At 43.5% G+C, this 144,179-nt stretch overlaps 1 long non-coding RNA gene across 1 annotated transcript; it reads left to right on the top strand.

The window, feature by feature from the left end:
- The first annotated feature begins 34,627 nt into the window (after positions 1–34,627).
- LOC122459590 lies at positions 34,628–101,833 on the top strand. The gene is made up of 3 exons (XR_006280381.1): positions 34,628–35,059; positions 95,616–95,856; positions 100,121–101,833. It is a non-coding gene; the product is annotated as an uncharacterized LOC122459590 (long non-coding RNA).
- Positions 101,834–144,179: the final 42,346 nt, after the last annotated feature.

Here is a 144,179-nt window from a genome sequence, read left to right as displayed (position 1 = left end):
ATGCCACCTAGAGTACATTAAAGGAATGCTTGAGGGAGCCAGTTAAAACTCCTTTTTGGCTGCTTTTTTTCTGCCAGTGGGTCACAAAATGGCCATAGCATGGGCAACGATTAGGGTCAGGCTATTCAATTTCTTCCACGCACCAATGGTGTGAAGTTAGGCTCTGATCCTGCAGTTCTTGCTCATACAAAACTCTGATCAAAGTCTTAGATGGGAGTCTTGCCTGAGTGAGGACTGCAGGATTAGCCCCTTCTACCAGGAGGGCAGTAATTGTTGTTGAGAATGTTTATGAACAGGCTGCCTGAATGAAGTGACTTGTCTGTCCTAAGTAACTGCCTTATCTTGTCAAGTTTATGGAATAGGAACACTAATGGGAAGGTCTGGTCCCAGCACAGTGTGCTCGGCTTGGAGAAAAGAATCATGCTTTGGAAAAAGAAGGACTAATGGCATGTTCCATTTGTAATGGCTTTTTCAGCTCGCTGGTGGGGAGTTTTTTCTCTGCTGTAAAAATGATTTTAGTATTTAATTCCTGGGGTTTAATTTGTGCCTTTGTGTGGAATGCTTTTGAAGAGAATTCTTCTGTTTGGAGGAGTTCATTACTTACAAAACAAGAGTAATGTTAAAGTGGACGGGTTGGGTTTGGCTTCGAGATGCTCCAGCTGCTGGTAGGTGTGGAGTTGTGTGTGTGTGTGTGTGTGAGAGAGAGAGAGAGAGAGAAAGATGCTGATGTTGCATATTTGTAATAGCCAAATTGCAGAATATAATGCAAAGCAGTAAATATAATAAAGGCAAACTAGCCCACTGGGCTACACTGGGTCCATCACATGCACCGTTAAAAATGTATGTTAAAATAATATTAAACCTGAGGGGCGGTCCAGAAATCTGCAAGGAAACACAGGCCAAAACTCTCCAAGCACCTCTCCATGCACTGACTCCAGTTCGGCAAAGCACTTATGCACAAACTTAACTTTTTTGACTTTGATAGCACTACTCACATGCTCAGTGTTAAGCGGGTGCTCAAGTGCTTTGCTGGATCAGGGCCACAGTGCTTGAAGTGAGACAGGGTCCTGGGTCCCCTTTCCTTCCCCCCAGAATATACTCAGGCCAACAGAGCTGCATGAGCACTGAAGGATGGAGAGCATATGCCATAGGCTCTTTAAAATCCGTGGGTGTACAGAGTTCCCAGGTGGGATTCTGAGTGGCTGCTGCAAACCTCTCCATTCACCTTTCACACCTCACAGACATCAATGAGTTACTCCTCCCCTCACCCCTGTTATCAGCATCTTCATTTTACAGAGGGGAAAGTGAGGTCCAGAGAGAGATGATCGCTCCAAGGTCTCTCAAGGCAGAGCCAGGAACTGAATCCAGATCTCCTGAAAATGAAGCCTGTGCCTTAACCACAAAGTCCTGCCTAGCACATTTTCCTTTGAACACAGCTTCTCTATGGCCCTGATCCAAAGCTCACTGAAGTCAATGGGAGTCTGTCCATTGATTTCCACGGGCTTTGGAGAAGGCCCTATAAGTGCTTTTAGAAATGATGTGTTTCCTTCCCTGCGACACTGGAAAGAACTGCTCTGGCTTCTGATTCCCCGGTCCATGCCCTACTCCTCCCAGGCAGATCTTATCTTCCTTAGGGAAGCTGGAGCAATTGGGTGTCACGGCCACAAAGGGTCTCCTTTGGTCCCAAGGGGTCTGTACCACCCAGCCCAGTCCCATTATCAGTTCACCAAGTTTCTTTGAAACTATAGGTGAAAAATCACTTTTTTCCTGGTGACCTGTGGTGATAAATGGGAAGGGGGATCAGATTGGGGCAGGGAAGCTAATGAAGTAATTAGCCCGCTAACAAGGAGACTGGGTAAAAAAAACACAGGAAGGAAGAGCAAGGGGACAGCAGCAGTGATGATGATGGTGAAAGGCTAGCAGTGCCTGCCAAAGGGAGTTCTCCAGGAGACACCTTTTCTCCTCCTACCTTTCCAAAAGGGGTAGTAAAGCTGGATAACATTGGAAATACTGTGGCTGCACTGGCATGTAGAAGGGGGTGGAGTGAAACACTGAAACACTGCGTGGTGGTTTCTATGGGAGAGAAAGTCGCTAAGTGGTCTGTGTAAAGCAAAGAGGATGTGGGGACCTGGCACAGGACAATATAGAATATGCTAATTCTGTGTTAAGATACGTCCTTATACATGTCAAAACAGTGTAACTGTAATGTCTTATTCTCAATGGCCCAAAATATCAATAAATAAAAAAATTTTGACAACCAGAAACCACCTCCTTTTAACTTGTATGGTATGGGATCATTAGGACCCCAGCCCTGCAATGAGCTCTGGGTGGGCCTGTGCACAGCTGACTGCAGAATCGGGGCCTAAAGGTCTACTCCAAAATCCAGTGAAGTCAGTGGGAGTCTTTCTATTGACGTCATTGAACTTTGGACTTTAGGGCCTCATCCAAAGGCATTTTAAGTCAATGGAAAGACTCCCATTGATTGCACTGGGCTTTGAATCAGGCGAAGGGTTGTTAGCACTGTACTAGCATGGAATTAGCTTCTACAAGCAATGGGTAGATGCTCGAATGTTCTGTCAATGTATCTTCAGCTTGCTTGCAAAATCCTGGAGATAAGTGATTTTTCATGGCCTGTTACTTCACTAAGGAATCTGTTTAATAAGGAGAAAAAATCGTAGGAAAACAAAGAATATCAATAATCACAAGTATTTACATCTGGCAGTAAAGTATTTGGGAAAAAATTACTCCAGCAGCTTGTTGACTTTAAAACTTAATTTTATTAAAATGTTCAACATAAAGTTTCTATTTTAAAAAAGCACTCAAAAGAAATAGCCAAGATTAATAGGGACCTAAATTGAAACCATGTTGGTTTGTAGGTAATGCAGATCAACACTGAATTACTAGTAAAAGCATTTTTTTCAGGGAAAGTTCTGCAGTTTTTGCCACTACTGTTTGTCTTTGCTTTAAGAAAAGGAGGACTTGTGGCACCTTAGAGACTAACAAATTTATTTGAGCATAAGCTTTCGTGAGCTACAGCTCACTTCATCTGATACATTCAGTGGAAAATACAGTGGGGAGATTTATATACACAGAGAACATGAAACAATGGGTGTTACCATACACACTGTAACCAGAGTGATCAGGTAAGGTGAGCTATTACCAGCAGAGAGCGGGGGGGTGGGGGGGACTTTTTGTAGTGATAATCAAGGTAGGCCATTTCCAGCAGTTGACAAGACCGTCTGAGGAACAGCAAGGGGAGGGTGTGGGGGGAGGAATAAACATGGGGAAATAGTTAACCTGTCTTTGCTTTGTCTTTCTTGGAAAGGAGGTGGGGGTAAAAACACCAGTCTGTTAAATGTTTTATTTCCTCTTTAGATCTTTGTTCAGTCCAGTTTATTAAGCTTCCTGAAACAGTGGCCTATGCAAAGTCAATTGACAATATGTCTCCCCTGTTTATATAAAGTCAGATCCTCAGGTGGTATAAACCAGCACAGCTCCATTTACCTCAAAACATTCTCCACCAGGGATTTACAACAAATGGTAAAAAAAGCAGACGGTAAACTGAAAGAATGCTTCAGCATATAGCTATTGCCTGTAGAAATGAATTACAAGTGGATCAGTAAAATTTGTTAGTCTCTAAGGTGCCACAAGTACTCCTTTTATTTAAGTGGATCAGTAGTTTACAAAAGTAATAATGTATAGGTCTCATAATTACCGCTACAGGATTCTGTGGAGTCACCAGTAAAACTGACGTCATTGGATCATAGCCAATTTACACCATGGCTTGTTGATTTCAATGGAGCCATGCTGATTTACACCAGCTGCTTTTATTTGCTCCCTCCCCCCAGATATTTGTTAAGTCCACAGGGAATGAGTACTGTGTGGTAACAATAGAGAACATGAACACTGGAGGAACTTGTTAGCAGCCTGAAGGCAGGTATGTCGCTCACTGTTTGGTCCATGAATTGTTAGTAGAAACATTGAATGTTACCAGCTGGCATCACAGTGGTCTGTATTCATTATGTGAATAAATGTATGCAGTTTCCAATGGAGTTTTACTTGGGAATGTCAATGCAATTTGCAAGTAATAATTGTATTTCTAGGTACATTGCATTACACCAATTCCCAAGCGGGGGTTCTGTGGCAGTAGTTATGGGTGTGAGGACTCCAGTTTTTATTCCAAGCATTTATTCTAAGCATTTTAATTCCCAGAACCCTGGGGAGAGAGAGGCACATGCTGAGATCCACTGCAAAGATGCTGAAAAGGCTGAGAAAGGGCCATTAGGGGGCACTCTAGTCTCAAAGTGAAACAGAGACAGCAGGAGAGAGGGAACACACTCCATCCTTGCTTCAGAGATTGTGATGAGCCCACCAGCAGGGGATGATCATTCCTTAGAAGGAAAGCGTCTGAGTGGGGTGGATTCTATTCTGAAGGGCCGCTCCTCCCCATGAGAGATCCAGCAAGGACTGTGAGCCGTGACGGGGAAATGATGGTGGCACAGTCACCAGGGACCCCTGCAACAACCTCTGCCCCCTGGGAATGCACATCTGGTGCCTAGAGCAATGCACTGAAAGAGGATTGGATGGGATGAGGGATTCTTGTCTCCCCAAACCACCTGTCTGCCACATCGCCACCTCGGTCCTGGAGCTGGCTGAGATGCTCCGAGCAGGAGGAGCCTATCAAGGATTCTCTATGTGAGCATCATATGACCTGCTGCAGCCAGCACGTTCCCTGTAGTCTTGCCAGCAACACACCAAAGAATCCCAACTGGTGATGCTGAGGTGACACTGAATGAGATGCTCTGTGCTCGGATGGGAAGGAGTCTGGAGGCCACACTGGGTCTCTGAGAAAAAACAAACACCCTAAAGCAGCTTTGTGAGCAAACACCAAACTGCCTGCTCCCTCAGTACCTGCTCTGCAGGGCACTGTGAGGGACTGAGTGAGGGGGACTCTCTGTCTTCAAGAGGGCAGCTCATCCAGGTGAGATGTAGTCCTGAGAGTTGCACGGGATCTGGTCCACTCGGTAAGAGTGGCCATAATGTAATTAAATTTAACATCTTTCCGGGGGGGGGGGGGAGGATACCATAGAAACCCACCACAATAGCATTTAACTTCAGAAAGAGGAACTACACAAAAATGAGGAGGCTGGTTAAACAGAAATTAAAAGGAATGGCCACAAAAGTGAAATGCCTGCAAGCTGCATGGGAACTATTTAAAAACACCACAATGGAGGTTCAAACCAAATGTATACCCCAAATTAAAAACCATAGTAAGAGGTCCCCAAAAATGCCAGCATGGCTAAAGAGCAAATGAAGTTGTTAGAGGCAAAAAGGCATCCTTTTTACAAATTGGAAGTCAAATCCTTGTGAGGAAAGTAGAAAGGCGCATAAACTCTGGCAAGTTACGTGTAATTAAGCAGGCCAAAAGAGAATTTGAAGAGCAATTAGTTCAAGACATAAAAACTAACAGCAAAAAATGTTTTAAGTACATCAGAAGCAGGAAGCCTTCAAACAACAGTGGGGCCACTGGACGATCAAGGAGCACTCAAGGAAGACAAGGCCATTGCAGAGAAGCTAAATGAATTCATTGCATCGGTTGTCACCGCATAGGTTGTGAGGGAGATTCCCACACCAGAGCCATTCTTTTTAGGGGACAAATCTGAGGAACTGTCCCAGATTGAGATATCAGTAGAGGAGGTTTTGGAATTAATTGATCAATTTAAAAGTAATAAGTAACCAGGACCAGATGGGATTCACCCAAGAGTTCTGAAAAAACTCAAATATGTGATTGCGGAACTACTAACTGTTGTATGCAATGTATTGCTCAAATCAGCTTCTGTACCAGATGACTGGAGGATAGCTAATGTGATGCCAATTTTTAAAAAGGGCTCCAGAGGCGATCCCGGCAATTACAGGCCAATAAGCCTGACTTCAGTACTGGGCAAACTAGCTGAAACTATAGTAAAGAGCAGAATTATCAGACACACAGATGAACACGGTTTGTTGGGGAAGAGTCAACACAGCTTTTGTAAAGGGAAATCATGCCTCACCGATATATTAGAATTCTCTGAGGGTGTCAACAAGCATGTAGACAAGGGTGATCCAGTTGGTATAGTGTACTTGGACTTTCAGAAAGTCTTTGACAAAGTCCCACACCAAAGACTCTTAAGCAAAGTAAGCAGTCTTGGGATAAGAAGGAAGGTCCTTTCAAGGATCAGTAACTGGTTAAAAGATAGGGAACAAAGGGCAAGAATAAATTATCAGTTTTCACAATGGTGAAAGGTAAAGAACGGCATCTCTCAAGTATCTGTACCTGGACATATGCTGCTCAACGTATTTATAAATGATATGGAAAAGGGGGTAAATAGTGAGGTGGCAAAGTTTGAAGACAATATTAAATTACTCAAGATAGTTAAATCCAAAGCTGACTTGTAAAGAGTTTCAAGGGGATCTCACAACACTGGGTGACAGGGCACCAAAATGGCAGATGAAATTCAATGTTGATAAATGCAAAGTAATGCACATTGGAAAACAGAATCCCAACTATACACCCAAAATTATTTAAATTAGCTGTTACCACTCAAGAAAGAGATCTTGGAGTCATCGTGGCTAGTTCTCTGAAAACATCTGCTCAGTGTGCAGTGATAGTCAAAAAAGCTAACAGAATGTTAGAAACCATTAGGAAAGGGAGAGCTAATAAGGCAGTAAATATCGTAATGCCACTATATATATCCATGGTACACCCGCACCTTGAATACTTGTGCAGTTCTGGTTGCCCCATCTCATAAAAGGTATATTAGAATGAAAAGATACAGAGAAGAGAAAAAAAATATTTAAGGGAATGGAACAGCTTCCATCTGATGAGAGATTAAAAAGACTGGCACTGTTCAGCCTAGAAAAGAGACACTAAAGGGGGATATGATAAGGGGCTACAAAATTATGAATGGTATGGAAATGTGTATAGGGGCGTGTTCTTTACGCCTTCATGTAACACAACTAGGGGTCATGTGATGAAATTAATAGGCAGCAGGATTAAAAAAAATGGCCAGGGGACTGTGCATTGTGTGAAGAAAGCACAGTCAACCTGTGGAACTCATTGCCAGGGGATATTGTGAAGGCCAAAAGTATAACTGGGTTCAAAAAAGAACTAGATAATTTCATAGAGGATAGGTCCATCAATGGCTATTACCCAAGTTAGTCAGGGATGCAGCCCCATGCTCTGGGTGTCCGTAAACATTTGGCTGCCAGAAGCTGGGACTGGACAAGAGGAGATGGATCACTCAATAATTGCCCAGTTCTGTCCATTCCCTCTGAAGCATCTGGCACTGGCCACTGTCAAAAGACAGGATACTGGTTAGATGGATCATTGGTCTGACCCAGGATGGCCATTCTTACATCCTTATATCCTGGGAGAGAAGTTCCACTCCCCCTCCCTAGGCAGACAAGTGGGAAGAATGGAGAAAGCCCCAGATCATTTTCACTAGAAGGGTCATGAGGAGCCTGAAGAAGATCCGGATGGGGCTGCTCCATTCTCATTCCTCCCAGAGAGATGTGCTGGGACTTACAGGAGAGCCCTGTAAGACAGAGTCAGCAGGAGACGAGAGGGCCCTCAGTGCCTGCTCCACTGATCGCAGCCAGCAGGCCAGGCAAAGCCAGGAGGACATGTTCACTTTTTACATCATCCTTTAAGAACTGTGAGCCTTGGAAAAGAAATGAGAACAGCAATGACCTCTGAGGCCAGGCCGCTTACTGGGGCAGCTGCTTTGGGCCCAGGCCAAAGGAGGATTTATTGGAGCGAGGGATTATCATCTCTGGAAGCCACCAGCCGCCACGTCCCCAGAGAAGAGAGGGACCCAACCTATTCCAGTCTATGCCAATCTTCCCTTAGCTGAGCTGAGCCTCGATTCTCAGCCCTTTTCATCTTTCCCCCTAAACGACCCCTTTCCTTCAGCCCCGGGCCTTTCTGCTGCATTGCCCAGGCACAGGCTGGCCAGTAGGGAAGGCAGGCAGTGGCACCATGGTCCCCTTCCCAAGAGCTCTCAGTCCCATAGCAGTACTGCAATCCAAGGTTCACTTGGTGCTACGTTAAATCAGCACATCCTCAAGCTAGCCTGTGTTAACCTGCTGCAGGTCCTCCCACCCCACATTCTCCCTTAGCCACTGGGAGCCCCCACAGCTCCTCATCTGTTCCCTGCCTACCTTTATTTGCCTCCTCCCCGTGGTCTTTGGTTCCGGCAGCAGCAGGGGATACTGCCACGCTCAGCTGCAGAAGAGTTTCACACCTTTATGCAGCTGCTGGCAATCTGCTAAGGGATCGGCGGATCTGAGTCCGATTCCATCCGCATCTATGTCCCTGTGCATGGCCTGGTCGTCTGCTGCTGATGCCAGCTTTGCTGGTCAGTGAATCTGCCCCTGGGGTGCAAATGACTGCGGGACAGTGAGGAAAAGGCACTTCTGCGTGGCAGGAGGCCAGGAATTGTTATTAGCAATAGGGACACACTGCAAAGTTGCAGGAGGAGAAGGGGGTGGTCACTAGGCTGGTGTCACAACCCACAGCTCTCAAACCCAGGCCTCCCAGGTTCACAGCCACCTGCTGACCTGCCATCTGGAGGTAGCTCACCTGGAGCCCATGAAGCCCAGCCACAGTGTGAGGTTCTGCCCCAAGGTCTAATTGGCCGAGTCCCAGAGCAGCTGATTGGCCCGCTGGCCCTACTTAAGCCAGCAGCAGATACAGGAAGCTGTCTGAACAGCTGGGATTTACCCTGTGTGTGCCTTGTGTTGCCTGCGCCCCCTCCCCCAGTCTAATTTCCTGGCTCTCTGACCCAGCTGGACTCCTGCCATCAGACTTGTCATTCCTGACCTCCAGCTTCTCTCCTGCCTCTGACCTCCAGTGTCCTGACCCAGCCTGAATCTGGTTCCCAGCTCATGATTCTGATCTCCAGGTTGTCTCCAGCAGCTGACCTCCTAGTATCCTCACCCAGCTGACTCCTGTCTTGTGACTGCGGGCTCTGACTACTAGGTCTGGCTGCCCAAAACCCATTTGTGACAACCGGTGGGGTTCTGCACGGAGACCCCTGATGAGTGAGGCACCTGGTGCTGCTCAGGCAGACATAGGGAGAAAGGAGAGCAAACTGGGTCCTGCAAGACCACCATGCAAAATGCCAAGATTTTCTGTAGTCCATTGAGGGCTGGTCTGTGGAACGCTGGGTGGACACTTAGCTCCTCACGCTGTTTCTGACCCTCAGATTTTGTGACTGTTTTAAAACACCATGAGCGACATGAGAAAGCTCGCAACCTATTTAAAGGTATATTACCCCATTCCTATGCACTTCAGTAACATGCTAAATGAGTGACAAAAATTGGCCCCAGGGAACTGCTGATGGCTCAGAGGAGCAGTCGTGCGAGGAGGAGGAAGAGTGGGTGGTGATTAGCTTTGTATTTCTGTTCTTAGTGGACCAAATGCCAGGCACATAAATTGAACTAGCTTCTTCCTTCCCCCTCCCCCCCACCCTGCCCGGTAATGGTTCCTGCTGAAAATAATGAAGGGGCACAGTGGGAGGCACCTGCTCTGTGGATTAGCAGAGGTGTTCGGTCAGTACAGCTGTCAGTCATGCTTTTGTTGAGAGTGGGCAGCCAATGGTGATGCCATGTGGGTCCCTTTGAAAGTCCTATCCCCTTCCACAGGAATCAAATAGGCCTGTACCTGTTGGAGGTAGGGGTCTGGTGGGCGGGGGGGGGGGGGGGGAGGGGAGTCAATGCTGTTGCTGTGGTGAGGCCTTTTTGGTGACCATACTGTTGCCATCTGGATGTCTGATCATCCTGCACCTGTCAGGACCACTACATTCACTGAAGAGAGGGGGTTTATTTACAAACAAAGACAGCTTGTAGAATAGCACTTGCTTTTCCATTCAGAATGCTACTGCAAAGATCATTCTCCTAGTCGGTCACTTTGACCACATTGCCCCTCTCTGTGCATCCCTCTGCTTCTTTATCATATCGAACATAAGCTACTTTCCTTCATTTTCAAAGCCTTTCACGGCCCTTCCCCGTCCGATCTGTCATGCACTATTGAAAGGTTGACTCTCGCCACCACGTCCCACATTTTCAAGCAAGGACCTTTCATTCTTTCTCCCAGCTGGGAGGAGCTCCCTGTAAACATCTGCAAACCCAGCTAAGCATCTTCCTTCACATCTCCCCTTGAAATGCTCCTTTGCCATGAGGCCTACAAAACACATGACAACGGTTAAGCTGCTTGTGTGCTAAGACCACTGCTGACCATGCTGTGACCATTACGATTTCTTTGTATACTCCCAAATCTTGTCAGTATCCAAATGTTGTCTCATGTCTTATACTTAGATTGTAAACTCTTTGGGGGTAGGGTCTGTCTTTTTGTTCTATGTCTGTACAGTCCTAGCTCACCGGGCCATGGTCCATGCCAGAGCTCGTACGTGTGACAAATAATAATTTTCCGTAAATATTATTGTGCTTTAATACAACATGCACCATCAGCTACCATAGACCTTGTGTTTTTTATTGTTTTTACTTAGAAAAAATGAAGGCCAGGATCTTGCATTCTTCGGAAGAGGACAGTCATCACGAGTATTCTACATTCCTGAGTCACTGGTTAATAAGCCAATGATTTTTGCTTAGGATAAAATAAGTCAGTCTGTAGAAAAGCGAGCTTGTTCTATAAGACCTGTGCCACTCTCTGTTCTGCCTTAAATCCTCAAGCCCAAGTTTTAACACAGGGTTGCCGACTTGGTGAAATGACGCTCTCCTTGTTGCCAAAGCGAAAGCAACAATGCCAGAGATCTAATCAGGCGGTGACACGGACGACTAGAAGATATGTTTATGTACATGGAAAAGGTAATTCTCATGGCGCTTTGTGCCAAAGGGCTGTCTAGAGCCGAGGTTTCAGTTACAAGCAAAGCTAAAATAGGTTTGCATTAGTGGCAAATCCATCAGGTGCGGTGTAAAGACTCTAATGAGAATATGTGTAATCTGATTCTGGGCACGTTGCTCATTCGTTTGACATATCAGAGCCACTTACGTGAGTTTGATCATTAAGGTGGATGGTCTGGATTACAGTGACAAGATATCTTGATTTTATAGGGACTGTCCCAATATTTGGGCCTTTGTCTTATATAGGTGCCAATTACCCTCCACCCCCATCCTGATTTTTCACCCTTGCTATCTGGTCACCCTAATCTGTATTGCTAAAGAATGCTTCTGCTACAGAGCTCAGTATTAATACTTTACTAGAAATTAGGAGTAAATCCAGGAGCCAAGCCTCAGAGTGTGTAAATGACGGTTCAGTAATTAATAATTCACTGGTCGGTAATATTAATGCACTATAAGGGAGAGTTTCAAAATCACAAAAGGCAGTTAGGTACCTAATTCCTTTAAAAAGATCCATAAGAGAACTCCCATAAGAGAACCCCAATTAACTGAAATTCTCAATTTACCTCGTTACACACCCCGAAATGTTATAGGCTGGACTCAACACTCAGCTTTAGAAGAGCAGTGGGTTTGAAAGAGCTGGGTACACAGAATACCATGTTGGGGAGGCATCGGTCACTGTGCTCTCGGGTTGGGAATGTAGGCGCTGATCCTGCCAAGATTTATGCATGTACTTGATCTTACGTTACACCATTGCACAGACACATGGGGAGAGACAGTCCCGGTCCTGAACAGGTTACAATCTAAATAGACATGAAACAGGCCCAGAGGCAAAGTGACGGGCCTATCCTCAGTGGCACAGCTAGAAATAAACCCCACCCTCTCTTCAAGTCTGTTACCAACAGACCCTCACATCTAATTCGAGGTACAAAAGCGGTGAGTTTTACCAGGATGCTGTAGGGTGTGTCAGTTCTACAGCGGAGCCATAGCATGTGCTTGCCAACCTTGGTTGATCATAGGCTCGAGGGCTGCTTTTCACTATGTGATAGGAAGAAGGCATTTCCTCTTAAAAATGCATCTAGCTAGGTACTCATAGTCCGGCAGTGAGTGCAATATCTGAGCACCTTACACTTGTTAATGGATTTACTCTCACAACACTCCTGTGAGGTTGGGAAGAACCAGCCTCACTTTTACAGAGGAGAACCAAGGCAGAGAAAGACTAAGCCACTTGCCCAAGGTCCCTCAGGTAATAGGTGGCTGAGGCAGGAATTAAACTTCTTGAACCCCAGGTCAGTTCTTCTTCACTAGACCAGCCTTCTTCCGGGAGACAGCATTGTGAGTCAGAATGTATTCCTGGACCACAGCAGGCTATAAGAGGAGGTATCATTTACTATTGTTTTGGGTAGGAAGTGGAGAGCTGCCAGGAACAGTCTTCCTCCATCGCAGAGAGGTGCAACATCTTAGTTGATAGTGCATGCAGTGAAGTGGCTTTAGAGGCACATCACTGAGGAGGGAAGACTCCCAAAGTCCCACAACTGGGAGAAATGTGAGCCCCCTGTAGCGGTATAACATGGTGCTTCATCTTTTTAAAATGGAAAACTAATGCAAGTCACATAGTAGTAGAAGGCTAGATCTGCAGTTGATGGTTTCTGTGGATGTTAAGGTGAAACCCAACTCAAGAGTATTTGTATTTCCTGTGATGGAAGAGAGCTTTAAATGAAGGATGATGCGAACATGATAGTTCACATAACATGCTTTGGTTTTATTGAATTAAAAATAAAGGGCTTAATTCTGCACCAGCTTGCACTGTATGTTGTCATTTACATCCGTGCAATGTGAGTACAAAATGGTTGTTAGAGGCTGCCACAGGCGCAAGCAAAGAGAGAATTCTGATTTGGGGTGAGGTTCACAGCCCTTTTACACTGGCACATCTGACCACGCAAGGAGCAGGGCAGGGGAGAATAGGACCCAAAGTTTTCAAAGTGTATTTTAATGTTCCTGTTATCAGTCTCTTGAGACACCCACTCTGCCATCTAACAGACAGACAATTGTATCGCTATAATAACTGCAAGTGTAACAATGGCCATGGACAGATCATCAGCAAGGGTTGAACCTGGGATGTCCTGAAAGGAAGCACTTCTACTACTTGAGCTAGGACCCTACCTGTTAATGCAAGGGCTGTAGCACACTCATAAATTTGTGTACATGGTCTAGCCTCTAGAGGGGGACAAATAGCCACACAGTATTCGCATGTGGTTATACCCATATCCTATCTCACAGGGAATGTGTAGCACTGAAGTCAGTCACTGGTTTACGTGGCTTATCCGTCATTCATTGCTGCTTACCCTCCCCAGCTCTTGTTGGCAGATTGTTGTTTTTAGAGCTTGTCAAAATGATTCAACTTCATGTTTAATTGATAAATAAATGGTGATGGAAGGGCTTTGCCTTGGGTCATGGCCTGGCACTCCAGCATGTCTGCCTCAGTTTCCCCAACCGACTCATCTGCATGCTTCAGCTATGGATGCAGCCTAGCTCTCCGGCCCAGTCACTGAGAAAGTTCTAGGGTAGTGGGGATCCCAAGTCATAACTACGACAGAAGCATGACCCCAAAGAACCTCAGCTTTCAGCCCCCTTCCCCTCAGGTGGCTGGCCTTAGCACCCACCAGTGGGTTGCTGGTAACAAATCAAACTGTCTTTGTCAGGGCTACCCTGCTGCAGGGACGTCCAGGTCAACTGCAGTCTTCAGTCAGCTCCTAGCGCCAGCCAGACTTGCCTGACGACACAGAGCTGTCCATCTTCTCTCTTTCTGAGAGAACTGTCCCTCCCCCCCCCCCCCCCGCTGCCCCTTTTAATTCCTCCTTCCAGGCCTGACAGCTGCTAAAAGTGGGGCTGTGTGAGGCGGCTGCTGCTTATTAACCCTTTCCAAGCCAGGGTAGAGTTCATCTACCCCATCACACTAATACTATATGATCATAGTTCAAACGAAAGAGTAAAAAAGAAATATTTTGTGAATTTCATTTTGAAAAAAAATGCTGAGATTTTGACTTTTCTTCCCAGTTCAGGACGGAACTAAATTTTGAAATATCACCATTTCCTGTGGGACAGAAATTCCGAATATGGACCCTCTCTAGCTCCTTTCCTCAGAGTCTGCTTAGCAAACATATTTGGGCTGCCGTTCTCCCAATTGCTCTGGATGAAGGCTGCCTGTCACCACTGCTGTGGCTCTAAGAAGGGAGTGTATTGTTGCCTGCCTTTCTGAGGGCAGGCTGCTAATTACAGCTTTAATTCTGTTTTGTTTTGCAGGCTCCAGGTGCCCAAATTTTTATCACACATAACGACAGAGCTAAATGCAGGCGAGCTGTCAGACAAGATGTCCCGAATGGCAACGTGCCCATCAGATGGGTAAAACCTGTTATGGATGAGCCATTTGAAGGGATAGTATAATATAAAAGGAATTTGCTGGGGTCCATGTAGACATCAAAGCATCCAAGCTGCAGTTTCTGAAACTCTGAAAGGATCCAAATTAAAATACTGATAGATCTGCCTACTTATGTGCAGAAAGCCAGTGGACTCACTGGTTGTATGAATCAAAAAGAAAAGGAGTACTTGTGGCACCTTAGAGACTAACAAATTTATTAGAGCATAAGCTTTCGTGAGCTACAGCTCACTGTAGCTCACGAAAGCTTATGCTCTAATAAATTTGTTAGTCTCTAAGGTGCCACAAGTACTCCTTTTCTTTTTGAGAATACAGACTAACACGGCTGCTACTCTGAAACCTGGTTGTATGAATGTAAACCATTGACTGGGGTTTCTTTTCCTTTGATTTTCACAAGAGGCAGCCAGAATTTTTGATGACTAGTGGTTGTTGGCCAGTGATACCCACTGTATGTTCAGCTTTGGGGGGAAAAATCCCACACCACATTTGAGATGCTATACAAATAGCTTGCTGGCTGTTGTGGCTTTTGGCTTACCCATAGTTTTCTGATTGCGCTGGGCATGCAGCCTTCTTAAAACAGGGCAAATGTCAGATGTACCGTCTGGAGAGTTAGTTCATGTGCCATGTTTGACACCGTTCCTGAATTTTACTGCCAGTTATTTTGTGAGCAAACCATAGAATGCAGACAAACCCTTTTTGACATTTTTGAACCAGAAAGTTTCAGTTTTTCATGTTGAAAGGAAGTTTTGTTTTGAAATTTTAGTAAATTTAGACCAAAAAAAAGGTTTAAAAAAAGAAAAAAGAAAAAAAAACATTGAAATCAAAACAAAATATTTGGCTCATGAAAATGTTTGAGATTTTGACTTTTTTGCATCAATTTTGGACAGGAAAATTTTTTGATATCTCAAAAAATGTTGCACGATGTTTCCCACTCAGCTCTTTGGGTGTGATAAAATTTCCATTGAATTCAATGGTTTCAGAGTAGCAGCTGTGTTAGTCTGTATTCGCAAAAAGAAAAGGAGTACTTGTGGCACCTTAGAGACTAACAAATTTATTTGAGCATAAGCTTTCGTGAACTACAGCTCACTTCGAAAGCTTATGCTCAAATAAATTTGTTAGTATTGAATTCAATGGGTCTGATTTCATGTTATTCCCTTCCTCCATGTGGAGCCACACTGTGTTTCCTTGCCTAGCCCTGGTTGTAATGTCGAGCAGACTCAGGGCTACTTTTACTTGAACTGTACTTCCCGTCTTCCCTTATGGGAGTTGTGATAACTGGGTGTACAAATGGATTCTAATTGCGAGCTCAACAGTAAAAACGATATGAAAGTTCATGAAATGTCATAATAAATTATAATAACAAATGTTGACGGGTAAAGCCATGAAAGGAAGACAAGGCTGAATTAGACTAAACGAACCCCCCCGGTATATCTAGGGGTCTACTTAAATCACGGTGAAATCATACCAATTTCATGGATGTGTTCATGCAGTATAGATACAATAAGTATTATACTGTACTACTGTTACCTTTGTAAATGTCTGGAGAAAGGAATCTGCTAAATAAATACATAAATAATTAAAAAGTATAATACTCAGTACATACATCTTAGAGACACACATTTATACTTACCTAAATAAAAGAGTCCGTTTTATTTGTTAAACACCAGCATCCACCAGCAGTTGCAGCTGACATCTCCTGTCTCTGTGGGGTGAATACCTGTCCATACATTCAAATTGCACATTCTTCATCCACGGAATTGGTAGGAATTGTAAGGCAGCATTTTGCCAATTTGTAGAGATTTGGAAACCGATCAGAAACAAAGTCCCCAAACTCAGTTACTTTTCCCAGCATCTGGCATTCTTTGACAAAGGTCAGATAAGCAGCACATTTGTTGTCATGATCTTTCTCCCAACCAGGAATTGCTTGAATTAGCTCAGGGTCAAAACACAGAAAAGGTGCCTGATTTGGATCAAAAATAAACTCAAAAAGTAGGGAGCCGGTTGTTCATACGGAGGTGGTAGTGGCTGATTGTACCTGTAGTACTGATTTAACTTTTCTGCTATTGAATGGAACACTTCTTGTGGCTATTTTCAGTTTGGCACTCTGAAAGTTGTTGCGATGCCATATCTATGGTCCAACTGACCAGATCTATCAGTTTGTTGTATGCTTTGTGAATCAAAACCTGGCGACTTTCAAACCATGTTAGAAGCTGCGTGGACTGGATAGCATTCTCAGTCATGAATTTCACCTGGTCTTCAAAAAAAAAAAAAGGAGTACTTGTGGCACCTTAGAGACTAACAAATTTATTTGAGCAGACTAACATGGCTGCTACTCTGAAACCTGGTCTTCAGTATTGCCCTGTTTGAACAGATCAGAGACTTTAAGCAAAACTGAGTGCCTGGTGTGATTTCAAGCTCCTCGCACACAAATTGCTGGTAGTATTTAATATTCTTTGAATGCTAAGCAACTGCATTAAACCACAAATTCCACCACTGGTTAAGGTGGAAGTGACACTGCTTGGCTACCACTTTGATTGGCCATGGACTCCTTGAATTGTAGTTTATGATTTGAATGAAGAAATGAAGAAAGCAGCATATCCACTCAGGGAAATGTGTGTGCCAGATATCTCTGGCCATTGAAATAATGTATGTATTACAGGTAATGTGAATTGCAATGGGCACCATTCCTTGTACAGTAGAACTTCAGAGTTATGAACACCAGAGTTACGAAGTTGCCAATCAACCACACACCTCATTTGGAACCGGAAGTACGCAATCAGGCAGCAGCAGAGACTAAAAAAACAAAACAAAACAAAAAGCAAAGACTGTACAGTACTGTGTTAAATATAAACTACTCAAAATAAAGGGAAAGTTAAAAAAAAGATTTGACAAGGTAAGGAAGCTGTTTCTGTTTGTTTCATTTAAATTAAGATGGTTAAAAGCTGGATTTTTCTCTGCATAGTAAAGTTTCAAAACAGTATTAAGTCAATGTTCAGTTGATAGCTTTTGAAAGAACACCCAGAACGTTTTGTTCTGAGTTCTGAACATTTCAGAGTTACGAACAATCTCCATTCCCGAGGTTCGTAACTCTGAGGTTCTACTGTAGTACATCAGAGAAAGCTTTGCACATGTACATCACGTTGTCAGAGAGAAATGCGGAGACTCTAAGCTGTAGTTTACAACAGCCTTTACTACATAATGCGATACCGCTGAAAAATGTACTGACTCAAGCTGAACAGGCTCTGTTAGGAGAATAGGCATATGGTCATCTTTCCAGCTACCAGGTCTGAATAAAACATGGAATATGTCCTTATCCCACGCACCTATTGCTTCGTCAGCTACAACTGAAATGGAATCATATTCTGCCAGTGCAGCGTTTGTAGACTGAAGGTGCTTCACAATTAGTTCTATTAGATAATCTTGGTGAAGTTAGTTTGCACATGGGAAACTGCCAGCATTTGGTGCGTGCTTTCTAAAGTACTCCCTTAGTTTCAGATTATCCATTTTTTCTAAAGGTATACTGGCAGCCTTGAAGGCCTCTACTAGCTCAATTATAGCTTCTTCTTGCTAAACTACTTTCAGTTGTTCGTTTAAACATCCTGGACACTGTCGCTTTTTTTTTTTGTTCTGACCTGTGGCTTCTGTACATGCTTTTTGTTTAATATGTTCAAAATGGCGATTGAGCATGTTTTTTCTGCACACATCCAAAGTCACGCTGCAAGATTGACCATATTCTGCATGTAAGGGCCTTGCTGGGTACTGCTTCACATAATCCAAAACTGAAATGTTTGAGCAAAAAAGGTTCAATCATTTTATGGAAAGGAAGGTATTGAAAAAATATACTTTTGCCATTATAAAAAATAGCATGACCTTTTTCTGAACAGCTCTAAGTTAACATTTTGTACAGAGATTATCTTGAGGACAGATGTGGATTTCACTGTTCCTGGTTCTGGCCAAATTCTAATAGTTTAAACATAATAATTTGCACATGCACTGTGATTTTAAAATAATGTGCTTTTGGTTTGGTTTGGATGTAAAATTTAGTTTGGACACCAACTCCAAAAAAGGTTTTTACAAATGAGACCAAAAAGAGAGTCTTCTGTAATTACCCCAGTGCACATATTTCCTTGTGTAGAAATCTGGTTTCAGTTTGCCTGCTGATAGCTCACTAGAAGTTCCCCACAAAGGACCAGCAATACAACCTAAATCAAGCTAGTTGGGATAGAAATACTTTCTCCTCATGCCTCCAGTTTCTCAGTGAACTAGGGCAGTGCAATGTGAGGCAACAGGTAATGAATTATTGTAGAGTAAGAAGAGAAAGCAGAGAGAAGTTGTCAAACATAAATAGTGCACAAATGATGCTCATAAGCATAGTCCAATTTAGAAATGATGAGCCATCTCCTTAGCTGGTGTAAATTGCAATAGGTCCATTGACTTAAATGAAGCTGCACTGATTTACGTCAGTTGAGGATCTGACCTTTCACCTTTCAATTACTGTCCTTTCATTCACAGTCCTTGGGTAACATTATACATTGACATATCAGAAACCTGTGGGCTAGATTTTTCAACCTATCCTTAGACTTAGTATTACCTTACTCTTCAAGTAATCCCACTGATTCAATGGAACTACTTGAGGTGTGAAGTTATTACGTAGCAGGAAAAAGAAGGCACAATTCTGCCCAATTTCTAAGCACTTACGGGAACCATCTCCTATAGCTTCAAGGAAGACCTAGTCAGTCTTGTAACATAGTTAAAGACAATATTAACATGGTCTCTTTTCAGTTGCAATGATCAGGTTATTTACTCTAGTTTCTTTTCCGTAAATTGTTCCATGCATCATTTGCCATTCACTTTGGGCTCAATGCAGTGCCCACTGAAGTCACTAGGAATCATTATACTGACTTGCCATGCACTGGATTAGGCCCCTTGTCTGTTCATGTGTCCCACACCAGATCAGATGGCAGCTACTATTGCAGCATGACATTTCTCCAGCTTTTGTGAGCTACAGCTCATTTCATCAGATGCATCCAATGAAGTGAGCTGTAGCTCACGAAAGCTTATGCTCAAATAAATTTGTTAGTCGCTAAGGTGCCACAAGTACTCCTTTTCTTTTTGCGAATACAGACTAACACGGCTGCTACTCTGAAACATTCCTCCAGCTGTTGTTGCATTTACTGCTTACACAATCGGTTTGGTATATAATCTTCTCTGTGCTTTTGTGTAAAAGAAAGAGAGTTGGCGGAAGTCAGTTTGTGCCCTTTGGTGTCTGTTGTTAATACATTGCCACTCAGATTTTCATCCAATATAGAAAAATCATCAGTCATTCAATTCTGGTCATTTACTGTCACTGCGAGCCCTGATGATTACAGAAGGCGGCTGTTATATTGTGTAAAATCAAACGAGGCTGTCGAGAGAGGCATCTAAAGCCATATAAAGGAACTTAGATTTGAAAACTGAGACCTTAATTCTCTCTGTCTTCATATCAAAACGGGGACACTTACCCACCTCTGTAAAGCAGAAGGAAATTCTCAGGTGAAAGGTTCTATTTAAGTGCAGAAGATCTTTAAGAACGGGAGTTGGTTGAAATTTTTCAAATGTCAAGACTTTGTCCAAATTTTTCAGTGAAACTTCGCACAACAAAAGGGAAGAAAAAAATCAATGAAATTGCTGCTTGCTTCCCCTCCCCCCATTTTTCAACCAGCTTTGTTAAGAACTGAACGACAGGTGTGTTGTCAGAAAGGAGGTTATGTTTGTCACATGTACATGAATTTGACACCTTAAGAGCACACATGCGTGTGTTCTGTGCTGTGGACAGAAGGGCGCAGAGAGCATCATGTAAAAGAAGTACCATCGCTCTCACGATCAACTGTCATTTTCTTTTCCTTTCATAGTGCTCCATTTAAGCCAGCGATTTGTCCCACTCTCTGCTTTCCTCTTCAGGTTGTTTGAATGAAACAGGTGCTTCACAAAAAGCCTAAAGCTAACAGTGCTAATCTCTGCTTTTCACAAGTGGATCTTTTATACTGCCTGTTGGATTTGGATTTACAGCACTGAGTCTTTCTTTTTTTAAACAAACAAACAAACAATGAGGGCAAACAACAGAGAGGGGAGAATAAAAAGGAATCCGCACACATAAATGAGATGACATCATTAGTTTAGCTTCGATGATACAGTAGTCAAGGGACGTGATGATGGGAAGAAAATAACGTGATATATGACAAAGGGCTAAGTATGAGACAACCCACAAAGCATCTGCTACTGGAACAATGAAAAGTTCATTGGTTTAGAGACCTTGGAGCTCAGGTGCAGTGAAAGAGAATAGGGTCCCATTGTTAAGGCAGGATCAGCAGTCCGCTTTGTTCATTTTTCCCCCCTTGGCACTACAATAATAATAACTTGTCACCATCTTGAGACATGTTGGCATAGATCGCAACCACTGATGGATACTCAGCCAATGAATGCACTAAAATGGTTTGTTTCTGTTGATGTACATCTTTGTAGAATCCCCTAATAGGAATATAAATAGATGAAACCTTCACTGGCAATTACTTTTTGTGTAGTCCACTTTAACCCCTCATTGCCTGGAGAAAGGCACACTGCACTGGTGTTACCATGCTGTTGGGCTGTTTCTTGCCTTCTCGTATCGTTTCATTCATTCTATTTGCAAATGGACGTGTATTAAAAATGTCACAGCTGTAGCTGGACAAGTTGTACCACCCTGATGTTGTTATTTTTTACAATTAGTTTGCACTGGAATTCATTTAAAGACGGTCTAGAAATGAAAACAAATTCATTCATCAGTTTAAGGGGCTGATCTGATGCCCACTGAAGTCAGTGAAAAGAGTCCTCTTGACTTCCCTAGATGTTGAATTAGATACTAGGAGACTCAGGTCAACTCTTTCAAATTTATTTTCAAAAGCGTCCTTCAATAAGTTTTGTGTGAGAGCTGGTTCAGATGGGTTTGCGAGTCATGGACTTTGAAAATGTTCTGCTTTGAATGAACCTGATTTTCCTCAGAACTCCTTGGTGCCTGGATACTGTAGGGATGGGCACAGAACGTTCAGGTCTGATGGGTGCAATGCTTGTTCGCATGGTTTTGCATCAGTTTGCTTATTCACCAGAAATAGTAGTTGAGACTAGGTCTAAGTTATGAACCAGAATTAGAACTCTGAGCATCTCAGCGAGGCACTCTGCCAAACTGTGATGGCATTACTATGTAACACAAAATATTATTAAATAATGACGAGTCTGTTGGTATGGGCCTGAAGGTAATGCAGGTAAACTCAGGCTATCTGAACTCTGATCATCCAGAAACTGGACAGCTGGACTAAATTGCAGGCCACAAGATCAGCACATGTTGAGTGGTCCTCAAAGACATTTCAGGGTTAACAGAGTTTCAGAAAATGAGGACCTCCCCAAAGTGACTCTATTAGCCCGGGAAGACTCCATCCCAGATGTAGTTTTCAAAGAGTACATGGGAGTCTAATTTATGGGCATCTAATTTATACCATCTCACCAAATCATCTTCCTTGAGCCTATGTGAAGGTAAAACTCAGGAAAAGGTTCACAGTATCCTCATAGCTCCATTCTGGGCTTGACAGTGCTGGTGCTTGGATATCCTAGCGCTGTCCCCAGAATCTCTGTCCTTCCATACCCCAGGATTTAACAAACCATCCAGGGAGTGATGGCCTTATCTAAACCCCATTGGAGTGAATGAGAAAACTCCCGTGGGCTGTGGGCAGTGGATTAGGCCATATAACAAACCATTCAATGAGCAATAGTCTAATCCACCATTCACTGGAGTCAGTGGGAGAGTTCTCATTGATTCCAGTGAGCTCTGGATCACACTCTCAACTATTGTATGGAGATTTCCATTTCAAACTGATTAGCACTCTGACAGCAAGGGGCTGCCGGTGAACTAGGAAGTGAACTGCATCAAGGTCTGATGCCAGCATGCCAACACACTAGCAGGGCTGGTTGAAATTTTTTGGATTTAAAAATGTTGACAACATTTTCAAATGTTGATGGAGGGAATTTTTTTTTTTTGGTACTTTCCTTCTCTCCTTGTTTTTCAGTCAGCTGTGCCCAACTGGGTTGATCCTGGAGTAGGGTTATTACAGAGTGCAGGGATTTAGAGCAGCGGAATATCACATGGCTACAAAAATGACTGCTGAGTACAAAGCATCACCTCGTCTGATCAGTGTTGTGCCCATAACAAATTCCTGCGTTGTAGTCAAGAATCACTGTATAAATCCCAGACACACCATGATCTGGAACTGAGACACAGCCAAAGACACAATCCTTTACCACTTGGGCCTTTAGTTTTTGGTAGTAGCAGGTGCCACGTTTGCTCTGTGCATGAGCCACTAGAGGGCAACTTTTCTTGCTCGCGCTCATTTGTTCTAGTATACCTTCATCACTCAAATGTCAGCAGAAAGAGACTACACAAAGGGCTCTGACATGGCTAACACCAAATTTGTACTTTAATTTGAATTTATATTTGTGGAAGAAATTTTGCATTTTCACCCCCCTCTAATTACAGTCCACTCTGAACCATATGAAATTGTCATCCTTTTGATACACAATACAGTGCCCACTGAAGTCAATGGGACTCTTTCAAATGACAGGTGGGCATTGGATCAGTCTGTAAATACATAGGTAAGCTTTTGGGGGTGGGTACCATCTTTTTGTTCTATGTTTGTAGCACCTAGCACAGTGGGGTCCTGCCGCATGACTGGCACTCCTAGGTTCTACCACAATATAAATAATAATAATACATCAAATAGCCTTGGTATATCCCACCTGTTTTGAAGTTTATAATGAAAATGTACATATTTCATATTTCAAAGGAAACAAATAGACTCTTTTATTTTATTAACAACATAACATGATTTTTTTAATTTTTATTTTTACCTACGTGCTCATTGAGAAAAATTGATCGGACTGAGAAAGCTTTATAAATAAAACTATATTTAATGTAGAGTATGGGGCAGGAAGTTATTTCCCCCCCCCTTATATTTTACCTTATTGGCAATGTAAGAACTTTTTGGAACAGTTGACTATCAGGATATTTGAACAGAGATTCTAGTGTCTCCTTATCATTTCTTGGTTATTTATATAGTAGCAGGCAGCCTCAAATACCAAGCAAAAAATGGAGGCGCGCATAAGAGAACTTCAAATGACTTTGGTGAATAGCTGAAAATGAACAGAGAAGTTTTGAAACTCTTTTCATGAAAGTCTAATTCTCTACTTCCATAAGAAATCGCCCACTGATGATGGAAATGGCCCAGACATGTCTGCAGAGATTTGGGAAGCTCTTGTTTCAATGTCTCTTTGCAACGGTTAAAAAAATAAAGAATTCTGAATTCCTGCCCATGTGGTTGGTGTCTCCAACTTACATTTCTTCTTTGTACACTATTCTCTGTCATGCATCATGCAACAGTACAGGCAATGCCTACCTCGAAGCATGTTTATGATTTGTGTTGCAGCAGTATCTAGACCAGCGTTTCTCAAATGCAGCCACAGTGGCTTTTCGTGCAGCCACAGCCTCCTGGGTGATGAGTGGGGGAGCAAAGCAGTGGCCCCCTTCTCTGGGCCCACGAGCAGGGGCTGGTCCCTGCTCCCTTCTGGAGCCACAAACACTGTAGGAGCAGATGATCAGTGGGAGTTCTCCACTTTCCCCAGGGACTCAGGCTTTCATCCCCAGGGACAAAAATTGCTGACAATGTGAAATGTCCCTGTTTTGACATTTTTGGGATTTTCATTTTGAAATGACTTTTTATTTTGACATGTTTTCAATTTTGTATTGGCATCTATTAGAATAAAATATAAAATTTCAAAAGGTGAACTCAAAACCAAATATTCTGATGGACCCAAACCACATCTTTTGGAGAACTTTCTTTCATGGAGAATTTTGAATTTTGGGGGTTTCATTCCTAATTGGAATGGAAACCTGTGTTGAAATGTCAAAATGCTTTGTGAAAGAGAATTTCTGTCCTCTGAACAGCTTGAAAAAGCAGTCTGATTATCATCCCTGTTTTACAGATGGGGGGAACTGAGACCCAGAGAGTAAGTTAATTATTCCATATCATGCAAGAGTTCAGAAACAGGGAGGAACTCAGCGCTCCTGAACCTCAGTTCATTGCCTTAACCACCAGCATGTTCTTTTCTCTTACATGCATGCTTGGAGTCACTCATTACTGCTCCCTCAGGAATGTATATTGCAGAAGAAGTAGTCTGATGTAGAAATAATAAAGGTTAAAGGAATGTGAAATCCTTGAATACAGAGGGCCAGATCCGGCACAGCTCCCTTGCTTTCAGTGGAGATGTGCCCATTTACACCAATTGTGGATCTGGCACTGTATTGGTGTATTGGCCCTTTAAGGTTAGAAGAGGTAGTGTGAGAAGCCAGTTACCCTTTATCCAGAATAACCAAAACGGACATTGGGAGAAAGGAAGTTGGTTCTGGGGAATAGCTAGTATCTGGGATGGTGAAGGTATCAGAAAACCCAAGACTACTGTTCCATTAAGAGCCCAGGACCAGGAGCCCCGTCAGCTCAGACAGGTGTTTGGGGTTATTAGCCCCAGGTGGGAAGGATTAAGGGAGTGGGTAGGTGACTGGGTGGGTGGATCTCAAAAGGGGGCTTCAAGACCAGTTAATGAAGAGCTGCTGAGAGCCTGGAAGAAGGAGGAACTCAGCAGTGGATAAGCTTAGAAGGAGGGCTGTGAAATCCTGATCTAACGGGGTGAGTGTGTGGGCTGGGGAGGCCAGAACTCAGAAGGAGAGTGGTGGAAACCCTGAACTAAAGGAATGAACTTGCCGGCTGGGGAAGGCAGGGCTTGGCTTGAGCCACACAGCCCCTGAGGAGAGCAGTAGATACCCTGGTCTAAAAAGGAGAAAGGGGGTTCACTTTGGGAAGCTGAATACACAGGCGGATTCCCCCTCTCCTGGGGGTTTGTGTTTTTGTGAGTGGATCGTTTCTGGGAACGTAGGCAGGATGATTGCAAGGCTGTTTCTGGCCATGACGGGGACATTCCAAGAACAGCACCTGTCTGTGAGGCCCCAATCTGCACTGAAGGATGAATTTCCAATAACTAAATCGCCACGGTATGGCACTGACCCAGCTCACTGCTGGGACATGGTTTTAATATCTGGCATCACACGGCATGTTTCCAAAGACAGCGATCAGTCCTCATTCCATGCTTAGATGAGCAGTTTCTGGTGCTGGGCAAGAGGTTGTCATTTGGAGTTTGTGCTCCAATGCTATATGGAGAGAAGGAATACGAGGAAATGAGCCGTGCATGGGAAGCTGTCCTTTGTTTGCCTGCAAGACCAATCGCATTTACACTGAATGCAAACTTTTCAAGGTCATGGTCTTTCATCATAAGGCATTCATGCGTGTGTGTGTTTGTGTGTGTGTGTGCTAGCCATGTTAAAGCACATATGAGATCACCACTCTGGGCATGGCAGCTGTGCACTATCCACCGGCTGCATTTCATTTGGTCTCCGAGGACGGTGGGGAATGGCTGGGTCCCCTGAAGCTCCCTGCCACTTGTAGCTCCCTGCCACTTGTAGCTCCGAGCTCTCTTCATCTTGTAAAAGGCAAGTGTGGCAGCCGTGGTGCCATTTTTGACAGGCATCAGCAATGCTTGATTTAAGGCTCCCCGTGCCTGGAAGGAGGAGCCCTGTACTGGGGCAGAGCGGAGATGAAGCACCTGCAGGCATTCTGTCCCAGGGAAAGTGGAACAGGTCCTGGAACTCCCAGGTGTACAGGGGGCTTCTCTATACAGACTCCTCCACTTCAGTCTGAAGCGAATCCGTGTTTCCATGAGTTACAAAGAGACTCCCTTGGAGTTCAGTCACAGAGGGCCCTTGCAGAACCTGGGCTTTGTATGGGGCTGTGCTGCCTAGGGGGAATAGGCACAGGGTGGGAGCAGCGCTCTGCCCTCCAACGCCTGACCCCGAATTACCACAGCCTCGTTCTGGCCCCCTTCCCCACCATGATGGGCTGTCTCCCTCCTGCCCCTCCCACTCCATCATCCCTGCCCATGTTTGCTTTTGAGGGACTGAGTGTGCACTGTGGGTGGCTGAATGCTGGGGGACTGAGGGAATTTGTTTGTGGGGTCACTGAGCGCCTTAAGGTGTTATGGTGTGTGGGCGGTAAGGTATGTGAAGAGAGGTCGGTCTGAGTGTCAGTCTTGCCTTAACTGGTGACCTCCTTGATTTCTGGTGGGTGTGAATTAATTGGTAGAAGAGGCCACACCTCCCCATTCAGTCATTTAGGAAACACTAAAGCAAATAAGCCCAGAGCTGCCAAAATCCGAGCAATCGCTGATGGAACCCTGATGGGGAAGACCGCCAAAGAGCGTGAATGGAATGTCAGCGAGTACAGAAGTTAAAAATACACATCTCAAACCCTGAGGACTCCCCGGGGGCTAAGAAGCTATATTGATACTAGACTTCAAAAGATCCAAATAAGCAGCAACTCTTTTTCCCCCCCCCCAGAGCACAGAAGTACGTGCTTGCGGTGTCAAAGCGATGTTATTTCTGCACTGCAGATCTCAGGATAGATGCCTAGAAAAACAATTTGGATGTGTTACCTCTTCTTGCATTTAAACTTATCTTTTTAAAAAGAAAATGAGTTAGTTTTAGTTTCATATGTTAGCACCTAAAAAGTTTTTCTGAAGATTTTTAAATTTCTCTTGGACCTACCTTGGAGAGGCAGGGTGCTGAACTGGGACTCAGGAGACCTAGGTCCTATTCTGGATCTGCCACTACTTTGCTGGATAACCTTGGGCAAGAGAATTTCCTGCCTGTGACTCAGTTTCCCCATTTTAAAGATGATACTTCCTTTGTACAGTGTTTTGAGATCTGGGGATGCAAAGTGCTGTATAGAGCAAGGTATTTGGGTCTAAGGCCAGGTTTATAGTGGAGATTCCCTTGGTAACAACCATTGGGTGAGCAAACCCCATATATAGATCATCAGTTTGCACTGGTGTGGCTTATACATGCCTGGAACTGGGATATATCATGGCTTTGCCTGTCTGCTGTAGGGATGTGCTTTGGTGTTGCTATCCCGATGGCTGGGCACAGATGTCTGGGAATCCCAGAGAAGAGAAGGTCTCAGATTTTCACTGGGGCTTCAGTATAAGCTAGTGCTTGACTTAGGAAAGAAAGACGTGTGTGTTTAGTATGTGTTCCATATCCCCCTCTGCTGGGTCCCCGGAGGCGAGGTGCCTGGTGCAGCTTTGAGCTTCAGGGCTTAGACCAAGTTTTCAAAAGTGACTAGTAATTTGGGGGGCCTCAAGCTTCGGAGGCTCAACTTGAACTTCTTTAAAGAGACCTGATTTTTTCAGAGGGTGGTTGCTCAGCACATGTGGAAAGTCAGGCCCCTTAAGATTTCTCAAGTTGAGCAGCCAAAGAAGGAGGCACCCAAAATTACTAGTCACTTTTGAAAATCTTGTCCTGGGTCCTTCAGGTCAAATTAGTCCATTCATGCCGGGAGGTCACTTTTGTAATGAGTGCCATCTTGGTCGTGACCAGGGACCTCCAAAGCCAAAATGGAGGATGTATAATGCATACTTATTTGTTTCCCCCAATCCCTTCTCTTTCCATCTGTCAGCTTGAGATGAGAAGAAGTGGGGTGTGGCCCACCCACTTCTAAGCACCTCCATTTTGGGTTCTGCGACCATTTTAGTCCCCTGCTGCTTCCTGGGTTTGTCACTCATGTTTCCTTTCAATACTTGAAACCATGTTTTCCCATCAACAAAAAACAAATGCTGAACTCTGTACAGGTGGAAAGCAAATCACTTTAAACTTCTTCCATCCCTACTGAGGAATTAGCCTGATCATGGGTAGTACTGTGGCTTCATTGCAGCTCTAAGGACCTTGCCACAAAAAAAAAGTATTTTGGTCACTTTGATCAAATAGACATGATGCTTTTTGTCACCCTTGACTGGCCCATGCTGCAGTCTCCCTATCCCAAGAGTGCACTGAGGAAGTGTTAGCTGGCTTTGCAGACTGGCTGACTTAAACTCTACTTAACTTGGCCAACAGAAGGTGAAGTGGATTCTTGATTATGATCCACAAGTACCTACACGGGGAGAAGATTTCTGATAGTAGACAGCTCTTTCATCTAGTGGACAAAGTCCTAACAAAGCTGAAGCCCGACAAATTCAGACCGGAAAAGAGGGACCAACCTTTAACAAGGAGAGTAAATAATCATTGGACCAACTTATGTAGGGATGCAGTGGTTCCGCATCACCTGAAGTCTTTAAATCACGCTGGGTATCTCTCTAAAAGGTATGGGGTAGCTCAGCCAGACGTCATGGGCTTGATACAGGAATCACTTGGTGGGATTCTATGGCTTGTGATGTACAGGAAGCCAGCCTAGAAGATCATTATGCTCTAGAGCATCCTGCTACTCTTCCGTGGTTTTCCAAACACTTTATTAATGACAAAACCCTGGTTCCATAGACGCTTCGGAGAATTTCACTCTTCACTTCATAGTGACCAGGATTTGGCCCTAATAGCATAGTTCATTAACAAAGGCAAACTTGACTGACCCCATAAGCACATTAGCGATCTATATTCCCTATCCTTTGTACGATGCAAAGGTAGACATGCTGACTCTTCATAGAGTCAACCGAGAGTTCAAGGGGCAAGCCCCATTGTGGGACTGGAGCTGTAACAGTTAATACTTGCTGTGCACTTTGACAACACCTTCGTAGCTTGTCATGCCAAAGGAGGCTTTGAACTTGTTACCCTCAGGGCCCCACAGGACCTTTCATGAAGCTTGAAAACAGGCAACAGTATTTTAATTTACTTGCTTTATTGAGAATACATTTTGTGATGGAGCAGCATAAGAAAGGAAGTCAAAAGCAAAGTAAAAGACATAATCATTATTTATACCACGGTAGCATCTGGATGTCCCAGCTGAGATCAGGACCCCATTGTGTTTGGGTGCTCTGCAAATGCTCAGCAATAAACTGCCTCTGCCCCAAAAGAGTTTACAACATAAACAGACAAAGGGAATATTATCCCAATCTGCAGTTGGAAAACTGAGTCAAAAGGCATGACTTGCCCAGGATCATACTGAGCCCAGATCTTTTGCCTCCCAGTCTAGAGCTTTAACTACAAGACCATCGGTCTTCCCAATCAGCTGGAAAGTGACAACTGTAAGTCTCCTTTGTCCTGCTGTAGCAGTGTAAAGTGGTATTAGTGTCGATGAGACTCACCCTCACAGGTAAAAGAATTAGGAATAGACTAATTTGATGCAGTAAGCTCTCAATTATTACGTTTTCAATAATAAGGTAGAGAATTGCTGTCTTCTCTGTGTTTGCACAGATTCGAATGTGGCTCAGATAAAGACCCAGCAAAGCATTTCCTCACCCAACCCCTCCCCATAGCCTGTGCCCTGTCACTCTCTAGTAGTGGCTGGACCACAAAGAGGTTTGAGTCCTCAACAGCCTTCCGGTATGTCTACACTGTAGCAGGGCATGTGCCCCTCAGTGCAGATAGACAGACATCCTCCAGCTAGTATGCTGCAAACATCGCTGTGGCCGCAACCCAAGCACATACAGGCAGTCAGGTGAGCCTGTGCTCAAGCAGCTAGCCCAAACTGCCCACCACCCCCAGGCTGCTGCGGCCACCCGGCTATTTTTAGCTTGTTAGCTCGAGCAGGGCTAGCATGTGTCTGTCTACCTGTGCTGCAGGAAAACACTCCCAGCTGCAGCGTGGTGCCCACAGACCTGGGATGTCTAACTCTGGCGGTAGCGGCTCACACTGTTGAGTCCAGGGTTGGATCCCCACTGCTGATGGCGCCCCGAGGGTGCCCCGGGTTACAAAGCCTCGAGCTGGCGAGAGGGAAAGTGCTTACATGAGCAAGAAGCAACCTACTAAAATATTAGCTCAGCACGTTCAGAGCCACATGACTCGATTAGAGGTTTGTAAAAGAGCAGCGCTGGCTGTCGGTGATTCAGAAGCTCAGACCAATGAAGAAAGAACATGCAATGCTTTAATGCCCTGTGACTTGGGTCCCGAATAAGCGTGAATCAGACAATAGTGTGAAGTGGGTTGGGAAGGATTCATAAAACATACCCAGCTCTTTTTGTATGACTATTAGCCAGAAATCTTCACGGGTCAAGTGGCCAGATCCTTTCCCACTAGAAATAATAGCTATTTATGTCATTCTCCTCTGGGACCTTGGCACACACTTTGAATTCTGCTCTGTGGTGGACAGTGAAATCGAAGCTTGGATTGTTCACAACAACTTGTCACTTTCACTTCATTGAGAAGATAGGTGCTGCCAAAAAGAGCCTGTCAAAGAATGAATTGTAGGGGTTGGATCACTTAATACGAGACTACAATACTCCACCCCATTGACTTAAACCATGTGGTCCACTCCATTGACTTAAACCATGCAGCCAATTACTTAGTATTTTGAATGTAGCCTATTTGTAATAGGGAGAATAAAAATGTATTAGAGCTGTAGGTCTGAAGGCCTTTTCTAAAAAGTTCTTCTTTGGTTAAATTTTATTACTGATGAAACTGGGAGACTGATTAGCACTAGCTAGAGATAAACTTATTGCGGGCAATGACTTTCCTACACAGTCCTGCTAGTGCATCTTCATCTTGGCACTTAAAACTCTGACTTTACTTCTTCTAAGCTGAATTTTGCCCAGTTATGTTGGTTTTATGATGTGGAAGACTTTCCTCTAGGGGCTGAAAACTAGAGCTGCAAGGGAAACACTTTCTCATCCTGAGCATTTTGGGAATTTGGAAACTTTTTCCTGTCCCAAATCAGAATGAGATGTCAAAATCTGAACTTTTCACAAACCAGTAATCTGGAAAAATAAATTGATTGGGTTAATTAACATATTGGATCATTTTCAAATATTTCATTTTGATTTTGAACATTTTCAGTATAAATTACTGAAATAGCAAAATAAAAAGTGCTTTTGAATAGAGACACAATTTTTTTCACTTAAAGTGTTGAAACAGGATGCTTTGAAAACCTTAAGTTTTTCTTTCAAAGTGGGAGATTTGTTGAAATTGTCCCTAGCGAACTGTCTCGATTTGGAGAAATCGGCATTTCCGACAAATTTTGTGTAACAATTCCCACTCAGCTGTACTGAAACCCCTTTTCCAGCTAATGCTTCACATACCTTCTTTTGTGTCAGGTACAGAGTGATCTTTACCTTCCGCTGTCAGCTGGTTTTGAGCACACTATAATGTGTCAGCCTGCTTATTGGCCCAGCTACTCCAATGGGATCCAAGCAAACCTAGGCCTACAGAAGTCTCGGAGTGTTTTTTCTTCTTTTGGGGGTCCTGGCTCAGACCACATTCTGCTGAGCTGCTATCCTCTTGCTATTTCCATAGAGACAAATATAAACCAGCGGTAGCCTCAGCATGTGAAAATCTGCAAAGTGAGGAGGGAATATGGAGGGGAAAAATGCTGGCAATCTAGAAAGTCACTGAGCACTATCATTGAGACGTGAAAGGTCTCTAGCTCCTGCAGAATATGCTGCATGATCAGAGAAAACTAGCCAAATGGCTGATTACATAAGGCATCATTTATACGCAGACAGTCTCCAGATGACTGGAGGTAGAAGACTACAATGGGCTGTTAAGTAGGGAATGGAAACGATCCTTACATCCCATAGTATAAGTGAGATGTTCCAAAAGAGCCAAGGTAGTAGTTGAGCATGCACCTGCCACAGCTGCACTCAGTGGAGGCAGTCGAGCATTATAAAAGAGGGGGTGGCTGATGGCTTGTTCTCTGTGAGGGCCTTGGGACTCTGCAATCTGCTCCCCACCCAACCCCCTTGCTCCAAAATGGAGTGAGTAGTACCTTGCTTTGCCAGTAGTCTGTTCTACTGCACTGTGTCTACTTGTAGAGTAAGGCCCCATCCAGCAAATACTTGGTGCATTGTGGGATTGGCCTCATTCAAGTAAACACTGAAGTCTTTGGGACGCCTCATGATGCAGAAAGTTACGTCTTTATGGGATTGGGGCCATAGGCACTACTCATTGTGAATAAGGGTGGCAGAATCAAGCCCATAATAGGCATTACAATAATCAGCATTTATTTTTACACACACGCCTACGGAACTGAAAGTGGGATTTGAAATGCATTGAATCCACCCTTCACAGCTCCTTGTGACCTTGATCAGAAGCATTTATTTTAATGCCCATTATGCTTTGAGATAAGTAGAGTACCATCCAGTGCCCCAGAATGGCCATTAGCGTTCTCCTCTCTATCAGGAACCCTGCAGCCAATTAATCACACACTGCTCTACAATCTTAAGATTCAATTATGCCTGGATAAGTGTTGCTCAGCTGTTCCTGCTGCTGCAGATGTGACATATCCTGAGATTAGCTGAGATCCACAGAAGGTCACTGATTCGGTATCTGGCGCTAAGAAAAGCAAGGCTATCTGGAAGGGAAGTGACACCATCTTTGAAACATTTTATCACAAAGTAAGTATAGATGTCTAAAAAATCCTGCCCGCTCCCACCCTGCTACGGAAGGTCCTTTTAGCTCACTGTTGCCTGTCTCATCCTTAGACAATTTACCATTTTGAGATGGAGAGGTCAGCAGATTAATAACCTGTTAGTAGGACTCCGATGACAGACAGTAGCTAGTACTCCTTGGGGACCAATGATAGCTTAACTCTGATTCTTTGAGAGAAAACCAATTTTTCCTCTTCTTGAAAACTTATACTTCACATGGAGCATGGCAGACGTGTATTCTTTGTTTCCCTATGTGTGAATGGTTGCCAGGCATGTTACTGCAGTGGGTGCATGTGGAAGGGGCCACTAGTCCTTTTGATTGATCTAAAAATTCCCCCTCTGAATTTTTTTTGCAGCTGCTATGACTTCTCAAAACTACCAACATTTCTGTGGCTCTCAGGGGCTGTTGGAATCCATTTAATGGCCCCCCACGTTACAGTTTGGCACTCATTGAAAACATTCATGCCACAGACCTTAATAATTATGTTGGGTATCATTATAGTCATGCCTTTGCCAGGATGTTCTTTCAAAACCACATTTCTCTTGTCACTCAGAAAACACAGTCAGTAGAGTAGAGACACTTGCAGTGCAGTAAAGCTAAAATCAACCTTTTGGAAGAGAAGTGGCAGGATTTTGTACATAAGCAGAACATGTCAAATTCTTCTGAATCTGGAGGATTTTTGAGTTTAAAAACCAGAAAAATCTTGATTAGTTTTTTTCAAACATTTGTCAGATTTTTCATCCAGCCACAAGCAGGTCAAAAAATCCTAAGTGACTAATCCATCAAGATTTTTGATATTTTTCAAAATTTTAAAAAAGCAGTGAAATTTGTTTAGGGGCGGAGGGGGAAAGCCTACAGAATCTTGTTTTTAGTTTGGTGTTTTTAAACCCACTTTCTGTGTAAGTAAAAGGGTGCCATTAAAGGCAATGTAACTGTGAGCAGTACCAAAATAAATAAATAAAGCAGATTGAAGTTATTTCTATATGATAGTGCTGATACGACTTCTAGAATACTGAGTTCAGTTCTGGGCACCTCACTAACGGAAAGCTATATACATAGTGCTGTAAATTCAGAGGTGAGTAACAGAAGTCAACTGGAGCCTGGAGAAATGGTTAAAAGAGCTGCATACGTCAAGTTTGACTTGGCTGTGACTGAAATCTCATCTACACAGAAAGTTGCATGGTTTTCACCTGCTCTTCCAGGATCCTGTACCTTAGAGTGAAGGGCTGAACTGACATTGCTAGGAGTTGAACTCCTGGTTATAAGCATTCCAGGTGTACTGCATGAAGCCACTGTTGTAATTTCTGTTACACTGCCCCCTAGGAGCACCTGCTGATATTGAGGTCCCATTGTGCTAGACACTGTACAAACACTTAGTGAGAGGTGGTCTCTGCCCTAAAGAGATTACAATATTACTAGACAACAAAGGTCACCCAAAGTCATACACCTGAGGAATGACTAGCCTCCTGATTTCCCAGACAGTGCCCTGTCCAGTAGGCCACACTGTTCCATTAGGCAGCCCAGCCAATAACAATGAATACATACAAACTGAAAGGGTTCCTGTCCCAAAGAGCTAACAGTGGTCCAAGTGCATGGATGTCACAGCTTAATTTGAAGGCATCTTGTGATGGGGCAGCTGCCCCTAACTGGTAGAAAAGGGGTTAAAAGCAGCTCTAAGGAGGCTGTGCTGGAGGCAGCTAATCAGAGGCGGGCTGAAGGGAGCAGCCAATCAGGGTCAAGCAGGCCCATATAAAAAGGGAACTGCAGGGCAGAGGAAGGCAGTTCTCTGCTGGGAGCCTGGGAGGAAGGACTGTGTCCCCGAAGGGCCAAGAGACCTGCTAGCACCCTGGAGAGAGCAATGCCTCAAACAGGGACCGAGGGAGCCAGAGACAGCTCCTGGCTGGCTGCTGGGGGGTTTGCAGACTGAAGCCCTGATACAAGGGGTAAAGAGGGTGCTGGAGCCATGTGGGAAGTGGCTAGACCATGAACTGCAGTTTGCCACTGGTGGGAAGCGGCTATACAGCAGATTGCAGGTCCCCCAGAAGGGGGCACACAGTGTGTGGCATGGCCGGAGGGCTGTGTTGCTAAAGAGGACACCACAGTCTTTGGAGAGATATGGGTCCAAGAGCAGGAGTCATGGCAGTAATTCACCACCTGAAGGAGGCACACCCAACTACAGAGCTAATTCAGGCTGAGGAGGTGCCAGAGCGGTGAGTGGACCCTGTTACACATCAGTTATTGAAACGCCTCAGCCTGTTTACATTACCTATAGAAGGGAGAGCATGCCGATTGAAAATAGGAGTAATAGCAACTTTCAAGGGAAATGTTGTGGCTATTTTGATTTCTTTTCATGTGTCTGAACTGCCTGCTCTATTTCAAATATTAAATTACAGCTGATTTTTTTTTTAGTACAAATTTGAATGGAAATGATTCTATTTTTGTACAAGTTAGTGGAAAACTGGCCAAACTGAATTCAAATGAGAATAAATTGTTCCCGTAATGAGCTACTGTATCTCAAAGGCAGCCTAACCAAAAAGGACAAGAAAAGGTGTTAAAATGGACATAACCGCTGTTGTGATGGCCCAGAAGCAGATCAGGAACCAGATTGACTCTAAATTTGTCTACATTGCAGTCAGGGAGGGTGACTGCAGCACATGTAGACATACCCGAGCTTTAATCGAGCTAGCGTGAGTACCAACAACAATGTAGTCATCGCAGCAGACTTCAGTCTGGGCTAGCTGCCTGAGTAAGTACTCACGGTCCTGGGTGGGTTTGTACAGCAAGCACTGAAGCTCGTATCTCGTTGCTTCACTGTTATTGGTACTCAGCTTCGCTAGAGTAAAGCTTGCTCGGGTATGTCTACATGTGCTGCAATCACACCTCAAGGTCACAATCTAGATCCAGTTGTTGCTCCGCTTGGTGTCCCCTCTGGTTCTTTTTGTACCTCTGACCTTCCCACTCATGACCCATCCCAGTGACCCCCCCCTTGATTCTCCCAAATGATCTCTGGGCTCCCATGACCCCCTCCCCTCTGAAGGGGCAGGCCTCTGGTTCTGGGGGGGTCTGATGCTCCCCTTTTCCCAGAATTCATATAGGCTGGCTCCCAGCTTGCTCTGAGGAGGAAGTAATCTGCATCAGCCCTAAACCTGGCACAAGTGTCTTCCCTGGGTGCACCAACTCTGCTGTGCAGGTTGGCACATGGGGGGGGCAGGAAGGGGAAGAGGAAAGAGTGACAAACCAAGACTGCATCCCTTCCCTTCACATGCCCGCCCACTTGCATATGAGAATTATCAGTGGACCACGGGCAGTTGTTCTGCCCCTGTTCACTTGTAATTCACAATGCAGGAGAGTAAGAGGGTTCTTATGGTCCCTTAAAGCCTTTCGTGGGATGGCAGTTGGCCCACAGGGCCTTGGTTTGTTACTAGCCAATACTGTATTTCTAAACACAGGCTGCGATTGAGTTCTACTGTTTTGGAAACGTCACTTCTGAAGTGCGTGCTTGGTCCCTGAGAGGGAACCACCAAAGCTGTATTTCCAGTGCAGGGTCTGGCTTTAGCAGCAGGCCTCTCATGCACTTTGCAGCGTGTGTTGAGTTAAAGGCTTTCTGTTTGTACAGCTCAGTTTTCCAACCTTGCCCTCAGCCCTTTACAAATAATTAAATGGGAATCTGAAACTGGAACCAACTCCAAGAAGCCAAATAGAGGTGGTCTCTCCTCCTGGAGATGAAAGAGAATCGGGATAGGGATGAACTGAAGTTATTTTGATGTTTTATAAATAATCTTCCAATTTCCCATCACCTGCCACTCCATCTCTGGGGGTTACTGCCGGATTGTGCTACTCTGTCTCTTTGCCAGACGTTCTGCTGCTTCTGTGTGTGAGATTGGCCACACAAGCCGAAGAGCATCTGGAAAGGTGAACAGAGCTGTGGCTCCCAGAACAATAGGATTTTGCTTGTTTTACGGACACGCATAGGCAGTGGAACCGCATCTGGAAAACTAGGAGGCAGCTAATTTGGCTGTACTGTAGCATTTGTAAATAGCGCGTGGCTGAGAATAGCACTGCTGTGAGTTCTGATTTCTTGGTGAAGCAAATGACCTAGAACTTCAAACATTAAGCGTTTACATGGGCTTCCCCATAAGTGGCACTCAAGAGATTAGTGTGCTGCACCAAATATTTTTATTCTAGCCATTGTGTACCCATCACCAAAGTAACAGGCCTTTTGATAAAGATCAAGGGGATTGGGTGGGGAATCTGAGTAATAGTCACATTATATTCTAGTACAGCAGGATATGGTGGATGTTGACACAACAAACCTGTTTCCTAGACTCCCTTATTTAAAGGCCACCCATAGATTCAGGAAATATTTGGCAATTTTGAATAATAAGCTAAGGAAGGCCTTTACAGCTCTTCAATTTCAAACTGTGCAGTTAGCTTATTTAGAAGGGAGATACCTTGGCTAGAGCTGGATGAAATTTGAATTTTTCAGTGAAAAACGCAAATGTGGTGACATCGAAACATTTCACAAATTTGCATTGAGTTTTCCGAGCTGTTTGGGTTGCAAAAAACCTTGAGAGGAAAATATATTTGTTTTTTTTTTTTTTCAGTTTGAAATTACTTTTCTGTTTCAATTGTCTTTAAATAAAATAAAAAGAAATCAAATGTTTTAAAAACAGCAAAAAATCAAAAGAGCTGTTTTGTCAGAAGGTAACATTTTATTCAACCCAACATGACTTTTTTTTAACTTAATTCACTGAATGTCAAATTCCTGTTTTGGTTGACCCCAAACTAAATTTTTATTTTCTGGAATTGCCAGGGAACCAGAAAAATCCTGTATTCACACATCTCTAATACTGGCATTGAGAGGCAAAACTGTTTGTGGGGCTGGATAGGTTAGATTTGCCATGTTACTACCGTGCAGCTTGTATTTGAGAAATAAATGGCTATTTCCAGTCTCAGCCCACAAGCCTTTTACCTCGTTGGCTCAAATTAGAATACTTATGAAACAATAACATTTCCACTATATGGACAGCTGTTCTATTTGCCTGGGCAGTGGCAAAAACGAGAAGAATTGTGTGAAATTTTTTATGGCCTAATTGGACCAATTCATTAGAACTTCTGTAAATTCATTTTATTGTTTTTATGGGGTGTCAGATAGGTTGAATCTGTACTTTTTATCATAAGTCAAAAGATTCAAAATGTATCTTTTTATGGCTAACTTCTAAAATGCTATACTAACAAATCACTCATGATAATACTTTATCAGTTGTGCTCAAAGTGCTTTACAAAGGAGATGAGCATCACTAGCTCAGTTTTACAGATGGGGGGGGGGGGGAACTGAGGTAGAGATTATGTGACTTGCTCATAGTCACACATCAGACCAACAACATAGCTGAGAGTAGAACCCAGGTCTCCTACATCACAGGCTGTATGTTTTTGCACTAGGCCATACTGGCTTCCTATTAGCTAGCTATATATATATATATATATATATATATATATATATATATATATATATATATATATATATATATAATATCCTTATGATGGCCATAAAGTTTGTTCCTTCAGCTACAAAAAACTGATTTTTGGATGATGAGTTGAAAAAACATCTTAACAGAGATTACAAATCCATGGTGTTGACTGAGAAACATTTGCATTCAGGCTGTCATACTGTATATCAGGCTTTACTGGGTGTGATTTGACATAGTGCAATTACTAAATTACAAAACAAGTTTTATGTTGAAATATCTGACAAATAACCATATAAAGTGCAGGGAAAGTAGAAGGTTCTAGCTGAAGAATAAGTAGAACGGAATATTCACTGTTACCGTAATGCCTAGGAGCCCCAGTCATGAGCAAGGACCCAGTTATTCTAGGTGCTATATAAACACAGAACGTTCTGTTCTCTCACTGAATTTACAGCGGTAGAACTCCATTGATTTTGACTTAGCTACTCCTGATTTATGCCAGTGTAACTGAGAGTAAGCCCTAAAAGAAAAAGTGTAGGGCCTGATCCAAAGCCCACTGAAGTCAATGGAGTCCTTCTGTTGATTTCAATGGGCTGTGGAGTATTAGGTCGTATATGTGTGTTCTGAAAAAATCTCCTGCCCTTGAGATCCCAGCTCTGACACTCCCCCCTCAGCTCCAGATGTTCTTCCCTTCAATAGGGAAGCCGGGATGAGGGGGTGTTATAACCACTCTAGTAGCCTGCATGGAATTGGAGGAAGGAACACTGGTTGCAGAAGGAGAGTTTGGAGAAGGCACCAGGCAGCCAGTCTGTGTGCCTATGGCTGGAATGTTAGTTGCAGTTGCAGCATCTCTGTAAATAGTTCTCTTACTGAAGAGCCAGTTTAGTTTTAGAAATGTCTTATTATCCAGCATGTGGTGTGTGAAACAACCCCAAAGAACTTCTTTTGAGTCCTGATGGGTCCAAGTAAGACTCTCGATGACTTCAGTGGGCTATGAATTGAGCCATATTGGCATAGCAATGTACATGTCAGCAAGCATGTAACTCCTGCTATATACTTCTCAAGAGCCACTAACTTATTACCTAGCAACACAGGACTGTGGTGGGAATTCTAGATTCAAATTCATAGCTCCCCCCCCCAAGGTATGTGATTCACCTTGGGGTCATGACCCCACCCCATTGAGACCCCACTCTAAGTGGTATCTCAGCAGCTAGAGTTTTTTTATATTTTTAAAGGGGTTGTTGATTGGCTTAGCTGTAAGAAAATCACATTTCCCTGAAACTCTTAGGGATACTTTAAATGGGTGGATTATGCAGCTGCCTGATTAGAAGTTTGGGTTATGCAAACACACCGTGTTTAGATTTAGGCTTTGCAGTGGGAGTCCAGGCAGCTGTTTGCACTTAACTCCATCAAGAAGCCAAGTTAATCAAAGAGTAGGAAGGATTCCCTCCACCCCTTAAACCTATGGCTTTATTCCTTCTGTCCAAATGTTTTGGAGCCAGCCTTGCTGTGATGTAGAGCAAGGTGTAGGGTGTGCTTGACTGAGGAATGACTCTGGGTGATTTCAGACTAGTGAGATGTTATGCCCAGCAGATTTTTTTTCTTTTCTTGTCCAAATTCCATAAAGCCTCCACCCATGCAACTAGTTTTGTATCTCAACTGGGGCATTGCTTCCATATTGCAGTTTAACAGCTCAGTAGCCTCTTTATTTAGGGCTGGATTTGGATAACTTGACTTGGGTAGCATCTGAGTGTTCAAGCAGCCTCAGTAAGTCCCCTCCTGTTCAGGTGAGCAGGCTGGGAGATGGTGATGACCTGACTCTCCCCTCCAGTGCGCAAGCCTGAGTGGGCAAGGAGCGGGATGCGATCTGCACCAAGTAAATGGCTTCAGCAGATTACTTCCCCTGTGGATTTGGGTCTTTTCTTAAAACACAAAAGCCCCAGGCTCTGATCCTACAGACACTTATGGAGGTTGTGAGTTGTCCCAATGGAATGACTCACATGCATAAAGTTACTTTTAATGCATGAGATTTGCAGGACCAGGATCTGGGGGCCTGGTTTGCATTAACACTAAGCCCCCTTTATACTGTTCTGCCTTCAAGAGCAGTAACTGTAACTTACCTCCACTTTAAGGCCCCTTTACACTGCCAAAGTGATGTAAAGGGGGCTTAAGGGCTAACTCTGTGTCACTATCTATTATGACAACATCACAGCCCAGATCTTGGTCCCCTGACATCCACTAAAGAATTAAGCCTTGCAACAATGCTTGTGGGGCAGGTATTTATTATTATTATTATTATACATGTACAGATGTAAAAATTGAAGCCACAGATGTTATGTGTGATTTACAGCTCTCATGGACACCTAGAGCTATAGATTCATGTCCCATGATCTTGACCTGAATCTTTTAGCAGCATCATACTACAGTGGTGGATATTGCTTTTCTGAGGTTTTCATTCTTAAATGTTGATTCCCTTTTAATTTAAACAACAAACTTCAAATTGTTTTACAATGTGAGATCCATTCTCTGTAATGAGGTGTGATCTGTGTATTAGTAGTGGTAAAATATTTACATTACAGTAGCACGCAAAGTCCCCTGTTGGGATCGGGGTACTATTGTGTTGGACCCTATACAAAACACAGGAAATAGACTATCCCTGGAGGATTTGCAGTCAGAAAGACACAAACCTAAATGGTAGCAGATGAGGATGCAATGTACAAGCAAATAAGTATGGTGAAGAACTGGCATGGCTTGCTAGTATCTCATCACAGAGCTGTGCGAATAATGGATTTTTCTGTTCAAATGCAACTCTGAATGGGGGTGGAGGAGAATAGTTTCAGGCTGAACCAAAAAACAGAATTTTTTTGGCAAGCTAAAAAGTCAAAAATTTCATCCTGGCTCAAATGAAACACTTTTTATTTCAACACACTTGAGACACATCATTTCAACTTTTTTATTGGGCTTTTTAAAGGAAATTTTGCTATGAAAAGTTGTTTTTAAATCAAAATATTGGAAATTTTCATTTTGAAAATTTAAAAATGAAACCCTCTGGGGGATTTTTTTGGATCTATTTTTCTGGGGGTGGGGGATGATGGAAATGATTCAGCAAAACCAGCACAAATGAATCTGCATTTTTCTCAGCAGGGGGTGGAACTTTGCCCAGTTCTATATATTAGTATAGTTAATATTGCCCAGTTTTGCAGGTAAAAGCAGACAGTTAATCTGATCTCGTGGAACATGTGGCATGCTCTGAATGTACAATTTATGAAAAGACCTGATGGTGTCTTGTATCTCACTGCTGGCATTGGAATTTTGTTCCTGTCATTCTGGAAATATCCTTAATATGATAAAAGTTAGTGGCAAAAATTAAATGGTATATGTAATAAAACAGGGTCAACTAGTTCTCTAGAGTCAAAACACTAATATGGAATATCCTCCTCTCACAAATTTTTCAATTTAAGAAGGATTTTTCTGGATTTGCTATTTTTTTGGTTTGGTAAGTAGAAGGGGGGCCAGTAGCATGCAGATAACCTGTCCTAGCAGATGCAATATTTACCTATTGCTTGCACTTGGTGGGCTACAGTATCCAAAAGTGTAAAGAAGAGGGTAAGTGTCTGATGCTCATTCCATTGCAGAAATGCCATGCCAGAATAGTATAAACAGCTATTGATAGGTCTGCTGGGAAAGTCTTCTGAGACCCACCTGTGATTAACCTGGCAGGCCACTTTATGTCACTATTGCTCCATGTTCTAATGTGGCCAAAGCTGCACCTATTCAGCAGTAAACACAAATGAAATTCCCCTTGTCCTGTACTATGGAAATGGTATTTACTGGGAAACAGATATTCTCTTGGGCCTCATAACTAGAGCTTTTACCTGTTTATCTTGAATGCGGCTAATCTGATCGGGATGAGTTAGATTTCTGGACACGTGTCCCAAATTGTTGTATATGTTGGCCCTCTGAAATATCAGCTGAAACTAAATGGACTGACACTTGAAGTCATGAGGTTTTCCCTCTTCTCTCAAAGTATGGGGCAGATGCTTACAAGATGGAAAGTTATTTGCTTACCCACCATGACCTGGAGTTTTTCATGCTAAGATAAGGGAGATGAAAATCTCATGCTGAAGGGCATAAGATGATCCCTGCAGGAGTTAATCTGGAATTTTCTTCTGGCCCATGTCACAGCATTGCATGATTTCCCAAAGTCAGTGGTACTCGTGTTCCTTCCATACTAAGGATCTGTCCTTATGAGAGAGGTTCCCTTGGATACCCCTCTTCCTAACTTCCTAATGCCACATCTTCCAGGCAGTGGTTCTGGTGCTTCTTTACATCAACAAAGAAGATGGAGAGGAGGTGTGTGAACAAAACTCAATTGCAGTGGCTGTGTTGCTTGCTGTTGTCCATTCACAGTTGGTATGTGAACTGGTTGTATTGTCCATGCTGAATTTTTTTCTGAAAAACTCCCACTGTTGCTTATCACACCAGCATACCTGTGCTGGAGGGAGCACTTGTGCACACCAGCCACAGATGTTTCTCCCACCATAGAACCTAAACCCAGCATTAGATTTGTGCTCAGTGGAAAAAGGAATCTGTATCAGACAGTTTAATGACTTAGCTCCTCAGCTGCTGTCAATGGGCAGAACTCCTTTGACGACAACAGCACTACATGGAGCAACATCGGCCAAGGATCTAGCTCTTCCGAAGTCATCTTGGTGGGGAGGCAAGTGCTCTTGCAAGGCCTGGTCATACAGTAAATTGGTTTATGGAGCAAGGACGAAACTTCCAAGTCACTTACATTCTGGGAACCTAAGTCCTGTTTTCACAAGCGATTTAGAGCCAGATCCACAGACTTAGATACCTAACTGCCACATTCGCACACCTAACCATACAACCAGCAGTCAGGCAACCAGACTGGGATTTTTTGGGGATATGCATGTATCCTGTGGTGGCCTGGGTTCAAGTCCCTGCTCCAAAGCATGGATTCAAACCTGGGTCTCACACATCCATGGTAAGGGTTCTAACCACTGGGCTCTAGGGTGGGTCTTCCAATTGCTGCTGCTGAAGCTGTTCCATTTTGAACATGGACCTCGCACATCCTGGGTGAGTGCCCTGACACAGTGGCGCTCAACCTTTCCAGACTACTGGACCCCTTCCAGGAGTCTGATTTGTCTTGCCTACCCTGAGTGTCACTTCGCTTACAAATACTACCATATTCCAGCATACTATTACTGACAAATTGCTTCATTTCTCATTTTGTCTACATGAAATTGTAGTTTGTACTGACTTCGCTACTGCTTTTTGTGTAGCCTGTTGTAAAACTGGGCAAATATCTAGATGTTTGTTGTACCCCCCTGGAAGACCTCTGCGTACTCCCAGGGGTACACATACCCCTGGTTGAGAACCACTGCCCTAACCTCTTGGCTATTAGATGTAAGGAGGACACCTCCTCCTTGGCTTTCTGTGTGGGTGTGGCATGCTCAGAATACACATAGCTGATTGGGCTCTGCAGGCAAGAGAGGCTACCTAGTTTTTGAATCCCACCAGGGTTTAGGTGTAAGCTAGGTACTGAGCTGCTCCTCTTTGTCAAAACTGTGCACCTTCAGACACTTTGCTGCCTAAGGAATTACAGGGTTAGGCAGCAGCTAAGCAGGGGTATCAGGATCCAAATTTTGGATTTTGCCACTTAAAGTGGACGTGAGGTGCCTAAAGCCCCTTGTGGATCTAGTTCTTAACTCTCCTTATCCATTATCTAGGGAACTTGGATGCCTACCTCAGGGCTGTGAATTCCACTGGGGAGCAATACACCTAAAAGTCAATGCCTAAGTCCCTTTATGGATCTAGTTATTAGGCACTTAGGAATCTAACTTCCAAGGATTTTTTTTTTCCAATGAGACTTGGGCTCCTTAGGATATGTCTACACTCAGTTAGACACCTGCAGCTGGCCTGTGACTCAGGTTTGCAGGGCTGAGGCTGCCAGGCTATTTAATTGGAATGTAGACATTCCAGCTCAGGCTGGGACCCTCCCACCTCTCAGGGTCTTATTGCCCAGGCTTCAGCCTGAGCCTGAACATCTACACTGCAATTAAGCAGCCACTTAGTCTGAGCCCAAGTCAGCTGGCAGAGGCCAGCCACAGGAGTCTAATTGCCATGTAGACCTACCCGAAGTGGCTAAGTCCCTTTTGAAAATGGGACATAGGCACCGAAGTCACAAAAGCACTTTACAAAATATCATCCCAGTGGTCTCCAGAAACAGATACATCTGTCTTGAGTTTGCAGCAGTTTCTTCTGTGCTGAGTGATAGACCAGCTTTGCGCACTGCTGATTGGCCAGCATTATTTCTGAAAGAAAACCTTTCATTACCCAGACCAATTGAAAACATGTGGGGCCCTGATCCTCAGCTAGTCTAAGTAGTCAATGGAGCTCTCATAATTCACACTGAGGATCTGGCCCATGACAACTCTCTAGGTGTCTGATCTAATCTGGCTGTCTAGGTATTCATGCTCTGTTCATCACCATGGGGTCACAGTGACCACCCTTTGCCCTTAGTGGTATGTAAGGAATGTTGTAGATACTTTGCCTGCAGGTACCAAGCTAGGTTATCTCTAGGGCAGCCTCCATCTACAGAAGTGGATCTTGCAGGAAGTTTCACACATCTTGAACCTGTGCGCCTGAATGTCTTAGTTACTGCCAGCTAGTGTGTGTGTCCATTAAGAAATGAGATACTTTGCAGTCTGAATGCAGTGTTTGCACAGTGAATCAGATTTATCACAGAATTACTTAGCAGAGATGACAGAATCTATAATTATGTTTCATTGGGAAAATCCACAGTGGTCAATAACCCTCAAAACTCACTTCTATTTCTGTGGTACAGTGAGGTAGCATTAGGGCACTGGGTTATGATTTAAAACCGGGGTTCTCAAGGCTTTTCTTTCTGAGGCTCCCCAACATGCTATAAAAGCTCCATGACCCACCTGTGCCACAACTGTTTTTCTGTATATAAAAGCCAGGGCCTGTGTTAGGGGGTGGCAATTGCCCGGGGCCCCACACCACAGGGGGCACCATGAAGCCAAGTTGCTCAGGCTTCACCTTCAGCTCTGGGTGGTGGGCTTTAGGCCCCATCTTGCAGTCCCGTGTGGTGGGGCTTTGGCTTTCTGCCCTGGGCCCTAGTGAGTCTAATTCCAGCCATGCTTGGCAGGCCCCCTGAATCCAGCTCATGGCCCCCCAGGGGGCCCCAGACCCCTGGTTGAGAACTGCTGATTTAATATATATATTGTCAAAGCTTTCCTGTGCTGTACATCTTGGATTATCCAAGTGTTTCTTTACTTTAACTTTAAGTAAGGAACAAATAGACTTTACAAAACTACTTGGATTTTCCCACTACTTGTATGTTGCCAACTGCAAATATGCGTTGCAGACTGGAGAGGGGAGGAAAATGTGTGACACTGAGAGTCTGGTGAAAGTTCTGAGTCCAAAAAGGATTTTTTTTTATAGAGATTACCTACCCACCGGTTCTATACCTCATGGCCTTCTTCAGTAGTAACTCTCGGGATACATATCAATGGGAGAACTGTCTATTCTTCTAATAGAAAATACATTTTTCAGTGGCAATTTGAATACCAAAATAGTTTGATTTGGGAATGCTGCTTCTTTGCCTCATGGGAGGTATAGCTCAGATGCCTCAAGCTCCCATTCTCCTCTCCAGGCTGGGCTGCTCGGTTGGGCTACATCTCTCATGATGTCCCACTGCAGAGGGGAGGTGGTTCTTTAAGGGTGGCTCCGGTACTGGTGTAAGGGAGCTATGGTCCAGCTGGGGATCCCAGTCCATCAAGAGAATGGGGAAATGAAAGAACCAAACTACAATGCCCATACGGTACCACAGAAGCCTTTCCAAATCAAAATATTTGTTTTCCACCAAAATGTGTCTCTGAAAAATCTAAGCTTTCTGTGGGAAGTTCCACTCTTTGCAAAAATAAAAAAAATATAGTTGGAAATTGGTTGAAAGACAGCTCTGACAAAACCTTTTCAACCAGCCCTAATTAATAGTGGAACGTCCTGTCCAAGGACCACTATTTTGGTGCCTTAAAAGCTGAGAACTTTTGAAAATCTACCCCCCAACCAGTCACTTTAAAGGCGACCTGCAAAGGATTTTTCAAAACTGGGCTTGTCTTTGCCTCTATATGATGTATAAAGAAAGATTGAAAAGTTTAAAGTGTTTTAATTTGCTGCTTGTTTTTTACACTACAGACACTGGGAATAAGCAGGTCTTGTCTTTTTGGCTTTGCTGGAGGAGCAGCAGGAGCTATAAGAGATATATACTGTGAGTTCTTAACACAACTACTGAAGGGGGAAAGAGTGAGTCGTTAACAAAGGCTTCCTTTATTCAAAATATTAGTCACTCATGTCAAGTAATCATGAACAAAAACGGGATCTAAAAATCCCTTTCCCTCTTAATAGCTGTGATATAACCGTTTCACGAGTTTTCCAGTCATCAGTGTTCCAGCCTAGAAAGCCAGAGTTTCTAATGTAAAAAAGCAGAAAACATAAAAACAAAACAAAAAACCTCTTATAAATAATATTGACACAAAGGGGGGACAATACCAACTGGACTTATGCCCTTTTTTGCAGGACCCCTTTAAATATGTAGTTAAAAATTAATTTGTAAATGAGCATCATTCTAGCAAATTTCAATAAAGTTTGTCTGAATTTTTCTCTGTACGGTGATCTTTCATTCCCTGTGATGTTAGACTGGCAAGCCAAATCCCAGCCTTATTTCAAAGAGGGTTATTTCCTCTTGAATGACACATGGAACAACCTTCAGTGCCTACAAGTCTACAAAGAGTTCAGAATCACCCACATTGTATATACACCTGTATGATGTTTTGCCTGTGCCAACCAGAAAAACAAACAATTTAGTAATGGAACCCTCTGTTTACTTTTTTTGTGTGCCAAGTTGCTTGACCCATCTTTAACTCCTTTCCAAAATCAATCCTACTAGAGTATGTCAATGAGCTGCATAGTGACGGCTGGTACTGTTGATAAATAGCAGCATCTGTGTAACAGTAATTTGGAATCGTAATGGAATTGGCTACATGACGAAAGTAGTTTGGCTTGACTGATATGAACCAAAATTTTATTACAAACATTACCTGTTTAAGTAAATAGCAGATTTAGGAGCTACACTGTACATAATTTTCATATAGACCCCATGTAATAAAGGTTGGGCATTGCTAGAAGCACAGAGCTTTTGAGACAAACACTCTTTATTCTTAAGATATATTTCTGCCCACCTTCTGATACTATAGAGAACGGAAAAACGTCTTCTTTTTAAAGAGTTAACTTTAGTAAATTTACCAGCAGCCATAAAAACAAAATGCATGTTCCCCAAAGAATACAATGCTGTAAATCACACTTTCTGAGTCAGATGTTAAACAAATCAACTCCAGAAAAAATGGTCATCAGCCACTGATTCACCATTAAGTGTCCATCCTGTTTTGCCAATGTACACAGTGCCACATATTTACTCCAGGGGAGCCTAGGGGTAGTCAATTATTCCATACCATCATTTTTCCTATGGCAAAACTAATAAGATAACCAGCTGCTAATAAAGGAGCTTGGGGAGGGAGAAGTAAACCCAGAGGGGCTACAGAATAAAGAGATCTGTTTAATACCAGAGGACTAGAAAGAGTCAGCACTTTGCTTTACTCACTACTTTGTATTTTCAATGCCCTACCCGCTGCCATTTCTGAAAGCCACTGACTGACCTCTGACTCTTTATGGTCACTCTTTTTGTTTTTGCAAGGAACTTAGTCTGTTTTCTTATCCCAAAATTTGAAGCAAATACTGTCATTATTTTGATTACCTCTGCAGCACTGGCATCTAGGAACCAAGAAAAATCTCACATCACCTCTGTACACAATTACATCATGTCAACCTCACATCTGCCAGCTCTATTTGGAGGTCGGTGAGGGGCAGGAGAGAGTCATTTACATGCTTGCTTCTTTTGCTTGAGACTCAAAGTGACCTTATGCACTTCTGAAGAACCCCCGCACCATCTGTGTGCCTGCACCAGCCTAATAAACCAGCCATATGTGATCCTGGCTCACTATATATTTCCAGTAATGCTCACAGCACAGAAGCACCTGTGGTCATGATGGCAAGATCAGATTGTTGATGGATCCAATAAAAGGTATTTCCTTACTCATCTTGTCTTTCTAATATCCTGGGACCCACATGGCTTCCACAACCCTACATAGATCTGATCTTGTCCTTTTAAACAAGGTCATGTCCGAACATGTCTGAACTTTTGCTATCCACTTGGTTTTGAAAAGAGGTGTGTGGAGAATGGAAAAGAATAAATGATATTCATGGCCAATTCACAATGGGGCTGGGATTTTTCAGAAACTGATATATAAGTTTCATGTTAAAGGTGAAACAGACTATCTAATATTAAATGTAGGATCTGTGAGCCTGACTTTCATGTCCACTAAGGCCCTTGCCACACCTCTGGTGGGGGGAAAAGAGGCCTTAACGTATGAATAAGTTGCCTTTATATCCATGTTAAGGCCCCTTTAAACCTCTGGGAGCTGATCTTTGGCTGATGTAAATTGCCACCCCTGCAGGGAGGTTAATGGGGAGATAGCAATAGGACTGCGGTGACTATCTGCCCTCTAGAGCACTGGAAAGTGGAGTTGGTGGGATTGAGCATTAGGTGGGCTGCACTCGGAGGCCTAGGAAGAAATATGAGAAGTTTCCACTTCAAAAATAGGAAATAGAGGCATCCATGGCTCAGAGGGCTGGCAAAGAAACAGAGCGTTTGGGGCTAGATTCACAAAGGGATTTAGGTGCCTAACTGCCACTTTAGGCACCCGAGTCCAACATTGAGGTGCTGCATGAGGAGCCTTGGTCTCAAGAAGCAGTCTCTCTTGCATGTGCTTGGTGCACAGGGGATGTACATTCTGCACCAACAAGGAGGATGGTGCCGCTTCCTCCTTTAAGTATGCCAGCCCTGCTGTATGGAGGGGACCATAGCTCTGTTTTGTCCCTGCCTTATCATGAGTGATGTGCTTCCCAGACTGAGCAAGAACTTAAGCAGTCCCAAAAAGAGTAAAAGCATGCAAATGTCCAAATACACAACAACAAAGGGTGTGTTTATTATGTGTTTGTACCAGCGGTGCTAACATTTGATTTTTATCACAAGTCTGGCAATAAAGCCCCAGCTCCTGGAATCCTATGATTGTTAGAATCTTAGCTTTCATTTAAAAAAATATTTCTAGGCCTGATAGTTGCAGAGAAGCTGGAAAACATGACTCCTAACAATTCAGAAACCAGAAGGAAAATAAGACCCCAAATCTTTAAAATCCAAGGAGTTTTTGGGGAGCCTGAGTTTTGACAGCTGGGAGTTGGCAAAATGGTAGTGCAGCACCTAGATCAATGGAGTCTTTATCTCTCTCAGCACTACTGTCATACACTCATACTTGAGCCCACAGCAGACAAATGGGCTCAAATGTAGAGAGTAATTTTTTTGCCCTATCTGGCCAAATCCAAGAATATTTTCATACCCCACCCCCCAGAAAACAGCCAAACCACCAATAAATCATAGATTACAAATTGTCTGACTGAAGCAACACTTTATTTTTTTCAACTCCATATGAAAAACGGATTGCCAAAAAGCCACTGGCCCGGAGTTTCCTGTAGCTCTTGGATGCTACGTCAGATAATGATAGGAAATGTGTTTTTGTGAATTGGAATTTGTCCTTACTTTGCTTCTAAACAATGGACCCTTTCAAGAAAAATTAACCACTAGCTTATCACAAGCATTAATGCTGTGGTTTTTGTAAGTGAGCCTCTGGCTTATCAGCTACTTTTGTTCCTCCTACTTGGAGAAGGGAAGTGAAAAGTGTTTATCAGTTAACTGTCTTCAATTTCATGCTCTTAAATCTGAGGGTCCACATTTCACCTTGGTAAATGGCTACTGGCCCAGTATTCATCCTTGTTCTCTTCTGTAACATCTTTAGCCCAGGGAAACTCAACCAATCTCTTTTCTCATTCACAGCTGGTTTGACATAAGGCACAATATGAAACACCAATATACACCTACATTCTTAGGCTTAGAAGGATTTGATTTTTATTGGTAAATGTTTGTTGACTTCACCGTACACACACTCACTGACCAAAAAAAAACATGTCCATTGCTCATGATCAGCATTTAGGAATAAGAAAAATGCTGCTTGAACTTGTTTGAGTTAAGGATATTTACGGAGTATATTTTGAAGTGATGTTGACAATTTGAGTTTTAATGGTGGTAAATCTTTAATTTTTTGAATCTCAACACCTACTGCCATTAAATAATTGTCTGACCTCCCCACCCCAAGTTCATGCAATGATGACCATTTAAATTGATAAAAACAGAAAAAATGCTTAAAATATCAATTTCTGCCAAAGTTAGATATTAAAAAAAAAAAATCATTCTGCCAAGCCTATGTATTCTGTAGCTAATTTTCATCCTTGGAATCCAATGTGCTTTATAAAGAGGGATTGCTTATTTACCACTGAAATACTGCCATCTGTAGATGGAGCTGGCTAGTGGTTCTTCACCAGCAATGTTGCATAAAACCATTGTATTTAGGCAGGAAATGAAGAATTCATATTTTGGTGGTTTTGTTTCTGACTTAGTTATAAAGTGTGTCATTTTACTGTTTGAGTGCATTTCACAGGAAAAACTGGCAAATTGGAGGTTTCTGAATGGGATTATTATTATATGACAGGATTATCTGTGATAGAAGGGGAGTGGAATCAATGGCCCAAGAGGATTATTCCAGTCCTATGTTCCTAAGAGGCTTGATGGGTAAGGCATTAGACAGTCAGGAGATTTAGGGTTCCATTCCCAGCTCGGTCACACTGTGTGTAATCTTAGGTAAGCTACTTAACTGCCTCAGTTTCTCATCTATAAAATGGCGGGTGGTGGTGATAACAACTTCCTTTTTCTGTTTTGGGTATTTCAAGTTGAAGTTCTTCAGGGCAGACTGTCTCGTGTTTATACAGCACCTACCACAATGCAACCCTTCTCTTTGTCAGAGCCTCTCGGAGCTCCTGTAATACAAATAACAATAAAAAAACGTAACTCAGTCTATCCAGATCACCTGAAAAAATACCACTGAATTTACTAAGTAAAAGCAAAAGCAAATATCTTCCCCTTTTGCCATGCCCTGAACATCAGGAAACTTGGGACTTTCTCAGATCAAAGAGATGTGATGCTTAGAGTCAATAATCCCCTCCTAGAGTTCAAATCCAAAGACTTTTGGCAAGATTATTAGCTAATTTGGGATAGTGTCTAAGCAGGGGGATGGTCTGTAAAGGCTTGATCCAAACCCATGACTTTCCCTTGACTTCAATGGGCTTTTGATCAGTCAAGACACAAATCGTGCAGGACTTTGTAGATTTAAAATGAACACCTTGGATTGCTTCCATAAACAAACCATTAGCCACTGCTGTCCCAGGTGTAATATTTATCACCTGGGATATATCACTAAATGATTGTTCTGCCACATTCTGTGCTATCTGAAGTTTGAGTGGCCTTCAAGACTACCTTCTGCCCTAGTTCCACAAGGAGGTGACAAAGGAATGGATAAAAGATGAGCTTGCTATCTGGTGTACTCTATTTTTAGGTGGGACCAACTCCAGCAGGTAAGATGCCTAGGAAAGGCATCAGAAGGCCAGTCTATCGGTACTTTCTGACATGCAATGTTAGCCCTTCAGCTACAATGCTTGACAGAGGTAGAAGCCCTCTTAGAAAAATGAAAGTCAATAGGGCATTGTCCAAGTCGTGAGGGACCACCTGACCTGCTTGGGTGGTCCGTAGGCATATGTTTTTGGGGAAAACTTTGCCAAAATAGAGCATCTCATCTCCAGCAATAAAAACGAGTCAAATTATATACATTTCAATAACTATGGTAAATTTACAATCTGATAAATAAGTTACAACCTACGGTCCCGATTTAGGAAAGCACCTAAGCCTTATGCGATGCTCTGAATAGAGAGATCTAGGCATGTGTTTAAATCCCATTGACTTCAGTAGGATGTAGGCACATGCCTAAAGTTAAGTATGTGCTTAAATTCTTTCCTGAATGGGGATGTTTTCCTCAATACAGTCCTATATCTGTATCTCTCAGCAGCACTTTAAAATTGCATCGTTGTACATTCTTCAATATTAAGTCTCTGTATTCAAGGGTAGTCAGAAATATAGGTATGCGATCAGGGTTCTATACTAGAATATGTTCTTTGTGCTTCCGTTTACCTAGCAAATTCTTGTTTTCCACCTTTAATACCACTGAAATATGTGCCCTAAATGAGCCGTCATTTGTAAAGCTGAAAGCTGATATTTACTTCAAGTAATAAAAAATTGGACTTAATTCCTATAAAAGTGAAAAACCATTTGAAAGGTACAGAGGATAATGCTCATATTTTTCAAACAATAAACAACTTGCATAATCCTATTATGAACTAGTGTAGATTTTAGTCCATCTGACAAGCAATAAACATTGTGACTCTGTGTTTGAAATGCTATACTAGGGACTGTAATGCCAAAATGAGGAACCCTATACATGTGGCATTGGGTCAAGCAGCGGTCATGGCACATGTCTCCAATAATATATATTATGTTCATAGACTTTTTAACCTGAGATCTAAAATGTACAGTTTAGAAAATAGGGTTTAGCCGTTCAACAGGCTTTCATGAATATTTACCTTTAAATGCCTGCCTGTCAGGTTGCATGGAGCTTGTCGTACTGTACTGCCACAAAGACTGTTTCCTGTCATAAGCCCAGCCAATTCTACGACAGTGCAGCAGAATAAAGAACTCCCATTTGCTAGAAGTGTATAATCTGTAAATGCTCAAACTTGGCTGCAGAAATTTTTCCTGGGACACTCAACTTTTTCTGATTTCTTTGTTCTTTCTATGCGTTACTGTGCAGGGACATATGTCAGGGTATTATGACCCTGGCTTCTGGGGGTTATTTCCCCCAAGAAAGCCTATAATTCTATGTATATGTTGATGATGATTGACCAGCTGTGAGGTTCTGTGGGCCAACGAATTTGGGCCAATCATCATTTTGCAAGAGGTACTTGTGGGATCAGACCCAAAGCATACATATTACCTGTCCACTAATGTGGGCATCTGCTAACTTTGTCATAAATGAATTAGCAAATTGTATGATGCACTTTCTAACCGAAAGACTGTTACAGAGCCATCAAACCATGTTATGTTCCCACTAAATTCTCCCTACATTTTTGCAGTGAACACGGATTTATATTATGTAATCAAGGGGTTAACAGAGAATGCAATAATCAAACAAAAAATGCTGCCAAATTGACATGATGAAAGTGGGCACTTGGTAGTTCCTTTTATAATCAAGGTACAAACAGTTTCCATTATAACCCAGTGTTTTATATACTCATAATTTTCTGAGGGGAAACATCACTTTTGTACAAAGACAAAGCGTGTCCCTAAAAAGTGAATATTTCTGGGAACTTTGAGCAAAATCTCTTCAACCCTTTAAAAATTCTCATGTTATGAGGTGGTTTAGGGGCTCCTTCCCATGCCCTTTGACAGGAAGAGAGTCTTTCCATTGATGTCAATGAAGTGAATTAAGACCTGTGTTTTTTGTGCCACCTTACATTTGTAGAGCAGTTAAAAATGTCTGCCTCAACATGAGAATTCGAGGCAGCTGAAGAGTTATGCTGCTCTTAAGATTGTGTTTTTTTTTTTTTTTTATCCTTAAAAAACATCAACAAAGAAAAGAAATATTCAGGTTGGAGGGTAGGATTTTCCAAAGCATTCAGCATTGGCCTAACAGGTCCCACTGACGTCCATAAGAGTTTTACCATTGACTTCAAAGGGGAGAAGATTTAAGCCAACAATGAGTGCTTTTGAAAATATAAACAGTGGGGTTCAAGTCATGAAAAGCAGAATGTAAGGTTCCAGTGATACATTAGCTTATCCATGTTGCACTTATTTTCTGTTTGTTTTTCCTGGTGAAAAATGTAGCTCAACATATTGCTGTTTGTTGTAATAGTAGTGCAAAATGCACAGCTTGTGCAGTGTTGCTGATGGAACCTTAACGTTTGCATTTTCCTAATGCTGGTGACTTTCACCATCGCATGAGAACCTGGGCTTATTACTTATAACAACCAGACACAAACATCTTTCAAGTCAGGAAGTGAATCTCAGTCCTACTATACAACCTAAAGCCTTTCATGGTATCATCTTTATCTGTAGTCACTCCTGACTTTAGGCCCAGTTTCACACAAATCTTCAATGGCGCCAAACTGGGCTGTGACGGTACACGTTTGTATTGGTGATGACTGGAAGTTGAAATTAAACAAATTCAGACTGGGGATAAGGAATACATTATTAAGAGATGGGAAAACTAGAACAACTTGCCAAGAGTTATGGTGAATTCTCCATTTCTGTCAAGTTTCAAATCAAAACTGGATGTTTTTCTAAGAGAAATGCTCTATTTTGGGGACGTTCTCTAGCCTGTGCTACACAGAAGGTCAGACTAGATTATCACAGTGGTCCCTTCTGGTCATGGCATCTATGAACACTGGCTTTGATGCTTACATGCAACACCTGAACTCTTCTCTTTCTGCGGGAACTAACTTTTTAATATCCAGTCAGGCCTGGTCTATGCTCTAATGTTAGGTTGACCCGACTACATTGTTCAGAGCTGTGAAAAAGTCTTGCCCTGTGTGACATAGTTAATGGGACCTACACCCCAGTGCAAACACTGCTAGGTGAACCAAAGAATTCTGTAGCTACCAACCCTAGAAAAGGTGGATTTACTACAATGACAGAAGAACCCCATCTGCTGCTGAAGTGTCTGCGCTGCAACTGTGCCACTCTAGTATTTCTAGTGTAGATAAGCCCTCATTTTCAAAGTGCCTGTAGAGTTAGTAGCAGAGACAGATTTTCAAAGGTCAAATTCAATTAAACCTGGAGGCCTAGCTCCTTTTAGGTGGCTTTGAAAATCCCAGCCAGAGTGAGGATGATGAGAGAGCATGTGAGCCAATACTCATCCTTCTGTAGCCAACCTCTGATGTGACTGGGCTGTTGGGAGGTTGTCAGTACATCGCGTTGTTGCCTGGTAGTCTCTTTTGACTGCCAGCAGAATGCAAAGAGTGACAGACTCACTTTCTTGCCTGGGAGCTGGTTTTTTTTGTTTTGTTTGGTGTGTTTGTGTATTGTGTGTGTGTGTATTTTTTTTTGTTTTGTTTTTCTGAGAAGGAAACACTTGAGCTTCCCAAAGCTTCAACCCAGTTGATGTATGGAGCTTTCTAGCTCACCTTGTAGTTTTTTGATAACACTGGCAGCACCTCAAAAAACCACAAGAATTCTTTTATCTGGTGATGTTTAATCTCCCAGGAGGCCAGCTTGCCATAGCTGAAAAAGGACACTACCATATCTTTCCAGATAAATGGATGCCAGTGTTATTGTTCTCTCAGGTTACAGTGCTGTGTAAAATACTTCCAGCTTCATTTTTCTCAGTCCAACTGCCACTGCCGGCAATAAAGACTTTGCCACAAAGTAGTCATGCTTGGGCAGTAAGGTGAACACTAGCCTGCATTTGTTCCCTGTTTAGTATTAGTATCAGGGCTTTCTTCTGGAAATTTCAAATCTATGGTGTCATCTCACTGAAGTCAATGCCAATTGATGCCTGCTGAAGATGTGTCATTAAGTGAGAAATAGTCTCTATTTGCAACCAGCTTCCCAGAACGTCTGGATTGTTTGAGGAATAGGCCATGCTGCCACTTCCTCCCCAGGTGTTTGAGGTGGCAGGTGTGATGCCTTTCAGGGTCTGTTACCTGATGGGATTTGTCATGTATGTCATATTTATGCTTGTGACTCTCTGGTGATTTTGTAGGTATTGTTGGCCTCTTGTTATCGCACCAACATCAGATCTTTAGTTCCAACCTCTAGTGGAAGCAAGGAGGAACTATATGCAAAAATATTAACATACCAGATCCTTAAGTGTTAGCAAAGTGGAGGGTGAGTTGAGGCATTCCTGGAGTTAGCAGACAGATTGAGGGCTGTGGCTTTGTTGAAGGTTATTCTCTGTAGATCTGCACTTTGTCTTTGCCTATTCCACTGACTGTCAAACACCAAGGGAATTTGAACAGAAAATGTAAGACACAAACATACCTGTACTTTCAGCTACCTTTATGGATTAGCATTCTTAAGGTGGCACTGCAACAAGGCCTGTTTTACAGATGGTGAACAGAGGCAGAGAGAGGTCAAACTGGTCATCTGTGGCAGAGCTGGGAGTTGAACCTAGTTCTGCTGTGCCCTAGTCCAGCCGTACAGTGGTAGACTCAAGGAGCCCAGTCTACTTAGCTTAACAAAGACAAGGTGAAGGGGTGATTTGATTAGTCTATAAGTACCTAAATGGGGAACAAATATTTGACGATGGGCTCTTCTGTCTAGCAGACAAAGCTATAACATGATCCAAGAGCCGGAAGTTGAAATTCATACTTAAAATAAGGCATGCAATTTTAGCAGTCGGCGTAATTAATCTTTGGAAAAACTTGCCAAGGTGGATTCTCCATTGCTGACCATTTTAAAATCAAGATTGGGTGTTTTGCTCTGGGAACTAGTTTGGGGAAGTGCTGAGGCCTGTGTTATACAGGAGGTTACAGAAGATGATCACAATGGTTCATTCTGGCCTTGAAACCTATGGATCTTATGCAAAAGACCATCTTTCTCTCCCATCAGTTCAGACAGCCCAGAAGGGTTACAAGATTAACCAAGGGCTAGTGAACCTCAGCAGTTGGTATCTGTGTGTGTTTGTTTTTAGACCTGCAAGAGGGAGGAGCTTTCCAAAAAGAGGCTGAGACTGACATCTTGATGAAAACACATACGGATTATTATAGAACTGTGAAACGTTTGGCGTGGATAGAGGAGATTCCAAGGAGGGTTTATATTAAAGACTGTGAAGCACCAGTGAGAAATTCTGCTTCTGTCATTTTGGTGGTGGTTGCTGTTGATTCAGAATTGGAATGAAATGAACGAGAATCATTTGAATGAACAGAGTTAAAAGAAGGATTTGAGGAGATAGTTGAAGCTTCTTTTTTGTGCAGGACCACAGGTGACTGCTTGATTTTAACAGACACTTTAACAGCTACAGATTGCATGAGACAAGGTGGGTGAGGAAATCTTTGACTGGACCAACTTCTGTTAGTGAAAGAGACAAACTGCACTGAGCTCTGCTTCAGGTCTGCAGATTGCATGGGCATTCACAGTTCTTTGCTCATCAGATAGCCTTGCGGCCAGAAAGATGATCTGCTTTCCTCTTACTTAATCCCGTCATAAATGAAATGTCATTTTGCAAGCTTTGAAGCACCCTAGTTCTCTTTTTATCATTGGAACTCTGACCCTAAGGGTATGTCTTCACTGCAGCAATAGCCTGGGCTCTCATATGGGTGTTGCTGCTAACCCCTCTCCCATCCACACACACAAATCTTTCACACTAATGTGGTGGAGCTTTAACCGTAGGCTAGCTGGCACTGCTGGAACAATGGGTTACAGCCTACAGCCAGGGTTCTCCTTCACTGGTAACCTGCCCATCATGTGGCAAGGATGCAAACTGAATCACTCAAGTGCTGATCATCCACCTGTGCTTTTCCACAATTCCCCTGTGTGTCCAGAAAATCAGGTGCTCTCACAACTTGCAAAGAATCATAGAACGCCTCACTTTACTGCACCACAAAGAACCACAAGATATGCCCCCAGAAGTCCTAGCACAGCACCAGTGAGGACATAGTAAATCAGATAGGGCTTTGCAGTGGGGCTGCTGACACCCCAGCGAGGCTAGCCCTGGAGTTCAGATCCAATTGCCAATCACCTGAGTTAATTCTTCAGCGCAGACATACCCTAAAAGGTCTCACCTTCACCAAAAATTTCAACGGACGCCCGCGGAAATGCAGTTCCCCCAGGGAAACAGGCCAGCTTTGTTCGATGATGTCAATAGGCAGTAAAAGCCTTACTATATTATCTTTGAGCAGAGGGCAAAGGAAGTTTTTTTTTTTTTTTAAGAACTGAGGATAGATGGTTTTGACTAAAAGCCAGGGTATTAAGCAGTTATTGTGCAGAGCATACTGTAAATGTTGAAAAGCTGACAGTGTGCCACAGGTGCTTTTGTATCAAAAATACCTGTTTTTTACCTCCTGTACATTAAAGTACACTTCCTCTTTTCCTTAGTATTTGGTTTGCCTTATACAAATCTGTACAATTATGCCTAAAATGCACATTCAACTGATTTTTCATTTATACATAGAACTATTCTTTTTCTATAACTCATGTCAAATAAGACTACTGAGAATGGCAAACAGCATCCCTGAAGTTCAGCTGCAAGTGCCTTTTTCTGTGACTGACTGCAAAACACGCAAAGCATCCGACTCCCATTGACTTGGAGTAAGGCATCTTTGATCATCTCCCCTCAGTCTTTCGAGAAACCTCTCTTTTTTTTTTTTTTTTTTTTCCATGCGCCTCCTCCAGAAAAACCTGCACTCTTATCAATGGACAATGGTAAGATTTAATTTTTTTTCTACTCTGTGTAAATTCTGACCCTGATTCAGAGCCGATTGAAGGAAATGAAAAAAACCCTCACTGGCTTTGGATCAGGTCCCGTATGCAAAGAAACTGTATGGAAAAGGTGGCACATCTCTGAAATGTGGACATGTAAAAGCAGTACTTTTGTACAGTATCGTCTAAAGGGCTGGCATAGCATACTCTCCCTCAGGGGAAAAAAGTCCCAGAGGAATTGGGACCCAGTGGGGTGTTTTGAACCTACTGACAATCTTTTTTCTTATTTAGGCTTCTGACCTGCAAACCTTTCCTCATGTGATCGGTGGCTTGCAGTGTCTGCCATTTCCTAAAATGGACCTGCAGAGGGACAGCATGATCCAGTAATAGGCCACTGGATTGTGACCTAGAACATTTAGGTTCTCTTCCTGGTTCTCTATGGCATCAGTGAGTCAATACATCTCTCTGAGCCAGTGCTATTCTTTGTCTGTTATGGTGGTTCTGAAACGTATTTGATCACACCCCCTTCTTTGTGTCTGTAGTAGTTTATACCCCTCCACACAAATACATACTCCGATATATGTGGCACCATTGCGCTACTTAAATCAGTTTTGGTTTCTTTGTTTTTTCACTTGAGTTGGGTTTTTTTTTCTTTCTGTTGTACGAATGAGCCAACCTTCCAGTGTAATAAGAACAAAAACAAAACTGCGATTGTGAGCCATGCTCACAATTAAATGTGCACGCCACGTTGTAACAAACAGATTAACGTACAGATGGCAATGACTTTGTAGAATGCTGCACAAGCTTCACGGAAATCCTCTGAAGGCACAGCACCAGCTGAGGAACTGAGATGTCTGGAGGATTCAGCGTTGCTCGTTGTTCATTGCTGGGGGTAAAATATGTGCAGTAGTTTTTTTTTATTTTTTCCTAAATCTTCTCTTGTTTCTCTCCTCCCATACATTCCCTGCCCCCCTGCAGGGGGGGACTTTCCCCTGGTTTGAGAACCTCTGGTCTATTAGATTGTAAACTCTCTTTCGGGCAGGGGCTGTCTCTTCCTGCATGTTTATACAGTGCCTAGCAAGAGTTTCCTGATCTTGGTTGGTGCCTTCAAGTGCTACCAGAATGCAGATGATGATAGGTGTAACTGATAGGAATTTAGCCAACAATTCTGATGAGGATGCACAAGAGGGTAGAATCCAGCTCACTTTCATATGTGTTAGTTCTGCAGTACTAACAGCAGCAGAACTTGATCCTAAATGTGACAGTGAGCAGAAAAGTCTTTGAATCCCCACAGAGGGCAGATTTTTTGAATAAGCAAGAACACGGGCTGCCTTTCAGAACACAGTCACTTTTCAGACTAGAAGTACCCTTAATGGGCCAATTGTGAGTTGCAGTCAATGGGAGCTGTCTGTGAATAGATAAGGACTATTTGCCCCTTAATGTAATTGATAACATTAATTAATAAAAGGGAGAGTGAATAAAATAGTAAATGTTGGGAGATTAAGCAGCATGTTGTCCTTCATGTTGACCACTGTTTTCTGCCCTGTAGATAACTGGTGGTAGGACATGAAAGGAATGCGAACACTGACCCCTGCAAAACGCTGCAATAAGTGCCAAGTTGAATTTGGCTCCATAGTAAAAGCTGATCTTTTAACACCTCTAGGCCTGGCCAGCCTTCTGAGATAGACAGGCCCAGAAGGGACCATAAACCAGCTGCTCGCTGGGTTGAGTTACTGAGAATGTAGTTTGACATGGTGCACAATGGAACAACAACACACAGGGCCCTGATTTCCATCCTGGCTAAGCTGTACTCAGACCAGGAACAGAGATGGGAAAAGATCGCTTTAAGCTGCCTTTGTCCCTTCTGCATTTTCACCCCTGCCTGGGGCTTGCCTAGCCTTACTGTCAGATCCCAACAATGCACCAATGATGGGAACTGAGACACAATTGTTGGAAATAGGGAAGCTTTTTATTTTTTATTTAAACGGGATCCACTCTTTGAAAATGGAAGATTTTGTTTCCCAAAAGCCAGGCCGAATGATTTGATACCCTCAACAGTTTGGCCCTTTGCTCACCTTTTTTTTGCATGTACATGCTTGCAGCTAATTCAGCTTAAAATAAAAATGTAGCTCACTGCTAAGTATTTGAGTTATTTAGTAAACATTTTTCCTATGGACCTAAAGGCAAGCCCTAACAGCACAGATTAAAACAAAGAAAGCACTGTTTCCTGTTGAAATACGTTAAGCCTGGCTCAGTTCTGTGTTGACCATTATTCTATTTACTTCGTTTAATTCCTGAGAGCGCATCATATTGCTCTGTTTGTTCTTTGGTGGCACTGTGTATGTGGCTTTTAGCTTGAGTGATTAAGAAGTACCAGGATAAATCAAGCTGTAACTACATAGCATGTACATAAGAATAGCCCTATTGGGTCAGACCAAAGGTCCATCTAGCCCAGTATCCTGTCTTCTGACAATGGCCAGTGCCAGGTGCCCTAGAGGGAATGAACAGAACAGGTAATCATCAAGTGATCCATTCCTGTCACTCATTCCCAGCTTCTGGCAAACAGAGGCTAGGGACACCATCCCTGCCCATCCTGGCTAATAGCTGTTGATGGACCTATCCTCCATGAATGTATCCAGTTCTTTTTTTGAACTCTGTTATGGTCTTGGCCTTCACAACATCCTCTGGCAAGGTTGACTGTGTGACTGTGTTGTGTGAAGAAATACTTCCTTTTATTTATGTAATGAGATGGCGTGAACACTCAGCATTTTTTTAAAATCAGAGGGTGGGGGGAATCCTGGCTCTGAGATTTGCCATTAATTTCAGTGGAGCCAGGATTTCACCCCCCATGTCTCACGCTGGGCAGCCAAAAATGAGGAAATCCAAAATCACTAGTCACTTTTGAAATTATAGCTCATAAAACTTGCCTGCCCTTGAGTCACTAAATAGTAGACTTTTTACCTGACATTAGTGCAGAACAAATTTTGCTTTCCCTGCACCTTAATCCTGTAAATTTTTTTCCTGGGAAGTGGGTGGAGGAATTCCACATTTGGGGAGAAAGAAGAAAACGATGTGGCAGATGTTTTGTATTTGTCTCTGTGGGTGCATGTATGTATTTATCTTTAGTGGATGCTGTTTGAAGCTGCTTTGAGGTTTAGAATGATTGATTTTGTATTCAGTGAAGGTGGGTACCTAGGCAGAGTCTAGACTAAAAATACACATTAAAATGTAACTTAGCAAAGTCTCTGCTTGTCACATGGGTATTGCTGCCACATTAGAGAAGGCTACAAAGTTCATAGTTAGAGCTGACGAGAAATCTTTTTTTTTTTTTTTTTTTGTGAAAATTCAAATACCAAACAATTTGGGCAGAAACTGTTTGGTTTTCAGCTCAAAACCCAAAATACTTCTATTCAGAAATGCTGCTGTGGTGCCTTATGGGAGTTGTAGTTTATGTACCTCATACACTCATTCCCTATAGATTGGTCGTCTTGGTTGGACTACATCTCCCATGATACACAAGAATCGCCCCTCCTTAGAGAGGGAAGACAGTACAACATGAGAGATGAAGTCCAGCTGGGGAGCCCACTCCAGAGATGAGAATGGGACATGAGGACAAAAAACATGTCCCTTGGGGCACTGCAACTGCATATCCAAATATTTTAGGTTTTGGCTTTTTTAGTTTTGGGGCATTTGATTTTTCAATGAAAATCAATTGTTTCCTATGGAAAGTAGGCACTTTTCACACACAGAAATTGATTTATCAAAAAGCCTTGTTTTCTGTCAAACAGTTTTGATGGACCATTTTTGACCAGTATCCAGAAGTGTGAGTAATTTGATTTTGCCCCTTTTCTGTTTGCAAGTTGTCTGTGCAAGGATCATGAATTTCTCACATGGCTTCATTGCTCAGAAATATTCTCGTCATACAATCCTTCACTAGCAATTTGTCAAAAAAAAAAAATCAGTATCTGAAATCTGAGTTGCTGTCATACAGTAGGTAAGGAGGGATTATTCTGAAATAGTCAGTGTTGACCTAACTCTGCTCCCATTAAAGTCAGTGGGTCTACTTCTGTAGTAAGTAAGGGATTCAGACTCTGACCCATTTCAGAGTAGCAGCCGTGTTAGTCTGTATTCGCAAAAAGAAAAGGAGTACTTGTGGCACCTTAGAGACTAACAAATTTATTAGAGCATAAGCTTTCGTGAGCTACAGCTCACTTCATCGGATGCATTCCAATGAAGTGAGCTGTAGCTCACGAAAGCTTATGCTCTAATTTGTTAGTCTCTAAGGTGCCACAAGTACTCCTTTTCCTTTAGACTCTGACCCAGTGTCAATGTAAAGAGACTAAAATTATGCAGATGAGTGATCAAAATATATTTAAGGCCAGGTTTTCAAAAGAACTCACCACCCATTGCTGACCATGGTGAATCCTCCCCTCCCCAGTAAGAACAATGGGAACTGCTGAGCATTTCTGAAAGTCTGGTTACTTCATTTAGGCACCTAAAAGGGAACTGAGCTCTTTTGAAAATCTGGCCACAAATGTGAGTGGCTTGAGTTTTTTCAAAATCTGTCCCTTAGGGTATATTGACAACTATATTCTTCAAGGGTAGGATTTTCAAAAGCGTCTATATGCCTTGGGATCACAAATGCCACTGAAAGTCACTTAGGGCACAATTTTCAAAAGTGCCTGATAGGCTCCTAAATCCCATTTTCAAAAGTAACTTAGTCACTTAGGTATCTAAGTCCCATTGACTTTCAATAAGACTTAAGTTTCTAAATTGCAATGTTTGGGGACTTAGGCTCCTAGGGGACTTGGGCATTTTTGAAAATGTTCTCTTTAGTCACTTTTGAAAATCCCTTGAACACTAATAATCAATAATAGTTTACATTGATAAAGTGGTGTAAGTCTGCATGAGTGAAATTACCCCATATGTCTCCAGGCATGAATCACTTACCCAGAAAGTCCTCGGCTTATCCATACCTCCATGGATCTGAATACTTGTGATGTCTCCAGGCACGAATCACTTACCCAGAAAGTCCTCGGCTTATCCATACCTCCATGGATCTGAATACTTGTGATGTCTCCAAAACCATCGCTGGTAAATTGGGGGTTGTACTCTATTCTACACCATCCCTTTGGAGTTTTTACTATCAGGCTTGAGGCACTTGGCTCATAGCCCAGGACAAAGGTAAGAGAGATTAGGAGAGAGAAACTGAAGTGGGAGAACATCAGAGACATCAGAGAGAGATGAAAGTTGGCTGAGGTATGTGGAGGAGGCTGTTGCTGTGTAGGAATACAGGGTGTGTCTACAGAGACCAAAGCTCATATTCCATCGGAAGGTAGAGCTCTAGTCTGCAGGGATAGCTCAGGAAACTGCAGCAGGCTGCTCGCTCTGGTTACTGCCTTGTATGTTGGGATAAAGGAATCATTTAATTGTTGAATACAAGCTCCCATTGCTTTAATGTGAAGAGCAACACAGGCAGACCTGAACAAGGAGGAGGGGGAGCAATGGGGGGAGGGACAGGAAAAGAGCATGATGAGGCAAAGGTAAAAAAGGAAAAGGATGTAAGAAGGAAAGGGATCAAGAAACAAAGGGAGACTGAAAGAAAACAAGAAAAGCAGCAACTTTCAGTCCTACAAGCTCCCCTGCTCAGACAAACCCTGTGCTCACCCAGAGCCCCGCGTATGTCATAGAGCTCTGTGTGAACAGTACAGGGTGCTCTCCCACAGCTGCTGGTAAGACCAGGGCGTCCATTTCTCTCTGTTCAGAATATCTTAAGGGGGGCATGGAAGCTGGAGTCAACCTAGCAGAGAATCTTTGACCTGATCATGGCCTGGGAATGGAACAGCTTCTAGAGTAATCAGGAGGAGGGGAAAGCTTTTTCTATAGGGTGAGTCTGGCCTAAGAGGGGACAATCCACACATTATTTGTCCAGTGGCTCTGCCATACAGTTTAAGCCTAGACTTTGCCACCAGCCCTGAGTAGAGGTAACTGCACTGCCTCAGGATTTTGAATCGGAGAGATTAACAACCTTGCCTAGGGTCACACAAATGATATATGGTATTGCTAGGAACCAAACCCGGGTCTTTTAAATTACAGCCCAGCATCTGGGCCACAAGACCAGTTTGAATAAGTACAACCCTTCCTGTCAGGTTTCTGGTGAGAACACTCACCATTATGAATGCCAATTTTTTTTCTCAGGTGCATCCTTCAGGATAGTTTCAAACTTACTGTTTCCACAAACATTGCCGCCAGTAAGTTTAAGTTGCCAAAATATTCGCCAAAAGCAAATACACGAGGCACATGAGCACAGCTGAAGCAAATTAATTAAAAAAAATTAAATGTCTTTTGCAATATCTTCCCTGCTCTAATTATGGCTCTAGGTGATTAGCTGACTTTGTAAAGTTGATCCTTGAAGCTGTGCTGATGGGGGATAATGGATGGTAATGCAGATAATTATGGTAACAACATAGCAGATCAAAGTGGGTGGATGACTTGAGCAGAATGGTAATGAAACCTGGAGCCTTCCCTACCCAAAAGACTAATTCAAATCTAACTCAGACCAATAATGGTATAAAGGATTTTACCATCTGATGACTGTTCCGTGAGAAATTTTACAACATACAGACCTCTGGTTGTAGTGTATGAGGGTCTTTGGCCAGGTCCTCCTCTGGTGTAAATCAATCTAGCTCCATTTAAATCAATGAGGATATAGTCAGCTGAGGATGTCACTTTCAATTAGAAATTTGGCACTGTTTTTTTTAACAGTGAGACCCCTGGGGCCAAACTGCCAGGGGAAGTGGTGGATTTTCCATTTTTTTTTGATGGCTTCAGACCCAGAATGGATGCCTTTTCAGAAGACATGCTTTAGCTAAATACAAGTAATTGGGCTCAATATAGGGATAATTAGGTGAAATGTAATGGCTTGTGATATACAAGAAGTTAGACTAGATGTCTAATGGTCCTTTCCAGCTGCAAATGCTCTGAAAAAACAAACTTGGTATAAATTGGCCTAGCACCACTGACCGCAACAGAGCTTTGCCAGTTTAAACCAGCTGAGGATCTGGCCCCATATCTGTAGGTTGCCAAGCTTTCTCCGGGCTTGTTATAACCAGTTGCAGCAATGAATGTCCCATCAGACTCAGTTTGGCAGGAGAACTGTTCCCACTGTCTTTCAATTACGTTTGGCTGTTTGGAGCAGAGACTTACTGTGTTGTACTTGGTTGCTTCTTGCTCTTTTTGAACCTGTTACTTTTATTATTTGTAAGTTGTATTGTGGTAGCTCCTAGGAGTCCCGATTATGGACCAGGACCCCATTGTGAGTTAGGCACTGTACAAACACAGAACCATTAACCTGGTTTGCCTTGTGGTGTCATCTCTTAAATGCTGTTCTTGTCACCTTTTACTGCAGCTGAGTTGTGGATTGATTTTTTTTTTCTCACCTCTGTCTGTGACAGGTATTCCTGCTTTAGTTCTTTCTCCACTCCTTCCCCACCAGTGCTCTTTTCCTCTTACAATTTTTCCTCTCGCTCTCCCTCCTCTGCTCTTGTCTGTCACTGGCTCCACTTCTTCCACATTCTCCTTATTTTCTGCTGGTAGATGGGGGAATCCAGCAAGTTCTTTGTCTGCAGATGTAGCTCCTTTCATCACTAGATGGCACTAAGGAGCAGCATTAGGAGAAGAAGACACAGGGTGTAGGAGCTTGCTTCTGGATGGATGACTGCTGACAAGAAGTGAGAATCCTATTGAATTTACCCTTTGTTTTCTCTGTTAGGTCTGCATAGAAGCTGCACGGATTGGTTGACTCTGGCTGGGTTATAACATTAAATGCTACCTTGAAAAAGATCACAGTAGTCAGGTGTGGGAAGGAGCTCCAGGTTTGGGGAGAACCTTGTACAAATATGGATTTCTGCATTGCAGTGTCTAGAGGATAGGGCACTGGACAGGGACTCTGCAGATCTAGGTTCTGTTCTCAGCTCTGCCAGTGGCCTGCTGGGTGGCCTTGGATAAGTCGCCTCCCTGGGCCTCAGTTTCCTCATCTGTAAAAATGGGAATAATGATACCGACTCCCCCTTTTGTGAAGTGCTTTGAGATCTGCTGATGAAGAGTGCCATATCAGAGCTAGGTATTATAATTACGTACCCAACTGCAATTTGCAAACTGGACACAATTAACTTAGGCTTGAATAGAGACTGGGAGTGGATGGGCCATTACACAAATTAAAACTATTTCCCCATGTTGTTCCCCCCACCCCTCACTGTTCCTCAGACGTTCTTGTCAACTGCTGGAAATGGCCCACCTTGATTATCACCACTAAAGGTTTTACCCCCCCCCCCCGGTAATAACTCATCTTAAGTGATCACTCTCCTTACCGTGTGTATGATAAAACCCATTGTTTCATGTTCCCTGTGTGTGTATATAAATCTCCCCACTGCATTTTCCACTGAATGCATCTGATGAAGTGAGTTGTAGCTCACGAAAGCTTATGCTCAAATAAATTTTAGTCTCTAAGGTGCCACAAGTCCTCCTTTTCTTTTTGCAAATACAGACTAACACGGCTGCTACTCTGAAACCTGTACCCAACTGTGATGATGCTGCTGGTTCTGTAGACTGCTGTCTGAAAAGCAGAGCGAGGGAAATAGGAGGATGGGCTATTTTTTTGACCATAAATAATGGCCATGATTTTGACAAAGGCCTGGTGAGTTAGGAAGCCTCAATTATGGGTGCCTGTGATGGGACGTTTGACTGTTTAACGGTCAGAGGGCTGGTGCCAGGCAGCCCATTTCATTAACCTGGTGCAGCTGAGGAAGGGTAGGTGTCCCCTAGGGATTAGAGACCTCAGAGGAGAACTGTCATGTCATGTCAGGGGAGAGCCCTCTGGGAAAGACCTAGGAAGCCTGTAAAGCCAATGAGGCCTAGGAAAGAGGCTTGAAAGGTAGAAAGAAGCCTGGAAAGGAATCCAGATGGAAGGGCTGGACTGATTATGGAATACAAGAACAGATGGAGACCAGAGAAAGCCCAGCTTGGGAGAAGACACTAGTGTTAGGCCATGAGGTGTCTTTGGACTGTGTGCACTGCAGGTGGATAAATGGACTGTGTTGGGCTTTCAAGGACTATCTTGCCCTGTGTGGGACAATGAACTGGCCCCAGCCAGGGATAGAATTGGACATGAGAGAAGGCATGCTGGAGTCTGAGAGTAGGAGCTGAGGAAGGCACACCTGTCCTGCTGCAGTTTGATGCCAGAGGGCACCCTGAGAAGGGACGATCCGTGGCCAGTGCCCAACTGGAGACACCTGATTTGTGAGAGGGCAGGTGCTCAGCCTGTTCTGAGGATCAAGGCCCTTTAGTCTGTCTTAGGCTGGGCATCTGAGAATGGAGGTACTGCAAATAACCAGTTGGTTTTGAAAATCTTGTGTCTCCCCCCTTGCATTCAGGGAGATCTTTAATACTGGTACCTTCTGGATCTGAAGAATGGTCAGTGGTACTACCGTCTCCCCTTATCCCCCAAGACCCTTTCCAGGAACAGGACCATGCTCCCCATTTTCCTTTGATTAGTCTTGTCGGGGGTTGCGTGGATGGGTGCTCGTCTCACCTCTGGTTGGCTGGTCACCTCTTCCCACTAGACAGACAGCTCATCTCATCTCCTCTCCCCATAGTCTGTTTCTGGGACATGGAAAAGGGCAAGTAGGTCCACTGGCTCCTCCTCAAATATCTGAACTGTCTGCAGGGAGATGGGAGACCCACCCACCAATCCCATCTTGCTGTGGGACTGGCCAACACTGCTCCTGCTCCCGATACTGGCCTTAAAACTCTCTAGAGCTGAGACATGCTTATTGGATAAGCACTGAAAGTGAGCATGGCCAGAGGGAAGTATGGTCCTTGCCCCATGGGGCTTACCATTTAAGAGAGCTCTCTGTGGGGTAGGTTAAAGGGCCCATAGCAGTGGGAAAAAAGGCCAGGATTTCCCATCCCTATCACAAGATGGAGATTCACCATCTGGGCTTGCGATCCACCCAGAGATGTTTGAGGAGGCGGAACCGCACTGGGGTGTATTGACCAGACCCCCACAGAAAGGCAGATGAGAAGGGGAACTTGCTGGGAATGGGGACGGATGGATGGATTTCTTCTTTGTCCACCCTGCCTGTAAGACCTGGGGGAGAGGGAGCAGGCCCTGACTGTCGTCAGGCTGTCATCTGGAAATGCCAACTGGGCCCATCTCAGTGCTGCTCAGTAATTACATTATCGGATTGCCCCACTCCTGCTTATGGACAAGATCTGAAGCAGGAAGCTGAGGATTTTTCTGTTCCCTGCATGGTGCTGGAGGAAGCTCTGCTTTTCATGGACAATGTGACATGACTCTGTAGGCTTTACACCAAATAAGACACAGCTGATTGGATTGAGGGTTGATGTTTACGAGGGGCTACAGTAGTAGCTCTATAAGGGGACACCGCAATAGCCCCATAGTGACTGATGCAGGAGGCCTTCCATTCCACATTCTTGTTCTCAAGTGCTTCTTAATCCTTCCATTGTGGCCTCCATCCATCCACCCTCATTTCCAAACTGCCCGTCAGCCCGGGACCTGATCTATAGTCAATGGACAGACTCCCATTGACTTCAGTGGGCTGTAGACCAGGCTGCTAAGCTCAGATTTTCAAAGCTGTCTTAGAGATTTGGACACCAAATTCTCCTTTAAAAGAATGAATTGGGAATGAAAATCTCATTGGTGGCTTTGAAACCCTCACCCCTAGCGTCCAGGTGCCGCCACAGTTCTGTTTCCAACAACTGTTTCCCTCCTGAAGGATCTAACCAGGGTTGATCATAACTTTTCCCCAAAATACATCATTTGCATCTGAAACTTCTTATGCTCAGTGCAGCAACTCCTTCTATTCCCCAGGTATTTAGCCTATCACCCACACACTTGCTGCGGCCATCTTCATCGCAACACCTTTTGTTCTTGAGTGTACACTACGATCTGGTCTGTGTGTAAAATTTAGATCGACCTCACACCCTTGAGTGCCTTAGTGAAGCCAGCCTAGTGACTGAGATGGGGCAAGATCAACAGAAGAATTCTTCTGTCAGCCTAATTACTGCCACCTCAGGGAGGTGGATTACCTATATGGAGGAGGGGAAATTCCTTCCATGGATGTAGGAAGCGTCTAGACTGTGGGGCTACAGTAGCATAGCTGCAGTGCTGCAGCTGTAGTGTCATAGTGTAGACGTGCCCCCAGTTGGTTATAGCTCTACTTTTTCTGGGAGTGCTTGCCTCTGCCACCACTCCTGAAATCCAGGTCAGCTTGTGGCAGACGAAGAGATCATCATCAGAATGAAGGGAAACTATTAAATGTGAATGACTATAAACATAGCTGGACTGAGACACTTTTTAGTAGGCCTAAAATCCTTGCTAGGATCATTAAATCAGATGGGAAAAGCTCAAGCCAAGATTTAAGTAACTAGTGAATTTTGGGTGACCAATTTGAGACCCCTTAAAACAATCTGATTTCCCCCACCCCCAAATGTGCTGAGCACCTGCCCTCTGAAATCAGGCTCTTTTGTGTGTCTCAGGCTGGGAACTGAAAAATTGCGATTTTGGGGTAGCTCTAGTTGCTTTTGTAATTTTCTCCTGTATATGGTAGAAAGACTTTTGTCCTCAGCTGAAAGATTTATAATGTATTTGGTGCACCAATCTGTCAGTGGAAATCCGTGTATCTCCTTCAGTGACATGCCTCAGGAATCAGAGTAGCAGCCGTGTTAGTCTGTATTCGCAAAAAGAAAAGGAGTATAAGCATAAAGCTTATGCTCTAATAAATTTGTTAGTCTCTAAGGTGCCACAAGTACTCCTTTTCTTTATGCCTCAGGAAGGGATCTTGTCCCAGGAAGGGAAGTCTCTCTCTCTCTCTCTCTCTCTCTCAGCTATCATCTCCTGTTCCAGGGAGACTTGTTTTCATAGCCAAAGTGTCTCTTTCCCATTCTCTTTCTCTTTATCATCCCCTGGGACTTTGCCAGCACAGCTGATAAGCCTTCATTAACATACTGTAGATTCCCTCATCCTTTAGATAAGAACTCAATACACAAATAGAATTTTCATTTCTAAATTACAATGGGCTAGATTGTGATGCCCATTCTCACATTGAGTAATACCTGTGATTCACAAAGTCCCACTGAAGCTAAACGGGCTAACTGTAGCATAAGGTGCTATCCCATGTGAGCAAGAATAGCTTTATTCAGCAGATCGAAATCTGGTTCTCAATGTATTTCATTTCAATCATATATTCTCTTGATACCGCCCCTCTCTAATTTGATACTGCCCCTCTACCTTGTTTGCCCAAGTGCATTCCAGAGATCTTTCACCCATTTCAAAGGATTCTGCAGCTGGTGCAAAGAGGAAGTTCTTTACTGTACATAATAGATTTATGATTCTGTGAAATCCCAGATGTTTGACAGTTACTAACACTGTTTTAGCTCCATTGGTATTAGCAAGAGAGAGAGTTTAAACGTGACTTTTTTTTTTCCTGACACACACCAATGAAAAATGATTTTCCATGTTTTCATCAGACTTTTTTTTTCCTCCCACCCCCTCCCGGTTTTTCAGCTGCTGGAAAAACTACTGGCTTTTAGCAAACAAACTTTTTGGTTTAAAAGCATAAGTTGGGAGCTTGGAGTTTTCAGTTTTTTCAACAAAAACTCAAAGATTTCCACCAAAGATGGAACTTCCCTCCTCCCCCCCCCCCATGAAAATGTCCATTTAGTTGAAGAAACCATTTTCCATCAGAAAGAAAGAAACATCTCTTCCATCCACCAACAAAAAGTCTATGGAAAAAGTTCCACCCTGGCTAATTGGAGTGAAGTTTTACTGGTACCTAATCCAAAGGCTGTTGAAGTCAGTGGAAAGGCTTAATACACTTGGGATCTGCCCCCCTCCAGTGTACATAGACCACTGGCGGCTGTGGTCATGTGACCCTACAGTAAGCAGACCAAATTGATATGGTGTTAATGATACCAGCAGTGCCTGTATGCAAGCGCTCCCAACATTGCTAACTCTGGTGAAGCTGAACCAGTGTTAGCAATGGTAGGAAGTTGGAAGAAAAATTCCTTAGAGCGGAGAGGACATCAGATGGGTTTGTATAAAAACCAATTAGCACGTTGGGGAATTTTCAAAGGATTTCAGTCCCTGTTGTGAATGTAAACAAAAACCCTCTTTTGGAGCAGGAACCTTTATCCTGATTGGGGCCAGATTCTGACACCATTACGCACACTGGAAATCACTGGGCTTCCTTTCACAGTAATATACTATTTAGGGTGCCAGATTCTGATTCCTTTCCTTCTACTAAGTAGTACCTTACTCCCTGCTTAGATTTCAGTGGGAACACTTGTTGAGTAAGGTTATCACAATCTGGCTCATAATGAAATACTTTAATTGTCTCTGTTTCCTGGCTAATTGCCAGATAGACCAGTATACACAAACACAGCAAAAACTCCCTGATATCTGTACAACAAATACAGCTCATCTCACACACCAGTATTGCTAACCAGCATTGCCAACCCCAAGTGTTCATAAGATTGACCTAAAAAAAAGAGAATTTGCAAATTATGGATTCTTTTTATTTGGCTTCTGATTTTTGATCACATTCCCAAGCTTTTCTCCCCAACTGTGAGGGCTAGAAATTTGACTTTTTTTTTTATTTTATTAAATAACAGCTGTGATTCCCAAGTAATCATATGATGCTAGGGGCTGGTGCTTAAGAAAAACATAACATACCAGGAGACAGCCACGCTCCATATCTGTGCTGAAGTGTTCTCAGGAAAATCTAAAGAAAATTGGTGAAGCAATTTTTGTTTTCTGAGCCTATGATTTGCTCTTCTCTTAACTCGAGAACAGCTTACTATGAAAAATTTAAAACTAATGTCTGGGACATATTTGAATATATCTGTTAAAAATTTACAAGTTATTAAACTGGCAATTTCTTATTTTAATTGGTGGTGCCAATGTACAGATTACAATCTTGGAAGATTACAAAGTCCTGTGAAGATTATATGGTCTGACACCAGACTCTTGTAAATGTTCTCATATGTGCCAGTAAAATCTGACTATATAATGTGTGCCAGATACCAGCTGCATGCTGTTCCCAGTGAAATCAATGGCAAAATTCTCATCAACGGGTGCAAAATTGGGCCCAACGTCATTGTCAGCAAATGTGCACTTACATATCAGAGAACGTGTAGGAGGAGAAGAATTCTGACCAAGCAGTTTTTTAGTCCTAAACAGATATTACAAGCTGCTTATATGCCATCTAAGAGCCATTTTCTGCAAAGCTTAATCACTTTGTCGTCAAACAAAACTCAGATCAAAGCCAGTGGCCTGAGGAATCAGAGTAGCAGCCGTGTTAGTCTGTATTCACAAAAAGAAAAGGAGTACTTGTGGCACCTTAGAGACTAACAAATTTATTAGAGCATAAGCTTTCGTTTACACATGAGTGCCATAGGTGTGTGTGTGGGGGGGGCAGGGGGGCACCAGTGCCCAGACCATGGGTCTGCCCCCACTCAGCCTCTTTCTCTGAGGCCCTACCCTCACTCTGCCTCTTCCAACCCCAATCTGCTCCCTTCCCTGATTCCCCCGCCCGCACTTGCTCCTCTTCGCCTCCTTCCCCGAGGCTCTCCTCACCCATCGTTCACTTCTTTCCATCTCTTCCCCCAAGGCACCCCCGGTCTGCCTGCCCACTTGCCCCTCACTCCTCTCACTGCAACCTAAATCACCATTGCTGCAATTTAAGCCCATGGCTTCTTATCCTATTCTCAGAGGTTAAGAAGAACAATTTTTCTCTCTCCTCCTTGTAATCTTTTATGTACTTGAAAACTGTTATCCTGTCCCCTCTCAGTCTTCTCTTCTCCAGTCAAACCCAGTTTTTTCAATCTTCTCTCATAGCTCATGTTTTCTAGACCTGTTATCATTTTTGTTGCTTTTCTCTGGCCTTTCTCCAATTTGTCCACGTCTTTCCTGAAATGTGGCGCCCAGAACTGGACACAATACTGCAGTTGAAGCCTAATCAGCGCAGAGTAGAGCGGAAGAATTACTTCTCGTGTCTTGCTTACAACTCCTGCTAATACATCCCAGAATGATGTTTGCCTTTTTTGCAACAGCGTTACATTGTTGACTCATATTTAGCTTGTGATCCACTATGACCCAGAGTCCTTTCCACAGTACTCCTTCCTGGGCAGTCATTTCCCATTTTGAATGTGTGCAGCTGATTGTTCCTTCCTAAGTGGAGTACTTTGCATTTGTCCTTATTGAATTTCATCCTATTTACTTCAGACCGTTTGTCCAGATCATTTTGAATTTTAATCCTATCCTCCAAAGCACTTGCAACCCCTCCCATTGTCCGCAAACTTTATAAGTGTACTCTTTATGCCATTATCTAAATCATTGATGAAGAGATTGAACAGAACCAGACCCAGAACCGATCCCTGCAGCACCCCACTCACTATGCCCTTCCAGCATGACTATGAACCACTGATAACTACTCTCTGGGAACAGATTCCAAACTGTTTTCCAAACAGTTATGAACCCACCTTATAGTAGCTCCATCTAGGTTGTATTTCCCTCGTTTGTTTATGAGAAGGTCATGCGAGACAGCTATGGGAACATGTAGCATCTGAACTACAACTCCAGGAGGCACCAGGGTACTATTTTGAATATAAATACTTGACCGAAATATTTCATTGTTTGATACATTGCCAACAAGGCAACATTATCTGTAGGGGGAGATGGAGTATTTTCTGACCAGCTTTAGTAGCTGATAGCCTCTTAAATGGCCCTGTCACTAGAGGGGGACAAAGACACCCGTGGCCAGTGTGCTACCTGGAAAAAAAGGCAATTTCTTCCTATGATCCACAATCTTTCAGTTTTGTCTTCAGTCTTGGATGAGTCGTCATCTGTGGTTATTGCATTTCTGGAACTAAAGTAAAAAGCTTCTCTGTCTGAGCTAAAGACCCAGGCATCTAAGCTCACTGGCTGTAGGTGACGCATAAACCTCTGTACATGGACTAACCACTGGAGAGGGACAGAGAGCCGAACTCTGCTTGTGTGGGTTATCCAAGCACACATAACTGTGTTAGCAGCCACAATAAGAAAATTATAACATCAAAGGTGTGTCAGTGGGTAAACCCAATCCAAATGAAAAAGATCAGGCATGAAAAGCATGTTTAGAGCTGACACAGGTTGGACTTTTAATTTTATCCATTGCTAAATTGAAGATCTTTAAGGGACTGCCCATCAAAGGGGAACAAATAGATTCATAGATACTAAGGTCAGAAGGGACCATTCTGATCATCTAGTCCGAACTCCTGCACAGCGCAGGCCACAGAATCTCACCCACCCACTCCTACAAAAAACCTCACCTATGTCTGAGCTATTGAAGTCCTTAAATCATGGTTTAAAGACTTCAAGGAGCAGAGAAGCCTCCCTCCAGTCACCCATGCCCCATGCTACAGAGGAAGGCGAAAAACCTGGAGGAAAATTCCTTCCTGACCCCAAATATGGTGATCAGCTAAACCCTGAGCATATGGGCAAGATTCACCAGCCAGATACCCAGGAAAGAATTTTCTGTAGTAACTCAGATCCCATCCATCTAATATCCCATCTCAGGGGATTAGTCCTATTTACCCTGAATATTTAAAGATCAATTACTTACCAAAATCCCATTATCCCATCATACCATCTCCTCCATAAACTTATCAAGTAGAATCTTAAAACCAGATAGATCTTTTGCCCCCACTGCTTCCCTTGGAAGGTTATTCCAAAACTTCACTCCTCTGATGGTTAAAAACCTTCGTCTGATTTCAAGTCTAAACTTCCTGGTGGCCAGTTTATACCCATTTGTTCTTGTGTCCACATTGGTGCTGAGCTGAAATAATTCCTCTCCCTCTCCTGTATTTATCCCTCTGATATATTTATAGAGAGCAATCATATCTCCCCTCAACCTTCTTCTAGTTAGGATAAACAAGCCAAGCTCCTTAAGTCTCCTTTCATAAGACAAGTTTTCCATTCCTCGGATCATCCTAGTAGCCCTTCTCTGTACCTGCTCCAGTTTGAATTCATCCTTTTTAAACATGGGAGACCAGAACTGCACACAGTATTCTAGGTGAGGTCTCACCAGTGCCTTGTATAATGGTACTAAAACCTCCTTATCCCTACTTGAAATGCCTCTCCTGATGCATCCCAAAACCGCATTACTTTTTTCACAGCCATATCACATTGGCAGCTCATAGTCATCCTATGATCAACCAATACTCCAAGGTCCTTCTCCTCTTCCGTTACTTCTAACTGATGCGTCCCCAACTTATAACTAAAATTCTTGTTAATTCCTAAATGCATAACCTTACACTTCTCACTATTAAATTTCATCCTATTACTATTACTCCAGTTTACAAGGTCATCCAGATCCTCCTGTATAATATCCCGATCCTTCTCTGAATTGGCAATACCTCCCAGCTTTGTATCATCTGCAAACTTTATTAGCACACTCCCACTTTTTGTGCCAAGGTCAGTAATAAAAAGATTGGTCCCAAAACCGATCCCTGAGGAACTCTACTGGTAACCTCCCTCCAGCCTGACAGTTCTCCTTTCAGTAGGACCCGTTGCAGTCTCCCCTTTAACAAATTCGTTATCCACCTTTTGATGTTCATACTGATCCCCATCTTCTCCAATTTAACTAGTAATTCCCCATGTGGCACAGTATCAAATGCCTTACTGAAATCTAGGTAAATTAGATCCACTGCATTTCCTTTATCTAAAAAATCTAAAAAATGCACATGTAATTGTATGTGCAGGAGGTCAGACTAGATGATCATCATGGTCCCTTCGGACCTTAATATCTATGAAATCTTTTCTGGCAAAGAGGGAACACATTATTAATTAATTTTAGACATATTATTAAGAGTCTCATGCTTCAGTGGAGCTACATGGATTTGCACTAGCTGAGAATCTGGCCTTATATTTTTGAGACAATAACCCAAGGCATATAAAGACTAGCTTGGTTTGTGTCCGTACTTAATTAACCAACACATATAAAAGTTGTAACACCTGAAAAGGTTTGCAGCGCCTACAACTAAGTCAAAGTAGCAGCCGCGGTAAACCAGACCCTGTGAGCATGTTTACATTTTGAATTTACCAAATCTTCCCATTTGGAATGCAGAGCTAGGGTTCAGTCAAGGAACTGTAGCAATGAGAGAGTTAATGGATCAATCTGCTGGGTTCTGTCCGTACTTAGACTGCTGACTCCTGGACTGTGTTTGATGAAAAGACGGCAACTTCTTGAGAGAATATACAGATGCATGTTAAGGTTGGGGACCTACATGAACAATACAGCAATGTTATCAGTGTTTTACTTCCCTACCACTTCTTGCCAATGCTGACAATAGAATATCAGCAAAGTGTAGTTCTCTTTTAAGTACTATAACTTCACATTATTATTAACCATTTGCTCTGATTCTCTTTGGAAGTGAAGTCAGTGCTCGGGGATCCGAAACATTTTAATAGGAATAAGTCATCCGGGCCATGTTGTCTTTGTGTATCCCCTGGCAGTTTGTTTTTAGATATCTGAATTAAAATGGAGTTTTCAGAATTGTTCAGCTAAACCAGGTCTATCTATCAAAGATACTTACATGTCCCCACAGTATGAGAATATGATCACCTCACGAGCTTTTAAAATGTATTTATGCTTACACGACACCTATCATCCCTATCCACAGATGGGGAACAAAGGCCCAGATCCTCCAATGTATTTAGGCTCCTAACTTTCACCAAAGGCAAAGATGACTTATGCAAGGTCATACAGAGAGCCTGTGCCAGAGCCTTCCAAATTGTAAGCTAGTGTGTTAGCCACTGGACTGTGTTCCTCTGTACATCTGGTTGACGTTTTCATTCACTTTTCCCAATTGTCATCAACACTAAGAAATTTAGCATAGGATGGGAAGAATAATTTAGGTATTTGCAAGTACAGCAGGAATTTAGATGGGTTTGAAGGTGGGTATTTGGAATTTAGCCATGCAAGTAAAAAGTAACCTAGGCCAGCTTCTCCTCTCAGGTTCTTTGGTGTAACTCCACTGAAGACAGCAAGTTTCTTTGGTGTATAAGAGGAATATTTAGCCCCACATCTCTTTGGAAGAAGAAGCCATTGTCCTTAGAGTGACAGTGAGAAAATTGTCAAACTCTTCTCTAGTTATCTAGGTGAGTAGTTACTGGTTATAACAAGAGTTGGTCCAGTCACTCGTAATGGATAATTCATTTGATGAATTTCCCCTCTTATTCTGTGTTTGAATTGTCCATGAACAAATCACTATTTTCAAATACTTGTATTTGTTGTTCATAATTTGCTGAATAACCTCCATGAATAATTATTCTCACTGTAGAGTATGCAGTTCATTGAATGTATCCAATATTCAGCTTATTTTGATTGGATGCATAAGTCATCAGCCTTTATTTTGATCTCACATCAGGGTAAATCAGGAGTGTCTTGAAGTCAAGTGTACAGATCTTCAGCTGACATAAATGTGTGTAGCTCTGTTTTCATCAATTGACTTCAATGGAACAATGCTGACTTTCACCAGCTTAGGATCTGACCCCATGGACTTTTACCAATGGAAGAGGAGATTCATGCACCTTCCATGGTTTCTGTCCCTTTATTGAATGAGTTTTTCAAATCTTAGAATCAGGTTTTGCTGCAAATACTCACATCTGTGAATTTGAAATTTGCTTTCTAAAGATAGTGTGCAATATTTTCATAACATTTGCCTTATCAATGAATATTCTTGCCAGTAATTCTTTGCTTGCTAGGATGTTTTTGCAAGCATTCCCACAGTTCAGTTATTGCAATTGGCTGACAAGTTGAAACAGAACACACTTTGTTAAGAGAACATCTATTGGTAGCCCTGGTAGATGTAGTAAAGTTTCCATATTCAGCAGTCTGAACCCTTCGGTTACAGCATTATTCTTTAAAGTTACATAGCTAAAAACTTGCCTCATCATAGTCCACTGAAGTCAATGGAAATATATTACTTTTATTTACCTTATCAGGTTTCCCACTTCTAAAGCTATTTTAAGAGACCTCTGGGCCATGTTCTCCACTGTGTCCAGCTTTTGATGGATGGAGCAAAGCAGGTGGGTTGTCAACCACCTCCATTATGGCTCTGTGATTCTCTCCCAGGCCCTTAGCACAAGTTATTCTGGGGGCTGGTCTAAACTGCACGAGCAGGCTGTGGTCTCAAAGTGGCTAATAATCAGATGGTGATTGCCAGAGTGCACTGAGCTCTTCTCATCCTCTCCGTGTGCCCCTTTCCTACCTTTTCCCACTCCCTGAAGGAGTGAGGCCAATAATTTTGGCTTTGCAACTTCTGCTTGGGGGTATCGGTAACAGAGGAGTTATAGGTGGCTTTCAGTCCTGTTGTGCCAAGACACTAAACTTGGGCTCAAGAGATCTGGGTTCAGTTTCCAGTTCTGCCAAACACTTTGAGCTTGGTTAAATCACTTATTTTCTCTGCTCATTTCATCTGCAAAATGAGGATAGTAATATGTCATGTCTATTTTTACTGTAAGTAAAGCTGGGTGAAATTGTTAGACCAAAACCTTTTTTCCAGCAAAAAAAATGCCGATTTGGCAAAACTGAAATATTTTACAAATTTGCATTTGGTTTCACTGGATTGTTCCTGTGGGGGGGGGGGAATCAATACTTAATTTAGACATTTTCAAAATGAAACTTGGCACAAAATGAATTCATTTAGAACTTTTTTCTTTAATGTTTTAATTTAAAAACATTATAAGTGCTCCAAATCAAAACATGTCTTGTTTCAGATCAAATAGAGCATTTCGTTTGACCTCCAATTTTTTTTTAACTCTTCAATTCCCTGAAAATGTTATTTTTTCCATTCGACCCAAAATAAAATTTATTTTATCTTTGAGTTTTTTAGAATTACCAGTGATCTGAAAAATCCATTATTGACCTGGCTCTAATTGTAAGCAAGTTGGGGGCAGGGACTATCTCTTCTAGGCATATGCACCATTGCCAAGCACAGTGAGGTCTTGATCTCAGGGGCCCTCGTTCCTAGTGTAAAACAAATTAATATTAAAAATGCTTTCTCATGAGACTTCTGGATGTTTTCTGGTAATTCTGTGTCTGGATTTGTATAGAATCATAGACTATTAGGGTTGGAAGAGACCTCAGGAGGTCTAGTCCAACCCTCCAGAACTAGTAAAGCACGCAAAAACAAAAAACATTTCAGTACCTTAAAGAGCATCTCTCTGAGTTCTAAAAATGGGGAATGGTTTTATTTCTATTTTTTTTTCTAAGTAGCTCACAGTATTTGAAGATAAAAGCTGTATCCAGCTGAAATTTCCAGGTAAACATTGTTTCTCACTGTCTGTAATTTACTAATGAATGGATCCACAAGAACAAATTAAGAATATATCCTGGTTCTGGTTGGCTATGAAAATGAGAAAAGGTAACTAACCGGGGTGAATCAGGGCCTCTCTTCACTAGCAAGGCATATGGAAAAAAAAGAAAAAAAGAGTGCATCAGCATGTGCTGTTAGCTACAAAAAATTATCTCAACAGCTCTGCAACTGGTGAGGTAAATCAATCTCATGAGCCTTATTAGATTAACTCAGCTGGCTGTGTAACATTTTTCATGTCTCGGGTTTCATGTTTCTGGATGTCAACAAAAGTTTCTGTTGTGAAATTTGTGTATGTTTGTTTTTTTTAACTGTACGAAGATAAATGTAGTTCTCATAAAGGTAAAGCCGCTGACCTTTCTTTAATTATGAGCTAATGCCGAGGGTTGATGGATATTGCCATGTCGCTGAGCTCTTCTGTTGAGTGAATATTACTGAATATGCTTGTGAAAAACAGTGCTGCCTTTGTACTGTGGGCTGCAGTTCACCAGCAACACACCTGATTACACCAAACTCATTTTACCGAGAGCTCTGCACAGTGTCAAAGGAAAATGTTTGATTGTAAATGCAGTGAAAAGCAGACAAAAACAAAAAAAGGTCAAAACAGCCATAATTAACCCACTGAAATAGATCATTTTGAGGAATTTTTTTTTAAAGAAAACTTCTTTACCTTCTGATCACTGTGGTGATGCAGCTGTTAATCCAAAAGCCAAACCAAACAAAAAAAAACCCCTCAGTGTCCCAAAAATATCCTAGGTTTTGTTTTAAATATTGTCAGTTACCAATTCAAAGTCACTAGTTCTCCTGGTGGTACGTTAATAATAATAATTTTAGGATTACAAAATACCTCAAGAAATGACTTAGGGCTCAATTTTGCAAACACTAATGGGTGCAATACGTATCTCCTTATCTTAGAGACAAGGTAGGTGAGGTAATATCTTTTATTGGACCAACTTCTGTGGGTGGAATAGACAAGCTTTTGAGCTTTGTAGAGCTCTTCCTCAGGTCTGGAGAATGTAACCAGAGTGTCCAAGTGAAATACAAGGTGGCTAAATATAAGGGTTCACACATGCTGTAGGAGACCACTTAAAATGAAATGTGCAATTAACGGCTCTGCAATCATTTGACAACTACGCATTAGCAGGCAGTAGGGTGTGTTACAAATTGTTGTAATGAACCGTAAAATCAGGGTCTCTGTGAAGTCCATGGTTTTTAGTGTTCAGCAGAGTTATGAATTTACATTCCCAGGTTTGTTTTTTTGAAGGCGTTGTGCAGGTTTCTGTCTTATCAACCAGGTACGAACAAGCTTCAACAGGACTCTATTTTCAAAGTGGAAACCTCTTTACCAAGCTGCTGCTGCACCCTCTGTAGCTTTCTCCCAGTCTCTCATCTCCTCCCCACTCCTTCCTGTTTCCTGTCCTTTCAGACTCCCAACAGCCAGTGCTCCCAATTCTAATAATTACAAGCAACAGCTAAACACCACAGTTTCCTTTGAGGATGAGGACTGAGAGGTCTGGAGTGATCGTTCTGTGAAAAGTGTTCACCCACCAGTGATAGGGCGTGTTTGTCTTTTATCGTTTTTCTGTGAAAATTCATTTGAGAGTGTAGTGATTGTTCGTTTTTTTTCACCACATAGTTGGGGCATTTGTAGCACTGGATGAGCTACACGACATGTTGTGATAGGTATGTGTAGGACCCCCTGGATCTTGAACGGTGTTGCAGGGGGTAATGATCAGCAGAGCTATGTCTGTGGGTTTTGCATCTGTTCTGGAAGAGTCTGGTGCTGCTGTAAATTGCTGTGTCCTGGTCCATCGGGAGCTTTCTTCTGATGACAAGCTTGATGAGATTGCAGGGTTGTTTGAAGGCCAGAAGAAGGGACTTGGGAAAGATTTCTTTCAGGATGGGGTCCCCCTCAGGTGTGTCTTGTCACTGTTTGATGATCCCACATTAGAACACATAGGGGGTGTTTGGTGACAAGTAGGATCGTGTAGTCAGTTGTTGATATTTTCCTATATCGAAGTTGGTTCTTCTGGGGTATTTGGGTGGCCCATTCCATGATGTGATCTACTTCTCTGGTGGCGTGTCCTTGTTTAGTGAAGTGTGGTTAGGTGTGTATCCCTGACTTTCTCTTCAGAGTGAATGGTATCTGAGTACTTGGCTACAGATAACCACTTTCTTGGTGCATCGGGGTTGGGGGTAAGCATGGTGATCCATGAGTTTCTCGTATATAGTCATCATATGGCCTCCATTACCCTAGTACGCTTTCAAAATTTTCAGTGAATTGAAAAGTTTGAAAATGTGTTTTTGTTTTGGATCGAATAATATATTTTTAGTTGACAAAATCAAAACATTTTGTTTCAATTTCTCCCATTTTAAATGTTTTTTTTTAATTTAAAAAATAAAATTTTAAGGACATTTTTGAAACAAAGTAGTTTCTGAGAAAAAAGTTTCATTTTGAAAATGTCAAAATAAAACCTTTCAAATTTTTGGGAATTTTTGTTTTTCTTTTTAAACAAACAATTCAGCAAAACCTACACAAATTCTTGAAAAGTTTTGGTGTTGTTGAATCTGCATTTTTTTTTACCTACAATTTCGTTTTTGTCTGAAAAATTTCCTTAGCTCTAGTTCTGTCATCCTCATTCATAGATGAGGAACTGAGGTACAGAGAGACTTAGGGTATGTCTACACTGCAGAGAGAAACCCACAGCACTGAGTCTCGGAGCCAGGTCAGCTGACTTGAGCTTGCGGGGCTCAGGCAATGGGGCAAAAGGTATCCGTGTAGATGTTCCCACTTGGGCTGGAGCCTGGGCTTCGAGATCCTCACCCCTCACAAAGTTTCAGGTCCCAGGCTCCCGCCCAAGTGGGATCCCGCCTACACTGATACTTTTTGCCCCACTGCCTGAGCCCTGCAAGCCCAAGTCAACTGACCTGGGCATTTCTCTTTGCAGTGCAGACGTACTCTAAGTGACTTGTCCAAGGTCACACAAGAATTGTGTAGCAGAGCAGGGAATAGAACCTTGTGTCGCAGCATCCTAATCACTGGCAATCCTTCCGCTTTACTTATGACTCTGGATAGTTCCATTACCTTCAGCAGGTCTACTCACCACAGCCAGCGCTATGCCCCGATTCACCAAGGTACTTTATCGTATGAGTAAATTGAAACCTATGAGGTGTTCTCACATGCTTAAAATTTATGTGTATGCTTAAGTACCTTGCTGATCTGGGACCTGTGTCTGCATAGTGGTGAATTTCACCCCACGAGAGAGCCCGCACAAAATCTCTGCGCCACTTAAGTACCACTTAAAAGGCCTAATTTGAGGACATAAATGGGGCTTACATGGCAGAGAGGTGAATTTCACCCACAGGGCTTCTCTCCCCTGTCTGCATTCTAAAATGTCTTTACTCACATCCCATAATAGATGTTCCCCCCCTCCCCCATCTTCTCCTTACTTACACCACTATAAGTATTAAACATTTGTCTTCAGTTCTGCCTTTGGAAATCAACAATGTTGAAGTACATATTTAAGCTTTCATGTTGACCCTCTGGGAAAAAGATAGAAAGAAACATTCACATTAAGTGTAGGTGGAGTAGCAATGATAATTAGGTTGTATCATAGCTTCCACTGGTCTAATTGATACCACCTAAGCTGTGGCTTGAGCAACTGCCCTGATTTATTAGTTATATCTAAAGTAGGCTAAGAGTTTTTAAATTTGCCAAAGGCCTGTGGATCTGGTATACGGCATGACAGAAATCATATTTCACAAACATCAAGCAATATAGTTGAGACATAACAAGATAAAGTACGTCTGCACTACGGTGCCCTTTAGAAGTACCATAAAGTGGTGATACAGATATGATTAATAAGGCAGTCTGCTAAGTCCAAGTAATTTGTTTGCAGCTAAAATCCCTTTGATCCAAGTTTAAAACTACATCTGCCTCCTGAATCCAGTACAACTAGCCCGTAGGTGTTTCCCAAGAATTAAGTAACAGTCAAATATTAATCTCTCACCTAAGATCTAGTTTATTTATTCATTTTATGACTCAGGAGGTATCTGAATTTCACAGCCAAGTGCGTTAGAAATTTAGCTCCAAATGGTTTAGAAACCACTTTACAACATACGAGTGCAAAGATCAAAAGGTTGCAAAACCAAACTCAAGTGTGATGGAGAGCTGGATCCCATTTATCCATGTTCTGCAGTCCATAGTACCAGTTCTGGGCCATCTGAAGTGATCCCCCACCATCTGCTGTCATTCAGATGGATTATTGCCCATCACAGTATTATCTATTTCAGGGTTTTTCATAACTCCTGTCCTCACTAATTATTGCTGTAGGTTCCAGGCAGCAATTCTCTTTATTTCTCTCATTCTATTTTTCTTTCATGCCTTTTCTTCTTCCATAACTTTTGCTTACACTCACATGTGTTAAGTTCTAGGATGTGGCTTTTGCCAGCACACATGCTGGAATTTCTTCCTTCTTTCAGTCAGTGTAGGAACCAATCACGATAGAGAACACCCCGCTTCCTCCTTCTGCCTCCTCCCATCTCTGATCCCAAGTTGTTTCCTGCCTCCCTGAAGGAAGTCAGCAGGAGCTGCTGGCTAATGGTTCTCAGCCCACCCCACCTTCGTATATCCTGAAGCCAGAAGGGACTACTGTGATCTCCTAGTCTGATCTCCTGCATAATAGAACATCCCTGCAACAATTCCTGTCTGAACTACAGCGGATCTTTTAGAAAAAATCAAATCTTGATTTAAAAATGGTCAGTGATGGAGAATCTACCACAACCTTTGGTAACCCTCACTATTAAAAATGTACACCTCATTTCCAGTCTGAATTTGTCTAGCTTCAACTTCCAGCCATTGGATCATGTTAGACTTTTCTCTGCTAGACTGAAGAGCTCATTATCAAATATCTGTTCCCCATGTAAGTAACTATAGACTGTGATCAAGTCACCCCTTGACCTTCTTTTTGTTAAGCTAAATAGATAGAGTTCCTTGAGTCTGGCACTATAAATCATGTTTTCTAATCGCTTAATCATTCTCGTGGCTCTTCTCTGACCTCTCGCCTATTTATCAACATCCTTCTTGAACTTTAGACACTAGCACTAGACACCATATTCCAGCAGTGATCACACCACTGCCAAATACTAGAAGTAAAATAACCTCTCTACTCTACTCAAGATTGCTGTGTTGATACAGCTGTCCTCTTGAACGGAAGCAGGAGAGGGAAGCTCTGAAACAGAACTGAATACATCATCCAAAGAGACGGATCAGCCCAAAATCCTATTCCCACCAATCTTGAGCAAATCACATTACATCCCTTTGTCCCCATCTTTCTATCCATACTGAATGGAAGCTCTTCACATTGGGGTCTGTCTCTCACTGTGGTTTTTATAGCACTTAGGGGCCTACGGGTGTTTACTATAATGCAAATAATAATGAGTTAAATAACATCCTCTCTGATTACACCTGAGAAGCTAGGGCGAGTGTTGTGGCCACTCTGGGGAGTCCTAGACCCCTCCCCCTGCCCTGGGCAGGGGGCCCAAGAGCAGCCCCTGGCCCATGTCCCCACCCGCTGGGACATGCTGTCCAGGGAAGGGGGAGGATCTGGTTCTCTCCACAGTAGCCTGGGCTCCCTGGGTGGCTCCTATCACAGCCTGGCTCCAGCTTGTCGCCAGGCCAGAGGGTGGGGCCTCACGGCAAGTTGGGGCTAAGGCGCACCTTGGTCTTGCCCCCCCACTGAGAAGAGGCTGGTGCCTCCCCGAGCCTAAGGCAGGCGCAGAGAGGTGCTGCAGGGAATCCAGGACAAAGGTTGTCTTGGAGTCATTCAGCCCAGGACAGGGACTTGAACTGTGCATTTCGGGACTGCCACGCCCAAGTCAGGACCGGTATTCACCCTAATGTGGGGTGTGAGTCATAGGCCAAAAAAATAGGGGGTGCTCAGCACCCACTGGCAGCCCCCTGGATCAGTGCTTCCCCCTCCCTCCCAGCGCCTCCGGCCTGCTGCAATCAGCTGTTTGGGGGAGGAGCAGGGACAGGAAGAGGCAGGGGAGAAGGTGGGAAGAGGCAATGCGGAGTGGGGGCGGGTAGGGGCAGGGGCTTGGGAAGAGGTGGAGTGGGGGTGGGGCTGGGGCAGAGTGGGAGTGGAAAGAGGCGGGGTAGGGGTGGGGTCTTGAGGGAAGAGGTGGGGTGGAGTGGGGGTGGGGGCAGGGCCTGGGGCGGAAAGAGGCAGGGAAGGGGTGGGGTCTTGAGGGAAGGGGTGGGGTGGAGTGGGGGCGGGGCTGGGGCAGAGTGGGAGCGGAAAGAGGTGGGGTAGCGGTGGGGTTTTGAGGGGTGGGGTGGAGTGGGGGTGGGGCGAGGCGGGGCCTGGGGCAGAGTGGGAGCAGAAAGAGGCGGGGTAGCGGTGCGGTCTTGAGGGGCAGGGATGGGGGCGGGGGCAGGGCTGGGAGCGGAAAGAGGCGGGGTAGTGGTGGGGTCTTGAGGGAAGGGGTGGAGTGGGGGCAGGGCCTGGGGCCCAGTGCAGAGCGGGAGTCAAGCACCCCCCCCCCCCCGAGAAAAGAGGAAGTTGGTGACTATGGTGCAAATTCAGGTGGCTGTTACACCCTCCACTGATTTGTTTTTCTTGCTTCATCCGCCTTCCTCTTCCCCCCCAGGGAAGAACCCAGCCTTTTTGAAGACCAGGAGTGGTGGTCCAGGGCTGGAGGAAGCTCAGCCTGTCCAAAGAGGCTGGTGGTATGTTCCCCATTAGCTCAGAAGATTGTTCCTGCAGGAGGAGGAGGAGAAGGCCATGGAGTCAAGGTGGAGCAATGTCCCCAACCCCCCAGCAACTTAAGTTGCCTTAATGTGGCCCTGCTTCTGTAACCTCGCCTGAATTCCTCAGCTCCAAATTACTCAACTCAGCTGGCATTTCCTTCCTCATACCCCTTCCCATACAGCCGCTCATCCCACCTACTACAGTTTGATTGACCGGATGTGGGAGAGGAAGGGAAATACTGTCCTAACTCTGCCCCCAGCCCCTGCCGCTCTCCCTGCCAGGCTTAGAGACAAGTTAAATGGGATCTTTAACATCAAAAGTTTCAAATGCTGCAGGAAATGTCAGGCCAACAAAAGTGAAACTGTTTCAAAATTTCCCATAAGTAATACTCCCATCCCTAATATTTACACACATGGAAAAAGCAACCTCCGACAGTATTTTTGTAAGTTCTCAGGTAAACTGAACTGAATGGTATCATCACATACAAGACTAGCTCTATACAGGAGATGAAAAAGTGTAAATCATAGCCCATGGCCCAGAGCCTTACAGTACTTTTTTTCATGAAGGAAAATCTGGGTAGGCTAAGTAGGAAGGGGCCATTTGAAAGGCACCTTAGATGCTTGCAAATTAGAAATGTCAGGGAAGCAGGAAAAGGATGGAAATGTCGGTCACAGAGGAAGTGATCTTACAGAAAGCAGCAGACAAACCAGCCTGGGAAGCTAGCTCTTGGGAAGGGTAATGGTATCTTGCTAGGGCTTTAATTAAACAGCTGGCCAGAAGGCATACACAGAATAACCTGGCCCCAGTGACGGTCATCAGCTGTCTTCCACAGAAGATGAAGAACTCTGCAGGGATCAACTGAACATTCGGGTGGCATCACCCCTGGAATAGATATAATACGTAGGCTACATTTACACTGCAAACGAGGCTGGGCTACATTGCCATTTATACTCATGCTAGCTTGAGGAGTGCTAGTGTGAGCATGTGTGTAGGAGCAGGGGAATCACAGCCCTTGCTCATAGTGTAGACATAGCCTTAGAGTAGGTCTTTTAGAGTGCCGTGATGGCCCCTGGTGCAGGCAAGCAACATTTTTCTTCCAGCTTATTGTGATGTTATTTTTTTTAAAAAAAAGTAGTAATTGTTTGCTAGATGCTTTGCTTAAGAGAAACAGGGCAAGATCCATGCTGGGACAGAGTAACCAGGACTAGGAGCATGTTGTGTCTTTGTTGCCATCTAGTGGCTGATCGTGCAACAGGTTAATGGGTTGGTTATAGTGGCCATTTAGAGGGCTTAGCACTTGGCTCAAGCAGTAGTAATTCCCGCTTTTAATGCGAGAATTCAAATCTCGATGACATCCTAGGTAGGTTGGTTCAAAAAGCTTAATGCTAGAATTATCAAGCAGTAGTAATTCATGCTTTTAATGCGAGAATTCAAATCTCGATGACATCCTAGGTAGGTTGGTTCAAAAAGCTTAATGCTAGAATTATCAAAGGGGCCTAGGGAAGTTAGATATTTAGCTCATATTGAGATTCAATAGGAGTTGGGTGCCTGACTCCCTTAGGTTCCTTTGAAGATCTCAGCCTTACCATACTACTATTCTCATTCTATTCATTGATTTGCCTGCTCCAGTACAGGTTGGTGGTTATTCCCATTAGGTTAGAGGAGGGGAGTGTTCATTGAATGTGGCCTTCTCATCGGTTAGTAATGTTGCATGGCTGTCAACGTTACCGTATTTGAACTATAGAAGAACCTGGGATACATAGCACCTAGTGGTCGCACAGTCCAATATTTTGCAGAAGATCTTGTATGAGAGAGCTGCAGACTTAGGGAGAGTAACATTGGGTAGGGCTGGCAGAAGAAATGTGTTTCTTAAGGAGGGATTGGGATGGAGAGTGGTCAGGAGGATAGGAAGCATCAGACGTAGCATGGAAGAGGCATAAAAATGGAGTGGGATGAGGTTATAAAGGGAGTGGTGAGGTGGGAAGCTTATGTAGAGGAAGAGGCTCATATTTTGGTGATGGGCAGCTATATAAAACCCTAAACTAGCTAGCTAGATAAAGGGACAGAGAGAGTTATACTAAGAAATGAGAGCAGAGATATAGGTAGGGCTGAAAGGTCTCAAAGGAGAGGGTGAGAACCTTGAACTTGATGTGGAAGCTGAGAGAAAACCAGTGGAGGATTTGAAGAGGGAATAACATGGCCTGACCGGCAGGCCAGACAAATGGCATTTTGGATGGGGTAGAAAGGAATTGAATTGAGTTGGGGATTGGGACGAGAAGAAGGATGTTGCCATAGTTTTGGCAGGGGATGATCAAAGCAAAACAAGTATGTTAGCCACAGCAACAAAGGAAGGGATCGATATCTGAGATGCTGTACAGAAAGAAATGCCAGGATTCAGCCATGGTCTGTATGTTGCAGGGGGAAAGGGAGAGAGAGGCATTGGACATGATGTCCAGGTTACTGGGTGGTGGTCTACCCAAGGCTGGGAGAGGAGAAACTCTGGGATGAAAGATGAGGGGGTGGGTTTTAGCCATGCTGTTACTGGGACAAGGTGGGTGGGAGTTTGGCAGAATGAGCTCAGAAGTGGGAAGATAAATCCCTGGGGTGATCTGGTGGTAAATTGATTGTGCAGAGGGAAAGGGGAAGAGGATTAGGGATCCAAACAAGGGAGATGAGCAAAGGGTGGGTTGGGAGCAGACTGACTTGGGATGCGGAAAGAGAGGAAGATGTCCTATAAAAGGCCATCATGAAATATGAATCTAGTAAGCATTGTTTTGTTTTTTTTAATAGGAAGTTCATTGCTAGGTAGAAATCTATAGGACCAGGTCCCCAGCTGGTATAAATCGGCTTAGATCCATTTAAGGCAATGGGGCAGATTCTCAGCCAGCATAAATCGGCGTAGCTCCATTATGTCATATGGCGTCACTCTGACTCTCAGCAATAATGGAAAGAAACAAGAGCAGGATTTACAAAGCTTGCCCTTGACTTAACGCAGAAAATATCTGCATGTTAAAATACTCCCCACTGTATTTTCCACTGAATGCATCCAATGAAGTGAGCTGTAGCTCACGAAAGCTTATGCTCAAATAAATTTGTTAGTCTCTAAGGTGCCACAAGTCCTCCTTTTCTTTGTCTAATACATAAACTTCAGGCCACAACTAATCTCTGAATGAGACCTTCACAGGGCATCACTTCTGATGTCAGCTATGCTCCTTGGGAATTGGCAGGCTTGAACGGTGCTCCAAGCAGCTGAACATGCACTACCTGCTGGTTCCAATGAGTTAATTTCTCTGCCTGCAAACATAAAATATGGACTGGGTCACAGTTATTAGTCCTTTGGAGCTACTAAAGGCTAGAAGACTGCCTCTAATGACTTATGCACATTAGGGCACACCCTTTCCATGGAAAGTTGATGACTACTAAGGCTTAAACCTCACACGTTTGGTTTTTTTTTTAAAGATTTATCTTGGGATCTACTGTATGATGTTGAATTATGCAGTGGAACTCAATCCTATAGGAACATACCTGCATTTGTGCTAGTGGACTGTTCTAATAAGTGCAGGTATCAATTCTTTGACCTGTGTCTCAGAGGTGAAACTAGATCATAACAGTCCCTTCTGGTTTTAAACTGTACATATGGGAACTGTGCTAAACGGTTCTACAGAAAGGTAGGCTTTGTATGGTGGTGGTTTCTCCTGAATCATGGAGAGTTTTATTAATATTGTCTGTCTATATTACAGTAGCACTGATCAGCCCTGTGGGCTAGGCGCTGTAATAAGACAAACCCTAACCCAAAGATCTTGCAATCTTAATTTAAAACTGGCCATAACAGGGGTGAACTCTGTCGGGATGGAGGGAGGATGAAGCAAGAGGGATGTATGCACATAGACAAGGTGGGCGCACAATTGGTACACAGAGGTAGTTGGTTTTTTGGGGTTAATGGAGAAAAAGAGCTGATTGTGTAGCCAGATCTATAGATTATGTATTAATTGTATTGACTACCTAAGAATTCCCAGTTATCACTTTGAGGGTTGACAGGTTCTTGTCTCAAGTTCAGGCCCAAGATTATTAAAATTACTGTATAGTTGGGAACCCTGATGTGCACAATTACAACACTCACACTACAGGAACTCTTCTATATTTCCAAATAGTTTATTAATACATTTAGCAAAGTCACAAACACTCTAACTCAGTAAAGTAGACAGAGAGACTACAGAATGTTCATCTGCACATCCATATACTCACACCATCCCTTGCAGGACGACCTGAAATGTTAGCCATTATCTTCCTCATCACCATCACCCTCCTCCTCATCACCAGTGGCCATCATTCTGGCCCCTTCCAAGGGCTACATCTTTCTCTCCTATCCCCACAGTCTGGGATACCACTTTTATAATACATTACGCTATCACCACTATATCTAATGCATGCTCAGGAGGGGTTTTTCCCCCCTTTTCCTTTTTGTATTTCCTCATCCACCTAAAGCTGAGGTGTCCTTCTATAGGTTAGTATATTGATATGTGTAAACTACCATTTCAGCTCATGATGATACCCATCACCCCTTGCTTAAGCGGATTTGCAGTTATTACTTCCATGTTCCTTGCGGTAGCACCGACTGGAACATTCTAACTGCTACCATAGATCAAGCTCTCCTTAGTTCCTAAAATCTAAAGGGAACTGCTGATCTATGCCAAGCCTACTTAATCACACTTATGCCAGTTTATATTTCAGCTAATGTCTTAAAGGATACTGTAGGTTTCTTGCATTACAGCTGAATATAACGGAAGCAGCTAAATACAATGAAGGCAAGGCAGTGAATATAATAAAGGCAAGCCAGCCCTATGGGCTACAATCACAACTGTAGTCTCAGCTTGTCAGAGGATTTGCAGCTTCAGGTCACCCTCCTTATGGCCAGGCTGTTGGAGATCAGGCAGGTTATAAAGAGGACATAGCCGGTCCCTGGGTGAAGGAGAACTCACAGGGGTGGGGGAATCTGCTGGAAAACATAAGCAATCCCTCTTCTGCCTTGCCCATTGCAAGACCAAAATCAAAGCTGAGCCTTTTGTGGATGTTTCCAAAATGCTCAGTTAGCTTTTTCCACAGCCATTCCTTGCCACTTGCCTCTGCGTTTTTAGGATCCAGCTGGAAGCAGCCATGCTGAAACACCGTGAGAGAGCCTGTTCTCTTGGTATTTTTGGCCCAGCTGGAAACACCTAGTGCTGGAAGTGTGGTGAGGAAGCTTGTTCTCCTTCCTGGCCAAATCTTGTATTCTTAGTGGGGTCCAGTTTAGAGACTGTCAGTGGTGCTGAGCATTGCGTCATTAAATGGCAGAGCCAATGGAGTATGAATTTGCTCCAAAGGGGGGGAGAGTTTTCCTCCCTGATCAGCAAAGCAGATCCTTCCTTGTCAATGTGTTTTTTCCAAAGCATTGACATCAGTGGAAATGCAGGAGGTGCAGAATAATCGACACTTAGCTGCACTCCAGCGAGAAGAGACCTGAACTGCCATTCGGGGATGAGACTTCCCCCAAGAATATTTAATTTCGAGATTAACTAGCAAGAAATAATGCATCTGAGATCACTGCATAGGGTGAGACACACTGTACCCATGAGTCATTTAAGAGCATTCTTTTAATAATTTGTGAGACTTATTAGCAAGATATTAAAGGCCTAATGCAGTGGTGTACTTCTAACAGGAGCTGATGAAGGAGTTGAAATGCAAGCCTGGCCTGGTTATGTTATCACATAGGCTAATAATAAAACAAGCTGGTTTCTTCACAACCAAATTGCAATTGTCAAGTTACCATCCTATCCCATTCATATGGAAATCTAGAGGGATTTGCAGAATGTCCGCAAGAAAACAAGAAAAATTTTCCTATGGGGATGGCGAAAGCTTGTGGACTGGAAACTGGGATGTAAGGAGAATGATCAGTATTTTTATGTAACTCATTAACTTCCACAGAGGCACCCTGATTGCCGGGAGTTCCTATGGCACTCATATGTATGTTCTATGCTGATTTAAAGTCAATGAGAGGCTCTCCACTGATGTAAATGGTCTTTGGATCAGGCCTACAATTCTGCCACTGATTTTAGAATCCTTCTCTCCCCTTTTTGATGAAAGTCCCTTTTCTGAGTTAGGGGGCCTCCTCCCTTCTCCCCCAGTCTGTTTCCACAGACCCCACCGTGGTAGACTCGGACATATTCATCTTTATATTTCCAGGCTTCTGAATCGGGCAGGTCCTGGGTACACGGAAGCCTGTTACCTTTTCAAGTGGCAAAAAAGAGGGGATTTTTCCATAGTTGCATAGTTTTTCCACAGAAATGTATTCATAAGAGTTAAAACTTGCACAAATTATGTTAATGTATGTGGTTGGCTTCAGTGCCAATTTTCATTGTGAATAAGATGCAAAATAAAAGGCCTCTTGTCTCTCCTTTTCCTCCACTCTGAATCCCTCCCATAATTTTTACATCCACAAGCCCATTTTGTATGCGAATCAGACCATACGAGGAAAGGCAGAAAGGACTTTTGAAGCTGGGCGTTTGCTTCAAACTACTGATAAGCACATTAGAGCTACAGTTGTACCAAGAGAAGGTGTATACAACGGTGTAAATAAGCAGACCACCAATTGCTACAACAGAACTGTGCTGATTTACACCAGCAGAGGATCTGGTCCACTGTGTCACTTCACTGCTTCATTATTGCTCAAGAGAGTTTGAACCAATAGGGACAGTCTTTCTTTTATTTTCTTTTTTTCTTCTTTTCATGCATTTATTTATGTAGGAGTTTTCACAGATTTACAAATAGTTGCCATGTGACTCTCGGACAAAATGAAAAGGAGGACTTGTGGCACCTTAGCCTAACAAATTTATTTGAGCATAAGCTTTCGTGAGCTAAAGCTCACTTCCTCGGATGCATTCAGTGGAAATGATGATCATTACAAAACATAGCCATGTGAATATCAGAGCCATGTCAATAATTATTACAACAGCGAGCATTTGTTTAGAGAGACAGTATACAACGCTTTTCAGAGTAGCAGCCGTGTTAGTCTGTATTCGCAAAAAGAAAAGGAGTACTTGTGGCACCTTAGACTAACAAATTTATTAGAGCATTAAGCTTTCGTGAGCTACAGCTCACTTCATCGGATGCATTTGGTGGAAAAAACAGAGGAGAGATTTATATACACACACAGAGAACATGAAACAATGGGTTTATCATACACACTGTAAGGAGAGTGATCACTTAAGATAAGCCATCACCAGCAGCAGGGGGGGGGAAAGGAGGAAAACCTTTCATGGTGACAAGCAAGGTAGGCTAATTCCAGCAGTTAACAAGAATATCAGAGGAACAGTGGGGGGTGGGGTGGGAGGGAGAAATACCATGGGGAAATAGTTTTACTTTGTGTAATGACTCATCCATTCCCAGTCTCTATTCAAGCCTAAGTTAATTGTATCCAGTTTGCAAATTAATTCCAATTCAGCAGTCTCTCGTTGGAGTCTGTTTTTGAAGCTTTTTTGTTGAAGGATAGCCACTCTTAGGTCTGTGATCGAGTGACCAGAGAGATTGAAGTGTTCTCCAACTCGTTTTTGAATGTTATAATTCTTGACGTCTGATTTGTGTCCATTCATTCTTTTACGTAGAGACTGTCCAGTTTGGCCAATGTACATGGCAGAGGGGCATTGCTGGCACATGATGGCATATATCACATTGGTAGATGCGCAGGTGAACGAGCCTCTGATAGTGTGGCTGATGTGATTAGGCCCTATGATGGTATCCCCTGAATAGATATGTGGACAGAGTTGGCAACGGGGCTTTGTTGCAAGGATAGGTTCCTGGGTTAGTGGTTCTGTTGTGTGGTGTGTGGTTGCTGGTGAGTATTTGCTTCAGATTGGGGGGCTGTCTGTAAGCAAGGACTGGTCTGTCTCCCAAGATCTGTGAGAGTGATGGGTCGTCCTTCAGGATAGGTTGTAGATCCTTGATGATGCGTTGGAGAGGTTTTAGTTGGGGGCTGAAGGTGATGGCTAGTGGCGTTCTGTTTTCTTTGTTGGGCCTGTCCTGTAGTAGGTGACTTCTGGGTACTCTTCTGGCTCTGTCAATCTGTGTGTGTGTGTGTATATGTATATGTATGTGTGTGTGTGTATGTATGTATGTATATATATTGTATATAATATAGTATACAACACTATAACCATCTGATCTTTCTAATACAGAAATTTTAACTTCTGCCCTGATAGTTCTTCACCACATCACACAGTGTACCAATGCACACACAAAACATTAACAGAGCTTAAGCAGCTCTCTTAGCCAGATGGCTATGAAACATTCATAATATAAGCTGTAGCTATGATGAGTCATTTCTTTCTGATGCGTGCCCTGGCAAGCGGATGTTTAGTACTTTTTTGGTATATTGCTGTCACTGTATTACCTACCTAATTTCATTCCTGCATGCTGTCACACTAAGTCGGTTGGCGTGGTCTAGAAAACTGTCCTGGAGACTCCTCCGTGTGAAGGTTGCCAGCGTGTCTTTGTTTCTTGCCAGAGTCGATGCGCTTTATTCTGGAGTTGCTGTGGAACAGTGCTGGGAGAACCTCAGAATTCAGCTTCAGCTTGGTGGAAAGTATCCCAACAGTCAGCTCTCTGTCTGACCCTCCTGAGTCTGTGGAATTGGATTGGAAAAGCTCAGAGCCTGTTCCTGAGAGATTCCCAGCACATCGACTTCCACTGGCAGTTGGAAATACTGGGTGAATGGCAGCATTTCCAACTGCCAGTGGAAGTCCCAGGTCTGGGCTCTTCCTCACATTTCCTCATGTTAATCTTAAGGGCTAGAACCTCAGCTTGGCATGAGCAGCACAACACAGATTTCAGGGTGTCCAGCTAAAGTGATGTAACACTCTACCCTGATTCTTGGGTTTGTGCGTGTGGTGCTTGTCCCCTGGCATAAATTAGGCTATCCTAAAGGCTGTTCTATTTTATACCAACTTCAGATGGTCCCCAGGCATTGCAAAATGGCAGCCAGGGTTTGGCAGGGCTTGGGAAGGGAAGCTTTGGCTAGGGAAGTTTGGAAATGCCTCTCTAGCTACACCCGTTTGATGGCCACAGGAAGAGATGTGGTCTTGGAGTCACTGGAGGTGCCCTCTACAGTGGGGCTCTATGGGCCAGATTCCACATGCAGTGAGGTGCAAAGCAGTCACATGCCACAAAGAATTTGATCTGAAAGATTTGGTTCAAACGTAATTCTCAGAAGGGCTTTAGGGTATATGGATAATGTGTGTGTGTGGACAGAATGTTATAAAAGTGGACTTGGGAAGTTCTTTGCAGTGCACGATAACTTTACCAGACCTACTAACTTATGAACGATGCTTTGTATTCATGTGTCAGTAGATGGCACTTCTTATATTTACCCTCTGCATACAGGTATGTCTCTTGTATATAGCAGCAGCAATGTCAACCACTAGCATTCAAAAATCCCAAGTACATCCCTAAAATCATGATACTGGCTTAAAAACAATTAGATGATATTAAAAAATGTGTTTTTTTTTATTTGACTTCTGGTTTTTGAACCTTTAGCATGCACTCATGTTTTCAAGCTTTCCTCTGCACCCAGGGGGACTAGAAACTTTTTTTTTTTTTTTTTTTTTTTTTTTTTTTTTAAATCAAAGGTGAGAGTCTCAGGTATGTGATTCTAGAAGCTGGGATTTCTGGGAACCTCCCTCCCCACCCCCCTCCCCAAATATTGTGAGAGTCACCATAAAACCATGAGAGCTGGAAGCTCTGTAGCACTCAGGTAGTATATGATAGTTTGTAATTCAGAAAATAATGGAAGCATTATACAAACACACAGCAGATGGATCTAAATGCCTCTTTGCAAAGGTATTTGTTACCTTGGCCTTTAAATCTGTCAAGCGGGTGCAGGGAGATTCCAGTATGTGTGCCTCAGAAATAGAGGGGAACACATGGCTCTGTGACTTCAAGTGGCTATTCATTCTCCCTGTATTCCCACCTGGGATTCCACTCTGATATGGTTCCTTGATGCCCTGAGGTCAGATATATGAAGGACACAGTCTTCTCTTGCATGGTGTATGCTGTTGTGTTTCTAGCTCATATATTCTACCTGCCCACTTTTTAGAGAGCAAGGAAAAGAACGAGTGGTGACTCCAGCATGGAGGAGTTCAGGGATATAGAAGCCAAGACCATCATGGTGCAATCTGTTTGCTCACCTGGACCAATGCTCTTCCTCTCCGGCCTGCAGAATGCAGTAGGAGAGAGACACATCTGACGGGGGCAGGAAACTGAGAATTACTGCAGTTAGTCCACACTGTCCCCTCCTTTCTAGGAAAGATTTTCTTCAGTGACATGAGGCCATCAGGTCTGAGGACCTTCTTAGACCACCCAGGACTCTGCCCTTCCAGTGTTTTCCATTGTGGGCCATCATCTTCCTTGGCAAGAGGCCCTCTTTGGTGTCTCAGACTTTCATGCCAAAGCCTGTCATTTCTTCATCCAAGGTAGTCACTGCCATAGTCCCCCCACATCTAAACTCTTTTAGATGCTGAGTGTGTTTAACATAAATCATTTAGTTCTTGGAGGGTGGGCAATGTCATTAGCATTCCCTGGTATATTGTTCTAGAAATAGTCTAATTTCACTTGGCTTGTGTGTTGCTCCAAGAATTTGTACTAATGGTTTTAAGGCCAGTCACTCAGTTCCCATTATCTCTCGGAATCTTATTTACCTAAATGATTGCAGAGTTTGTGTCTCTGGTATTTGAAGGTGGTTCTTCCTATTTGTGAAAAATAACCATTCTTCAGAGTATAAAAGCAGATCCTCTTTCTCATTAACAAGAGGCAAATCTGTTTACTGGAGGGGGAAAAAGACACATTACACCAGGTGGGAATCTGGATGCATCAGCATAGCTCCATCCGGCCCATTATTCTAAAATCATAGGGTTAGAAGGGACTGCAAGGGTCGTCTAGTCTGCCAAGATGCAGGATTTGTAGTGTTTAAACCATCCAAGACAGAGGGCTATCCAGCCTCCTTTTGAAAACCTCCAGTGAAGAAGCTTCCACAAGCTCCCTACGCAATCTGTTCCATTGTCCTACTGTTCTTACAGTTAGGAAGTTTTTTCCTGAGATTTAATCTAAATATGCTCTGCTGTAGTTTGAACCCATAGCCTTTTGTCCTGCCCTCTTCTCCTTCTTATTTATGGCAGCCTTTCAAGTATCTGAAGACTGCTTTTCATGTCCTCCCTTAATCTCCTTTTATCCAAACTAAACATACCCAGTTCCTTCAGCCTTTGGTCTCATGGCTGGCTTTCCATCCCTTTCTAGTGTCTCTACATCTTTTCTATACATTGGTGACCAAAACTGGACACAGAACTCCAGCTGAGGCCTACCCAGTGCCAAGTACTTCCCATGACTTGCATACTATACCTCTGGTAATACAACCTAAAATTGCATTTTTTTTTTTGTAACAGCATCACATTGTTGACTCATGTTGAGGTTGTGATCCACCACAACTCCCAGATCCTTCTCAGCAGTACTGCTGCCAAGCCAGTTACCCCCCCCACCACCTCCATTCTGTATTTGTGCATTTGTTTTTTCTTCCCTAAGTGTAGCACCTTACATTTGTCTTTGTTGAATTTCATTTTGTTGTCTATAGGTCAGTTCTCCAATTTATCAAGATCCTCTGAATTTTAGTGCTATCCTCCAAAGTATTGGCAACCTCCCAAGCTTTGTGTCATCTGCAAACTTGAGCAGCATGCTCTCTATTCCTACACCCACATCAATAAAGATGTGAAACAACACCAGACCCAGAACAGATTCCTGTGGAACCCCACTTGAGACCTCCCTCAAATCTGACATCATTCAATAGTTACTCTTTGTTTGCAATTGTTTAACCAATTATGTATCCAACCAATGGTAGTTCTGTTGAGCCTGCAGTTCTCCAGCTTACTTATCATAATGTCATGTGAGATCGTGTCAAAAGCCTTGCTGAAGTCCAAGTATATTCTGTGCACCACATTCCCCCATCCACCAAATCATTTACCCTGTCAAAGAAGGAATTAAGTTGGTTTGGCATGATTTGTTCTTGGTAAATCCATGCTGGCTGCTAGTGATCACCCTGTCATCCTCCAGGTATTCACAAACTGAATGTTTTATATATTACTCCAGTAGCTTCCCAGGTATCGAAATCAGGCTGACTGGTCTATAGTTTCTTGGTTCCTCTTTTTAAGGATGGGCCCTACGCCAGCCCTTCTCCAGTCTTCCGGGACCTCTCCTGTCGTCTGAAAATTATAAATATTATTGCCAGTGGCTCTGAGATTCCTTCAGCTAATTCCTTCAATACTATTCAAGATGAATAGTTGGGGATTTAGTTGGGAATTTGGTCCTGCTTTGAGCGGGGGTTGGACTAGATGCCCTCCTGAGGTCCCTTCCAACCCTGATATTCTGTGGTTCTATAACATCCAGCCCCACTGATTTGAATTCAGTCACATTGGTCAGAAGATCTCTGACATAGTCTTAAGAGGGGTTAAAGTTGTGCACAGGTGTCCCTTTGTCTTGATGTGTGAAGACTGAAGCAGAGAGAAATGCTTGCTACTGCCAGTTTATAGGGGCGCTTGCAAATTCTGTTGCATCAAAGGCTGATCTGATCTACTCGTGTCTGATTTGCAGGGTGAGGTTATAACTCATTTGTGGAATAAATATATATATATTCCCCTCAGATAAACAGAACTATCCATTTTTAAAAAGCGAAGCGCTGAGTTGTGTTTGATCGCCTTGCTCTGGGTAAGGAGTGGGGCATAGCTGCAACAAACAAGGGAATTAGGGTGAAGGAGGATGGGAGGGAGGAGGAAATGTTACGTTAAAAGGTGAATGAGAAGATAGTGAAGCTGAGATCTAGTGTTTCCATGTGTGAACAGTGCTCACCTCTATGTTCTTTTGGGGAATGATCTAACTTGATCAGATCTTCAAGACTGAGCTTCACCAAGGCCACCAGGTTACGGAAGGCTCATCCTTTTTTTTTTTTTTTTTTTTTTTTTTTTTTTTAAGGCATTGGGCAGGGTATCCTAGTCAAGGAAAGGTTATTAGGAAGGCCTGCACATTCCAGAGATGAACTGGCCCTGTGCATTGGCTAGATGGAATGTTCCTTATTAATAAAAAGGAAAACTGGGGACCACCTTCAGTCACAGAGATCTTCCAGTTTGAAGAGCCCAGGGCTTCCACCACAATTTAGCAGAGTTATTTCAGGCCAGGGAGTTGAAAAATTTGTCTTCATTCCCTTGTGAAAAAGTCATCTCCAGAGGCCCAGATTGTGACTGGCCCTGCCTGGGTGCACAGAGGATTGGGAGTAGTGGAACAAAGGGCCTTCTCTCTTCTTCCTCTATAGCACAGGGGCCAGCTAAAATATGAGCAAAAGCACAGGCTGGTGCTAGCCTGCTCAGAGGTGATGGGGTTAGCTTGGGGCATATTCCCTCCTGCCCAGCAGCCAGCAGAGCTCCAGCGAATGCGTGCTGCGCCCTTCCAAAGGGCGTCGGAGCTAAAGCTACAGCGTGTGCTCCCCCCGTGCCCAGAAGGAATCCTGGCTGACTCATCCAGAATTCTTCCAGCTGCTCCCACCGCTGCACGGCCCCTCTGTGCCCCCACAACGCCGGGCTGCGCCTTAAAACCACAGCAAGCCCTAATGTCTCATACAGGTGATTCCCCGGGGTGGAATGGAATGTTACTGCTGGCTGGGGAGTTCTTCCTGCCGGGTAGCTCACATTACTACAATCCTACCCCGGCCGTTCCCCTTTTCTTTTTAAGGGTGTGGTGTGTTTTGTAAGGTGGTTTTTTTTTTTTTTTGGTGTGTTTATCAAGAAGTTGATTGTGTAAATAAAACTGAGGCTGTGTGTGCCAAATAGTTGGGCTGTGATTTCCTGGAGGGGAGCCAAGGCGGTGTGTGGGAGCATGCCAGTGTTCATATGTTCGCTTTGCTAAGAAATGTGGCAGGCATGAAGCCCACAGTCAAGAAGCTCCTCCAGCCTGATGAGTCTTTAACCCTTTCTGAGGCCCACTCCGGTGCATGTCTGTGGTGGCAGGACAGGCAGCCTGGGGCAGGCTGGAGGTGATTTTGCACATTCATGGATACAAAAGAGGTTTAGGCTTAAACTGTGTGATCAAAAGCCCACCACAATCAATGGGAATCTTTCCATTGATTTCACTAGGCTTTGGATCAGGCCCTAAATCGACACAACGCAGATTTCACTGCAGTATTGCAAGCCTGGTGTTTTTCTCTCTAGGATTCATAGGTCCCAAAAATGAACAGAGGGAGAGCCAAACAGGCAGATGGGATGGGATGGGAGGAATAAATGACAGGGGAGAGCTCAAAGGTACCTTTGTGTAAATAAGAATTAGGAACAGTCATTTTAATGACTTTATTCCATATTTACAACTGTGTTCCCAGAATTTTGCCCTGTTTCTTTATTACATGAACATCTAGCATTTCTTGCTGAAATTCTTATGCAGAAATCACTGAACAGTTTGAGAATCTTTTCTACAAGATGTAGACTGGAGCATTCAAGTGAAATCCTGTGACCATTAACCATGAAAGGGAGTTTTGTCACTGACTTGGGCTGGGATTTTACCCCTGGTGTTTGTTTTGGTATTCCCCCCGCCCCTCCTGGATCACAAACCTCCTTCCTCAGAACATGTCATGTCTCTGTTAATTCTGTAGGCAATTGCATGGAAAACATGTGTGAACTGAATAAATGCCCCCAAATCCTGGACCCTTTTGGAACCTCTCACTTACCACCACCAAAGCAAGCATGAGCAAGCAGCTTTTGAAAATCTTGATGATGCACAAAGGAACTCACTTTCACCAAACAGGGGGGAGCAGAATTGGAAATGTTAGTGGAATGGGGGAGGGAGGGGATGACTTCTTTCAGCTCAAATAGAAATAGTGACTTCCATTATTCACATACCTAAGCAGAAAATCTGCTTGCATTTCAAGCATTTATTGTAATTCTTCACATAGCTGCGGATGATAAGCCCCATGTACTTGTCATTGCATGTTGCCTGAAAATGACTAGCTAAATTGCATTGCCTACCCGGACCACTTTAATCTTTTCAAAGCTGTATTTTTTGCAGCTAACATCACAGCCCCTGCCCCATTCCCCTTTTTCACTTATATTCCTAAAGCTCATTTATTATAATGTTTTGACAGAGTAATTTATGAAGGGTACTTCCATGGACAGACCAATTTACTTATCTTATGAAATGCATTGACAGCTGCATTGTTGCAGCAGTGATGTACAGGACTGATAATAATCCTCATGTAGTTATATTTGTGTAGTTCTTAATAGGTTTAAAGTAATGTACACACATTAATTAATTAATCCTCACAACACCCCAGTGAGACAAGTAGTAGTATCTCCCTTTCACAGCTGGGGAAAAGGAGGAGCAGAAAGGTCAAGTGAGTTGTCCCAAGTCACATGGTAAATCAGTGGCAGTCTGGATTAAAAACTCCTTGGCTCCTGGCTCCCAATCGACTAAATCAGTGTATTTACAGTAAAATCTGATGAAATTCCCATTGAAATGAGAAGACCAAAGCATGAGTGTTGGAAGCATCCTATTAATTTCATTGGACTTTGACCAATAAAGGAGAAACCCACGGCAAATCTACCACACAAACTTTTCCAAGAACAGTGCCGTTGTGAAGACCAGGCACCAGCGCCTGTCTAATCCTCCTGGTGAGTAGCTTTCCTAATGGCTTGCACAATCTAATCTGATATTACTGGACATTGCTCTTTCTACACAACGCACTACTGAAATCAGGGAAATGATGGAGAAATACTAAACCTCAATATTGGTAAGTGCTTAACAAAATAATAGGTCAGATCCTCAGCTGGGGAAAATCTTCACAGCTCCATGGAAGTCAATGAAGCTCCAGCCGAAGGTCTGGGCCACGGAACCTGGCTGCTGTGAACTAGCCCAATTTACAAAAATGTAATGTTGATCTGTGCTGAAAAGCTGGTCTTATCTCTACGAACCTGCACTATACAGGCGACTCCGAAAACAAGCCAAACCTTGTTTTTCTTGCACGACCACAAGTCTAGAGGAAATCAGTGGGAGGCTATTAAAATCAATGGGAGGGTACTTAAATCAATGAGGGCTTGGGGTGTGCTAGGACTGGAAAGATCAGACTCAATAGTTGCATCAGGGCTGATTTGGCTCACTCTTTCAGAGGCCTAATATTGCTCTCGAATAGTTAGCTTCCCAGAGCACTTCATCACCCAGCTGCAATTTTTTGGAGATATGTCCCTGTCCAGGACTTTGGTCACTATGCTTTGTTTTATGGCAATGATCTCAGAATTACCTGAAGCAAAGCTGATTTCATACTCCCTACAGAGTAGATGGTCAAAAAGCCAATCTTAGTTAAAAAGGAAACTGACAAGCGTGCCATTGATCACTGCTTGATACAGAAGGGCTTGAGACCTAGGACTGGATTTGCCACTGTTTTATTGACGTGTGTAATCGTTTACACCTGTGCAGGTATAGCAGCCTTTTACACCCACTTTCCACAGGTATAAATGACCATTCAAGGGGCAATACAGTGGAGAGTCAAAGCCAGATCTTCAGCCAGTGTCAATCAGTGCAGCTCCATCAACTTTAATGCAGCTGCATCTGTTTGTGCCAATAGAAAATTTTGGCTCTCGGGCAAATTTCCAGCAATATGAAGAATATTCGGGGATGGGGGCATGTTTAATAGAGTTAAGCGTCCCCATTCTCTGTCAGTCAGCACCTTGTGTAGTTATTTCCACCAGAGCAAAGTCAGATGGCAGTTCAGAATGGTAGAGTTTCTCTCTCACTCTGCACAGGTATAAATGAGGATACCAGGGGAGTAAAGATTCAAGCCCAAGTGACGGTGGGGCGCTTTAAAAGTGGATAACATATAAACCCATGGCAAAAAAAACCCAAAACCATCCTGCCCACCCCCTGGCAAAACTAGGATCAAGAAAGAGCAGAAAGATTAAAATTAACAGTTATGTTGGGAGGGGCCAATGGGAGAATTGCTCAGACTGGAGATCAGATTGCAAAAATGACACATGAATAACTAGAAAAGGGAAGAACCGAGAGGGTTATCAGAGGCGAATGAGACAGTGAGAACATTCCAACAACTTCTCCTTTTAAAACAGAGAAAAGTCTTTTTTTTTTTTTTGTAACAATTAAAAGAAGTTGTTAAAAGAGCTTGGCACCTACCAAAAAAGCATTTCAGGCTGAATAAATATCACGAAGTTCTGCTGGGGATTGGGCAGGTTGTCAGGATCAGGTGTTTGCCTGTTTCCTCCCAGCAAAGTGTAGTTGGTGGGTATCTCCACCCTGCAGATCTCTCGGAATGGTAGTGCTGTCCAGTTCCTATTACTTGTGAGGAGTGATTGTTGTCGTAAAGACAAAAGGAGTACTTGTGGCACCTTAGAGACTAACAAATTTATTTGAACATAAGCTTTCGTGAGCTGAAAGTGAATGAAGTGAGCTGTAGCTCACGAAAGCTTATGCTCAAATAAATTTGTTAGTCTCTAAGGTGCCACAAGTACTCCTTTTGTTTTTGCGAATACAGACTAACATGGCTGCTACTCCGAAACTTGTCGTAAAGAGTCACTGGGGATTCAAGCTACCCAGGATGGCTTCTGCTAGTGAGCAATTCTCACCTGAGCCTCAGTAAAAGCTGTTTGAAAATGAAACAAACTGTTATTATGAATGAGTGTCAGTGGAACCGTCCCTACCTATGCACAGGAAGGGACAGAAACAAAGTGGAGAGCAGGGACAGCCGCAGAGCTATATTAACCTCATGAAGGCACCATGCATAAAAATTCACCATAGTGCAGAAGGTATGTCAAAGTCCCTTATGCACGATTTAGGTCCTACAAAAAGAAAAGGAGGACTTGTGGCACCTTAGAGACTAACAAATTTATTTGAGCATAAGCTTTCGTGAGCTACAGCTCACTTCATCGGATGCATTCAGAAACCTGTCATTAAGTCCTACAGTAATTCATCCCTATGCAGAAGTCCTATTCACCAATAGAAGCCCACCTAAGCCCTCAAAGAAGGTACATGCAGACTGTCTGCACAGGGCTCAATTTCACCCTAAGGGCTTAAGTGATACCTTTATATGGTCTTTGTGCTGGGGGGAATTTCAAGAAAGAATCTAGAGCTGGGGAGAAGGCCCGGAGACTTTTCTTTTTCAGCAACAAATGAATCAAAGGTTATTCCAGCTTTTCCCTATTCGTGACTGCAGACCACTGTTTCTGCTTCATAGGTGATGCCGAGAGTCTGTGACAAGGTGCAAAGGCACTCTGGCATGTAAAGGGTTATTAGGTTCCTGCCTATCACATAGGTGATCTGGGCAGGGTTATAAAAGGAAAAGGAAGCTGGTGCAAAAGAGACAAGCAGAAGGCAAGCCAGGAGCAGGGTGCCTTTCCTCTCCAAGCTGGCTTACGCTGGCAAGGCCTCCAGTGGTTTTGTTCCCCAGTTGTTTGAGTTGATTTGTTCTGGGTTTGAGGCTGTATTTTCAGAAATCAAGCGAGGCCTGAAGAAAGGCCTGTAGCTGGAACTTCCCCCCCCCCCCCCCGCCATCCCCAGCTGGTGACGCTGCCCACCGGCTTACAGGGGCACATGATATTAAAAAAAATGAATCATAACAATATTTTTGCCCCAGCTCATCTCCATCCCACAGCAAAATTGTGCCCAGATATTGGTGTGAGGTAAACTCAGATGACACTGGAGGCTCTCGCCTTGCAGAGCAGACAGTTCCCAGAGATATAGCCATCTCTGGAGAGGCCTTTGAAGCCTCTATAGCCACTCTTGAGTCAGCGTGGCCTCTGAATCACTGGCAACATGGCTCCGTTGGACCCAAGTGGTAAGGGACTTCAGAACTGACAACCCCACGCATTCAAAACTGCGAGTCTGACCCCCTAAAAATCACAAGGGAGGCTTCAAAATGATGGGATTTTTAAAAAAAGAAATAATGAATTTGGGGGTTTTATTTGTTTCCTGAGGTTTGAACCATTAGGGTTCACGTTTTCAAGCTTTTCTCCATAGCCACCAGGGCTTAGAAACTTGGTTTTGAAATGAAAGCTGAGAGTCCCACATAATCACATGATTCCAGGAGCTGGGGCTTTAGGAAAAACACCAAATATCCGTGAGAGTTGTGATAAAAATTACAAGAGGAGATAATGCGTCTAAGAGCTTCCCCCAGAAATCTGAAGTGGACACCCCGGCATAGTGGGGCTGGGCAGGAAGATAAATATAACCCCACATTTTGTTGACTGAGAGTAGTTCTGTCAGTATTCCCTTCCTCAGCCTGACCATACTTATCCCCTACTCTGGTCTTGCAAAACTCCATCTTAGGGATCCAGAAACTGGTGGATCCTTCCTGTTCCTAGAGAAGGGCAACAAAGGTGTGACAAGATTATGACTGTCAACAGATGGCTTAGGCAGTGGTGCTATAAGGAGGGCTTTGGGATGTATGGCCACTGGGAGGCATTCACGGACAGAGGTCAGTTCTCTCGGGATGGACTTCATCTGAGTAGGGAAGGAAATAGACTTCTAGGATCGAGGCTGGCACAACTGATAAGGAGAGCTTTAAACTAGGAATTGGGGGGAGATGGATGGGAGATGTCCAGAAAATCTCCACGCCAGATTTTAGCATTGAGAGGGAAGAAGATGAAGTAAGAAAGGATACAACCATGGGTAGGAGAATGTATATAAGGAGCGAGGGCGGTGTGGATACTAGTCTAATAGGTTATACTGGCTGTAGAATGACTGTGCCTAATAGGGTACAAAATGTGAGCGAGGCCAAACAGCAAAAATTAAGATGTTTGTACACCAATGTGAGGAGTCTAGGTAACAAAATGGAGGAGCTAGAGCTACTGGTGCAGGAAATGAAACCAGATATTATAGGGATAACAGAAACATGGTGGAATAGTAGTCATGACTGGACTACAGGTATTGAAGGGTATGTGCTGTTTAGGAAAGACAGAAACAAAGGTAAAGGGGGTGGAGTAGCATTGTATATCAACGATGAGTTAGAATGTAAAGAAATAAGAAGCGATGCAATGGATAAGACAGAGTCCGTCTGGGCAAAAATTACATTAGGGAAGAAAACTAGTAAAGCCTCTCCTACGATAGTGCTTGGGGTGTGCTATAGACCTCCGGGATCTAATTTGGATATGGATAGAGCCCTTTTTAACGTCTTTAATAAAGTAAATACTAATGGAAACTGCGTGATCATGGGAGACTTTAACTTCCCAGATATAGACTGGAGGACCAGTGCTAGTAATAATAATAGGGCTCAGATTTTCCTAGATGCGATAGCTGATGGATTCCTTCATCAAGTAGTTGCTGAACCGACTAGAGGGGATGCCATTTTAGATTTAATTTTGGTGAGTAGCGAGGACCTCATAGAAGAAATGGTTGTAGGGGACAATCTTGGCTCAAGTGATCATGAGCTAATTCAGTTCAAACTAAATGGAAGGATTAACAAAAATAAATCTGCAACTAGGGTTTTTGATTTCAAAAGGGCTGACTTTCAAAAATTAAGGAAATTAGTTAGGGAAGTGGATTGGACTGAAGAACTTATGGATCTAAAGGTAGTTGAGGCCTGGGATTACTTTAAATCAAAACTGCAGAAGCTATCGGAAGCCTGTATCCCAAGAAAGGGGAAAAAATTCATAGGAAGGAGTTGTAAACCAAGCTGGATGAGCAAGCATCTTAGAGAGGTGATTATGAAGAAGCAGAAAGCATACAGGGAGTGGAAGATGGGAGGGATCAGCAAGGAAAGCTACCTAATTGAGGTCAGAAGATGTAGGGATAAAGTCAGAGAGGCTAAAAGTCGAGTAGAGTTGGACCTTGCAAAGGGAATTAAAACCAATAGTAAAAGGTTCTATAGCCATATAAATAAGAAGAAAACTAAGAAGGAAGAAGTGGGGCCGCTTAACACTGAGGATGGAGCGGAGGTTAAAGATAATCTAGGCATGGCCCAATATCTAAACAAATACTTTGCCTCAGTCTTTAATAAGGCTAAAGAGGATCTTGGGGATAATGGTAGCATGACAAATGGGAAGGAGGATATAGAGGTAGATATTACCATATCAGAGGTAGAAGCGAAACTGAAACAGCTTAATGGGACTAAATCGGGGGGCCCAGATAATCTTCATCCAAGAATATTAAAGGAATTGGCACCTCAAATTGCAAGCCCATTAGCAAGAATTTTTAATGAATCTGTAAACTCAGGAATAGTACCGAATGATTGGAGAATTGCTAATATAGTTCCTATTTTTAAGAAAGGAAAAAAAAGTGATCCGGGTAACTACAGGCCAGTTAGTTTGACATCTGTAGTATGCAAGGTCCTGGAAAAAATTTTGAAGGAGAAATTAGTTAAGGACATTGAAGTCAATGGTAAATGGGACAAAATACAACATGGTTTTACAAAAGGTAGATCGTGCCAAACCAACCTAATCTCCTTCTTTGAAAAAGTAACAGATTTTTTAGATAAAGGAAATGCAGTGGATCTAATTTACCTAGATTTCAGTAAGGCATTTGATACCGTGCCACATGGGGAATTATTAGTTAAATTGGAGAAGATGGGGATCAATATGAACATCAGAAGGTGGATAAGGAATTGGTTAAAGGGGAGACTGCAACGGGTCCTACTGAAAGGCGAACTGTCAGGTTGGAGGGAGGTTACCAGTGGAGTTCCTCAGGGATCGGTTTTGGGACCAATCTTATTTAATCTTTTTGTTACTGACCTTGGCACAAAAAGTGGGAGTGTGCTAATAAAGTTTGCAGATGATACAAAGCTGGGAGGTATTGCCAATTCGGAGAAGGATCGGGATATTCTACAGGAGGATCTGGATGACCTTGTAAACTGGAGTAATAGTAATAGGATGAAATTTAATAGTGAGAAGTGTAAGGTTATGCATTTAGGGATTAATAACAAGAATTTTAGTTATAAGTTGGGGACGCATCAATTAGAAGTAACGGAAGAGGAGAAGGACCTTGGAGTATTGGTTGATCATAGGATGACTATGAGCTGCCAATGTGATATGGCTGTGAAAAAAGCTAATGCGGTTTTGGGATGCATCAGGAGAGGCATTTCCAGTAGGGATAAGGAGGTTTTCGTACCGTTATACAAGGCACTGGTGAGACCTCACCTAGAATACTGTGTGCAGTTCTGGTCTCCCATGTTTAAAAAGGATGAATTCAAACTGGAGCAGGTACAGAGAAGGGCTACTAGGATGATCCGAGGAATGGAAAACTTGTCTTATGAAAGGAGACTTAAGGAGCTTGGCTTGTTTAGCCTAACTAAAAGAAGGTTGAGGGGAGATATGATTGCTCTCTATAAATATATCAGAGGGATAAATATAGGAGAGGGAGAGGAATTATTTAAGCTCAGCACCAATGTGGACACAAGAACAAATGGGTATAAACTGGCCACCAGGAAGTTTAGACTTGAAATCAGACGAAGGTTTTTAACCATCAGAGGAGTGAAGTTTTGGAATAACCTTCCAAGGGAAGCAGTGGGGGCAAAAGATCTATCTGGTTTTAAGATTCTACTTGATAAGTTTATGGAGGAGATGGTATGATGGGATAATGGGATTTTGGTAAGTAATTGATCTTTAAATATTCAGGGTAAATAGGCCAAATCCCCTGAGATGGGATATTAGATGGATGGGATCTGATTTACTATAGAAAACTCTTTCCTGGGTATCTGGCTGGTGAATCTTGCCCATGTGCTCAGGGTTTGGCTGATTGCCATGTTTGGGGTCGGGAGGGAGTTTTCCTCCAGGGCAGATTGGAGAGGCCCTGGAGGTTTTTTTGCCTTCCTCTGTAGCATGGGGCATGGTTGACTGGAGGGAGGCTTCTCTGCTCCTTGAAGTTTTGAACCATGATTTGACGACTTCAATAGCTCAGACATGGGTGAGGTTTTTCATAGGAGTGGTGGGTGACATTCTGTGGCCTGCGCTGTGCAGGAGGTCGGACTAGATGATCAGAGTGGTCCCTTCTGACCTTAGTATCTATGAATCTATGAATCTATGAATGCCACAGAAGTGGCTGATTTCCTCACTGTCCTAAGGGACAGAGTGAGATCCTCATATGCAAGTTTCTCTCTGTGCATGAAGCCAAGGGAACAGACTGGGTCTCTGTTTATAATCGGTGTATGTGAACTAGAGGAGGGCGGGAAACCAAACTCCAGCTCTGAATGCTCCTGAACTTTGGGGATGTTTGAAAGCTGAGCCTGGCTTTGGAGCCACATTTCACAAATGCCTGTGTTTGTAAAGCCCATCTCCAGAGTCTTTGACTTGGGCCCATCTGCAGTTAAAACAAATGAGCTATGCAAACGCTGCCATTACTGCTCTCCTCCAGTGACATGTTGAAAGCCACCACCATTTGCTTTCCTCCTGAGCAGCTTATTATAACCTCACTGTAAGTCGCTTGAAGTGACTTTGTTGTCCTCCTCATGGTGAATCAAAGAGGCAGGAGCTCCCATCCAGCACATGTAAAATGCCTGTGTCAGATCTTCCAGTTACTGAAAACAGCCAGCAAATGTCCATGATGTTAGTTCCCTGGGACTGAAATGCATAGAGATCATGTGACTCTTCTCTTCTTTAAACTGAACGAGGAGGCAAGGAACAGCTGAGTATCAAACAAATCAAAACAAAAACAGCTTGGATGCTGCAGGACCACACAGATGATGCATGAATGGACAGCTCCTTGAACGCTATAACTTCCTATGATCTGAAGGGCCAATTTCCTAGGGAAGGCCTATGATTGTTCTAAGTACTCCCAGCTATCTTTGAGACATCACTGACTTCCTGAGGAAACTACAATCCATCGGTGATCTTCCTGAAAACACCATCCTAGCTACTATGGATGTAGAAGCCTCTACACCAACATTCCACACAAAGATGGACTACAAGCCGTCAGGAACAGTATCCCCAATAATGTCACGGCTAACCTGGTGGCTGAACTTTGTGACTTTGTCCTCACCCATAACTATTTCACATTTGGGGACAATGTATACCTTCAAATCAGAGGCACTGCTATGGGTACCCGCATGGCTCCACAGTATGCCAACATTTTTACGGCTGACTTAGAACAACGCTTCCTCAGCTCTCATCTCCTAATGCCCTTACTCTACTTGCGCTACATTGATGACATCTTCATCATCTGGACCCATGGAAAAGAAGCCCTTGAGGAATTCCACCATGATTTCAACAATTTCCATCCCACCATCAGACTCAGCCTGGACCAGTCCACACAAGAAATCCACTTCCTGGACACTGTGGTGCTAATAAGCGATGGTCACATAAACACCACCCTATATCAGAAACCTACTGACCGCTATTCCTACCTACATGCCTCTAGCTTTCATTCAGACCACACCACATGATCCATTGTCTACAGCCAAGCTCTATCATACAACCGCATTTGCTCCAACCCCTCAGACAGAGACAAACACCTACAAGATCTCTATCAAGCATTCTTACAACTACAATACCCACCGGCTGAAGTGAAGAAACAGATTGACAGAGCCAGAAGAGTACCCAGAAGTCACCTACTCCAGGACAGGCCCAACAAAGAAAATAACAGAACGCCACTAGCCCTCACCTTCAGCCCCCAACTAAAACCTCTCCAACCCATCATCAAGGATTTATAATCTATCCTGAAGGACGATCCATCACTCTCACAGATCTTGGGAGACAGGCCAGTCCTTGCTTACAGACAGCCCCCCAACCTGAATCAAATACTCACCAGCAACCACACACCACACAACAGAACCACTAATCCAGGAACCTATCCTTGCAACAAAGCCCTTTGCCAACTGTGTCCACATATCTATTCAGGGAACAGCATCATAGGGCCTAATCACATCAGCCACACTATCAGAGGCTCATTCACTTGCACATCTACCAATATAATGTATGCCATCATGTGCCAACAATGCCTCTCTGCCATGTACATTGGTCAAACTGGACAGTCTCTACGTAAAAGAATAAATGGACACAAATCAGACGTCAAGAATTATAACATTCAAAAACCAGTTGGAGAAGACTTCAATCTCTCTGGTCACTCGATTACAGACCTAAAAGTTGCAATTCTTCAACAAAAAAACTTCAAAAACAGACTCCAACAAGAGACTGCTGAATTGGAATTAATTTGCAAACTGGATACAATTAACTTAGGCTTGAATAGAGATTGGGAGTGGATGGGTCATTACACAAAGTAAAACTATTTCCCCTTGTTTATTCCCCACCCCCACACCCCCACTGTTCCTCAGACGTTCTTGTCAACTGCTGGAAATGGCCCATCTTGATTATCACTACAAAAGCCCCCCCCCTTGCTGTTCTGCTGGTAATAGCTCACCTTAAGTGATCACTCTCGTTACAATGTGTATGGTAACACCCATTGTTTCATGTTCTCTATGTATATAAATCTCCCCACTGTATTTTCCACTGAATGCATCCGATGAAGTGAGCTGTAGCTCACGAAAGCTTATGTTCAAATAGATTTGTTAGTCTCTAAGGTGCCACAAGTCCTCCTTTTCTTTTAGCAAAGCCATAAGTGATCCTGAAGGACCCCTGAAAGGATGTCGGCTCACAAAGATGAGCATTATAAAGCATTTGTTCCTTTTAGATTTATGCTTTGTTTACTTTTCATTAAAAATCTGATCAAAGCAACTGCTGTGCTTTACATACGCTGCATGAGACTGCTAATGATCCAGCAATGAGAAGGAACGTTGGCTGCACACTAGTCTAAAGACCAGCAAAGCAATATATTCTAAGGAATTCACTAGCCTTTGGATAACAACAGGAGTGCAAACAAGAGCTTGGGAGGGAACGACATGGAGCCTAACTGGTTCCCATAGATCCAGGTGGATGGGACTCTGACCCCATGGAGACCGTTCAATGTGGGTGCAAAAATGTCCCCCATGTCTTGATGGTACCATCAAGCAGAAATCGCCTCTAAGAGATTCCAAGGGGTTTTCTCGCAGGTGGTTTGATCAGGCCCAGGTCGATTTCAGAATAACATAGAAACATTTGAGGATGTATAGAAAGTCTTTTAGGGTCTCATCCAGCATCCAGTGAAGTCAACAGAAGGACAGTCAATCAATGGCTTTGGAGCAGCCCCTTAATGGTGACATACACAACCATCCCAGCTATTCTTCAGCTAAATGATAACAGGGAGTATATAAACCCTATGGAAAAGGCCAATAGGATTGTCCAATTACTGTCCTTTGTTCCCTGTTTTGATGGCGCTTGGTCACAGAGAGGGTCTTTTTGTTTTCTGTGAGTACAGCACCTTGGATGGAGTCTATCAGTGCCACTGCAACACTGCTAATAATAGTTAATACATGTTGGACTGTTTGGTTTCAAGACCGATAAACGCCATTCACAATTACTATCAGTCCAACTACGCCCTCAAGAAATGTCTGTAGCTGGTTCTGTTGTGGGGATATTTTTGTAGAAAAATGGCAGTATTTCAAACTGCTGCCCATTTTTATCTCTTCTTGCAAATCTCATTGAAAAAAATGAATCTTTCGAAGAAATAAGCTGGGATCTCATTCTGCATCCAGAGAGCCCCAGAATTCCCTTTGACACCAGTGGCCGCCTGACGAGTGCAAGGAAAAGATAGCATCAAGTCCCAAGTGTGCAAATATTTCCTCTTTTGCTAACTCCGGAAAAAGTCAGCCGACAATCCCTCCTTTTAACTTCTGAAGGCTTCCAAGACAACTCCCAAATCAGTTGCTGCAGAATTAAAATATTCATGTTGTAATTGCAGCATTTTAGACAATTCTGAAGACCAGCATGACACATCAGGCAATACTTCTTTCAGTGTCAGAAGAACAATATTTGATCTATGTTTTTAGGGCTTGGTTTGAAATTTGATGATCAAACTAAATTTTTGTAAGAACTATGTCCCCTTGCAGGGGAAATTCTTACTTTTTTTTTTTTTTTTTTAAAGAAAGCAAGTGAGAACGATAGAAGTTATGATAGTATTTAATTACCGATTGGGTAAACTGACAGAACAGCCTCCTGTGACTTGGAAAGTTTAATTTTGTACATTTTGGCAACTCCTTAAAAGCAGAAAGCGAGAGCAGCGCTGTCAACAGGGTTTTTGATTTGTCTTGATGTTTACCCTTGAGATGAAAGTGCGTTCTGAATTAAGTTTGAAGGCAAGAGGCCAAATTCCGACTTCAGCAACAGAGGTGATAAACAGTCCAGATTTACACTGCTGTAACTGAGGTGAGCATCTGGCCCATTGTCTTCTACTGGGGAATTTTAATGGGGTCAGGTCCAATTTAGGATTATTGTTTTCACATCCACAGGTCACATCCTTCCAGCCTTGCTCACTCCTCCAATCACCTTACTGGGCTACCTTGTGTCAGTAGGCACAGCTTGAATGTGGGGCCAAGTGGCACCACTCCAGGAGGCTTGTGCATAAGAGGCAACTCTGTGGGCACCCTCTGCCCTGATCCCTCTTCCCCAGGGGATGGTGAAGGGGGAGGAGGGAGAAGTAAATTACTGCAGCTCCTGAAAGGATGTGGCTTACTTCTCCACTCACACCTAGCCAGAGAGTGAAGCCACTACTCTGCCCATTCTGCACCCCTCCCTGCGCATTCACTCATAGAGGGGACTATATCTGGACATCATGGGCTTGAACTTAAGTTCTAGGTAAATCCGAGTTGGCTGAACAGTGGGGTTAGTGAGGGGGTGGAGGCATCTTACAGCCCTGCTCAGGTGAGCAACATCAGGGCACAACCTAACCTATCAAAATCAATGGGAACATAAGAATAACTACACTGGGTTAGACTAATGGTTCACCTAATCCAGTATCCTGTCTTCCGACATGGCCAAGGCCAAGTGCTTCAGAGGGAATGAACAGAACAGGAAATCATCGAGTGTCGTCCACTCCCAGCTTCTGGCGAACAGAGACTAGGGACACTCAGAGCATAGTGTTCCATCCTTGCCCATCCTGGCTAATAGCCATTGATGGACCCATCCTCCATGAACTGATCTAGGTCTTTTTTGAACCCAGTTATAGTTTTGGCCTTCACAACATCCTCTGGCAATGAGTTCTCCAGGTTGACAATGTGTCAGAGAGGGACTGCTTGGAGAGTCAGGTGCTACTCAACATGAGTAAGGCTGGTAGAATTGGGCCTATAAAATATCTGAGTGCTGGAAAAAAAATAACTGCTGCCATTGTACAAGAAGATGCACTTTTCTATTTTAATTTTGTTTTAAAGCGTTGCCAAGAAGGCCAATGGCATTTTGGGATGCATAAGTAGGGGCACTCCCAGCAGATCGAGGGACGTGATCATTCCCCTCTATTTGACATTGGTGAGGCCTCATCTGGAGTACTGTGTCCAGTTTTGGGCCCCACACTACAAGAAGGATGTGGAAAAATTGGAAAACATCCAGTGGAGGGCAACAAAAATGATTAGGGGACTGGAACACATGACTTATGAGGAGAGGCTGAGGGAACTGGGATTGTTTAGTCTGCGGAAGAGAAGAATGAGGGGGGATTTGATAGCTGCTTTCAACTACCTGAAAGGGGGTTCCAAAGAGGATGGTTCTAGACTGTTCTCAGTGGTAGCAGATGACAGAATGAGGAGTAATGGTCTCAGGTTGCAGTGGGGGAGGTTTAGGTTGGATATTAGGAAAATCTTTTTCACTAGGAGGGTGGTGAAACACTGGAATGCGTTACCAAAGGAGGTGGTGGAATCTCCTTCCTTAGAAGTTTTTAAGGTCAGGCTTGACAAAGCCCTGGCTGGGATGATTTAGTTGGGGTTGGTCCTGTTTTGAGATGACTAGATGACCTCCTGAGGTCCCTTCCAACCCTGATATTCTCTGATTCTATGATACAATCCATGCTGTCTGGGAGGCTAAGGTGAAGCCTGAAGAAGATTAACCAACACTTCCATTGTGGACAGGCTCTCTTTATTCTCTGACTGATTTTAAGTGCTCTAAATTTATCAGGCTCACAAACCTAGGGCTGACTTAATTTGAATTATAAGAGAATGTTTGTGTGGCTGGGAAGAAAAAGTATGACAACATAAATCCCCCATATAGAGGGCTGCCCATCCAAATCCTGCAAATAGACTTGAAGCTAGTCAATAATGTCTTTATCCCCGCCCATGGAAAATTTTGACCAAAAAACCCCACCACTATTGTTGAAATTTTCAGCAGAAATTTTCAATTTTTCTTCCAAAAAAAACCCCAAAGTCAAGAATTTTCAGCTGAAAACTGGAAAACTGGGGAAGGGAGGCAAACATTGTTGGTTTTCTAGTGAACATTAATCAAATTTGTTTGAGGACATGTTTTTCGTGGACATTTTCAGTTAGTTGAAAAGGCAATTTTTCTGTAAAAAAAAAAAAAAAAATAATAATAAAAAAAATAAAAAAAGGATGGAAAATTGTCAACCATGTGTTGACAGAATGTTCTGCACCTCAGCTAGGTCAGAAGGGGGCCACGCATGCAGATGTGCAAAAGAAGAGCCTGCTAATAAACCTGCTCTGCTAATCTTATTTTCCTGCTGACTCCGAATTACGGCCAGCGTCAGTTCTTTTTTACAGCTGGAGAAAGGGGGTTGCTTTGGCTGGTATCAGATGGATCAAGGACGTGATAGGATCTTAAAATGTATTCTTGGCATTTTGGCTGACTCCATCGTACTTTTAACACTTCATTCAGTGCAGGAGGAAGAATCTGTAATGGAACCCTGGTGTTTGTCGGTGGAATAATTCATAGCACTTTACAAAGCACTAGATATAATACTAATAAATCCTCACAAAGCATGTCAGCAAATACTATTATTATTTATTTTTAGTGATGGGGAAGCTGAAATCCAGAAGTGAAAAGACCAGGCCACAGAGCAAGTCACTGGCAATGATGGGGTTAAAATCCAGGGTCAGTAAAGCTCACTTAATGAATTCCTATTCACAGATAAGAATTCACAAACCTCAAAAATAAACCCAGAAACTCACTCCTTTACCTTCAAAATGTGTGTCCATTGAGCACCTACAGTTTGAATATATTCAGAATTTGGAGCTGCTAGAAATTTGGGCAAATGAAATCTAGATAAGAAAAAAGACACAAGCAAAATGAACATTTTAATGCTTGTGAAATGTGATTAGAGATAAATAGTGCCTCTTTGCTCACCTCTCCCTGAAAGTTTCTGACTCCCAGCCATTTCTCTACATGCCGCCGCTGCTACTGTCTCCAGTGCTAAGGTCTTGGGACAGATCCTTGGATGGGGTACATTAGCAGAGCCCAATGGTTCTTAAACTTTTCCATACCAGGAGATCCACCTGAGTCCACCCTCTCCTGTAGCTGAGACTCCACTCCCATGTAGTAGTATGATAAGGTCAGGGTATTTGCAATCCTTGACCCTGAAATTGAGAACCCCTGAATCCCCCTTGATGCCAGGTGAGCTAAACTGCTATACACCAACTGAGGATCTCTCCCTTGGTTCCTCAGTGAGACGGGGTATACTTGGACCTTTGAGGCCCCCGCTGGAGGCCTCATGGTCCTACCACATCCTACCCCAGAAAAGGAGCACCACCTGGCCTGCCTAGAAAGGCTACAGGGAAGCAGCCAATCAGAGCGCACCAGGCTCAGTTAAAGGAGCTGCAGGGCCTGAGCAGGCCAGTTGCTGGTGGGGACCAGAGGAGCAAGGAAGGTGCTCCTTGCTGGAGCTCAAGGGAGAACCAGAAGGTGGGTTCTGATGACATTAGCATTCTGTGAGGAAGAGCTTCAGCCCTGAGGTCAGGGTGAAGAGGAAGGGGCTACGTGGAAAGTGGCCCAGGGAATAGCCGTATCAATTATTAAAGGAAGCAGCACGTGGCTGCTTTTTGAAGGGTCCCTTGGTCGGGACCCAGAGTAGTGGGTATGCCCAGCACTGGCAGGGTGGCCTAAGCCCTTAGATGGGGATAAGGCTTGTTTAGAGGTTCAAGTAAAGGGAAGGACATAAAGAGTCTCCAGGAAGAAAGCCTTGGGAGCAGTGCTCTATACCAAGGCCGACACGAACTCAAAGCCAGCCCAGAGGGGGCTGAGAACTGAACCCAGAGACAAGGCTGCAGATACCAACCAGGGCACGATGATTAACCCTGCTGGACTTTAGTTACTCCAGAAGGGGTTGGTTTGTGCAGAGAGACTGTGTGAGACCTGGCCAGAGGGCAGGGCCACTGAAGACCCACCTGATGAGGTTAACGGCCCACAGGGGGTGCCGGGAGAGAGAATGTGCAGGTTTGCACATGACCGACAGGAGGCGCTCACGAGAGGTGAGTGTCCCTCGTCACCCTCAGTTTCCCCATTAGATGGAGAAAATGAGTGACCCTGTGTGAATTTATGCAAGACACTGAGCCTCTCGGAGTCAGGGGCAGAGCCTACAAAATAGCTCAGCAGTGGGCACAGAGTGGTGTTTTCAAAAGCGCTCGGTGCTGGTCAGCCCAGTTTTCCCATTGACTGTAACAGGAGCTGTTGGGCCAATGCTGAGTGCACGTGAAAACCCCTCACATTGACTGTCCAAAGCTCAGTTCTGATTGGCCAGGTGGGCCTTATTGATGATGATGATGATGATGTCACTGCCCTGCAGCAGCTCCCAGCTTGCCAGGACCTCAATCCCAGCATAAGCTAAGAAACCCCTGTGCACATGGGGCAATTGCCAGTACCACCGGGGAGAGCAGTCAGTAGGGAAGGAAGATAACAAGGCTCTTCATTCCCCCAGGCCTTAATTTGAAAGAATAGTTTGGGATCCTGAAATCCTTCCATCGGCCTGTCTTCTGCAGACACTTGTCTTTCTCTCTCTTCCCCAACCACCCAGCCTGTGGGAAGCTTCTAAAGCTCTTGGTGCAACTAAAACTTGCTGTTCCACTTCTCCGGCATGGCTGAGAGGAAGCCGGAGCTCCTCTTTGAAGTCCCACCTACGTGAACACAGCCATGGCAAGGAGTTCAAAGAGAAGCTGCGGCTTCCTCTTGCAGCCCAGCCACAGGGCTCAGCGAGGCTAGCAAAACAGTCAGGCTGGCTTTAAGGCCCCTGATCAAGCGGAGCACTTAAGCACACGCTTAAGTCCCGAGGGACGCCTTGCATGCTTAAAGTTAACCACGGGCTTCAGTGCTTTGCTGGATCCGGGCCTAACTATGCAGGGACAGAGGGATATGAGGGAGGGACAGCAGCTGTGGTGTGGAGAGAGAGGCAGCTGTGGGAAGAGGTGGAGACAGAGGGGCCTGAGTGGGTAGGGTGAGGTATAGACTGCCCCCATGATGTCCCAATGCTCCTTCTGTAGCAGTCTGGCAAGGCGGAGTCTCCACGGCCTTGCATCTCATGCAGGTACACACCTGGGCAAGGCTCAGCTCAGCTCTGCCCTCCCCCCGTGGCTCCGACAACACTAAGGGGTGGAAAATTGGCTCTAACATTGGTTTCGGTGGAACCACTCGCAAGAGAGAGGGACTAATGGGTGGCGGAACTGGGCCTTCATTTTGCAGTAAATATGATTCGACCTCCCCCTGAGCTTCCTTACCCGGCTTGCACGTGGCTTCTGCCTTGCATTGCTGCAGGAGTGGCATTAGGAGAGCAGCAGGGCTCTTTGGAAATGGGAACGCTGCTGCAAAACAGGCTTCGGTCAAGCCCAAGACTCTGCTTGATGGGTGCAGCCCTGTGCTGTCTGGGGAGACGGGGGTGTGAAGCCCCAGCTGGAGCTCTGCATGATCTCCTAGCATCGCTCCCTGACGTTCCCCCGGGCAGAACAAATTGCTTTTTAAGGCGTGTAGCATGCACAGACACTCTGCACTGTCAGCCATCAAGCCTTGGGGTGGAGCTGGAGCCTGGCTCCTCCCACTGCCTTCCTACTCTCTGCTCCTCCCCATCAGGGACTAAAAGAGCTGTGAGCACCACAATTCTGGCATGCGCTTCTGGGGGGGCTGCTGTGGGAAAGAGGCTCTTTTCTCCTTTCTCCCCCCAACTCAGTGCATGGAAGGGCAAGCCAGAATTAAGCTCTTTGCCCTTTGCTCTCTCACCATTCCCATAAAATGAATGGCGGGGTGGGGTGGGTGTCTGTTTTCTGGGACAAAGTCTTCCCAGAGCTGTTTTCATTTAGCAAATGGTACTATTTCGCCCAGGACAAGCTGTAAAAGCTTCACCCAGCTCATGGAGATGTCGAAGTCTCTCGGGGCATCGCACTTGGTGTCCCCAGCAGAGGACATGCCCTTCCACTGAAGTCCTTGGGACAGGCCTTTCTCCAGGCTAACCAAGCAGGGTTGGATGGGGCAACCTTTGTAAAACATCAGTGCATCTCCTTGCTCAAACTAGAAGGGTCTCTGCAGAGCTGGGTGAAACATTCTAGCCTGTTAGCAGCTGAGTACGTGCCCTTCACCATGCTCCTTGCTCTCGCTCAGAAGCTAGGTTTCTAGCAGCCATAGAGAGGAAGGTTGGACTTGTGACTAGGTCATCGGACTAGTGCTTAAGAGAGCTGGGTTCAGGTTTTGGTTCTGCCACAAATTTCTTGTGTGACCTTGGTTAAGTCACTTGATCTCCTTGTGCCTCAGTCCCCCATCTATAAAATGGGGGTAATAATCCTTCCTTGGCTTGTCTTTTTTTATTTACACTGCAAGCTTTTCAGAAAAGAGACTGCGTCTCCCTGTGTGACTGTGCAGCATCTTGCACAGTGGAGCTTAATCTTGGTTGAGGCTTCTACATGCCACAGTAATACAAATACATAATAATAGACCTAGAAAGGACAGTATTTGGAGAGATGTCTTCAAAAGGATGTTTAGAGTCTCAGAATGTGCATTTTGTTAATTTGTGCTGACATTTGTGCTGACTCTGCCTACCGGTCAGTACCATAGGGGCTCTAGCCCTGCCAGGGTGAACATACAAATACATGTATTTCTATTTGAATACTACAGGAGAATAAATTTAGAACTGTTTAAAGAGGCCATGAATACTTCAATCTGCTAGGTGGAAAAATTACTATTGCTTGTGGGTAACCCAACCTGTTTAAGTTGCTAAAAACATTCCTGACTTGAAAAAGAGGGGTGGGTGGGTGGAAGGAAGGAATAACTTGGGGGGGGAAGCTTTCATAAAACAACTTTCTTCAGATTTCTAGTTTAATATTTCAGTATTGAACGTTATTTTCATAACTCTGGCTTTTTTGGGCAGAAGTGGGGGAAATGAGAATATATTAAAGGAGTTTGAAAACCATGTTTTATTTGTAAAATGGGGGTGTGTGTGTATATCATAACACTGACAGTACTTGCAGCTCTGCCAGATTCTTCATAAACTGCCAGAATTCTCTGTGCTAAACAACATCATGCTATATTGTGGGTATTTCAAGCAAATATTTTAAGGGAAGGGAGCATTCCAATCCGTTAAATATTTGTCATGCTTGCAATAGTCAGTCATGGAGTTTAATTTTAAAATCAGCCAGCTTTTTAGTTGCACGAGTCAAGGAGTGGGTTTCATAACTCTTCAGCTAGTTATTGCTATGTATTATTGGCAATACAGCAGCCTCTAGGCGGCCGCAACTGACATCCGTGTCTCATTGTGCTAGGCACTGTATGAACACATAGTAAGTGCTGGGGACGAATTGGAAAAGTATGTTTCGTTCACATGGGTCAGGATTTGGAGGGGGAGCCAGACTGAGAGGCAGAGGGGGTGACAGTTCTGAACTGGTTTGGGAGATGGTACAAGTGGCCGTGGTGAGGAATACAGAGATGAGACCTGAGATTTAGCACTAGGAACAGAGAACATGGGAGAGATCTCCAGGTTTCCTGGCATCAGTGAGCACTGCTGAGTAAATGACTCTTTCCCCGGCAGTAAGTGAAGCTGTGGAGCCTTGCACGTTGCAGCAGAACATCATACACGCATCATGCAGCATCTGGGGCTCCTCTCACGAGCTTCCCCCTGGGATTGCTCCCCTGCCTGCTCAGTGCTACTCCGTGGACTCAGAAGACACAGAGCGTCCTCCTGTATTGTACGGGATTTGGCCCTAGAACTGCAAACACTTTGCAACCCTTTTTGGGGTGTTTTTTCAACAAGCTGAAAACATGCATGGGAAAATTTCATTTCAATTGAAATATTCCACTTCTTGTTGTTGGAAGAAATAGAAACTGACTTTTTTCCCCCAATAAAAAACGGCTTTCAGTGTTTAAAAAAAAAATTTTTTTTGAAAGCTGAAATTTAATTTAAAATGGTTTTTGAAAATCAATTTTTTGTTAGTTGAAAAAATGAAATTTTCATGGGAAATTTTGAAAAAAATAATCAAACATATTCAGAAATTTCCTGTGAAAAACAGTCCTTATTCCTGAGTGTGACCTCATTGATTTCAACATGGCTACTCATGTGAGTAAGGCTGACTCACATGAATAAGGGCACAAGGTGTTTTAACTAATGGCTGAAGGTCCCTCTTGAAGCTTTGATCAGAGACTCACATCTGCATGAGCTACCACAGAATATAGATTAAATTACATTTTAATTCTACAGATGATGGGACTGCATGCTAGACTAAATTCTGCAGCTGCCCCTTTACACAAGTTCCATGGGTTTAGGCTGTTGTATATCTGTCAAATCCAGTCCAGAGGGAATATATACCATAAAAACATAAGAACAGCCATACTGGATCAGACAAATGGTCTATCTAGTCCAGAATCCTGTCTTCTGACAGTGGCCAGTGCCAGATGTTTGAGAGGGAATGAACAGAACAGGGCAATTTCAAATGATCAATCTCCTATTGCCCAGTCCCAGCTTCTGGAGGTTGAAGGTTTAGGGACTTCCGGAGCATGGGATGGTGTCCCAGACCATCTGGGACAATATCTATCAATGGACTTATCCTCCATGAACTATAATTTTGGCCTTCACAACATCCCATGGCAACGAGTTCCACAGGTGACTGTGCATTGTGTGAAGTACTTTCTCTTGTTTGTTTTAAACGTGCTGCATATTAATTTCATCAGGTGACCCCTAGTTCTTGTGTTATATGAGAGGTAAATAACATTTCCCTAGTCACTTTTTCCACATCATTCATGACTTTATAGACCTCTATCTTATCCACCCTTAGCTCTTTTTTCTAAAATGAACAATCCCAGTCTTTTTAATCTCTCCTCTGTTCCATACCCCCCAATGTAAGGCAGTTTCCAGGGCATAATATATTGGGATGGTATACAAGGGAGTTCCCTAGGCAGTTCAATACAGTCAGAACATCTCTGCACATCAGCCTCCAGTTTAGGAGATGTTCCTGGGAGTAGACAAGTATGGTCAGAAGGTGCTGCACTCTGGCTAGTCTCAGCTGCTGGAGTGGACTGTATGGGGCCATTGCAGCAGAGTGTAAATCAGAGCTGCCCCGAGGCTGCTGTAATGTACAATAGAGGCCATGCCCAGAATACAAGAAGGCACGGAGTTTTCCTGTGCTGAGCAAAGCTTGGGAGCAACACAGCTTATTGCCCAGTGCTTTTTAGCTGCTGATGTCATCAACATGCTACATGCTGGATTTGCCAAATGTAGAAGGATAGATGTTTTGCATTATGTTTTAGTGAATGAGTGGCACGCCTATTTGTGTTGGGATATAAGGTGCTAATTAGTATTTTGTTATGATCATCTACTTCCTTTTTAGTTGTCCTAGACAAGAGCAATCATTTCCACAGGTAAAGAGAACCCATGTCTTCTACAATACCAGATGGTGCATTTATCTACCAGTTTCCTATGAATCAAGAGGCCTGTTAATGATCAGAACTTCTCATGAGAGGCTAATGATACAGAATGAATAGGATGGTTTAGGGACAGGCATAGGAAAGACGTTTAGAAGCTGATTGAGAGAAATCACCAGAACTGGGGTCCACTTTCACTTTTCCTTTGGAGAAATGATAACCTCGTCTATGGACGGGGTTGTTTGGGAGGCATCAGGCCATAATAAAGGGTAATAGGAAGGTCACGGGGTGAGAAAAAGGTTCCTGGTGAGTTAGAGAGAGACACAGGATAGCTCAACTGGGAGGAGAGAGTCAGGTTTAATAATGTCCCTGCTAAACGTGGTAAATAATTGAGGCCCGTGCTCTTGATGATGGTAACTAGGGGATAGTCTCCCAAGTGTGGCGTGACAATGGTAAGGAGCAGGCCGTTCAGCAAACACACATGGAGCATACAGCATTTGCTGAGGCATTGGCTCTAAACAGAGCTGGGTCACTGGAGAAGTGCATTGGGAGCAGGTAGCTCACGAAGGCGTTTTGTAAACGCTCCCCCGCCTCAGTGAATACAGAACAGGAAGGCAAGGGAGAGACAAAACTGAGTGTGTCTGTTAAAGGCAGGGCAAATGCTAGCTCTTGCTGATCAGACAGCTAGCGTTTTGCTTAAGATAACTGGGGAAGGAAGCTGAAACGTGTACAGTATATCTCAACATAGGGAAACTGACCAATTTACATCAGTCCCTGCCAGTCCTCTCTATATAGCACCTAGCACAATGGGGCCTTAGTCTCAGCTGGGACAGCTAGGTACTTCCATAATATAATGATTTAGTTGGGGTTGGTCCTGCTTTGAGCAGGGGCTTGGACTAGATGAACTCCTGAGGTCTCTTCCAACCCTGATATTCTATTCTATGGTTCTATAATTATCGGTTATAATCAATACTAGTTAAATCACACACATGCTGGTCAACAGGCATTCTTTTCAGCAGGCAGGCATTTAAACTCCTTGTTAAGCAAGACTGTGAAGAGCAGACATCTACCCGGCAATGTTGCATTCATGCAGCCGTCTTTGTTTGAGACAGGCCGGCTGGGAGATTAATCCGTGCGCGCAGAACTGGGTCTGCGCCTGAGCACAAGATCCAATGGACTGGGGAGGGGCTGAAAGTCCTGCATGAATAAATCATTCAGAGCTTATCAATCCCCTAAGCATTTAGTCAGTGAGAGCCACTTTATTTAAGTATTCATCTGAATATGTCATGGAATGAAAATGAAGGGTAATATGGGGCGGTTTTTGCCTGGCTTTTACGTGGATGCATAGTGAGAGGAAGGCAAGGAGTGAATGAATCCCATTATCCCCTTGTGCAAAGACTGGACATAATTGTAGGCCCTACACTAAAGGAAACACAAGGGCTGCTCTCAACTACTCCACCAGTGTGCCTGGTTCCCCAAAGGGAGAGTGGAGTGGAGGCAGAGCTGGCTGCGTGAGGAAAGTAAACTGCACTCCATTAAGGGATGTAGCAGTGCGCACCTCCCCCTCTGCCTGAATGTCACAATGCGCCTCTTCCAACACAGGTCACAATCCAGCCCTATATTAGTAAAGCTTGTATCACGGACACAGTTCAGGGTTAGCTGAACCTTTAGCCCCTCTCTATGGGGCAGCTCACAGCGCAGAGCTACAGATCCAGGCTCTCTGCAAACTCAGGCAGATGTCTCTGCACCAGTTACACAGGCATCATGTTTTGAAGGTTTTCCTCCCAACCATAATGGCCGGAGACTTAATTTTGGTTTAAAATGAAAGCTGAGACTCTGGAGAACAACTGAGAATCCTGTCCATGCCACATGCAGCAAGGTACACCCAACACCTTCAGAAACACTGTCTAGTGCTCCATCAGATGCCACCACAAAAGTGTCAAAAACTTGAATAAGATTACCTGTACAAAATGTTAAGGCATTGTCTTCAGTGAGGGTGCCAGCTGAATGTGCTAGAGACTTCCTTGCTGCTTACCAGTAAACTTGTATTTAATTTTCCAGTGCTCGGTTCGATCATGTAGGAAAACATCACCAAATACTGTAAAAACAAGATGAACTCACCAAGATTTTCACTGGTTGTGGAGGGCAAAAATAGGGTGTGATCATATAGTGAAGGACTGTATCAGAATCCATCTCCACAGTGGGGACTGAATAAAGGTTGCACAGACAACCCTAATCCTGGCATTTCCTAACTTTTGTGTGCTTGACTTTGCAATCTTAATGTTCTTGTGAAGTAGGTTTTGTGTGTATAAGACAGAGAAAACATGCTGCAAATATATTACAAAGAGAAGATAATTAATATTCGGGGTATATATTGCTTTACAAAGGGCTAGGCTGTGTGTGTGTGTGAGTGTGAACATGCACGCTAAAAGTAGCAAAGCTCTTTCCAAGCAACATGTTAGCACACACTTTGAACCTGACTGTCCTCTCACATCACCGTTTTTTAATGATGTAACTCCACTGGATTGTCTCCTGTTTAACTCCAGTGTGCGTGCAGGGAGAATCCAGCCTAATTTGCATCAGAGCTGTTGCTCCCAAAATCTACAATCCCGATTGTCCTCCCTTTGTAACATATTTGCAGCATGGTTCACACGGATGTATCAATGTGAATAAAAGGCAAAGGTTTAGGCAGACAAATAATTCTCCATAATATTGTGCTCTGTTGTGCTAGCCCTTGCTTGGTGTGGTTTAGGTAGCTAATGGCTATAAAAATGTTTTGACCTGAGTGGCTTAATATCAGCCATAGGTCAATATGGAGGCAAAAATCCCAATACTAATAGAAAAAAATAGAATCAACGTTTAGAATGTGAGTCACAAACTCAAAATAGCCGAGTAGAACGGAAGAGGGTTGTAGCTACCAGAGGGCTCAAGGTGGAATTTTTAGATCCCAGGACCACTCCTAATTGCCATCTTCCTCTCTAACACGGTTACTTGGTCTGCTTCAGCATTTCGTTTCCATTCCCCACCACTTTTATTCCTCAGACCGGTTCTACAGCAGAACCAGCCCATTTGGGGTTATAGGTGAAATCCTCTGTCTTAGAGGTGAAAGCCACATATAATCATGTGGGGCGAAGGTGGGCTGAGACATGGAGAGGCCACAGCGAGGGTTTGGGCTTAGACCTGTTTATGCTTAGGGTGATCATATTTCCCAAAGGGAAAATGGGACACCACATGGGGCTGGCCCAAGCCCCCCCGCCCCCTATGAGGCTGGTGTTGCTGCTCTCCTGAGCCCTCCCCCCCACCCCCATGCAGGGTTGGATTTTTCACACCCCTAAGCAATGAAGCCATACCAGCCTAATTTCCTAGTGTAGACCAGGCCCTAGATAAATTATAGAACTGACACCTTTAATGAGTGTGGCTGCCACAATTATCATCAGCCATTATAGCTCACTCAAGAATGAGGTATTATCTTGGGATAATAAATGTGAAATTTAAAAAAAGAGAACTTCTGGGTTCTCCTAGTATTACATGGCAGTCTGCTCATCTCGGTTTGCATTTATTTATATTTTCTGTCTATCGATGTACTTATGACTGTAGTATCTGAATGCCTCCCAAGTATTTATAGATTTAGCTCTACAATACCCCTTTGAGGTTGGGATGTATTCTTATTTAACTCCATTTTTCAGATGAGGGAACTGAGGTGTAGAGTGTGTAAGTGATTTGCCCAAGGTCATACACAGAGCCTGTGGCAGAGTCAGGAATGAAACCTGTATCTCCTGGATCCCAGTCCAGGGCCTGAACTGGAAGACCATCTTCCTACTTTTCAGGCAAAATTCAAATAGCTTATAGCTTACATTTAAGGAGAAATATGAAATGGACATTGCACCTCAAGAGTTCCAGATCTTTGGAGGCATATTATTTTCTTAATGTATCTATAGAGAGTATATGATGATATGGGGTATGGGTGTTCATTGTTTGGAGTGGTCCTATTGCTCAAGAGTGGTGAAGTCATGAGTGAAATACGAAGGACATCGCAAATAACTAACACCACAAACCCTTTATACCAAGCCACCTTATCATGTATTCTGTATGTGCCATGTGTTTTCTATAGGAAAACAATTTTAGATATGTATTAGGGAATTTGAAAAATGTTCAAACTCAAAAACCAGGGGTCATCCAATAAAGTTAGTAGACACCAGGTTTAACACAAACAAAAAGGTAGTACTTTTTAAGACAACACACAATTAACCTGTGGAACTCATTGCAATGGGATGTTGTGGTGGCCAAAAGTATTACTTGGTTTTAAAAAAGAACTGGATAAATTCCTGGAGGTTAGGTCCATCAATGACTATTAGCCAAGATGGTCAGGGATACAACTCCATGTCTGAGGCAATCCTAAACCTCTGACTACCAGAAGCCAGGCATGGAAGGCAGGGTGTATCAGTCCATAATTGCCCTGTTCTATAGACTGCCCCTGAATCTCAAGTATGGGCCACTGTTGGAGAGAGGACACTGAGCAAGATGAGCCATATTCTGATCCAGTATGGCAGATCTAATGTTCTTGTTACAATATTTAGTTTCCCCTTAATGAACTCAAACCACCAGTCCAGCTGTGCAGGTGAGAATACTGATCTGTCTTTTTTAGAAACTTCTTTAAATGTCCTAAAATAATTTTTCTGTTCATAACCATGTCATCATTTGGAAAGGTCTATTATTGCATGGCCTTCCAGACGGAAGCAAGTGTTGCATGTCCCAACGGAAAGCTTGAATTTCCCCCTTTTCAAATGGTCCGAAGCTTCCACTTTGAATCCTCCTAAATCATGAAATATTGGACCTTAAACCTGTCATTTTTGCAGGACTGAATATTACCCATTATGCAGCTCAGGGCATTGGAGAGAAGTTCCCCATGGGGGGGTGGGGGGGGAAAGCTTGAAACACCATCAGTTGAGGTCATGTTCAAAGAGATCTCCATGGATGGATGGAGTCTCAAAAATTTACTTTGCCCACCTCTTTGCCAGCATGAGGTTTAAAATACAATGATAAATGATCAAGCAGAATTTTTTACAAAAATGAATCACAAGAGAACTAGCATTTCTCTAATCCACATGTTACTTCTCAGAACACCAAAAAAGGGAGAAACACATTCTCTCTTTCAAATACAAAGAATTCCCCTTGCTTTCAATGGGAGCTATGTGCCTGCAGCTGAAGGCAGAATTTGGCCAGGAGTGACTGAATACTAAGTGGGAGTGAAATGTCAAGATAACCAGATGTTTATTAGGGAGGCGAGAGAACAGAAAACTACAGTAGTCCAGGGTGGAAATCACATGACTCTTATCATACTGCATTATGGAATTTGAGTGCCTGGAAAAAAATATTTCTTGGATGGCACAATGGTGAAATAACCAGTGTGATGAATGGGAGTTTCAAGTGATAACACTGAGTAGAATAACTGCCAAATAGCCATCTGATTACTTCAAAACAGAAACCCTTTCAAGTCAGAGGCAAATTTTAGTCAGGCAGTCGTCCATTTTCAACATTTTTATTATTAGAACAGTTTTTACAGGCATTTGATACTGATCTTTGTTCTCCAGCTGAACACGGGGACAGCAGGACGCATATAGTATAATAATAATACCCCCCCTGCTTATACAGCTGCTGGAGATCGCAAAGCTAAGTACCATTATCCCCATTTTACACACAAGGAAACAAAGAGAGGTGAAAGGGTGATTGGCCAATGCCCTGGGGAATGACCCAGGCAACTCCGGAGCTGCTACAACTGGAACTAAGGGGCCTATGCTGTGTAGGTGGAGCTGAGACACATACATAGCCTCTTCAGATCAGACGCAGAGGGGGACCTGTCACAGACACTCACTGACAGGTTACAAAATGACATGCCCAAGGTCATGCAGAAAGCCAGTGGCAGGGCTGGGACTAGAATGCAGGCATCCTAGAGCAAAATCCTGATTCAATAAAGAGCCTCAGAGGAAAGTACATCCCTGAGTCTCATGAGCATCACAATGAAAATGTTTTCGGTAGTGCCTAAAAATAGAATGGATGCCTATAGAGGCCAGTACTAAAGAGCGTGAGACCAAAAGAAAACACTGGGTGATGCCTAATTAGCAGGAACAAGGTTAGGTAAGACTGAAAACTAAACTGGCATTGCTGAGATCCAGAAAATGAAACCCAAGTTGTCTGATCAGAGAGACAAGCCAGCTGCTACTGAGTTCCTGTTAGAGATGAGCTCACATTACAAACCTCAGATTCAATTCAAGACGACCCGAGATGGGTATTTACTTGCACGTTCTGTCCAATCCCCTGCAGCACTTGTGGCAATATCTGTGGGAGCCGGGCATTAAAAAGAGCAGTGTCTGACCTTTATTGGGGTACACGCAGACAGAACAGAAGCAGTCTCCTGCGTGATTTGTAAAACGCTTTGCCAATCCTGCAGGAAGAAAGGTGCTATATAAAATACAAATATCACATGAGTTATACATGGCCTGTTTCAGTGGGATTGGAAACTGCCCCAGTACCAAGGTCAAATTAATCTTTTGCATAATTAAATATCTCACATGTCTACAGAGGCCTTCAAAGTCAGCCTTGAAATACAAGCAACAGAAGCGAATCCTTGAGTCTCCATGTTCTACACTGGGGTTTGTGTATGTTTGCACTGAAAGAGGAGGTTGTCCTCTTCCAGCAATGGGACAGAATAGGGAGAGTGTTCACCACTTGATTTCCCATTGATAAATTTGCCCTGGTAAATTGGGGCCCCAAAAATCATATATCCAGACCCAATGCCTGTCATCCCAAAGTATTTGCAGGGAAGGATCCTTTCACCTTTCACTGAGATGCAGCAAACCCTGGGGTGGAACATGACAGCAGCAACATTTATCAGAACATAACATCAGTACACCATTTAGGAGAGGTAGGAAAGAGGAACACCATACGATGTTAAACAAAGACTGACATATTAGGAGAAAATGCCAGTGGGCCAATAATTGCATAGACATTGCAGCACACAGAGCCAAATCTGCATTGTAATGGACTTTTAAAAATCATCAACTATTCTTAATGCTGAAAGGCCAGATGGTGAACCTCATACAGGTGAGCAATTACTTGCATGAGCACATATGGGAAATCAGTGGAACTACTATTATGAAGTCATTGGAATTACTAGTGCAAGTAGCTGCTCGCTGGGGGTTCACAATCTGGCTCCAAGCAGAGCAGCATTTACGGGAGACCCCAGAGCTGCCCCTCTGTGTCTGACTACACTTGAGTTTATAGCTATGTTTTCACACGTGTTCATCAATGCAGCTGTAAAATGTGATTGTAACATAGGCAGGACACAAACTTTTGTTGCTAGTCTCATTTAACCCTAGCCTGTAGGGGAAGCATAAATGTGACTCAGAACAGCATTTTGTGCAGGAATTTACAGTCACATTAGTTCAGACGTGTTAGTTAACATGCTAAAACACAAGTTAAACTTCTAGGATCCTCAGAGACTAACGGAAATGAGAAAGGGAAAAGGAGGCATTAAAAGGTAAAATAAAATGTAATTCCATCAAGGTGAATTTTGACCCACAGAAACTAGTTTAATGGAGGGGAATAAGCTACCACACTGCTGCAGATCCCAGGATAAAAGAGACAAAGAAAGCAAAGCCTCTTGGGCTAACCCCGGGGCAAGTGCATTTGAGCCTCTTAGCCAAGCTGTGTTTCAGTAACACATCAGAAGGAGCACGGGCTGTTAAATGATTCAAGCCAGAGGAGATTTGCAGCATTGGAAAGTGAAGTGTGTGTGTGAGTGAAAGAGAGAGAAAAGCATTACAGAAAAAAATTAACAGCAAATCATCGAGGGGAATTAGCCTCTAAACCACAGAGCGGAAATTACAGCTGAAAAGGGGGAAAATAACAGGTGGATTAGAACCTGCATTGTAATTTGTCCTGCTTCTAAATTATGCATTATATGTATATTGAAATTAAAACCTGAAGTATGATGTATAGTAAATGATTTAGAATGGCTCTTTCATCAAGTGTGAACTGGCTCCTGGGATACTGATACGTGATGTTAGTTAAATATACACCACTGTCCCAGCCTGGTGCCTATGCAGGACTTCTCACTACGCAACAGTTGTGCAAGCAGTAAAATATTCCTTAAGCAGTTCTGTCCAGTTCTGAGTTTTAATACTCATTCAGCTCCAACAATGAAATAAACAGTGTCAATGAGTTAGCCCTGTCTGCACTCTCGATGTTATGTCACGTTAAGCAGCTTAACTCTGTCTGAAGGCAAGTGGCATTGTTTGCATCCATAATAGTCATTTCTAAACCATTTTACAGAACCTTGTTTGAATCTGGCTGATGAGGATGCTAGTCTTGAAAATGATTCTCTCTTGAGTTGCATGAAGCGTGGCTGTTTTGTTTCATAAGGGTTTCGTACGAATGTCTTCTTAATTTGCCATTACCATGGGTTGGCATCTATACTCTTCTTCCTAACTCTCCCCTTCCCTCTGCCCCCACCATGTTCTGCTTTGAATTTTACATTCAAACAGTTTTGCCAAGAAACCATGGAAGATAGGCTGGAACCTTGAAGGACATTGCATTTCAAATCACCCAGTGAAGACATATAATTTCTCCATCAACACCTGACTACTATCTTCTGGATATGACTAGAACCGTAGGAGGATAATGCCAAATACTGCACCCATCACCACTTATTACTGGTATTTTAGCAGCACCTAAAGGCTCCAACTGAGGTCAAGGCCTCATTGTGCTTGGCACTGTAAAAACACATATTGAGACAATCCTTGCCCCAAGTTGCTTAAAATCTAAAAAGAAAACGCGGGAGGGGAAACAAAAGCACAGGGAGATGAAGCAACTTGCCTTAGGTCATAATATAGCAGATCAGTGGCAGAACTCGGGTAACTTGAATCACAGTTCAGTGCCCTACTCACTAGAGTGCACTGCCTCTCACAAATTGGTCTGTTAGTTGCCAAAGCACCAAACCGTGATCAGTTTTAGCTGGCAAGAGACCTGTCCAAAATGGACAACTTTGAATCCAATTTGGAGCCACCAAGAATCATTCAAATGTAGCTGCAAACTCAAAACAAGAGTTGAACCCGGATTAGAACCAAACCAGGACATGAGTGGTGTTGAGGTGCACCTGAAGAAGAAACACCATTCATTTATATTCCTTAAGAAAGAGGTTTGTGACATAGTGGTGAATGGCAAGTGCTCCAACATCAATGGATGATGTCTTGAGGAGGAGGAGAGAGAAGATGTTTTAGAGCAGTTGGCATCCTCCCCTCACTCATCAGTCTATTGATAAAGTCTGCTACTAACCACATTGATCCCACCGGCTTTAAGAAGCCAGGATGGTCAGCACTGGAACTGCAGGTGGTGGTAGACCAGGAAACCAAGGACATCCTCATTAGCAATCACATCTAACCCAGCCAGAAGGAACTGTCCACTAAGAGCCCTGGAGTGTTACAACCAAAAAGCATGACCTGGCTAATCTGGAGTTTCTGGACTTGATTCTGTTCTGACTCCTTTGTGCTGCTGTGTCATGGGGGAAGGCCATAGTGGTGGAGAGAGGAAAGGAGACATTCAAATAGATAATAGATTTTGCATAAGATCTGTCTTCTGAAATTCAGGAAATTGAGCTGGGAGCTGGGAGCACTAGGGCATGCCTCTATACAGCTTTGTTCACTGCACACCTACATACCTCTCTTTAGCTGCCTTATGGCCCAGAGATTGGCTTAACACATGATGTTTGAGCTATGTATCAAGGTTTTCCTGTTAAAAGTAAAGGAGTACCGGTGGCACCTTAGAGACTAACAAATTTATTAGAGCATAAGCTTTCGTGAGCTACAGCTCACTTCATCGGATGCATTTTAAAATGTAAAATGTAAAATGCATCCGATGAAGTGAGCTGTAGCTCACGAAAGCTTATGCTCTAATAAATTTGTTAGTCTCTAAGGTGCCACCGGTACTCCTTTTCTTTTTGCGAATACAGACTAACACGGCTGCTACTCTGAAACCTGTTAAAAGTGTAACAGTCTGGGATAGCAACTTGCAAACTTCACATTGACTTCGATAGAGAACTCATATGTTCCATGGGTAGACTTACTGTTTCAGTGGAGAGCAGTGTTGCAAATCCAAGAGACATACAAGATATAACGTTATGGGACAATTGTAAGCTGGCCCTATGGAAACCATAGGATGGCTAGTATCTAAGTCTCTACCTTGGGTTTTAAAGGGCTATAAAGAGAACTGTTTGGGGTGCAGCATATCTCTGATAGTTCACAGCTCTCCTATTCCTGGGCAGCGTCACTGATACTGTTTTTCTGGAGTTGAAGTTCATGGGCCTGATCCTCAACTAGTGTATACCTCCACTGAAGTCAATGCTATGCTGATTTACACCCGCTGATGATCTAGCCCCCACATTTATACTATAAGGAACCACAGTTCCATGAGACCAATGATACAGGCATTGACGAGGCTGGATCATCTCCACTAAATACACCAAAACATCTGGAAAAGTTTATATATAGCAACAGAAATAGCTAGTGCAGCAATATTGGATTATTTGTGGAATGATGGCACCTGCTTATAAACCTGAAAAAGGTACATATGCCCTACCACAATAGCTGGTCTTGTTAGTTGAGATTCAAATCTTTACAACCAATGGCAAAACAATTAGTCTCTCCTACAGGTTCTGTGTACATAACTAAACTGGGAGATAATATAAGAGGACCGGTAACACTTGAGATAGACTAAACTAAAAGAATGCAAGGTACTATCTTGGGTAAAGTAGGGGCTGATTATATACTAGGTTACATTGTAACCAACAAATAATCAGGACTTTTGAGCTTGTGGTTAAGACAATGGAGTTGGACTCAGGAGAGTTGCTTTAATTCTCAGCGGAGCAACCGCCTTCCTGTGTGACCTTGGGTAAATCACTTAATCTCTCTGTGCCTCAATTCCATTCTCCAGTTCTCTCATCCTTAGTCTGTCTTGCCTCTTTGTGGCAGAGGCTGGCTCTGACTCTGTGTTTCAACACAGCTGAGGACAACAATGGGGCCCTCTTACGGCTACAGCAATGCCAATAATGATTTGTACTTTTCCCTTGTTTTCAGTACAATAGATTTTATCCTGCCCAGGTACTTTCCTGTAGTCTTCTCTAACTCATTATCCTTGATGCAAGATTGTGGAGAGATTTACCAATCAGTGTTCAGAGTTTGATAGTTATACACAAGATAGTAATAAAAAAATCATTGATTTGTTTCTGTGTGCACACACCTGGCTTGATCCACGAAACATTACTCAGGCAGCCTATTATAATTTTATTTATTTATCTGTATTACCATAGAGCTATTGGAGAGATGGTCACAACTTACGGATATTTTCAGTTCAGCCTCTCTTTAAGCAAGGATGGAACTTAATTTTATGGAATCCAAAGTCTCCTAGTTTTTTGCAGGGTAGCATGAATTATGTTGGGTAAAGGACTAAATTGACAGGTTAATAACACAACGTGCTTTGGTAGAAGATAACATACACAGGCCGGTTTATTACTGCCTTATGTTGTAAGCACCAGCAGGACTAGAACTTGGGACTGTTAAAACACGAGGCTACTGACACTTCTGCACCACGAGCAGGAACTCAGGGCAGGTTTCTACTGGGGTCCCTGTGAAGCTAGGCACCACAAGACTCCCGCCCAGCAGGACCTAAGTGGTGGCTCCCTGCAGCCCACTGATTGGCCCGTGTCGATATATAAACCAGGAAGCCACTGAAGGGAGCAGTGTGAGCTGTGATGTAGTATGCCTGCTTGCTTCTGTTTCAGGCAGTCCCTTCCTGTGAACTTTAGACTCTGGCTCTTGATCCCAGTTTTTCCCTGACTCGGTTACTTGCCTTCTGTCTGTAACCTGATGCCTGACCCTGACTTCCTGGTATCCTGACCTGGCTTGTCCCAGACTCCACTACATGTCTTCTGACTGCAACTTGGTAACTGACCAGCCCTGACACATGGTGTCTCCTGTGCGTCCTCCGTTTCTGGGTCACAAGGCTTAAGAGTGTGGTGGAAGCTGCATGCTCAGCCCTTGGGAGGGGAGGCAGAGAGAAGTACCTCACTGTTAATTCCGAGGGATCTTTCACTGGTTTTGATCTTGTGGTTCATGACTTGCTGCTCATCGGCCTATAGGACCTAGTGGGTAGAGAGGGAGTTTTCAGGATACAGAGAGGTGATTGATGGCAGGAACATAAGGAAGAGCACCACACTGCCAGTGCAGAGGAAATCAAGGGACAGAAATTGTAAACTTTTGTTCCTGGGTTCCAATAGCTGAACCAAACGTCATTCTGGCTCTGGAGCTGAGTATTCGCGCCCATGTATACGCACCAACACATCTAAAACAATGGATGAACTTACCCACAAGTGCCTGTACCTTTGTATTTCCTGACAGAAGGCAAAAACCTGCTGCTCGTTTTGAGTTCAATTCCCTGGGCCTTCTGGAACACAGTGCTTGGGCTAGAAACACTAGATTGTTACATCCCCTGGCTTGTTGGTAGAGCTACTAAACATTTCCCTTTAAAAAAGCAAATGGTTTTCTCCCCAAAACAATGGGGGTGGGGGCAGGGGGAGATTGGCTTTCATTGGAAAAATGGGGATGGGGGGGAATCATGAGAAATTTTTTGAAAAAGAAAGCTTTGGAGTTTCATGATAAAAAACTGGCATTTTCCAACCATCACTACTTGTTGGATAAGAGGCAATATTTACATATTTAATTATTTCCCTTTCTACCTGATGTCCTCTATTCCCTCTGGTTTCATACTCTCCCTCTTTCCTCTCTCTCTAATCCCTGATCATTTCTTTTGTATTTTGTAACACCTAGTGCTACAATCAAAATGAATAGAAAGTTGAAGTTTTGCACTTTATCCTATGTGGGAGGCTGGTAGCAGCACTAGCTATGGGTGAATCAGTTTGTGTAAAATGAAAATCTCCTAACTTTCACCAACATTTTAGAAGTGTTTTTTTTTAATTTCCTATTTTTATGGGGGACTAGAACCAGAAGTGCCAACGTACTATGCCAAATGGCCTTATAAACAGGCCAGATCCTCAATTTCAAGTTCATTGGCACCTGAACAATGGAACAATGCCCATTTATACCAGCTGAAGATCTGACTTAGTATTTCTGGTCAGGAGTGGAAACAGGACTACTAGAAATAGCATGAAAAAGTCTGTCCACAGGCCTGCCTCGGTTTCCCTTCTGAGTCCCCACTAACTCTACACCAGAGTCACTTGCCTCAGTAATACCCCTCCTGACTTGGTTTATTACAAAAACATATTTCAGCTAATCCATAACAAAAGTCCCCAAACAGTCCATGCTTCACCTTCGGTGCATATAGTACTTAAAATCGCCCCTCTTTTCACCTATTAACATAACACAGACCACATTCTGGTATCTTCTTCTCTACCCGGACTCTTTATCAGTCATCATCTGTCTCACAGTCAGAACAGCCACCCCAGCACTTAAACCTGAAGGGCAACCCCACGCTTCCCAATGGGAACATCCACAGCTTCTCTGCTGGGAGCTCATCCTCACCAGAGAAGCATCCACCATTCCCCGTGGTTCCCGCTCTCTGGTTTAGAAGTCAGCAGGTAACTCCCTTTGCCCCTCTCTAACCTTCCGTCCTCTCCAACCCTGGCTCTCTGGCTTTAGGGAGGTCTTGCTGCTCTCCTACCTCCAGCCTACCCCAGGAACCACCTACAGCTTCCTTCAGGGACCTCCTTCTGTCTCCTGGTTTCTGGCAGCTCTCACCTGCCAATCTCCTGACTCTCCCTTTCTCTGACAGCTCTCACCTGCCCTTCCTGACTGAACCCTGGCAAGCCTGACTCATCAGGTCCCTCGCCCTCTAGGGCCTAGGTGCCTCTTCTAAGCCCAGTTGGAGTGAGCTGATGAGTCTCCCTGTGACACATCCATATGGACATTATTGGCAAGGATAGCCATCTCTTGTTGAACCTGTACAATCTGTAACATGGGCTGGGCAGGGTAAATTGAATGGAAGATAAGGGTGACATTTTGACTTCAAGTTCCATTGATGTGCACATGATATACCAAGGCATGCATAAAAAAAGACAGAGCAGTAGCATCAAAGCCTCAAGACGGAGCATGGAAGTCTCAGTTGTGTCCTATTACCCCACCACCACTGGTGTTTCCCAGAAAACTGAAGCCCTCTGGGCACCATACATGTGCTGGGAAATGCACATTACAGGATCTTGACAGGAAAGTGAGACTTAGAAACTGAGTAGACTCATCAGGACAAGAAAGGGAAGTGTGCAGAAGAACCAGAATCAACACCCTCTCTCTGCCCCTTTGGTACGTTCTGCTGGGCACTAACTTTCTGTTCCTCCTGGGCAAATATTGGCTTGAGGAGAATGTCTGTAGTGGAAGACAGTTAAATGATATATGGAATCCACTAAGAAAAGTTCTGTCTCTGCATTTGAACTTGGGCATGTTTGTCTTTCAGTTGCACCCTGCGTGTAAATCTTCCTCATGCTGTCATTTCTGACAACATTAAACTAGGTTGTGGTTTGCTTTTCTGCATGCAGGATACAAATTTAAGTCCATTCTTTGCTATACCCTCACATGGTTGGGAGAGCCTAAGAACATGTATTTGGTCATTTCAATGCTCAACATTACCTAGAGTTTTCAAATTTTCTTTTATATTTTAACTGGCAAAATCTAACTTAGATGGCCTCTGTTCTCATAGCAGCTGAGCACCTTCTGATCTGTAGTGCATTCTGTCTCACATCACCCCTAGGAGTTAGGGAAGGGCTATTTTAATCAGTTGGCAGCTGCAGGATTGAGGCAGAGAGAGAAGCACAGGGTCATGCATGAAGTTTGTGGTAGAGTAGGAAATTGAAACCAGGTCTCTCGAGTCCAAAATAGTGACCTAACCACTAGACCATCCTTCTTCTCACATGGCCTGCAGCTTGAAAAAGAAGCCCAAATCCTTCCATATACAAACACTGATGACTTTCTTCCTCAGCTGCAGATTTAGTCTCTTGCTCAGTTAATTTTAACCAGATCCTTCTTTCCCCAGTACACTGCAGTTTAGCCAAGCCCACTCCTAGGAAGGGATAACTGACATGTCTTGCCCTGATCCTGCGCTTTGAGTTGCTGTACCTTTGAGGAGCATGTTATCAACACACACCACTGGAGGATGCTTCCCTCCTCTCTCCCCCATGGGACTCAGATCTCAGTGAGGTCCCTCTCTACTTTGAGGTTGACTAACTGGGTCTGTCTTGAATCCTCACAGAATCTTGCACTAGCGGGATTGCCAGAGCCTGACCCACCCCGGAGTTCTGCATGCTACTGTGGATGGGGCTTTCCCCATTCTCTCTATGCATTAATCCCAGGGGACTAACTGGAGCTACTCTCATCCACTAAGCAAAGAATGGACTCCCACACAGAAAACCAATGACTATGGGTATGATCCAGAAACACCACCGAGTATGGGAGTCTTTCCCATTACTTCAGTGGGCTCTAGATCTAGCCCTGTAGCTTTGTACCATGCTCAGCAGAGTGTAGGCATGGTGGGACCAAGCCAGTAGGGTGGTCTAGGGTAAGCAGAAGCACTCTTTCTTCTCTCTGAGAACCTCCTGGGTGAGTGTCAGAAGAGAGTTCAAAGGTGGCCTTTATAGGCATCTGAAGCAGCTTGCTGCAGCTCTTTCTTCCTGACTTTAATCCAGCTGCCGTAGTGATCCAGCTGGCACTGCTCTGGAATTGGCTTCATTTACTACATGCTCAAACACTTTCTCTGAAAGTGGCTGCTGCAGTAGGGGAAGATGCCTCTTGCTCACCCAACTTATGATGGCTGAAGGCCTAGAAACAGATGTCTTTTCCTCCTTTCCCATGTGTTTTTTACTGCTTTCCTGGACCGCAGCATGTTACATTACTGTGGGCAGCTAACTGCCATGTCAAAAAGCAGAAACAGGTTCCCTCATTTGGACTGACACTCTCATGGCAGCAGCCAACTGCTAGTGATGCGACACGCGCTGCTCAGAATAAAAGCTTTATTCCATCTCCTTATTTGATTCCTTCCTTACCAACAGCCACGCTACCTCTCAAATGCATGGGGGCCAAGGAGGAGGAAGGGCAGGGAAATGTTACAAAAGTGCAAGGTTTCAACACGCTTACTAAGCTTGTGATTTACTTGTAGAGCTTAACTCTTTTTGCCAATTATTTTAATGATGCTGCAGACGCTCCTCATGCTTGCGCAGTTTCTGTGCTGCTGAAGCAGTCTGTGCAGATCACATGGGTAATATTCCGACAGAGAATGGGTCACCCAGTAAGAAAAAGCTTGGGAAAACCACTCCTCCTTTTCCCTCCTCCCCTTGTCTGTCTGCCCCTCTCTCTCTCTCTCTCTCTCTCTTTTAAAGCTTTGAAGGCTTAAATCTCAGATGGGGGCTTGAGCTTTTACTGCCTTTTTTATCCCAAAAAGCTTATGTTCACTCAAAATGGCAATTACTCGAATTTAATTGAAACCATTTTGTGTCGCTCCCAACTCAGTGCTTGAGCTCAATAATAAATGATCTTACAACATATTTTTATTACTCAGGGCTCTGTAGTCATGTAAGCCAGCTCGCCTGAGTTAGACTTTCCCTTTCCTAAATAATACATACCGTATTCAATTCTGAGCTAGCTCCTGTAGACTTGAGCTGTGATAAGAACAAGAATGGAGCTGTCTACATTTGAAATCAGGTACACTGACTGAAGAGTTTAACTAACATTTGTCAGTGTGTTATTGTTTGTTTGTATTGCAGTAGCATGTACAGGCCTCCACTGAGATTGGTCCTCTACATATACACATAGTAAGGGTATGTCTACACTATAAGTGCTACGGTGGCACAGCTGAAGCTACACTACACTAGTGTAGACACATAGCCCTGGTCTATGCTGCAAAGCTAGATCGATGTAATGTTGATCTAACTCTATAAGCATCTACACTATAATGTTGCTCCCATTATTGTAACTCGCCCACTACACCGACTTAATAACTCCATCTCTGTGAGAGGCGTAACCATTGGTCAACGTAGTTAGGTCGACACGGTGTTAGTGTAGACACTGCGTTGCTTACATCAACAGTGGCTGCCTTTCAGAAGCTGTCCCACAATCCCACACAATGACAGGTAAATCAGTGCAAGCGATCCTGGGGAGGATGTGCACCGCCGACACAAGAGTTGACATGCAAAAGCAATTTAAGTGCTGCAGTGGCAGTACATTGACGTAAGGTAGGTCGACTTAATTTTGTAGTGTAGACATGGCCTTACTGCAGCGCGGAAGGTTTTTCATTACTATAGTAAATCCCGGTAGCTCGGTTGACAGAAGAATTCTTCCATTGACCTAGCTGTGTCGACAGTGGGGGTTAGATTGACCTAACTAATGCCACACAGGGCATGAAACTTTCCACAGTCCTGAGCAATGTAGCTAGATTGACCTAAGTTTTTAGGTGTGGATCAGGCCTCAGAGGTAATACCTGTCTCAGAGAGTTTATATACTAAATAGGCAACACGGATAAGAGTGGAGAAGGGAAGGATTATTTTCCCCATTTTTACAGATGGGGCAAAAAATATTAAGGTCCTGATCCTATAACGTGATCAGAGCCCTGCACCCACACACAACCCCATTGACTGCCGTGGGACCCCACCTATAGCCTTGGTGTTGCACGTGAAGCCTCTGGCAGAGGTAGGAATTGAGCTCAGATTGCCCGAGTCCTATTCCAGTGCTTAACTCCAATCCCAGCCTTCCTGCTTGACTGCAGTACAATAAAATGCTAACTGAGGATCATCTTAACCATTTGTCTCCAATGCACAGGTATTTTTGCTGGCATACTGGATAAAAATGTATTAATCAAAGCTGTGTGAAATGTTGGAAGTGAAATATGAACCAAAGTGAAACCCAAAGTGACAAACCCAAAACTCGGACTAGGTCAGCCACAATGCCAGTGACCCAATTTATGGTATTGTCTCAAACCCATATGGAATCCTGATTGGCTGCTGTCAGCAGTTTTGCCAGTTCCCATTCAAGCTGCGGGGGAGTGTTGCCATTATGGGCAAGTTTGGCTGCAGTTGTCTAGCTCCCCAAAGGAGCTCTGTTTGTACCAGCTGAGGATGTGTCACCATGCCCTCCTGGAGTCCGCACGGACATTGCAGCCTTTCTCTGACTTGGTGTTATTCTAAGAATTTCATGCCATTTTATAATCAGTCTTGTATGACAGGGTGCTGTCTGCACCACTGAAAGGCAGTCTCCTTTTTAAGATGTTTTAGCTTTCAGGCTGCCTTAAAAGCTCTTGTATCAAGAACCTGGTTTTCTTTAAAGGTTTGCTCTAACAAAGTGCTTGCAATCATGATTAGAAAACTTTCCAAACCTGCTCTCAGTTTACTTAACTGATGAGATCCTGATTGGGTCCTGGGAGGTAAGCATGTCCCCAGGTGAGGCTTAGGAAAGGGAAGCCAGACAACACCCTCAGGGGAGGAGGTAAACACAGGGATTTTGGAAGCTGCTACATCAAATGGCCAGGGAATTATGATTAAAAGACTAGTCTGACCCAGGGATAAAGGTTAAAATCCTGGCTCTACTGAAATCAATGGAAGTTTTTCCCCTTGAATGCAGTGGAACTATAAGGGAACAGCTATTCATGTGTTAAAATAATCTAACCTTATCAGACCTAATGCTGAGTAGCAGAAAGGGGTTAGCCAAGAAACTGGAGCTGAAGGAAGGTTCCTTAGTAGTGAAAGGGCCACTTAATCTGTAAAGATCACTTGTATTTAGGAAGTGGCAATGTTCCTAACTAGGCGTCCACTCCACTCCTAATGGAATTTTGCCATTGACTTTGATAGGAGCAGGATTGGCCCTTTAAAATGGAGCCCAGAAAGAGCCCTGAGTAATTTACTGCAGAAAGGATGGAAAGGCCCTAGGCAGCAATAGCATAATGATGATGATAGTTATTACTGAGGATTATGGAGTGCCTCGAATTTCTCCAAGAACTTCTGAATGGTGGATGGGGGCGTGGTGTGGTGTGGTGTGACAGGACACTCGAAAGCAGTTGACCCTGGATTTCTGTTTTGATGAACTAGCAGTGTATGAACACAAATGAGGGAAAGATTGAGCCATGATTTTTCTGCACTGGAGCATGTCCAAAGCCAAAGCCCTGGGTCTGAAAACCATTCTCTTTGTGGGACTAGAAAATCTAAACCTAAACTTTTCAGCCTACACAAGGAGAGCAGAACTGTTACCTGTCACAATGCTTACTCCCCTTCCTAGCCCCAGTGCCCAGAGCACTAGCATCTGGAGCTTTGAAACCTATGGACATTGTGCCCTGCTCTGAAAGACAGAAGCCAGAATTTTCAAAAATGGGTGCCTAAAGTTAGACTCTGAGGGCCAGATTTACAAAGATATTTGGGCATCTAAAAAAAGTAGATGTCTAACCTTCTTAGTCAAGGGAAGTTGGGCACCTTGTTTTTTGAAAATCCCACTAGGTGTCTACATCTTTAGGTTGCAGGTATGTAGGTATTTTTCAAATATCTTTGAAAAATTGGCCCTTAAGTCCTTATTTAGGTGCCTGAATAATTGGTCAGACTTTCAAAAGTGTTGTGTGTTCCACAACTCCCACTGCAGTGAGTGAGGTAGTTTGAATGTAAGACAGAGCCATGATAGCAGGTCCATAGCTAAGGCTGCTAACTCACTTTCCAGCACGGACGGGATTTTCAAAAGCGCTCAGCGTTGGCCTAGTTCAGCCTCCATTCGAGTCAATGGTAAAACTCCCATTGACAGCAGGGGGAGCAGAGTTGGGTCAATGTTGGGTACTTCTGAATATTCCACTATCTAAAAGCAACTGTGACCCATGCAACCTTCAGGCCCTGTGTTGTATGCAGTGTTGTTGTTGCCGTGTCAGTCCCAGAATCTTAGGGCATGTGGTGAAGATGCTCTATGCCGAGGGGAGAGAGCTCTCCCATTGGCATAAAAAAAACACCCCCGCGAGTGGCACAAGTGATGTTGGCAGGAGATCTTCTCCCGCTGGCAGCACTGTGCACACTCGCGCTTATGCTGGCGTAATTGATGTCTCTCAGGGATGGAATATTCACACCCCTGATCTGATTGTTTTCCATCACGCTTGAGATTTTTCCTGTGCTAGGTAAATAAAGCCCAGGTATTTGGGGGGAAAAAAAGCACAGGATTGAGTCATTAGGATACGTCTTCAGCCTTAAATCCATTGCTTTTTGAAAGGCCCTTTAAACTTTTCTCCCCAACCTGGTGTTCTCCCAAATGTTGCCCTCTGATTTTTATACAATCACTGTATTCAGCTTTTTTATTGGTCCTTTGGAACATTTTTAATTATCCCTAAAAGATCATAATCAGCTGCAAGGAAACAACCTGAAGAAG

The sequence above is a fragment of the Dermochelys coriacea genome, chromosome 3 (genome assembly GCF_009764565.3).
Source record: "Dermochelys coriacea isolate rDerCor1 chromosome 3, rDerCor1.pri.v4, whole genome shotgun sequence".
Classification (NCBI taxonomy): domain Eukaryota; kingdom Metazoa; phylum Chordata; order Testudines; family Dermochelyidae; genus Dermochelys; species Dermochelys coriacea.
The sequence above is the reverse complement of the archived record's forward strand: the minus strand, read 5'-3'. Positions and strand labels throughout refer to the sequence as shown.